Source organism: Nothobranchius furzeri, chromosome 6 (assembly GCF_043380555.1).
Source record: "Nothobranchius furzeri strain GRZ-AD chromosome 6, NfurGRZ-RIMD1, whole genome shotgun sequence".
In the NCBI taxonomy this organism is placed as follows: Eukaryota; Metazoa; Chordata; class Actinopteri; order Cyprinodontiformes; family Nothobranchiidae; genus Nothobranchius; species Nothobranchius furzeri.
In genome coordinates this window covers 47,180,945-47,325,123 of record NC_091746.1, presented here as the reverse complement: position 1 = coordinate 47,325,123, position 144,179 = coordinate 47,180,945, and the positions used below count along the sequence as shown (strand labels likewise).

Below are 144,179 nucleotides of genomic sequence, written 5' to 3'. Positions count from 1 at the left end.
AGAAAACAAAGATGAACACGAAGAAGACTTAGAAGAAGAAGAAGACTTAGAAGAAAACGTAGAAGAAAATGAAGAAGACGAAGAAGATGAAGAAGACTTAGAAGAAGATGAAGAAGACTTGGAAGAAGACGAAGAAGACTTAGAAGAAGACTTAGAAGAAGACTTAGAAGAAGACTTTGAAGAAGAAGAAGAAGAAGAAGAAGATGATGATGAAGAAGAAGAAGAAGATTTAGAAGAAGAAGAAGACAAAGAAGAAGAAGAAAAAGTAGACGAAGAAGAAGACTAAAAAGACGAAGATGAAGAAAAAGAAGAAGACTTAGAGGAAGACGGAGAAGATGAAGAAGACTTAGAAGGAGATGATGAAGACAAAGACGAAAAAGACTTAGAAGAAGTAGAAGAAGACGAAGATGAAGACTTAGAAGAAGAAGTAAAAGAAGACGAAGATGAAGACTTAGAAGAAGAAGACGAAGAAGACCAAGAAGATTTAGAAGAAGAAGAAGACAAAGAAGAAGAAGAAAAAGTAGACGAAGAAGAAGACTTAAAAGACGAAGATGAAGAAAAAGAAGAAGACTTAGAAGAAGACGGAGAAGATGAAGAAGACTTAGAAGGAGATGAAGAAGACAAAGACGAAAAAGACTTAGAAGGAGTAGAAGAAGACGAAGATGAAGACTTAGAAGAAGAAGTAGAAGAAGACGAAGATGAAGACTTAGAAGAAGAAGAAGAAGAAGAAGACGAAGAAGACCAAGAAAACTTAGAAGACGAAGACGAAGAAGATGAAGACAACGAAGAAGATGAATATGAAGAAGACTTAGAAGAAGATGAAGAAGACATAGAAGAAGACAAAGAAGACTTAGAAGAAGAAGACAAAGAAGAAGAAGAAGAAGAAGAAGAAGAAGAAGAAGAAGAAATCTCACTCTAAATATTTTACTGCTAATCACCACCATATGATCATTCTATAAACTTCATGATAAAACGTCATGATGTAGTTTAGAGAATTCCTAACATATTCTGTGTTCATGCTGGTTGAAGCTTTGCTGGTTTGTGAATCTGCCAACAAATGTGTCACACACACCAGCTTTTCTGCTTACATCCATTCTAATGTCTGGCATCTTCTACTGGCTTCGGTCCAAACCACCTTGATTTCTGCTCCCAGTGTTTCCTGTTTAGTCAAATTAGTACTAAGAAATCCCAGCTAGCATATTGATGCTGAAAAGGTGTCGACCCAGCTGCTTCAGGGGCTCTTTGTAAATATAACCAATTAGAGTGTTAAAATCAGTGGTAAGTCAGCTGGAATTAATGGAACTGCTCTACACAATTCTGAGAATATCACAGTATTTTATTTTAATTGTGTAATTATGCCTTGAACTGTTACTCAAGCCTATCTGAGGTGGACCTTGTGTGTCAGGTACCGCTGGGCCTTTTGGCTGCTGCCAGCGTGGTGCTTCTCTACAGAGAAATCTATAAAGTCATGAAATGTACCAAACATAGGCATGGACTCTGCTGCACATGCAGACCCTGACACACTGATGAATGTAAGTACAGCTGCAGACAATGTGTGGACCCCCCCTCCCCCCACCCCCCCTCCACACACACACACACACACACACACACACACCTCATTTCTCTCCTGCATTTATTTGACAGCCAGCTGAAAGTGTCTGAGTGCCTTCCAGTGCATGCTTCAATTGTTTCACTCCTCTAAGTGCAGAAACACAGCAGGAACACGTCTTCCCTTATGCTTTTAAAACCACTTACTTTGTACACACAAATGCAGGACTCAGGTAAAACCATTAGTTTTGGTCCACCATTTGAATGTTCCTTTAGTTCTCATTATGGATGATTTTTTTCTCTAACTTTCTTCTCACAATCCTTTTTTTTTTTCATACGATATGTGGTCTTAGTCACTATTCATGGTCTGTGGTCTGTTGGGGTGCAGGCAGCTCTGACCGAGACAGAGAGAGACTCAACAAGCTAGCTTGGTTCTGGGCTGCCAGCTAGATTCAGTTGAGGAGATGTGTGAAAGGAGAATGCTGGGGAAGATGAGCTCCATTTGGAAAACCGCTCCCACCCACTGCATTCCATTGTAGAGACCATGGACAGCTCCTTCAGTGACAGACTGAGACATCACAGCTGTAAAACAGAACGCTACCGTAGGTAATTAATCCCCTCTTCAGTGAGTGTGTGTGACAGTGTGAGCGTCCAGTCACTGTATTCCGATTGATCATGCGCCTTGTCTACTTGACCATGCTGTCCCTTTGGCTGACTGGTTAGCGCACATGACTCTCACTCAGGAGTCTGGGGATCGAATCCCGCCTGGGTCCTCATTTCTCGACCTTGCCACATGTGTATACCTCCTCAGTTAAACTGATACTGGTATTGTCATGGTACACAATAACATCAGTGCAATATTCAGTTTGTGTTCAATGCCAAATGTACATTAGTACATCTGCCCCTTATGCTGCATAGTTCTGGAAACACAAGTTTCCGTTTTTATTTGTTGTTTTTAGTGGTTGAAGGTTACAATAATAGCTTAGTGCCTTTGTGTGTTTACCTGTAATCTTGTTATTATTTTCTTCTTCCTTTTCTCTAAGTGTATGTGCTGCAGTAGCAAGTGAATTTACCGTCTGTGGGATCAATAAAGTGTTATATTCAATTCCATTCATGTCCAACACTCTCCCCTTTTCTTTTCTTGCCTCAGCACTTACTGAATTTGCACACTTCTAGTTTTTTTTTATAATACAAAGGAGTTCAGGTCACCTAAATGTTGCTTTCTGTGTGTTCTTTCCAAATGGTTTCTGTGCTTTTCTGCCAAGCAAGAATGAAAATCAAATGTGGTTGGCTGAACAGAGAAGGTGCTTTGGGTTTTTGCTGTTGGGTTCCTTTCTTGGCCAGTTTCTTTTCTCTCCCAGTGTGTGTGTGTGTGTGTGTGTGTGTGTGTGTGTGTGTGTGTGTGTGTGTGTGTGTGTGTGTGTGTGTGTGTGTGTGTGTGTGTGTGTGTGTGTGTGACACTCGTTGACTCTTGGTCTTTTCTCACAGACAGCCTTGTTCACCTGGACCCCACTCTGTGTTAAGCAGCCATTGTTCTCATGAAACATTAAATCCTTCACAGCCATTCTTTCAGGCTTCATCCTCTGAACAATAGCTCCTGAATAACCGTGTGTCTGGATGTGCGAAGAGAAACACTGTAATTGGAAAAGGCCTCCAATAATGTAAGAGAGGATGGATGCCTGACCGTGAGCCACCAGGCCCAGGAGTTGGCATTTTTCTTCCCTGAACGCTTTAGATGTGAGTACTTTGACATTGTACCTCTTCTTCTTCCGGCTCTTGGAGAGTACAGACACTTTTTTCCTCCTCTCCTCCCTATCTTATCCCGAGGCTCTTTGTCTGTCTCTGGTTGTACGGTTCTGCATTTTTTCTGGAAAACTGAAAACTGAAATAACTAAAATGGACCTGGTCAGTTGGTCTCTCAACGCGATTGACATCAACGATGAGAATGGGAGAAGGGGCTCCCGGGTGCCCCCCTGGGACAGATTCAGTTGGGCATATCATGGACTCCTGGAAACAGTGGAACCTGATTTGCTTATCTCAACTGTCTGTAGAGGATTCTGAAGACGGATGGATATTCGTGGTGTTGGTGTCATGTCTGAATCTGGTGCCCTTGAGCCTGTGAGGCTGAAACGAATACCCCCCCCTCAGAAGAAATGTGGAATGCTGCAATTGCCATGGCAAATCTGTCTCCCTATCCCAGCCTGGGCGGGACTGCAAGCTGTGAAGGCCGCTGAATCGTTTCCAGGAGTCACTGTGACCTCTGAACCCAACAAGCTCCCACCCCTGTCCAGACTGAGGTGACGAGCGCTGCTTATCGCAGCTGCATTCACTGACGTGTGGAGAGTCCCAAACCCTACCAACCCACCTAGTGGACACTTATGTTGTGTTATGCCTGAAGTCTGTTGCATTTCTGTCTGAGGTGTTTTTTGCATAGCAAAGCTGCCCTCCCTGTGGAAAGAAACTCTGAAGTGCCTTCTTTTCCTCCACCTGACCCAATCCTCATGTACCGTAATTTCGGGACTATAGAGCGCACCTTAAGCCGCACCAACAAAAAAAAAAGAAGGTTTTCTACACACACACGCCGCACTCAAATACAAGCCGCGGCGCAGCAGCCACATGCAGGTCTCCGGCGCATGTATGGTCATAACATAAGATAATTAGACAGAAAGACGCTACACGGAGGTTTTTCTTTGTTGTTTTAATTCAACAAAACGAATTTTAAACACAGGTGAACGTGCCTGCAAGTTTAGAAAAGAAAACAGCACTGATAGCATTCATATTTCTGGATGGTTATGAAATGAAAACAGAACTGACACATTATTACCGGTAATCTGCATGCATGTTTAGAAGAAAAGAACAGCGCTGACACAGCATTAATAAGCCCTGGATGATTAGAAAATAAAAACTGCACACAAAACATGCCTGGTTAGTAAATAAAACACACTTGCCTACCAGAAGAAGTCATTCGCTCTCATCTTCCTCTTGCACACTAAAACCATTAAAGTCCTCTTCTTCAGTGTCGGAGTTGAGCAGCCTCAGAAGAGACTCGTCACATACCTTTTCTGTGGTGATGTCAGTGTCGCTGTCCGTGTTGCTGTCATCATCCCCGGGTGAAGCTGGCTTGAATGAGTTCTTCCCGCTGCCGTCTCCAGCGCCGAACCATGCCAAGCTTACGTGCGGCAGCACTGTTTCCCTCCTTCACTGCCAGATCAATGGCCTTCAACTTAAATGCGGCAACGTATGAACTCATACGTGTAGTCACCATGATGGGGGGGGGGGGGTAAGGATTTGAAAAAAATTCTTCGTCGTGCTGGCTGCTTGCAATTGCTAAATTAAAATGAGCACTTTCTTCGATTTCCCCTTTTGACTTCCACCTGTTTCACTTTCTGCTAAAGCGCCCCCTGGCAGGTGAAGGAAAATCTTCAGTAAAGCCGCACCTCATTATTAGCCGCATGGTTCAAAGTGTGGGAAAAAAGTAGCGGCTTATAGTACGGAAAATACGGTAAACCCCTCTGATCTCTATTAAGGTAGCGCGATTCAGGTTGCAAATGACCACAGTCAGCAATTCTTGTCATGTGTCTTTGCCTATGTATGTCTGATCTCAGAATTGTGTGTACTGAAACTCTAATTTCCCTCTGGGATTAATCAAGTATCTTTGAATTGAATTCAATTTCTCTCTCTCTCTCTCTATGTGTGTGTGTGTGTGTGTGTGTTTTACCATGACAATATCCTTTTGGGTAAGCGGTCCACTCCCACAATGCACATCTTATCTCTTAGCCTCACGTAATTTGCATTCACTCAAAAGGCTGAAGTCAGTGGTCTTGCTCTGCATCCTAACCACCTGGAATACACATGCAAATCTTTTTTTTTCTTTTACATCTTATCAAAATCTTTTTATATCGTTTTCTGGTTTCTTTTCACCATTCTCGAATAGTTGCATTGAGGACAGCTTGCAGAGGTAAAGAAGTTTTTGCTTTGCTAATGAGCTTCAGATCTGTGGAACTGGCCATATCTCATAATTTCTAAGGGAAAACTGATCCCACTGTTAAAGTTAGAATATGGAACATTTTAATAAAAAGCTATTTTTAAAAATACAAATATATGTGCCCAAACACGGTAATTCAACGGTCACTCATGAATTTGTTCATTTTTTTCGTGAACGTAAACTGAACTCATTCGTATTTTGCCTGACGAACGTAAAAGTGAGCGCGTTCTTCCTGGCGTGCGTGAACGGGCTTATGAACGTGTTCTTTCGCCGTTCTAGCTCCGGATCTCCACGGAGCTTTTCCCGAGCTAAACCCTAGCTAAAACATCCTGTAAACCATAGAGTTTACAAAAACTAGAACCTGCAAATGCGACCAAACGTAGGCAGTAGCGGTTGGTGCGGCGTCTACTCTTCTATGTCTATGCTGTGTGCAGGAGTCAAAGTTGCAACACATTCTCACACCCAAAGCATCAAATAATGACGCATGTGACCAAGCGTCATCATATGATGATTAGGGAGCCCCAGCGCGTCGGGAGAGGACGCGCAGGGACACTGTGCCAGAGCATCGGATACCGACGCCCGCGGTGAGACCGTCTTGAGAACTTCTTAACCTTCCCCTCACCTCCATTCTAACCTTATCTAGGCTGTGCATGCAAAGCTTCACTGGAAATTACTGAGTTAAGGTTAGGATGGGGTGAGGGGAAGATTAGATCACTAGAGGTTCGAGGAATAATGTCCGTGCCACCGCGGGCGTCGGATATTGACGCACCCGGTGACATGTGTCCCTGCGTGTCCCTGCATGTCCTCTCCCGATGCGCTGGGGCTCCCTAATCGTCATATTTTGAAATTTGGTCCCATGCTTCATGATTTGACGCTTTATTTGAGAATGTGTTGAAAGTTCATTCAGAAAATTTTTTAGCGGGACTTAACTATTATACATTTTTTAATGTTTTACACTTTTAATATTGCACTTTGAGTTTGCTACCTCAGCCTGCTTCCTAAGATTGTTTAATAATTTCCCATAAAAAAAACTGTTCAAATAATGTTTTCCTCATGTTACTGAGAATATACTGTAGGGTAAAAACTGCAGAGGGTATGAGTGTGGACTATATATATAAATAAAGTTTTTATTTTGTTGGGCAAGGCACTGGGTTTACTAGAGGGCGCTGTTGTGCTAAAATGTCCACTCAGCTAAGCAAACTGGGGCTGTGTAAAATGGCGGACTTGACAAGTCAAGGAGCTGATTCTGAGCCCACAAGATGCCCTAACTGTAAATACTATTGGAAAAGAAACTTCTTTTGTACGTTCATTCTTTTTTCATTGTTATTACCCATTTTTTATTCTTTTCTTACTCAGTTTTAGTAAAAAAATTAAATTTTTACCTGACGTGTTTCAGCTTGTAACTCTAGCCGTCTCCAGAGATTGCCGGTGTTAGTGGCGTCACTTCCTTTGCGTCCTCCATGCTGATGACACTGTCACAGGCCTGATAGAAAATGTGGATTCATATATGAAATACCATGCAAACTCTGCAATGAAACATACTTAGGAGAAACCAGAAGCCAAGGACACACAAAAGATAGAACATCAAAGGGAGTGCAAGAAAGAAATAAGTCGAAGACACACAAGAGCAGCAAAACAAGAAGCAGAAAGCACAATGAAGAAATCAGCTGTAACAGACCACTGCACAAGGGAAAATCATATAATGGCACAGGGACAGAAAAAAGATCATAAAGACAGAACAACAAAAATACAAAAGACGGATTAAGGAAGCAATAGAAATAAGTAGACGTGGACACAAAACCATGAATAGAGACGATGGACTATAACACGATGCCAGCCTCTTGTTTGTGGTGTTCCATGTATGCTTTCCCTGTCAGCATCTTACACCCTGCAGTTCTGTGGTGGATTGTCTCAGGGGCCTCTTTGCGTAACCTACACCTTGGGTCTTGTCTGGTGTAGTAGATCTTTGCCTCTGTTGCTCTGGTGTTCAGGACCTGTTCCTGTGCAGCCATGATGAGTGCCTCTGTGCTGTCCTTCAGACCAGCTCGTTCTAGCCATTGGTAGGATTTCTTGATATCAGCCACTTCAGTTATCTGTCGGTCATACATCTCATGTAGGGGTTTGTCCTCCCATGGGTATTTCCAGCATCTCCTCCTATTTTTGCCATTGTCTGAGACCTTCACTGAGAATGTCATCTGTTGGGGCCTTATTCTTGATGTACTTATGGATCTTGGATATTTCATCCTTGATAGTGACTCTCCCACTCACTACTCCTTGGCAGTGTTGGGCAAGTTACTTCAAAACTGTAATGCATTATTTATTACTTGTTACCCTCATTTTAATGTAATTGATTACATTACAATATTACTGATTTTAAAATGTAAGGCATTACACTACTTTTGCATTACTTTAAGTTACTTTCACCAAAACAATTTCAATATGAATTAGGTCATGTGATGCTCAGTGAACTCATGACACATCCAGAGGAAGGTGATGTGGTGTCTGAGCTAGGATTGCTGTTAAAAACAGTCAGATATAATAACAGTGCTTTAAAATGATTGTTTATTTTAAAAAAGCAACAACAATCTGTACCCTCAGCATGCTGCCATCTTATATTAACTGAGCAGGGAGTGAGGTGGTGGGGGCTCCAAGCCTATATTGCCTTGGTCCCCAAATTCCTTGATACGGCCCTGGATGTGGGACTGACTTCTGGGGTGATCTGATTCTATCACATGTATAAATATTAAATGCTTATATATTATTGCTTTTCACTGGTAAAAATGTGTATTGGGGATAAATCTACCTACATTTTTTCTTTTCAAGCACTTTGTTTTTTTTTTTTTTGAATAATTTCCAGCCCTTTCTCGCTCTAACCTTCCTGCATGCTGCATGTTTTCTCCGTCTTCCAGAAAAACTGTTTCCTAGATTTCCTACTTTCTAACTAATCAGCCAAAGGGATCTACCGAACGCAAAAAAAAAAAAAAAAGCTTAATATGCGCGGCGCTCCAGCAGCAATGAGTTGAAATCACCGGCGCACAGATTATGAACTCAGCTGAGGCAAAGCACGTCAGAAAAGTACAGAAAGTACAGAGAATACGGGCTGATATAACGATCGCAAGTGAATGACTTTGTTTTGGTGGAGCGATTTTGTGAATATAACAGCGGCCGCACGCAGGACGCAGCTGGAGTATTTGAGCCGTTACCGCTGCGTCCTCTCTGCTCATAGAATGCCCGCAAAGCTGAGTTCATAAATGACGTCATATATGTGGATACTGGATCTTTATTTTGGGCTTTCCACAATTGTAATTTTTAAGAAACCCACATCTTGATTCTGGGTTTAAAAATGCATTGTAATTACCGCGTTACTGACAATTGTACCGAGTAAATATTACCATTTTCTTTCCCTGTAATGCCTTACATTACCACATTACAGCAAAAAGCAATGCATTACAGTAATTAATTACATTTGTACCGCGTTACTCCCAACACTGCTCCTTGGCCTCATTCCTTAAGGCTAGTGTACAGTCTCAGGGTGCTGGATTTGCAATGGAACCCTCCATGCATGGTTAGGAGCTTCTGTATCTTAACATATGTGGTCTAAATGTCTTCCTTTGGCCAGCTTATTATTCCAGCAGGATATCTGATTATCGACAGGGGGTAGCTGTTCATTGCCCAGATCTTGTTCTTGCCATTGAGCTGATTTCTTAGGACTTGCCTTACTCGTTGTAGGTATTTGGATGTGGCTCCTTTCCTTGCAGCTTCATCGAGGTTGCCATTTGCTTGTGGGATACCGAAGTACTTGTAGATGTCCTCAATGTCTGCTATTGTTCCTTCTGGGAGTGAGACCCCTTCTGTGTGGACTACCTTACCTTTCTTTGTCACCATCCAACCACACTTCTCAAGTCTGAATGACATTCCGATATCAGTCCTATAGATCTATACGCCTATAGGTGTGGATCAGTGAGTCGATGTCTCGATCATTCTTGGCGTACAGCTTTATGTCATCCATGTAGAGGAGGTTCCATTGTTGTGTTGTTGTGGTTCCATTGTTGAGTTAGTATCCACAGCCAGTTTTCTTGATTATTTGGCTGAGGCCTACAGTATGCAGAACAGCAGAGGGGACAGGGCAACTCCTTGGTATATGGCACGTTTGATGGAGACTTATGCAATTGGCTTCAAGGGTGGTTTTCCACAACCCCATTGAGTTTGAGTTTCAAGTCTGAAAAAGACATTAGGTGTAGTTCATTATTGAAGGATTGTCCTGCTAGTGAACATTTTTGATTAATTTAAACTTTAAAAAATTCCTTTAAATTTTTATATTTTTCATTCTTGTCCAGCTGCTTTCAGAGAAACAAGAGGGCCACATAGTTTACTTTAATCAATTATAGAGACCATGCTCTCTTTTTGTACCAGTTTTTACATCTGATAAGGTTTATTAATAACTTTTACTATACAGTTTTGATTATAGGCCAAAAATACCAATAAAAAGTATCTTGTAAACACTGTCATTTTTTTATGGTGTTTTAAATTGACAATTAAGAGAAGATATTTTTTCCAAAGTGAAAAACAGTAGTTTAACCCTCTGGATGCAGGCATTGCAGATTTGCAACGTTAAAACCTACTTACTTGGTTACTCCACATACGTATTTCATGAGCATTTTGTAACTCAGGAGTACCCCTGAAGGACTTAGTTGTTTGTCCTTTTATCAAAACTTATTTTGAGCCTGAGAGGGTTAAATGTGTTGAAAAATACACATGAATAACTACCACAAATCAGTGTTTGTTTTACTTCTGAAAATTAAATCGAAAGGTCAGTATGTCTTGGTTCAATGTTTTGTCTCATTTGTATGGGACTTTATGGGAGTGCACACCAACACCTTCAGAATCAGAAGGAAGTGTGGCCACAGCCTGTCAGGGCTTTATACTGACAGACAGCCTCTCGGGGCATCATCCTAATGGTTGTAGCATACATTTGATCCCCTTTTGGCCTTCCTGGTAAGCGTGAGTCTATGGTGGCGTAGCCTCTAGCACATACATTGCAGCAAAGTAATAACAGAGTTGTGACACTGAGCCACTCTTTGTTTTCCTCAGAGAGATGGGATTTCTTGGGTTTTTATTTTTCCTTTAGTATCATAAAACCTCAAGGCTCTTTGTCCCCAGGGGAACTTCCTTTATATCACTACTATCATTTAAACATAACTCATTAAAATATTATGGCTTTAATTCCTTTGCCTGAAGAATCCTTACCACAACAGTGTGAGTATGAAAGCGTTTAGAGCTAAACACACCTTTGGTTGTTAAATAACCATGAGGATAATCACGAGGATGCCTAATTGCTGGGTTTCACATGACGTTTCATCTACGTCACTAAATGCAGATGGGGGTCTGGAAATAGCCAGCACTGCACAGAACACTATGTTTTTGGTGACTAGGCATTAAAATGCTTAAATTCTAGGCAGTCTGCAGTTATTACAATCACTCTAATCAACGATCATGTTGTTTTCAAATCACAATCCCGTCATAACTGGATTTTCTCTTTTCTTTATGATTTTTTTCGGTTTTATTTTGAGTGCAGAAAAGTTATTTTCATAGTTTGAATTTCCTTTGTTTTTTCTATTAATTGCCTGTTTGTCCGTGTGTCCTGGTGATGGACTGGTGACCTGTTGTTTAGGGAGTCCCCCGCCTCTCACCAGATGCCTGCTGGAGATAGACACCACCTCCCATAACTCTACTGAGGTTAAAGCAGTTCAGAAATTGGTTTTCAGTTAACTCCACCGAGTCATTTAGTCACCGTTTCCCTCTGCTTCCAGGTTCAGTCCATCACACCTGCATTTAGATAATCAACCCAGCTGCTCCTCATTCCACTAATCACCTCCCCTGCATAATACTCTTTTGTTTTCTCAGACCTTTGTTTTACTTGATGTTTCTGCTGGTTTTGATGCACAGCCATTTTATGAAATTTTTTTCTTCTTTTGGGTTTCTTCCATCTCTTCACCTGCGTCCGCTGTGGTCATAGAGGGATGGACAAGGTCAGCAACATTACTTAGCAGCCTGAACTGTTGTTACAAGGCAGAATGTTCTTTTATGATTTTCTTTTTGGTTATTTTGAGTGAATTCTGATATCATTTTTCTAGAGGGACTGATGGCACCAGTGTGTCCCAGATGAGCTGTGGCTATAGTAGCTCATCACCACCAATGTGTGAATGTGTGCATGGGTAAATGACTGATTGTGTTGTAAAAAGCCTTGGGGGTTACTGTTTACCATTTTCTTCTTTATAAGTCATCTGCTTCAAGGTTGTTCAAGTTTTCCATTCAGAGATGGTGTTTTGTTGGCCTTACAAGTGACTATTTGAGCTACTGATGCCTCTGTCATCTCAACCAGTCTGACCATTCTCCCCTGACATCAGCAAGACATTTTCATCCACACATCTGCTGCTCACTGGTCATTTTCTATTTTTCAGCCAGTTCATTGTAAACCCTAATGATTGTAGATGAAAATCCTACTAGATCAGCAGTTTTGGTCAAACACAGACTAGCCTGTCTGGCACCAACAACCACGCAACTTTCAAAGTCACATAAATTCCCTTTTTGCTCCATTCTGATGCTTTAATTGAATCTCTGGACGTCCTTTTCACCACGTCTACCTTAAAATGAACCCAGGTTACAAAACTTTGTGGTTTTTAAAAGATAAATGTTAGTATCAGTTATATTAAAGAGGTGTAAAAAACCTTCTTAATGTCTTCATTTTTATAACATTTGTAAAAATAGTTTAACTCGTAGGTCGCCATTGTTGTTAGCATTGCAATGCACTCTGGGTAGTGACGTCATATGGTTGTACCTCGGTTGCACCGGCCGGCTTTGGGACCCTTTAGGGACTGTTAAGTGACATGGGCATGTCATCTGTTCAGTTTGAGACAGGTGTACTTTTCAATTTGAACCAGAGTGAAACATTAATGAGGACATCACTGACGATGTTTCACAAAACAAGCATCAAAATGGAGAGCAAGAAGGGCGGGATGAAGCGAGTGCAGGACAAAACCGGTGGTGCTTGTGCGGCAAATGTGTCTCCGTGGTAACCGAGAGGGAGAGTGTTTGTTGTCAAGAGCTCAAATTTTTGTCAGCAGAAGTTAACGGCAAGCTATCGTGTGATCAAACTTATTTAATTATGAATGATTTTGGAGAATTTTAGCATCCAGAGCTGTCGTGTGCTTTATAAATGATTAGGATATTCAGTGAAACGACTTTAACCATTTTTTGCAGATATTATATATTTGGAGAACGCTGTATTGCCACGCTTATTGCTTGTTTTACTGACGGGAGAGGTGAATGCTCAGCTACATCCGTGACGAGTGGCGTGTCCGATGGTTCGCCCAACATGACAGAAGCGGCAGCTGCAGGAGCGGGTTGTCGGCTCAGGAGAGCGTCCAGAAATTGCATCCAAAAGCAGCACAATGCTGCATTTTACTTAATTATTAATACGGTGAGCGCGTAAACAATCACTAGCGTCAATAGCCATTCTTCCAAGTGCAACCAATATACGTCATCGCCCCCAGAAGGCATTACGTGCGGAAAACATGGCGTCCTACGTATGTCAAAAAATGTACTAAAAATTATAGCTTTATAAATAAAGAGCAATATTTTGTGTGTTTCTAACAACATAATTTGGTACAACAGAAAACTTGCGGCTTATTAGGGCATACACGTCCTCATAGCCGGAGTTCCTTTTAAAGGCTTTGAGTTGCCGCCATGTCATTGGCCTTGTCACATCCTGATTAGCTACCTTTGAGACAGGTGTACTCAAGAAAGTGGTCTGTGTTCATTTTTATTGGTCTGTGTGCTGTAACAAAAGCAGTGTTTAAAGAAGCCCCCCCCCCACCCAACCACCACACACACACACACACACACACACGCACACCTCCTATATAACACTGATAGAATTAACATTTACCCTTAAGACAAGAAATTGCCCTAAAATAAGACAATACCAGACCCTGACAAGCAACAGATGGTCAGCAAATACTAAATAAAATTGTACTTAAAAGAGAGGTGTCTTTAAAACAACCACATTAACTGGATCAGATGGGGTTTCTGAAGTGGAACATCTGTTCAGGGGGAAAGACTTCAAGCCACAAACTACACGAATTAATGACTGATAACATTTCTGTCCCAGATAACGTGGTCCAGTTAGAATCAACAGCAACTGTTGCAGCAGAGGAAGAATCTTAAAAAGTCAATTTTTACCTTTGAAATTGACAGACCTTATTCACTTGAAGCCCATATTGCAAAACTCTTTTGAACAATCAAACCGAGATGACGGTTCACTCCAGGATTAAAGTTTTATGTTTCTTTGTCTGGTGGATCCAAGTGACTGCACAGGCACAGGCTGGAAAAACTAAAACTCCCCGAGGATTTTTGGAAAAGGATCAGCCAAAAGTAACAGGACAGCGCAGTTGTGTTGCAGGCTTTGGGGTAACAATGAAGCTCTACTGCTAAGGTAAATGTGTGAGAAAAAGAGAAAAATATTGAGAAAAAATACGTGCATTTCATTGCAGATTATTTGCATATGATTTGCTCACACCTCCAAAACGTCACGTAACTTTCATGTTTGTCTGAAACTCACCTAAACTACATGTATACTTTATGAACCACAGCTTATTTGTCTGCTAACAGCAACTCAATGCATAAAGAATGAGATAAGGAGGATGTGGATGGGGCGTTGTACAGAAGAGATTCTCAACCTATGTGGAGAACCCTTCAGGGGGAAAACAGTGATGGAGGGGAAACACTTTTATTGTAGCCAGTAAACCGAGTGGCTGACGATAAACAAAATAGTTCTTGCTGTATTTTGGTGAAATTTGACCATTTTGGAAGTAATTTATTTTATCTGATTGATGTGAGACTCAATTAATTTGTCCACACAAGGAATCTGAACAGACATCCATCCGTTCCATCCATTTTCAGTCGCTTATCCAGAGTCGGACCGCGGGGGCAACAGCCTAACCCCAAAATTCCACTATCTCCGCTCCGGCACGAACTCCGCAGCAAAAACGGTCCTGTTGCAGTCAATCAGAGCTATTCCACTACTGCAGCTGTGCGGCACAGTGCGCTGCCCGCCGTTCCGCCATTCAGCAATAATAAAATTGATTCTATTTTTGCCAGACGCCGGAGCACCTCCGCAGTCAATGGACGGAAATCACAACCGCCCAACAGGAAAGAAAGCAAGCACAACTTCCATTATTTCACAATAAATCGATTAACAAAATCGTTTTTTTGTTTCATATGCACAGGTTTAACAATTTTTAACAACTATTAATGGCGGTTCAACTTTAAATGCACAAAAATAAGCCATAAATACAGTTTCTACTATCAAAGTAGTCACCCTTTGTTGATCCAAACACTGCTGATCTCTCAACACAAATGATAGGCAGATTAAACAGTTTGTTTTGATGCTTCTCCCACACACCGGGTGTTTGGATCTAACTTCCGCATTTATTGCTCAGACTGTATCGCAAGATCTCGAAAATCCCGCGCATGCCTGTTTGCGCACCTCAGGTCTCCGCACCGGAGCGGAGCCATTGTAGAGCGGGTACAGTATAATTTGAGTTCGGAAGCAAGTGGCAGCGGAAAGCGGGAGTGGAGCGGAGATAGTGGAATTTTGGGGTAAGCAGGGAGACTCAGACTTCTCTCTCCTTTGCTATGAATGTGAGGCATCCTGACCAGATGCCCGAGCCACCTCAAATGGCTCCTATCAACATGGAGGAGCAGCGGGCCTACTCCAAGTCCTTCCCGGATGAGAGCCCAGCCACCCTGCAGAGAAAACTCATTTCGGCCACTTGATCTCATTCTTTCGGTCACTACTCAAAGCTCCTAAACCAAAGGTGAGGGATGGAACAAAGATCGACCGGTAAATCGAGAGCTTCCGGCTCTGCTCCCTCTTCACCATGACAGACCTGTACATCACCCGCATCACTGAGGACACAACTCCAATCCGCCTATTGATCTCACACTCATTTTTCCCTCACTCACAAACAGGACCCTGAGATACTAAAACTCCTCCACTTGAGGCAGTACCTCATCCCTGACCTGGAGAAGGCATTCTACTTGGGCTGAAATGAATATTCAATTAATTTGATTAAATCAATTTAAAAAATGTTCAACTTTTATTTTGTGAATCAACACTTCATTTACTTTCACTTTGGGGTTATACAATCTTCTTCAATTATTCGATGAATCAATTGATTACAGTAGCAAAATAATCTATTACCAAAAAAGTCGATAGCTGGAGCCCTCTTTCTGCTCTTTTTCCGACTCAAGACCATGGTCTCGGATTAGAGGAGCTGGTTCTCATCCCAGCCGCTTCACTCTATGCTGCAAACCGCACAGCAGAACCTGGCGGTCACTGTCTGATGAAGCCAACTGCAAAAAGCAGAGACTCAATCCTTAGGCCACCAAAACAGTTCCCTCAACACCGTGGCTGTGCGTAGTTTGCTGTCCGTAAAAGTTATGAACAGAATTGGTGATAAAGGGCAGCCTTGGCGGTGTCCAATTCTCACCAAAAAGGAGCTTGACTTACTACTGGCAATGTGGACCACGCTTTGTGACTGATCATACAGGGACATAACAGCCCGTATCAAGAAACTGGTACCCCATACTCCTGGAAAAAACCCTCACAGGGCCCCTCAAGGGTATAGAGCTGGTCCAGTGTCCTGAATCTGAGGTTTGACAATCCGACGGACCCTACTCTCCAGAACCTCTAAATAGACCTTACCGATGTGGTTCATGAGTGTGATCCCCCTGTAGTTGGAACACATTCTGCAGTCCCTTTTTTTAAAATAGGGGGACCACCACCTGCAATCCAGTGGAACTGCCCCTGATGTCTGCGCAATACTGCAGAACAGGGTCAACCAACACAACCACACAATATCCAGACACTTAAGGATCTCCGGGCGGATCACATCCACCCCGGGGCCTTGCAACCAAGGAGTTTATTGACCACCTCAGTGACCTCGGCCCCAGAGATTAGAGAGTTGAACCCAAAGTCCCCAGACTCCGCTTCCTTACTTGTCGTGTGCCGGTGGGGTTGAGGAAGTCTTTGAAGTATCCTGCCCACCAATCCACAATATCCTGAGTATAGGTCAGCAGCACACCGCAAACTGTAAACCATACCATACCAGTTTATTTATGAAGCACATTTAAAAATAGCATGGCAGCTAACCAAAGCGCTATACAGGAGAGTGAAAGACTCACACACAACAACAAAGACAGCATAGGAGTAAAATATGAAGCTAAAAACATATTAACACACATAGAAGTGTAACGTGATGAAGGCCGGCTCAGGGGGAGGAAGGAAATCAACTGCGGTTGACAGCAAACCAGGCCGCGATAAACATCGTGTTTATTTCACTCCTTCTGGCCAATATTCACCACGTAACCCTCGCAAGGACTACAGTCCTGCCCCAAGGCCGAGAACTGATTCTGGGAGTCGATCTCCAGACAAAATTTGCGCTCTGGGAGCAGCACTCCTTGACCTGTTGAAAGATTCAACAGAACATGAGTCGGTTCTGTGCATCTCTGCGGTAGAACCTCCTCAACCTGCCTGTGGCTCAGTTGTGGAAGCAGGTCCTGCAGAGGCGTCACCTGCCACAACGGTGCATTCATCGACACCTGAGGTCTCGGTGAGACCTGCTGTGGTTGCTTCTGTCAGTGCTAGTACTCTAGCACCCACAGAACCTGCAACCAGACCTAGCCAATCTAGCACACCAATCAGACTTCCACGAAGAGTTCTCTGCAGTATCATCCGTCATGGTCCTACGGATAAACCTCACATTCCGGTGACCCTGGAGGGGGCGCTGGACTGTGAGGGTGTCCTGGACACTGGTTCAGATTATACCATCATGTCCAGCTCTCTCTGGGAGCAGGTCCGCATGGCTGCAGCTGCACGCATTGCGCTATGGACATCCATCAGTTCTCTGCAGACCAAGTACCCTTGTCAAACGTGGTGTCCATCAACTTCACAGTGGGAGACATGTCCATGAGCCATCCAGTGTTTGTGACTAACGTTGAATCGTTTCCTTTTGTAGTGGGAGGGGACCTGCTCCAACGCCTTAAAGCCGGCATTTCACTCAGGGATGGGACACTCCAAACTCGGTTGACCCAACCGATGCCTTTGGCGTCCCTTGAGCACCTCATTACATGTTCAGGCGGTGACAACAACAATGGAACCACCAACCTGGTTGATCAATCCAGTACCAGTAAGGTCAGTGACATCCAGAGAGTCTGCATAGTCTCTGCAACACCACTCCACACGGAGGTGGGGAAAACACCTACCCTAATGGGAGAAGGCGGTTGCAGTGACACACCAAAGGGGACAGGGCCTTTCAGACTATTGCACCCAGACTTTGGAACAGTCTACCTTCAAATCTCTGTCTCTCTAACACTGTAGAGTTCTTTAAAAATCATCTAAAAACTCACCTTTTCATCCAGGTGTTCCCTCCCTGAATGAAACCAACCGGCTCTGTCCCCCCTTTAGCGTTTATTCAGGTCCTCTCTCTTTCGTTGTCAAGCACGAACTGAAATCATAAGACTGAAACTTACCAAAACCTTTCTCTTCTCAAAGCAAAACGTGTACGTCAGCAAATGTGTTTTGGAGTTTACTGTGAGCAGATGTGCGTGGGCGTGTTTGGGTGTGTGAAGAAGCAGGAGTGTGAAGGTCGTTACCAAACATTCTCAACATTAACATTTAATTAAGAATGGATTAATTAAATCTCTTATAATTACCCAAAGCATAATAATCATTCATTTGATTAAAACACATTTATTATGAGCAAATTGATGATTAAACTTTTAACATTCAAAACAAGAAAAGGAAGTTTAAACTTTGTTTTGACTTGTTCTGGGTACAACTCATGGAAACACGTCTTCTGGACGCTGCAGGTGGCTGATGTTATGGCTTCTTCCAGACTCTCGCAGACTTCATGTCTGCAAAGGTCCCAATCTGTGTGTTAAAGTTCTGAGCGACCCAGTCGGGTCAAACACCAGCTTTGTGACAGAAAACCCACACTTCCTCACGTTACAATGGCTTTGTTCGGGTTCACACCTTCACTTTGTTTATACTCATGATTTTATTTTCTACGTTTATCACTGCTATTGTTTTTCTGATGTTTTTATTGGTTAGAGGTATTTGCCCTGATCTTTATCATGTTGTACAGCGCTTTGTGATTTATATCTGTGAAAGGCACTATATAAATAAACTTTTACTTACTTACTTACTTACTTACCACCTGAGACTCCACACCCTGCGGTGGGGATATCACCTGCCAAAGGGGGGACTGATGGTGGCGCTGATACTCCGGCTGAAGCCCAGAACCTTGCGGTGGGGACTCCCCCTGCCGAAGGACAGGCTGATGACGTCGCTGACACTACTGCACTACAGCAGGCGCTGGTGACCTTTAGCCCAGAGGTTGGTGACCCACCTACCGAAGGCGAGGGTGTCCGGTGCCCTGTACCACCACTGGTTGACCCCGATCGTTCTGACTGCACCTGCGTGTCGACCGAGGGCCCTCCGGAGCACCCACCTGCGCCGAACCCTCGCAAGGCCGTGCCAGTCTACAATCTACACTGTTCCTGGTTTCCATTTTCAGGTCTGATAAAATACGTTTTGTTAGTCGCGTGTTTCATTCTGGTGTCAACCGCAGTTGATATCCATCCTCCACCTGAGCCGGCCGGTCCTCCTCCTCCTCCTCCTCCTCCACCTGCTAGAACGTAGAAGGTGGAGTGATTTCTGATGCCAGACTCGTCGGCTCCATAGTTCTCTATCTCGAGTTACACAAGTTTGTCTATGTTTGTGTGTGTGCATGGTTGTCTTTCCTGTTTATACATGACGTGCAGACTTGGGGAGAGTTGAGATAAACATGCTGTGGGTTCCTGAAGTCAGGTAGTCAATCAGGTAACAGTAGATGGGTTTAGTCCACATATTACTGTTATCCCCCAAAAAAATTTATTTTCACTAATCTTAATTCCTTATGGGTACATTCACATGAGGTTGATTACTAACTTCACTGATTTACATTTTTAGCTCCTTGACACTCACATATCAATCTTTTTATAGAACTTTGTTACAGTGATTTAGTTGAAATCTTCATGATTAGCTTGGTTAATTACCATCAGGGGCTACAGCTGTTTTAGCCCTTCAGTTTGATTATATCTTTACGTAGTGCAGTGAGTTCTCCCATAAGCAGTATAGGGTTCTATTAATTTTATTCTTTTTCACACCACTTTTTGCATTACACGTAGAGAGTTTGCACCCATTTCTTCGCTTAGGTTAATTCACATAATCCCTACATGTAGTACTTGCAGGTACTCATAGTACTAGGTTTATTTTTGTTTGGTAATTTGCATAAGATGCCATTTTGTTGTGTCTACAATGAAGTGCCCTGTGCTGTGCTCTCTCTTCCCTGCTGAGTTCTTCGATGATCCTGCCTCCTGGGGGTAGACCTGTGACTCGTCATCGGAATCTACTCCTCCTGGTTAGTGCTCCGGCTCTTGGGACCTGGACGTCCATTTGTTCCAGCATGAATGCTGGGACACTTCGCTCGCTGGGACGACCTGCCTGCTGCTCTTCCCTGTGCTGGATTACGATAAGTGCTATTACAAAGATCAATATGCTGTCTGGAGGTATTCCAGACCCGTGGAGATATAAGGTTGCTGCTGCTTCGAATTATTGCTTCCACGGGAATATCTGTTAATCTACTGACTTGTGTGCTTCCCGAGGAGTATGCGAGACTGTTCTTCGGTGTGGGGTTCGTACCTCACCACTGTTGGCCCCTTCCTGTGGGATTGCACCCTGCTCTGTTGTCGGAGTCCTTCATGACTCTGGTTTATTCATTGACCAGGTCCACCAGGACCACCATGCCCTTGAAAAGGGGGTATGTAACGTGATGAAGGAGCTATTCCTCCAAGGTTATTCGACCTTTTCCACAGTTCCTTTGACACAGCGCCAGAGTGCATGAAACAGCCTCAAGGTCATGCATTCGCTTCTAAACTGTTTACTTTCCAGCAATGAAGACAGAAGATGAAGAAACTCTTTTCTTTTCTTTTATCAGATCAAAGAACTCTATTTTCAATAAAGCTAATCAAAACAACTGTTAGTCAATAATACAATGTGACCGATCTGTGAAATCACAATATTATGATTAATATGTTTTAATAAGTAAAATGACTTATTCTAGTCCACTAGACACACTGATACACTAAGGTAAATAATCACATGACACATTACTGTACTGATCCAATCAGAACCTTCCTAGTCTGAAGGATGGCAGTCTCTGTGGTGTTTATTAAATCTGCCAACTTTGATATGTCCAGAATCAAAAACATCCAGATTAATAAAACAGTTCCAACGCCATCTTAAGTTCAGTTCTCAAGATCTCGTTCTCAAGATCCCATGAAATTCACCGCATGTGAAGTGAAGTATGGACAGGCCATCTATACTTCTCTTTTTAAGCTGAGAACCATTCAAGCTGGGAAAATTCCGTTGTTACCAACCAAGCAACGGTTCCTTCAGAATAAAAGCTGAACTCGCTGACCCAAGGAGGGTCCCCTTTTTGATGCTGTGAAACACCTGTCGCTTTTTACCTGGAGACTATCCAAAGACTGGTTTGTCATACTGTCGACGCTGCTTCATCGGCTCTAGTACCGAAAGGAAGGTCTGAGGACCTGGCATCCGGATCTGTTCGTAGGTCTCACTGAGGGTATGTGAATGCGACACAAATGGCGTCTCATGTGTTTATCACTACGAGTCTCAAACTCTGATCAGTTAGAAGCAAAACATCATCTCCCACTCAGACTTTGCTTCTCCGGATGCGAGGGTTGTGAATTTGACACTCATTCACCACACACCATTCACCTCACACTTCATTCAAATAGAACATCCATCATTAGAGAGTTAGTCTTGTCAAATTGTTTAAAATTATTTTGTAATAAATTTCCTTAAACGTTTGACAGTCTCTCTTGCTTCTCTTGTCTCTCAGATAATGCAAAGTGTTATTTTAAAATCCCTGCAATAAAAAGATCCAATCTTCTTATTTAAATAACCCAGTGTCCATAAGATGGAATTCATACTAGATATGAATTTTTAATGTCTTATGGTCCTTAATTAAATGTAATTAACATATATCATTACAGAAGCAAGGAAAAAATTAAATTCAATGTTAACTAACCATAAAACAAGTAAAGGCACTAAGATAAGAGAGAAAAGAAAAACAAGTAAAAACTAACTGAGCAATGTTAGTGAGCTAAAAAGTACAGGAGAATGTCACAAGCTGCTGCTAATAGAGAAGTGTCACACTGACGTATGAAGACAGTCATGTGGGAAAAGCCAGGCTAAACAGTGTTGGTAGCGTAGTAGCTTGGGATAGCATTTGAACATCTTAGGTGTGTTCTTGCTGTGTCTTTCTAAATCCATTCTTTCGTTCTTTTTTAAACACAGAAACAGTTTTGTTTACCTGTTTGTAGCTACAGTTTTGCCGACGGCTGCCGGCTTCTTCAGGCTGACGCTGATGGTGGCGCGTCACTTCCTTCTCCATTTATCTGCGGGCCCGCAGATTTATGGGGTGTGTTCAAATCATGACGTGTAGAACTGGCTTTTCTCAGAACAAACCATTTTTCAGCAGCCTTTACAACAATACTTATATACATAGAAAAGCAGCTCAGAGATTTAGGGTACGCTAAGCTTCCAATGTTAAACAACAGCAAGGCAAATGTAGCTTAAAGTTCTAGGACCCATTTAAATTTTAAGTGTTTTTTTACTTGTCCTTCGAAATGTGTGAGACATGCATTTGTTTTAGAAAATATGCAAAAACACACACTTCAGATCCCTATGTAGTTTCCATGGCAACTTTCTTAGGAATCCTTTCCAAAACTGAATAGTTCCCCTATGCCAGTGGTGTCCAATCCTGGCTTTAGATGGCCACCATCTTGCATATTATAGAGTTTTCTTTGCTTCAACACAGCTGATTCTAATCAGGTGTGATTAAAGACTTCTGCATAGCTTGATGACTGGCTGAACAGGTAATTCAACCATGTTTCTTTGTTCCGGGTGAGCTGGTGGCCGTCCAGGACCAGGATTGGACATCTCTTCCTTATCTGAACCACAACTGGTTTTCTCTCAAACAATCTCAAAATAGTTCCAATCATATACAAAGCCTTTTTCACACCTTCCTTGAACACTATTATTTACTGGATTGGTGGAATTTTTCCAAAAGCACCATTAGCACTCATCTGAGACAGAAAAAAATAAAATAAAAGCTGCAGATTTCTCTTAAAGATATCTCAAATGGTGCATGAATGGGATGAATTTATTTACAAATTTCAAATGTTCTTTCTTTTGCTTGGAATACTGTTATGTTTTTAGAGTTCTTAATTTTTTCATAATATTCTCTTAACTCATGAAATCACACTGGTCAGTCTTGAATATTTAACAAAATGAGTTTGGGGTACATTAGAGTGATCATTTTGACAGGAGACAAAAAAGCCAAGGAATAAACATGAGAGAGTTGACTTCACTCCACGAACTGTTGATTTGGGTTGTTTGGAGTGTCTGACTTTGAAAAAAAAAACACCCAGCAGAGAACAGAAGACTTTAGTGAGGAGCTGACACGCTCTGTGTTCTTGGCTAATGAAAAGGGACTGAGTGGGCTTCAAGAGGTCAGCTCAGGGAACATTTTCAAAACCAGAGTGCATTTAGTGCCAACCACAGCCTTCAGCTATGTGTCAGAAACTGCCAAGTCCTTGTGAGAGCACCTGTGTGCGAACACGCCTTTGTGAATCTAAGGTTTCTTTATAGGAGTGTTTAACACTATTTTATGGAAAACAGTTTTTTATGAATGTATGTTTCAGTAATAACAGAAGTCACAACTCTGTTGGGACTTAAAAATATACATTTTTTAACCAGCTGCTCAGATTTTTTAAATGGAATAATTGTATTGAATTGCCACAACAGAATGGCAGTGAAAGTCCCAGTAAATTTATTTAGATCTATTAGTGTTTGTACATAATTTTCTGCAAAAATCAACATCCCATCTACAACAAAAACTTGTCAGACTTTTTTCTCAGATTTCTGAACAAACGGTTATTTATTGTAGTGGGCCAAATCCTCTTCTTTAGGAATTAATAATTGGCCTTAATAGAGAAGTTCTTGTAAAAGTTGTGGCTCTAAACAGTTTTAATTTGGGTGGACTGAGGGGAAAAGTCTCTGGATTGTAATGGTAACAGACTCGTGTCTTTCTAGAGTACGCATGTTCTCCTCATGCAAGTGTGGGTTTTCTTTGAGTACTTCAATTTCCTCCCACAGACCAAAAACATGCATGTTAAGATAAATAGAATCAAATTTGCCCCTACGTGAGAGCAAGCTTGTTTGTCTTGTCAGGTTTGCGACCTGTCAAGGACCCCCAGATTCTCACCCAATCACTGCTGCAGTTTGGCACCAGCTCCCCATCACCCTAGAGGATGGATGGACAGAACATGGATAATTTCAGTAGTCATGGATCTTCAACCACCTGCAAAGAACTGATTTCCAATTTTAGGACTTTATCAGCTTTCCTCAACTTTTGCCGTTTTGTGCACTGCAACACTGGAGCTTAAGCCAAAATGCATTTCAGAGAAGAAATCAGGTTTCAACATACAATCTGTTATTTATAGCAACTACAGAGAGAGTCCAATTCAGAATTTCATTGTTCAAGACTGATTTTTCACCCACCGATGTGGAAAAAATTTAAAGGAAGCTCTCCATTTACTATGAGAAAAGAAAAGATAACTACTGTTACAATTGTGCTAAATAAATAGGAGTATTCCCCTCAGTATTTCCCTGCAATAGCATAAGCTCAGAGAATAGAATTAGTGCACTGGCTCTTATCTGCATCGGTGGCAGCAGCAGCACCACCAACCCAGAAGAACTGAGGAAAGTGAACGCTGCAGTCAAATCCTTTACCCTCGTTCTGTCGATGTCTAAGCTGAACTTTAATTGAGGAGGTGCTCACTTGACAGAGCATGAGCCACCCCATAATACTCACTCAGAGCTGCTCTCCTTGAGCAGGAAATGATGTCCTTTACTCCCAGGTGTCCTGCAGTCAACTTTTAAACGATCAATTGTAATTTGAGCTAAGTAACCTCATTGACTTCTGATGGATTGCTCACTCAAGCTCACAGGGATCAAGAGATCAATGTGCAGTAGAAAATGAAATGGATGCATGAGTGCTTTATGTTTACATTAGTTCAAATGAATCATATTCTAGCTAGGTCTCTGAGCTATGGCATTAGTTCATATGTGTTATGTTTGTATTCTTCAAGAAGGGATGTGGGAGTTCATGCAGCAACGTGTTGATTCTATGGAAGCACCTGTTTGAATCCATGTTGACTGTGTTAAGGGTGGGCGCAGCTTTATGAGGGTTTTATTACCGTCTGTGGTGTATGGATGCTCAAGGTAAAGATTTAAGATGGATTTATATCTCTCTGACAGAGCAGCTTTTTTCCTGCGCTGGCTTTTGAAAGCTAAAATGATTTCTCTTCAGCAGACGGGCTCTATACACGATAACAAGAACACATCTAACCAAGGCTATAGAATGAGAATTGGAAATCGAAATTTGATGTCAAAAGGCTGATTTCAGTAAGAAAGTCTTTGAGTAATTAATCCAGATACAAAACTTCATACTTTTGCAAATGCTCTTCGCTATTTATATGTCATCCCCAACAAACAGATCTATTGTAGCAATGATAGACACTTAGAAATAAACCAAAAGATTTTCAACAAATTGATCTTGCCTGTGACAGTCAAAGGCAGTAGGTCCTACAGGCAAACCAGGCAGCCGCCTAGGACGCGTTCTAGAAGGGAGCGCCAAAACTGCCCACTCACACCACCCACTCGAAAACCCACTGCTCCCAAAGAAAAAGCATAATGCTCTGATGTTCATTTATATCTGAATTCTGCAAAACTAAAAAAGAGATTACGCTAATTTACTGAACCAAGCTAGTGATATCCCCATCCATCACTCTTCAATCCCACTCTTAGCTTAGCTGCCCTGTTGTGATCAGAACCTGCTAGCAGAGGGACACGTGTGGGACAGACGGCCGAGTTCTATGGCCGGGTTCTGTGTGTGAACGGCTAAACTATTGAGGGAGATGAAGCAGCAGAAAGCATCAGCGACATCATTTTAAGAGAGAGAAAAAGAGCAAGAGGGAGATGACAGTCAACCGTTGTGTTAATCACTAGTGGTAAAGCTAGTTCTCCTGTCCACACATGTGTAGTGGCCAAGATGACAGTCAAATCTGGTCATGGTTCTCAAAATGAGGGGAAAGAAATGCTCCCCTGAGTTTTAGGCAGAGTATTGGAAGAGTAATTGTGTCTTGGTTATTTGTGTATGAGTGATGGAAGGATGGAGATGGATCAGCAGACCTACATTCTAAACCTCACATGATTTTTATTGTGACCAGTCCCTGCTAAAATTAGCTTCCTCTGTCTTAAGAGATCAGGTAAGAATCTTTGTCATTCTCTTGGATCATCAAAAGGAGTCAGCTCAGAGAGATCAAGCATCAACCTTCCTGGAGGTTTCCAGCTATGGGAGGACACCCTGGGACAGACCTAGATGTTACATTTCCTGTATTTGATACTTCACCTTTTAAGGTCCTAGACCCACCCCCAAAAGGTGTTTTACAACACAGTCATTCACCACCCATGCACACACATTCACACACTGGTGGTGATGAGCTACAATGTAGCCACAGCTGACCTGGGGCGCACTGACGGAGGCGAGGCTGCCGAGCACTGGCGGGATCAGTCCTACAACTCTCCAATTACCAGAAATCAAGAGTAGTTAAATATTCTCTCTGGACTACGGTCATCTTGGAATGACTGGGGAGAGAGGGAGAGTGTAGCTGGGCAAAGAGATGCCTGCATATGTAAACCTAGATAAGCAGAAGAAAATAAATGGCTGAATGAATGAAGATAAACGCCACCATGCAGATAAAGGCTGTATGGTGGTGTGGCTATTAGCATTGTGGCCTCGCAGAAAGAAGGTTGCAGGTCGAACCCCGGCTGTGGTCTTTCTGCGTGCAGCTGCATGTTCTCCCCATGCATTTGTGGGTTTCCTCCGGACACTCCTGTTTCCCCCACAGACCACAAAATGCCCAATAGGTTTACAACTGCGTGTCGCTTCTGATAAAAGCATCTGCCTAATAATTAAACATAACAGTATTTTGAGTGTTGACTGTATAAATGTGTAAAGTTTGTTTTTAGCATAGCAGAGGTATCCGCAGACCTCTGAAACACGCCATTCTATCTGACTGAATCACAAAGTTGTTTATTGTGGTTTCAATCAACTCCAGCAGCCATGAGGGAGCTGAAACGTGACACAGTCTCGTCTTGTGGAATCAGGGGTTAGTGTCTCATCATGGAGTGGTTTTAACATACAGACCAGTGTGTTCCTCATTGTGATTGAAATAGATTGCTGTTGGCTGGTAAGAAGCACTTTGAACTGAATTGTTTAAATAAATAGTGCTTAAAATGAGTCAGATTTTGCAGTTAATAAAAACTGTCATCTGTGTTATTCCAACTTTGTTGTCTTTTAACCATTGATGAGATATAATGAAAAGTTCTCTTGTTTTGTTAAAACAGATTGTTTATCCCATCAGTTTCCTTTCTGCATCTAATGCATGTAGTGGGGGGCTTGAAAGAAAAATGGCACATTCAGCATGCATTTACAAGTCCTCTTACCAATCATGTTTCTAAAAGGACACATATGGCTTCTTAGTGAACACAATCTTTAAAGTGACGATGTGTAGTTTTTGCCATTATTCTCTGGAATCTCTCGAAAAGTTGTTGAAAATGAATTAAATGATGCCCAGTTGTTGAAAAATATTGGCGGCATTGTAACATATGACCATAAAAGATCAGGTCTAAAATACATGGGAGTGGATCTAAGTCTTTGGGCGACGCCATATTAGATGCCATGTTTTCTTCTATGTGACCCTTACTTCTACTGATTTATAACAAGCGTTTACAAAACTTTCGCCATTCATTAATGTTGTTTCTTTACACATTTACCTCTTTGCTCATTGCCAGTGATGAAAAGGAGTCTGGTGTGTTTGTTGTTTTGCCAGAGGTTGGGCAATCTGACTAGTACTCGTTAGAAAATTGGGTCCCCAGGGATTTTTTACCCCAATGGCCATCCATTGGTAAGGTCTTACTCAAATACAAAAACACCTCTTGCTTGCATTGCTGTAGATGTGTACCTATCGCCAGAGATATGCACACCGTCACTTTAAGAGGCTAATATTGCATCAGACATGCTTTAGCCTATCACCTAGTGGCCATATATTCAATTCAAGTTTATTTATATAGTGCCAAATAATGACAAGAGCCATCTCAAGGTACTTCACTTGTAAACATTCCAATACAGGTCAGTTCATTAAAGAGCAAGTCACCCCCAAATCAACTTTTTTTTCTGATAAACTGTAAAAATGTGTGTCTAATCATGCTGCAGACGCGTGTAGTCAATAGTTTTGCACTTTAGTGCATTTTAGTTAAAATTTTAATTTTCTGCCTAAAACTGTCAGTGTTATGTCGTTGTCAGGTAAAAACTCTGCACTGCATTTCAATTTAAATCTGCCATCATTATTGGCTAAGAGGTACCCTAGAATGTCAGCTGGTACCATATGATGTCACAATGTCGTTGTGAGCCTGTGTGTGTGTGTGTGTGTGTGTGTGTGTGTGTGTGTGTGTGTGTGTGTGTGTGTCTTTGTTAGTGGCTCCGCCTTCTCGGTCTGCTAGGCAATAGCATTTGTTGCATTTTTCAAAGAGGAAGTGGGAGTTGAGCAAGAACCTGGTAGGGGTGATTTGCTCTTTAAGCCAATCAGAAAACAGTTTCTTATATAAGGAACGCAGCAAATTGCATCAAATACCATCAATGGTGTATTGTTGTTAAGTTGAGCTGTTTTAAATTACTTCAATGGCCTCAATCATCCATTTTAATTCCTTTCATTTCATATTTTTTTTATGTTCAGGGGTATTCAAACCAAGTGAAATGTGATCTTTCAGGTTTTTTACTATTCAGATCTTATATGTGAAAAATGTCTTCACATAAAGTATTTTTGGGGAGATTTTTGGTTCAAGAACTTTAAACTTTTCATTTTTCTGCTGCTGAAGACAATAATAATCTCCTGTTGAATTGTTAGAAATAAAATAGTCATTGTATTTATGTGACATTTTTTACTTTAAGCTCATGTGCACTCAAAATGTTTGAAATCTTTAGGCTGCAAATTGAACAATCTTTTAATGCCAATTCATTTCTGCAAAATATGTCTTTTCATGCACTCAATGAGACATATTGATATAATAAATAATTTTTATTGATTAGAATTTTTCTTTTGAGTTCTAAAGAACAGTCTGACGGTTAATCTCAGAGACTTGATCAGCGGAAAGTGGAGACGTGCTGCCAGCAGACTCGGTCCCAGGGAATTGGATTAAAGATGATGCATTCCTTAAGAGCTTGTAAGCAAGTGATTCGACTAAGAAGGAAGTGCATATGCAGTCATTAGCTTACTTATTTCCAGATATTTTCCAGTGATTAAAGCAGATTTATCTGGGGATTCAGACTCTGAGATCAAAAATTACACGTACAAGCAAACGGATCCATCTTCTACGTGTGTTCTTGTGTTGACGGCAACATTTCAGTCATTGAAACGATCGTTTTGCTTCAGCTCACAGCAGACATACGTTGTAGCTGCTGTTTTATTTGATTCGTTCCACTCATGGCCAGTGATGGCAGACTGGTAGAGGTGTCATCAGCCCATCACATCTATTATTTAAAAACAAACATGTGTTAGCAGCTGTTCCCTAGCTCATTAGATGGAGATCACAGCAGGACTGATGATACATGTTTAGCTGTGATCTGGCGTGCTCTTTGAGGAAATTCTGTACGGTTTCCACGCAGCTGATCAACTCTGCTGTATAAAGGAAATGAAAAGAGGTAGATGGAAAAGCATGTCATGATTTGCTGAGACAATCATGTTTAGTGAGATGCCAAGCAATTTTCCAGTCGGTACTGTTATATTTAAATTTGGCTGCAGTTGCTAAAAAGAAACAACTTAACTTTTCTTGATGAGATGTTTTAAATTGAAAGTATCCTTAATTTAGTCATAATGTAATCATATTCTTTAATGAAGAAAATCTCAAAATTTGGGGCAAGGACCCCGCAATGGGTCATGAAATAAAACATTTGGGGTCTCTTGAGGGAAAATTTCACTATATTTGGTTGAAAAGCCACTAATAATTTCCATAAATAAGTAAACGATGCTGTTTGTGTTCTCAGTATCATTCTCTTTTCTGCTTATCCAGGTCAAGACTGCAAAGGCAGCAGCCCCAGTAGAGAAATGGTAAATGGCCTGTATTTAATATAGGCCCAGACCCCCCCCCCACCACCACCACCACCACCACCACCACACACACCAAGGTTCTGTACAACACAATCAGTCATTCACCCACACACACATTCACACCCTAGTGGTGATGAGCTACAATGCAGCCACACCTCTGGGGTGTAATAATGGACATGAGGTTGCCACCAGTCCTTCTGACCACTACCAGCAGACAGTGTAGGTTAAGTGTTTCCCAAGGGTACAAAGACAGCAACAGACTGAGAGACAATCAAACCTGCAACCTTCCAGTTACGGGAGCGGGCACTGAAATACTCTGCCACCATCACCCCAGACTGCTCTCTTCCCAGCCACATTAACCAACACCTTCAGTGGGACCACAGAGCATTCCCAGGCAAGTCTAGAGATATAATCCCTCCAGTTTTCTGGGTTGACCCAGAAGTGTCTGGGAGGCAACCATGGGGCATCCTCACCATATGCTGAAGCCACCTCAGATGGCTCTGCTTGTCATGGAGGAGCAGCGGCTCTACTCTGAGTCACTCCCAGATGTGTGAGCTCCTCCTACTTTCCCTAACCCTGCCACCTACCAGAGACAAGTCGTTTTAGCTGCCTATATACATAATTTCCTCATGTGGCGTTGAAATTTTTTGAATTCATAATTTAGCAGTTAGGAAGCCTAAAAATTTGGGAACCACTGAAGGATTCTACTACAATCCTGTGATAACGTTAGCGACCATCGGTCATGGATTGGCTAGAGCCTGGAGGGCTGGTATCCAGCATGTTTTATTGGTTTCTCTGCCCCAGCACACTTGATTTGGTAGTTTAACCACCTGTGCAGCAGCTCAACAAGCTTTGCAGAAGCCTGTTAATTACCTGCTGATTGAAATCAGGTGTGTTGGAGCAGAGTTAAAACAAAAACCACCAAAGTGACCCCGAGCACAGCCACAGCTGCAGCTCACCACTCTCCATGGGGATAGGTCAAATGCGGAGATGTCATTTCACCAGTGTGTGATGATGACTATGGGACTTTGACTTTAATATTCCAGCGACTGAGCAGAATGTTCAGCATCGTCACCACATCTGCCATCACTGTGATGTGTTGTGCTTTGGTGTCAGATCCAGGTCTTATTGGGCTTGCGGGTCCCTAGGTTGGCCTGCAGACTCGTCCTTTGTTTAATTCTACACAGAGAACTAGTCTGATTACTCACAGGCAGACAGGCACATGAGGAACGTGACTAGCCAGCTCAAAAGTAATCAGTCAGAAAAAAGGTGGAAATGCCAACTGTTCCGCGCAGCGCTGTAGCTTTTTAGCTGTAGCTTTTTAGCTGTAGTCAAAATGGCGTCTGGCGACGGTGCAAACATCTTTCTTTAGAAGAAAGGGTTTTAGCTCTTCTTCTTGTTGTGGTTTTAAAGACATGTCCAAGTCATTTGGAACAGAGGAAAGAGTCGCAGCAAACTCCGCTTCAGACGCCATCTTCTTGTTTATGAAAAACAGCATTGCAGTGTGTGACATCCACTGCTCAATGCTGATTGGCTTGGATAGAAATCTCAAAGGGTGGGGTTATTTCAATAGGAGAGTTCCCAGACTGGGAACTGGCTGGTCAGGCTAGCGGGTCCCCACCCACCCACTAGAGCTGTTTTTCAGTTGTAATACCACCCAAACCACGTAGAGTTGAGTTGGATCAAGTCGAACTGGGCTTAGTCCATACTAATGTGGTTTTAGGTGGTTCCTGGGATCTGTTGTAATGACTCAGTTTGAGTGTCACGACCCCAATTGTTCCGTCAACCCTTGGTATTCTCAAGTTTCCCAAGTTCATTTTTCATGATGTTTAAGTTGCTTGGGATCTCCACATACATCACCATTGTTCCGTAGCTGGTCAAACACCATACTGTTCGGGTGGTTAGCCATCACCTGTTTGCCAGTCTGGATCTACAAATGCCTCGTATTTTAACCCAATCATTCTCCATCACTTTGACTTCTAGTCTGTAATGGATGCATACTGTATTTTCTGGAGTATGAGTCGCACCAGCCATAAAATGTATAATGAAGAAGAATAAACATATAAAAGTCACATTGGACTATAAGTCGCATTTTGGGGGAAATTTTATTATTTTTCTTACAAAATCTGAGACCAAGCATTTCACATTGCAAGACAAGTACCGGTAACAATAACAGAATAAACAACCGTAGCGCAGCAGCACACCATGGTCTCCAGCAGAGGATGGCGGTGTTTCAAACCTTCCCAGCGGGCAAGGAGAGCTCATTCCTGGGCCAGAGCTGGCCCACAGCACCCCGCCACAGGTTGCAGCAAGTGATGGCGGTGTTTGAAACCCTCCCAGCAGGACAGGGGAGTTCATTCCTGGGTCGGAGCCGCCCAGCCCGCAGCAGCTCGCCACAGGCTCCAGCAGGTGATGACGGGGCAGATGAGCTTATTCCTGGTCCGGAGCCGGTCTGCAGCAGCGCGATATACATCATTTGGTATATAAGTCGTTCCGGAGTATAAGTCGCAGGACCACCCAGACTATGAAAAAAAGTGTGACTTATAGTCCGGAAAATTTGGTAATCTGTACGCTTTTACAGCCACTTAGTATTTCATGCTTTCTTTGCCTTCCTGCACCATACAACCTACTTTTTTGTATTGGACAGTCCTGGGGAATGGTTACTTCTGTCCGATACGGTATACACACCATCAACCACTTGTGTATTACCACAATTAGTGCCTCATGGGCCAACCTTCCTTAGCCACTGGTAGGTTGATTGTCAAATCTTTTATATGCCTGGAGACATGTCATGCAGTGGCTTAAAGCCCGGAACACACCAGATGGGGAAGCGTGACGAAGCGCCGTGAAATGACAAGCGCTTCTATGACGAGCCCTTGTTAAACTACGCTTTCGATCACATCAGTCGCGAAGAGCAACGAAGGCTCGCGCCATCTAGCAATCGTTTCGGCATGAGCTCTATTTTTTCGTGAGCCATGAGTGAGCTGCGTCAATTCTGGCAGGAAGTCAAACCAAAGCAGAAGCGGCAGGCCGATAAATTTAACAAAATAAAAGAAGATTTTCAAAACAAAACACTGCGATTGATAAATGTGATCATTTTTGTGTATCTAAACAGACTAGAGAGATGAAAATGAACACACACACACAATCCTGCAGACAAAAGGCGTTTCAATAATTTTAAATGCAGTTTTTACATCAAAAGGCAGATTTAATAAATGTGAATACAAACAAATACATAGCAGCAGAATCAGTGCAGTTTCTGATATCAACAAGCGGGGCAAACTGGTTACACACACACACACACACACACACACACACACACACACACACACACACACACACACACACACACACACACACACACACACACACACACACACAGCAAAGGCACAGGGTGGGGTGGGGGGTGTTTGGAAAACGGTAGGCATGAGCAGAAGTGTTCGTTGAAAATTCTCGCCTGATGTAAACAGAGGACAAGCAGACAGCGCACGAATTTCGTGAGCGAACCACTTCGCAGCTGGTGTGTTCTGGGCGTCATATTATACGATGGTTACTCTTCTGCTTTGGGTCTCTGCTGCCTGACACACTCACTTAGCTGTTCATCAGTTTGGGCTGTTCTGTCTTTTCTTTATCGCAGTCATGAACAAACTGAGGGCCATTTAGTCAAATGAAGCAACAAGATGTGTGATAATTATTATGTTTATGTGGGACATGACATGTAAAAATTACATGTTTGCTGTCAGTCTTACATGCTGAAAGCTGATAATGTACCATAATCTGCTGAAGTGGTGTGATTTGCGGCAAAATGCTGGAGAAATATGGACCCTGTGTGCGCGCAGATCTTGTGTTGAAGCTAATATTTCATACAACAGAAACACAGCTAGGAGTTGGTAAATGGATCTCACGAACCGTCAGCAGTCTACAAGCACATCACAGTAATGACCTCTGGTGTTTGTGGGAAATCAGTCCAGTAATTCTGACCGTCCCACAGATGGAACCTGAGTCGGAAGCTCCACAATACAAGGCAGACTTTGGAAATATTTTTATAAAAAAAAAAAAATCTTCTTCAGGGAGTCAAATAATATTAACCTGACATTAAAGCACGCAGTTAAGTTCTTCCATGTTTGTTGGATTATCTCTTCTTTGTGGTCAGGTTTCCTGAGGGTGTCTGAGTGCATTTCTCCTATTGATCTGAAGGAACAGAAACAACATTCATGGAGTTTGAAGCCTGTGGCTGAGTTAGATGTCTGTTGGCATTAATAATGTTCCAATAGCTCTAAGTATTATGAATTGCCTCGACGGAGCATAAAACTAACTCTATCAAAGATTTATGTCTAAAGCATATTATTGGCCAGTGTGATTCTCAAGCAGCTTTAGGCCACGAGGAGGCAATAAATACTGGTGTGGGCAAGATTTTACTATTGACTGTCACCTAAAGGAAAATAAGAGGGCAATAGTGCTTTTGCCTCCATCTGTGTGCTTTTTGTTAGGGTCAGGGCATGATAATCCTTTTACCAGTAAATGGGTTTTAATGAGACATTACATTACAATAAAGAAGCCCGCAGCAGCTTCTCAGTATTAGTAAACACAAAAATGTCTAGAATTTAGTTAATTTTACAGCCATTGGGCTAGAATCAGATTTAGAAACAGCTAAGAGTTTATCACAACACAAACTTCAATCGATAACTGATTGCACAAGATCTTTGTGTAAAACGTCCTCCACTGACATAATAGTTGTGATGCTGGTGCATCATGAGGGTTGCAGTGGATGATCAGTATATTTATGCAGTTTTTTAAGACAATTACGTGCCTTTTAAGCATTTAGGCCAAATAAAATGACCGGATTTGATCCACAGACCTTGAGACTGATGGCCTGACCTGTCAGACTCGCCCTCTGTCCATTCTACACAGAGAAAACAATGGCATTGCTGGCCAGACTATGTGTCAACAGGCCAAATGAAGGGATTGGGCTTCTGTTTTCGGTTCTATCCAGTTGAGAAGTTGATTTGTCTTTCTTGTGTTTTTTCCTTACATGGTCAGGGATTGTCTCGGGCAGCACCACTCCAAGTGAGAAGAGGTTTGGTTTGACCCAGGTTAACCAAGTCAGATTTAGGTGTGAAATTTGAACCATTTCAAATGAAAGCACTCGTAGCTTAGGAGCAAGGCAGCTTTATTATACATTTAATACACAAAGGCAATTCAATGTGCTTTTCAGGTGCAAGAAAACAGCAAAAACACAAAACCATTCACTTTATACCATATCATAACATATACAATGATTTAATGGGGAAAATATCTAATTAGACTAAAAAAGACAAATTACAGCGCAGAAGACTCATAAATAAACTACTCAGGCAGTTAAATACATGAAAGTTACATTTAAGTTACAAGGGGATATGTGTCTTTGGGAAATGCCAAATCTTTGGTCAAGCCTGTTTGTTTCACTTATCTGTACGTTTGGACAGATTTTTGAATAAATCTTTTATTTAACAGATGTGGATAAACTCACTGGTCACTTAGCATTATCAAACATCCTGTGCTTGCTGCTTGTGGGGTACCAGTTATGGACATTATTAGACATGGTCTTTTAACCCCCTTGTGTCTTCTCAGATGCTCTGATTACCAAAGTAATTAAGGGAGAAGCCAGAATCCCCAGCTAGTCCTTTCTGGTCCACTCCACCCCCACATTTACTCGTATCCAGCTGCTAATTAATGAAGTGCCATGAAAGGGTCACCCTGTATGAATAAATCAAAGCCTTCTATTTTCATGGGACTCTACATTGTCAGAAAAGAAAAGCACAGCTCAGAAAAGGGAGAGACTATTTTTGAATGAGTGTATGTCTTTATATATATATATATATATATATATATATATATATATATATATATATATATATATATATATATACATATAAATGGGATTTAGGGTGTTTCTGTGCAGCTTCTTGCAGCATGTGTGTGATTGTGCACGGAGGGAGTGAGGGCAAAAACAGTCGCTGTGATTTAGACTTATTTGATTCTGCTGGGTGGTTAAAATATATTTTGTGTATGAGATGCTGTGCTAAGTCACGCAAAGGCCAGGGCCATTAGCCAGATTAATTTGGAAGATTGGATGAATGTGGAAGAGCGGATGAAGCTAGAGGGAACAGAAACCATCACAGCAACGAGTCACAGGATGAGATGAGATGGAGTGACAGGTGGCTGTGAGGGATAGTAGAGACTTGAATGCATGACGAAGAAAAAAGGAAAAAATGTTATAAGAAGAAATAACACAATGACAGGACAAGATCATGGGGGGGAGGAAATGGAAACAGATAGAAAATAAGTTGGAGATGATTAAACATTAAAAAGTGAGACAGCAGGGAGAAAGGAGACGTGTGATCCTCTTGTGAAGGATAATATCTCCCCTTCCCAATTCTCTCCTCCACTGCTCACTGAAGGGCACAAGTGTCTTTGGGCAAATACTATGTTTTAGACTCTGGGCAGCTTAAGCAATTTCATGGAACTGAGGAAGTTGATGATAATCCTGTTAAATAGAAAAATGAGAACGACTGTGGATCTTCCTTTATCCTGTAATGAATCCACTCTTACATTCAGATGGTGAGTGAGATTGGGGCTGAATCAGAAGAATATTTTCTTCTGAGTGACTCTGCTGAAAAAAACAGCAATTGCTCTGTGATGTAAAAACGAGCATGTAGGTTCAACTAAATCAGTTTGCATTTAAGTAGCAGGTTTTGAAGTGCACTTGGGCGAAACTTAGCCATAAATAAGTTAGTACATTTTTTAGCCCCTCTAGTATTTAATGGAACACTTATATTCAGTTTTGATCTTTTAATAGTTTAGCTTTTCAGCAAAAAAATAAAATAAAAACATTTAAAGAAAAAAATTAGGTGGTAAGGAAAAATAAATGTATTTGTGTTTAATTTAGGTTTGAAAATGTCTCTTACTCAGTTTTCCAGATTCTGAGCTAAGAATGTAAAATGCTGTGGTTGCAGGTGAGTCGTTCATCATACAGATCAAGTGAGATCTTGTAATAAAGATTGAAAATGAGATAAGTAGTGTTGTCGTTATTGGACCTTACACCTGATTCAACACAATTGACCATGGCATCCTCCTTGATCTTTATTAGATAGTTATGTGTGTGGTGTGTGTGTGTGTGTGTGTGTGTGTGTGTGTGTGTGTGTGTGTGTGTGTGTGTGTGTGTGTGTGTTTGTTTGTGTGTGTGTGTGTGTGTGTGTGTGTGTGTGTGTGTGTGTGTGTGTGTGTGTGTGTGTGTGTGTGTGTGTGTGTGTGTGTGTGTGTGTGTGTGTGTGTAAAAAATACAGCAATCACAACCTTTTTACTCATTTGCATCCAACCACATATAGACCATAAAACTTACGAGGGACATCTTCTCAAAGAACATGCTTGACGACTGCTGGTAAGTTATGCTTCACTAAATCTAAGGAATGACATTTAGAAGTTCTGACCCTTCTAAAGGGCACATTTATCTTTTCGAAAGTGCCGCATGACAGAGTGGGGCCACGGTGCTCTTCATTTCAGGGTAGGTAATAAAGGGAGCTTGTTGAGAAGGCAACTAAAAATATGATTCTTCCAAGATAGCTTCTCAGTTTACTTCTGCAGCCAGCTTTTCTTTAATTCTTTGCCCCAAAAATCTTTATAGAGTTGATTGTTAGAACCTGTATGGTTTATGTTTTGTGCGCGTGTGTTGGAGAACAGAGTAAACAAAAATCAGATCAGTTTCAGTTCAATTACTAAAGCTGTCTTAGAAAATTACATCTATGGTAATTTTCACCACAAGCCAGAGTTAAAAGACACAAAGAAACAACTGGCGTTTTAAGTTTAAGTTCAAAAGATTATCATCTCAAAGTGAATTTTAGGAGGATTGGTTGCCTTAGCTCCAGTTAATAAAGAAAAATCCTCTGAGCTGGTTTTTCCAAACTGCTAAAACCAATCGAGTACGGTTAGCAAGAGCCAGAATCATAAGCGATCTGCCATTAATGGGCGTAGCTGGAGTGCAAGGCCCACTGTGATGCTACTCAGTGAGGTCACACCAGAGGAAGCAGGGTAAGATGTTCAGACGAAGGTAAATGAAGGCTAGGTGAGTCTCCTCACCACCGGTTTAAACAAGCCCATTGAAGATCCTGCTTAGGGTAATACCAATCAGGCCTATGGGTTTGGACCCTTTGACGCAGAGAGCTGGTTTCTCGTCTCGGCCAGGATCAGCTCGGCAGGATTCAACACCAACCATGTGGGAACACGTTCTGTGATTTGTTTCAAAATCCACTATGGGTCCTCCTGAGTTCTACACAAGATGCTCAACCCAGCGGTGTGTGTGCATCTTCAACCTCCATTGGGAAAGAGGTACTGCATACAGCTATTGTTTACCTGTAGACGGACCTGGTATGCTGAGAGGTAAATTTAAAAATGCTGGTACTGCGTACCAATGCATACTGGGCCACTTAAAGCAATACATTTTATCGGATGCAAAAGTTATTCTACATCAAAATTCAAGCGTTATTCATGGATTGGCTCATTGATGAGAATTTTATATGTTTCTGATTATCTGGAAAATTTTGACAATATTTTGTTCTTGTCAAACTTTTTGTCCAATAGTTAAAAGGAATGAATCACTTAGAAATCTTAAGTACTGCAGAAGTCTTGTTTACTCTTTAATCTTAGCGTATTAATGGTGGTTGGTGAGAAACGTTCTGCCGCATTACCTTCACCAAGCGGACCAGAGTGTTCATTGCAACACTAACCTTATGCACTTTGTCAAAACCTACAAACTAAAGAATTGAATACCTGTATTATCAGAGAATTTAAAATCCAGCCTGTACTCTTCCCAGTTAGAAGCAACCCCCTGGTACAGCACAGTCAGAAGGAGCTCAGTTTGAAGGATTAAGTGAGACTCTCGTGTGAGATTCAAACTTACAATTCCCTATGTAGAGTCAATTTAGGAGTGAATTATAGATTTATTACAGAGACAGAATAACTTCAATAGACCAGAAGTAGGAACATGACTGACTCCTCTCATTTGAGCCAAGGCAGAGACTCTCCCCTCCAATGTTGTTTATTTATTTATTTTTTATTTCTCCAAAAATTCTCTTGATGTTAAATTAAAGTTTGAACTTCCTCTCCAAGGAATGTGATAAGCTGTTAAAGTTTCAATCATCCATCCATCCATCCATCCACCACTTATCCGGAGTCAGATCGCAGGGGCAGCAGCCCAAGTTGAGAGGCCCAGACTTCCCTCTCTCCAGCCACTTGGGCCAGCTCTTCTGGGGGAATCCCAAGGTGTTCCCTGGCCAGATGAAATACATAGTCTCTCCTACGTGTCCTGGGTCTCCCTTTAGGTCTCCTCATAGTTGGACATGCCCGGAAAACCTTGCCAGGGAGGCATCCAGGAGACATCCTAAACAGATGCCTGAGCCACCTCAACTGGCTCCTCTCGATGCAAGTTGCAATCAGATAAACAAAAAGAAAAGTGCTTTAATAACATGAGGGTTGTGAGGGTTTGTTTATTTTCTTCATTTTTCTTGTGTGTGTGTGTGTGTGGGGGGGGGGGGGTGTTACATTTTAGGATTTTACTGACTCTTGACAACTAAATAAATGCTATCAAGCACAAAATATCAATAAAAGTTTTTACATTATAGTCCCTTCAAGGGCAAGGCATTGTTACAAAAGGCATTGTTACACCGTCAACAGAAGTGCTGTCGTGGCAAAAATACTTTAAAAGCTGTGGAATCTACAACTCTTCCTGGCTGACTGAGACAAGGCTTTACAAAGGAAGAAACCAACACCCCACTGACCACTACCAATTCAATTTAAGTTAAATTCAAGTTTATTTATATTGCGCCAAATCATGACGAGTCGTCTCAAGGCACTTCAAATAATAAACATTCCAAGACAGGTCAGTTCATTAAGCCAATCAGAAAAAAGTTTCCTATATAAGGAACCCAGCAAATTGCATCGAGTCACTGACTAGTGTCAGTGACTTTACAGCAGTCCTCATACTAAGCAAGCATGCGGCGACAGTGGAGAGGAAAACTCCTTTTTTAACAGGAAGAAACCTCCAGAGAAGCCTGGCTCAGTATAAGCAGCCATCTTCCACGACTCACTGGGAATCAAGAAGACAGAGCACACACACACACACACACACACACACACACACACACACACACACACACACACACACACACACACACACACACACACACACACACACACACACACACACACACACACACCAAGTAATGTTTCTATGGTTACATTGTGATTTCTAAGAAAATATTCTATTTGGTGAGACATAAACTTTATTGTATTTATCTAGTGAATCTATAATTAAACAGGTAAACAAGTAGACACACATTCAATGTCAAGGAAAGTAAAGTGTTATTATCCGGAGAGGGAGAATGATTAAATGGTTAGCAACAGTGTTCAAGATGATGGCCCCCTCCATGAGGCTACCACACCTCAGCAGAACATCATTGTAGCTTCTTCTGGGGAGAAAACCACTTAGAAAAAAAAAAGTTAACAGCTGAAATTGCAGGAAATAATACAGTTGAAGAGCAGATTGTAGCAGAAAGTAGTAGAGTGTGGAAAGTGGTCAGTATGTCCTTCAGCAGTCTAAGCCTATAGCAGCATAACTACAGAGGTAACTCTGGATAACCAATCCATTTAGATGGAGGCATGTTGGAGGCAGGGCAAGGGAGAGTCATCTTTACCGACTGTACACTCCACCTCCCTCTCCCACTTGTACAGATCTAGGCTAACATCAGATTTTAACCATAGGCCCTATCAAATAAAAATGTTTTAATCTTAGTCTTAAAAGTAGACAAGGTGTCTGCCTCACGGACTAAAGCTGGGAGTTGGTTCCACAAGAGAGGAGCCTGATAACTAGAAGATCTGCCTTCCATCCTATTTTTAGATTTTCTGGGAACCACCAGTAAACCTGCAGTCTGAGAGCAACGTGCTCGGTTAGGAACGTATGGAACAATCAGGTCACTGATGTATGATGGAGCTTGATTATTAAGAGCTTTATATGTGAGAAGGAGAATCTTAAAACCTATTCTGGATTTAAAATCAACCAATGTAGGGAAGCTAAAAGGAAATCCTACAAACCTGTTTAACATGGGATTTGAATGACATTTCCTGGTCGAAGATAACACCAAGCTTCCTTACTTTGTTCTCTGAGACAAATTTAATGCCATTCAGGTCAGGTGATTGACTAAGCAATTTCCTTTTCTGAATTTCAGGTCCAAAGATGAGAACATCGGTCTTGTCTTGATTTAAAAGCAAAAAGTTTTGAGTCATCCAATTTTTTATGTCTTCAAGACAAACCTGTAATCTTACTAACCGATTCGGTTCATCAGGGTTAATGGATAGATATAACTGAGTATCATCAGCATAACAGTGGAAGTTTATTCCATGCTGTATAATGATTTTACCAATTGGGAGCACATATATATAGTAAAAAGAATTGTCCAAGCACAGAACCCTGTGGTACTCCGCAAGTAACCCTGGAGTATGAAGAAGATTTGTCATGTACATTTACAAAATGAAATCTGTCAGACAGGTAGGATTTAAACCAGTCTAACGCTGTTCCTTTGATCCCTACAACATGTTCAAGCCTTTCTAAAAGAACATTGTGATCAACGGTGTCAAAAGCAGCACTGAGATCTAACAAGACTAGAACAGAGACAAGATTCTTATCTGAGGCCATGAGAATATCATTTGTAACTCTCACTAATGCAGTTTCAGTGCTGTGATACTCTCTAAAACAGACTGAAATTCTTCAAACAGATCATTAGTGTTTATATGCTCACATACTTGGATGGCCACTATTTTCTCAAGGACTTTGGATAAAAATGGAAGGTTAGATAACGGTTGGGATTGCATCTAAAATGCAAGTTGAAGGTTTAGATGAAGCTAATATTTTTGATAACTCTGAAAGCTCAACTGGATCAAAACGGTTCAAACACAGATGAGGTTCTACAGTTACCTCAGCTGCTGCCTCACTTACTGAGAAAGAGGAAATCACATTAAGGAGGATGCTAATGATTTTGTTTCTAATATGATTAATTTTACTTGTGAAAAATCCCATAAAGTCGTTGCTGCTGAGGGCTAAGGGAATAGATGATTCAGAGCTATGATTCTGTGTAAGTTTGGCAATTGTACTGAAAATAATTTTTGGATTATTCGTATTCTCTTCAATTAGCGATGAAAAATAAGCAGTTCTAGCTTGTTGAAGCTTATTTTTATAAAGCACAAGACTATTTTTCCAGGATAAGTAGGACTCCTCCTGGTGTGTAGAGCGCCGTGTTCTCTCCAATTTTCTAGAGTTTTGTTTTAAAGTTCGTAAATGAGAATTAAACCAGGGAGCCAACTTCCTGTCCCTAATCACCTTCTTTTTTAAAGGGGCAACATCATCTAATGCCACACGTAAAGAGGAAGTAACATGATGAACTAAAGCATCTACTCTCCTCTCAAGCACTGTAACAAAAGGCATTATGTGGGAAAGTGGCCATATTTTAAACACCTGATGGCACATGGCAAGACAATTGGGATTGTGGGACACTTGAGGGCTTACAAAATAAGAGAGATGGTCCTAAGCGCTACATCAAGGTAAAGTCAAGAGCTGTCAGTCTTTGAACGCTGCAATCTGGATGCACAAATGCACTCAAGAACATAGAGGAACACATACTGAAATTTGCTTTTTGCACTAAAGGCTGGAAATGCAAAAAATAAAGGACAAGATTTTTTAATATCCTTGAGCAAAAGTACCAAAGTCTTTTAAACCTCGGTGACTGCACACAAACAAGAAAATCAACTGCGCGTGCATATCAGAGAAGTTTAACAAGAGTTGCACACAAAGGAATCTAGTGATTTTGTGTTTGTTACAGTTGGCTGAAAAAGCCAAGTATTGTACAATTTTCCTCTTCGTGTATCCCCGTAAGACGCACATTTAGATGAAACATGTTGTCAAAAGAAAAGAAAATCAAAGTAAAGGTTGTTAAAGTTATAGGAAGCACCAAGCTGATGGATTAACGTGCGAAGATGCAGAGCTGCAGGCACACAATGTACTTTGTTTACTTATTCCCTTAATGTTCACCCAAAGAGCGGAAATCAAAAGAGAAAATTAAGCATTTTTAAAAGCAAAGTGCAGGGTGAATTTGTTTGAAATTGTGTTTACATGAATATGTAATCAGGGAAAGGTCAGGACATTTCTTTTTCAAAGATGCACTCTGCAACCAAAAGTGCTTGAGTTCTAAACATGTAGTGTTTTCTCCCAAAAGTACTTTTACATGATCACATGTGTAAGTATATGATCTGTAGAATCCTTTTGTCCTGTCTCATTCACTCTTCCTGTTCAGGGATGAATATCTGGATGCACAACAGCAAATTGAAAGTGCAAAAAGTAAACAAATGTGACCCTGTGACCACTAAAACCAACAAAACAGTAGAGGTCTCATTCAAAGTAACACCAAGTGACATCATCACTGGTCTCTAGCACTGTTACTAATGCAGGAACCAAATAACGAACATGGTTGCGAGTGTAATCGAGAGTTGCGGCACAATAAACACAATGAAATGTGACCCAGAGAGGCCACAGCAGAAAAGAGGCTCTGGCAGCTCGCTTGAATGTTTTCAGTTTTGCAGGTTCAGAACAATTCGTGAGCACCAGGACTCCGTGCACCCTCGAGCTGTTCAGGGAATATTTCTTGGCAACATGGACTCTAACACCTGGTGAGGATTATTCAAATGCCACAGCTTTGTAGATGAGCTTCATCCGGGTTAAACTTGCACTGTTTTAGGATGAAGCAACAAGATTATTTGAAGGGCGCTTGATGTCATTAAAGAAAGGAAACGGAGGATATGGGGCGACAGATGTTTCTACCCTTTGCCAGATGGTTGTTGTGTTTCTTTATACAGACTTAACCAACACAATGAAGCGGAAAGGATTTTAGTTTTTTTTCTTCAAAAAATAAAAATCTATGGAAATGCAACATAAGAAAGTGTTTTAGGGAGCAACTTCATGTTTTTTGTTCCCCAGAAAAGGAGATGGACTGACAACAGGTGGATGGCTCAGACTTTGGATGGCTGAGTTTGATAAGAGGAACTACAGGTGCTGCGAGGAGGAAGCTGGATGACATTTATTCCAGTGTTTATCTCAGATGTGAAAACCCCACTTTTTCATGTTCAGCCTGCATGTTAAACTAAAACTGATTATAATTAGAAAAAATTATTAGAAATTTGTTTTTCAGTAAAGTTAACCTGCTGTGTTTATATGTGATTGCATGTATTTGGTAGGAGGCAGAGGAGAAATTTCCTAACTGTAGCGTTCTTAAATCAAAAATACAAATAACTGAATATAAATCCATATAATTAAAAGAAAGGTGGTCGTCTCTGAAGCCAGAAGCGTTGCCATGGTGGCGATAGTGCGTTACTGAAACTCCGATGCCGCCAGTCTCAGATGGATTCATCTGGACTGTTAACTTCATAAGTAACGTTGCTTATGTAGTTGTCTGTGGAGCTGGAAAACAAGGTCACAGCGCAGTTGGTTGTTTCACAAGATTTCCCCGCATTCAAACGAGGAAGACCGTCATTAGTGCCAGAGCTTAATTTCACTGTATCCTATGAGTGGTCCAGGGTGTATACCTTCATGGGGAATGGGGATCAGCGGAGAAGGCGCAGGTAGCAGAAGGTGACATCACCCTCTGCTGCCCAAGGCTAAAAGGAAGTGACGCCACCAACATCCGGCGGTTACTCTGGCAAAGGCTGTTGTGAAACGTGGAAACACGTCAGCAAAGGCAACAACAAACCCATATAACTCTGTGTATAATGAAGAACAAAAAAAATGTATATGAAAGACTAATGTGTTGTCCTTAAGAATCCTCCTTCAGCACAAGTTGTTGTTTTCATTACCTCATGAATTTAGTTTTAAACTGTATTCATGTGGTTAATATTCTGTGCAACTTTAGAAACTACATATAAAAGCAGTTTTTTAGTTATATTGTACCAATAAACCCAGTCTTGTTTGACTCTCACCGACTTAATGGCTTAGTTTTAGTTATGATAGCAATGGTCTAGGACAAAAGATTAGCAATCATTTGTTATTTTAATAGGTTAGAATGATCACTAATATCTGAGGTCTGTGGAGATGTGAGAAATATTAATATTCCCCAAATTAAAAATTAAATTTTTGGTAAAGACACTTTAAAACTACACCAATACATCTCATGCACCATATTTCTCTGTTGTTTTGCACCAAATAAAAAGTAACAGGAAAACCTGCCCATTCATGAAAACAACATGCAAACTAAAAAGCCACAGCTGGTTTTTGAACCTGTGACCTCCATAGCAGAGTACCAGAGCTACTAGCTGTGCCACCATGATGCAACTATTGTTTACACTGCATGATCCTAAAATGAACTTTCCTAGTATGAACTTTGCATGGTTTGCCACGTGACTACATCTCTGAATATCTTATTCCTGTCCTCTTTGCTCTTCCCATCATCCTTCACACAAAATTTAAATCCAGTGGGGACTGGGCCTTCCAGGTTGTGGCTGGAAGAAAGCTGTGCTTTCACCTTGTCAGCTAATCAGGTTTCAGTTCATCCGTCAAATAGGCTGAGTGGCCTAGCTGCATCTCTTCGGCTCTTCGATATCCGTTCTCCTCGTAGTAGTCCAGAGAAATAAAATCTGACCGACTAGCAGAGATTTCAGAAGCTATCTGACTGATGAAACATTGTCCTCTGCTATAATGCTAACGCAGATAAACTGGAGCCGGGGATTGTTTACACCAGCTGTTTGAGCAGTTCCCAGTGTGACGTCTTCAGCTGCTCAGCACATACACCGGAAACTATCTTCTGTTCTAGCTGCTCTATTTAAAAACATTAGTGTAGTGGAGCACACCATAGGCTAATTGGCAATCAGCAGAGCCTGATTGGCAATAAACAATAGGTGCTTCATAAGCACAGATGCTGGAGAAGGACGGCAATGGAACAGGATCAGGAGGAGTGCACCAAGACGGCCACTGCCAGGACAATGATGGGACAATTAGACAACGACCGGACTAATTGCTGCGCAGCACTGGCTCTGAACCCCAAGTTGAGTGGATAAACTCTCAGGGATGGCCGGGCAGATTGCTAATCTCCCAAGACCAGCGGCCTCTGATGAGCCCCTGCTGATGGACGTGTGGCGAGGGGGAGCATGAGCACGAGGATCACCCCATCACAGAGGTCGACCAGGGGGCTCAGATGTCCAGGCCAGTCAGGATGGGCCTGCAAAACACTGGCTAGGGAACAACAGACGTGTGGGACGAAGAAGATAGGGACCAATTGTGCGTGTCTTCTTCTCCTGCCCTGATGACAGGGAAGTTCTTCCAGCTGGTGCTAGTCCCAGCCTAAGATGCTGGAGGACTGTTATGGAGGACACCAGGGGTTGATCAGTGATTAGTGGAGGCTTCAGGAGGTGCTTCATAGACACAGATGCTGGAGATGGAGGGGGAGACTAAAAGCAGCAAGGAATCTGAGTTTTCTTGTGATTGGGAAGGTCATGAGCCCCAAGGGCAGTGAGACGAGGGTTGAGACAAGCATTGAAAGAGCCAAGGGCTAATAAAGAGTACTGAATCTGCAAGCTGTGTGGTCTGAATGGTGTGGGTGTGCCCCAGTGTAGCTGATTCTGCTACAATCTATTTTTTTTTAAATCCAGCCTGAAAATCCAAATCCCTTTTTCGGCTGAGGTTATAACATTCAAAGGAATTTTGCTTCTGGCCGATATCTTTAATGCCAATATCGTGCTTATTGTATTTGTGTCACGTTGCGAGGATGGTTGGAACCCAAAATGCAGTTACCCAGGATGACACGAGGCAGGAGTTGATATAAAGTAAAATCCTTTTATTGTAGGATGAAACAAAAATAGATCCAAAAGGCAGGGAGCCAAAATCCAAAAATCCAGAAAAATTAGAACAAAGCTTACTTAGAGCACAAACTGGGGACGGGACAGGAAGCTCACACAGAGCACCAAAACAACGCTGACAAACAACAATGGACCGGCACAACACAGAGACAAGACAGGGCTTATATAGACTGGGAGGAGCAATTAGGGAAACAGGAAGCAGGTGTGTGGAGTGAGGCTGGAGGGGAAGCAGGTGACAACAATTATCTGGATGGGGAAGAGAACTAGTGGAGGGCAGATAAACCTAAAACTATATAAAACACAAAACTAAACCTAAAGACTGAGGGAAGAACTCACACACACACACACACACTAACACACACCTACACTCACACACACATACACTGAGCTGGGGAATGGACACGCACACACACACACGCACACTAACACACACATACACTCACACACACATACACTGAGCTGGGGAATGAAATACACACCGAGCTGGGGACAAAGAGGCTGGAGCTACAACTGGAGGGGCTGGGGATGACCTGAAGGGCTACAAACAGAAGACACAATAAATGAGACGCAGACAAAGGACACATGAGGGCGCTATGAGACACAAAAGGGGAATCTAGAGAGGGATGGAGAACATCAGGAGACACATGGGGAAAGACGCAGACGCAGACCATGACAATTTGTACTTGGCTTTGAAAGATCTTCAGAAAACCAGAAAACACTATAGATTAAGAGATTATGTTTTTTTTTTCAAATTAAACGCAAATAACCAAGAGATTTTCAAGGTTATATTTGTTATGAGAAATGTAGGAAGGACTAATTCAACTTTTTTGAGTATTACATTTAATTATAGCAAAATATCAATGATTATTAAACTATTGTATGACTTCATATAGAATGGTAGGTGATGTAGTTCAGGTCAAACCTACTGGGCAGCAGTAGCTCAACAGGTTGAGTGGGTTGTCCAGTAATCGGATGGTTGCAGGTTCGATCCCGGCTCCGGACAGAGAAATCTGCTGTTGTGACACTTAACCCACCTTGCCTGCTGGCGGTGGTCAGAGGCGGTGACCTCTGCCAGCGAGGTGACGTTCCATGTCCCAAAAACCAGTTTCCTTGTCCGGGAATCGGCCCGCCAAGGCTCCCGCCTCTGTCTGCCAACCAATCCACACTGTACCGGACCCTTCATGTCCGGGTGGTGGGTCCACAGTGGGTCCACAGTTGGATGAGCCCATGTATCCGGATCGGGCTGTGCCCGGCCGGGCCCCATGGGCAAAAGCCCGGCCACCAGGCGCTCGCTCACGGGCCCCAACCCCAGGCCTGGCTCGAGGGTGAGACCCCGGTAACCCTCTGGGCCGGGTACTCCGACTCTTTGATTGTACATCCATGAAAGAGTCAACATGAGTAAATTTTTACAAACATCACTAGGCTGAGCCTTATTTGTACTCTCACAGTTGGGTTTCATTTCATTCTGTTTATATTGTTTCTCATTGCCTGCTTGTATAAAGTAATTACTTTTGAGTACGTTAAGGATTTCAGTCCAACTGTAAGATTTCATTAAATGTTTGCCTCTCCTGTCCTGGATGTATTATGTAAGAGAGGCACCGGATGGGGCCTTGGGTATTTCAGCACAAAAGCCTAATCTCAGTACAGGAACAGTCCCAGAAAGCTGTAGGCTGGTAATTAGGCCAGATAACTAAATAGCTATTAACCTCATTGTTTTTACTGTTACGTGCTAATATTAGACTGTTTAATTAGACTTCCATGGGCAATTTCATGGCCTGTTTCTGTCTGTTCCACATAAATGAGACAGCGTTTTGCTGCAGAGATGCATGCTTTCACAAATGATTTTAGCAATTTTGTTATTATATTCAAAAAATATATTTTTGAATAATGTATCTACATTTATTTTTGTGGTGATTATGGTAATATTGGATCTATTCTTCTTCATTCAAGAATGTAAAGATGTTTCATTTCAGTTTTAAGACAGGCACTCTTTTGGAGCCATGGCACTACCTCATAAACAGCACCTCGCAAATGAGGTAGAACAGATCTTATGAACTGCTCTGCTTGCTAAACACTTGTTGCCAGTGCCTTTTATATTGTTTTGCAGGCAAGACACATCAGGCCTTCAAAGGCATGCAGCAAATGCTGACAAATACAAATTATGAGAATGGCAGGAATGATGGAATAGCAAGATGTCAGAAGAATAGATGAAAGGGGAATATAGAGAAGGAGAAGGAGGGAGTAGACTATTGCTTCCATGATGTATTGGTTTGCCGCATCCTCTATGGTGTGGCTGTTTGTTATCTGTCAGAGTCACAGCAGAGAGGAAGGGTAGGGGGCATGCAACGCTAACTAGTCTTCGCAGAGTTGACATTTATTAGCACTGAATAAATTATGCTTAATAGACCACCTGAGATCTAAACATATACACAGAGAAACAAGACATAATATTTTCCCCAGATTAAGCTAATGTATTGGGTTGCAATACTCGTTTTACTGGTTGTGCAACATATAGAGCTCCGGACGTCACGTGGCTCTCAGAGAGTAGACGCCATGTTGGCAGGCAAACAAGGTAAACAAAATGAACAGGATTGGCTTGGATTTTACTCCGTCAGTTTATTTCACACTATAAAACCGAAGAAATCGTTTTATATAGTCAGAAATTAAATAAACTAAACATCTCCGACCCTTACTATGCCCCTGGGATACTTTTTAAAATGCCAGCTGTCAGAGCGGACCTCTTACTGGATTTGAGATACCCTGACATTTATAATTTTCTTGTTAATTTTACCTCGTCCAACTCTGGAGCATCGCTAAGAGCATATAAAAGCCTGGAGAGATACAAATGGTCTCAATCAGGGTTTGTTGTCAGTATCCAGATCTGGATTCATCCTGCAAAGGACAGCGCTGTTGTCACCAGGAGGGTAAGTGGAGATTTTTGTTACCATAAGCAACAGCCCGTTGCACGGTTATGTCTGTGTGAAACGTTGTGTGTGTTCATAAACCTCAAAAAAATAACTTCAGTATTTTCTTAAAACATAGTTGTGAAACAGAACTGTCAACTTGCATCACTTAACTCTTTAGATGCCAAAGGTGCAAAATTGCGACCAGCAACATTTCTGACTGTAACAAGCCACAGTTACCGATTTGATCATTTATTCTGCCAGGAGATGGCAGACATCTGTAACTTCAATCTAAGGCACCTTTAATGTGTGTTATCATGTAAAATATTGGAGTAAATACAGTTTGAAATAATTAAATTTAATTTGGCGCTTTCCGGATCTTGGGGAATCCTGCAGAAGACTCTTCCCTTATCTCATCCGCGTTTGTTCTGCATCCTGGGGCACAACAGGAATCTACCATATTTCTCGTTTGATTGACTTTTCTGACAATAACAAATAGCCTAGCTACAGGCTTCTGCCTGCCAAGATGGCGCCGTTCGATTTGAACTGTTCCATGCCAGGAGAAGTGATGTCAAATCCCGGAGCTCTATACAGAGACAAAATGCAATTTAATAACAGGCAGCTTGTGGTAAATTAATTAATGCTATTACCATCAATTTACCAGAACATTTTTTCCAGATATACAAATACTTCTGTCATTATACAATGGTTACATTGAACATACTCATATATGTAATTTTGTAGTATGTTGGATGAATTGAAGTTCTATCAGATAAATCAAATGCACACTTTATTTTTACAGCACTTTATACAACCTTCACGGATGTCCAAAATGCTCAACACAACTGTAAAATAAGATAAAACACTGAAAACTAGACAATTTCTTAAGAAATTTGGAATGGCGCCTTCCCACTGGTACAAGATGGTGGCCATGTGTTATAGAGGCCTAAACTAATTATATCAGGATGATGTCATGGTTTGTGCTGAGCTAACCTCTGTTTGGATCTGAGCCTTTCTTTTGCAAGTGGGCGTGTCTTGGAGAGCAGCTGTCGCTGATCGTCTCATCAGTGGTCAGGGGATTTAAGGAGCGGCGTGACAACTCACCAGTGCCGGATGATTACTCAGTCTTGAGTAGTTGCCAGCGAATGCTTGCCTGCCTACGATTATGTTTGTTCTCAGTTCGTTGCTGTCCTCATATTAATCTGCCCTATTCTCCTGACCAACCCAGGTTCTTCTCATCTGCCAAGAACACCTTTCTACAATACTCCTCGGATCAAAAGTCTGCCTTTCAGCCACGACCGCTTGCCTCTATGGCATCAGAATTCCGTCAAAACTCGTGCACGCGTATTGTCCACATATGCCTCTAACATCTGCTCTCCACCGCTCACCTGCCTGCCCAGAAACACCCGGACTCCAAGTCTCCCTTGCTCAGCTCCTAGTCTCTATCTCTCGACCACCCCGCTCAGCCAGACCTGACTTTCCCTCTCGGAAGCGCCTGGAAACCGTAATCCCCTCCTCCCTTGTTTGTTTGCAATTAACTTCAAGACACTCAAGCCTGTTTTCCCCTCAGAACCAGTCGAAGCCTCCAAAACCCGGATCTCGGCTTTCACCTCAACCAAGCATAATAAATACTATTATTTTACCTACCTTTTGTCTCCGTGTGTCACAACGTGCGCGGAGTGGAGCGGAGGAAAGGCGTGGATCCAGACCGGGGAGGAAACAGGCAGGCAGGTAGGATATCTTAACATGGGTTTATTAAGCACGCTGACACTGGAACAATGACACCACAAGGAACACAGAACAGCAGGGGTTTAAATACATGAGGAACAGGAGCTATGGTGATTGGGAAACAAGAGGCAGGTGGGAGCAATTAACGGAGACACAGACTACAACCTAGGAGAAGACAGGACAGGGTGTGACAGTACCCCCCCCCCCTCAAAGGGCGGATCCCAGACGCCCACAGGAACAAGGAGCAGGGCGGGGGGAGGGGGACCCGGAGGGAGGGCCCAGAGGACGATGGAGAGGCGGCAGGGAACGGCAGGGAACGGCAGAGTCCGGGTGCCGGCGCCTGAGGCAGATGAGGTGACGGGCCCTTGGAGGCCGGCGCCTGCGGCAGAAGATGAGGCGACGGGCCCTTGGAGGCCGGCGCCTGCGGTAGATGAGGAGGCGACGGGCCCTTGGAGGTCGGCGCCTGCGGCAGATGAGGAGGCGACGGGCCCTTGGAGGCCGGCGCCTGCGGCAGATGAGGAGGCGACGGGCCCTTGGAGGCCGGCGCCTGCGGCAGATGAGGAGGCGACGGGCCCTTGGAGGCCGGCGCCTGTGGCAGAAGAGGAGGCGACGGGCCCTTGGAGGCCGGCGCCTGCGGCAGAAGAGGAGGCGACGGGTCCTTGGAGGCCAGCGCCTGCGGCAGAGGAGGAGCTCTGCAGGCTGGGCCGGCGACAAAGTCACTGCAGGCTGGGCCGGCGACAAAGTCACTGCAGGCTGGGCCAGCGACAAAGTCACTGCAGGCTGGGCCGGCGACAAAGTCACTGCAGGCTGGGCCGGCGTTGCCCTCAAAACCACCATCGGAACTGGAGACCGTGGAGACGCCGGGCTGGACGGAGCGTCGGCCTCTTGAGTGCAAAGAGCATCCCCAGACGAGACGGCGACATCATCAGACGAGCTGACTTCAGAGGACGAGGCGGCGGTGACGTCATCAGAGGAGGAGGCGACGTCATCAGACGGGACGTCATCAGAAGAGGAGGCGACGTCATCAGACGAGCCGACTTCAGAGGACGAGGCGACGGCGACGTCATCAGACGAGCCGACTTCAGAGGACGAGGCGACGGCGACGTCATCAGACGAGCCGACTTCAGAGGACGAGGCGGCGGCGACGTCATCAGAGGAGGAGGCGACGTCATCAGACGGGACGTCATCAGAAGAGGAGGCAACGTCAGACGGGACGTCATCAGAGGTGACGTCATCAGAAGAGGAGGCGACGTCATCGGACGTGACGTCATCAGAAGAGGAGGCGACGTCATCGGACGGGACGTCATCAGAAGAGGAGGCGACGTCATCGGACGGGACGTCATCAGAAGAGGAGGCGACGTCATCAGAAGAGGAGGCGACGTCATCAGAAGAGGAGGCGACGTCATCGGACGGGACGTCATCAGAAGAGGAGGCGACGTCATCGGACGGGACGTCAACAGAAGAGGAGGCGACGTCATCGGACGGGACGTCATCAGAAGAGGAGGCGACGTCATCGGACGGGACGTCATCAGAAGAGGAGGCGACGTCATCGGACGGGACGTCATCGGACGGGACGTCATCAGAAGAGGAGGCGACGTCATCGGACGGGACGTCATCAGAAGAGGAGGCGACGTCATCGGACGGGACGTCATCAGAAGAGGAGGCGACGTCATCGGACGGGACGTCATCAGAAGAGGAGGCGACGTCATCGGACGGGACGTCATCAGGGGCGACGACGTCATCGGACACGTCGTCATCAGGGGCGACGACTTCGGACACGTCGTCATCAGGGGCAACGACTTCGGACACGTCGTCAGCAGGGGCGACGACTTCGGACACGTCGTCATCAGGGGCGACGACTTCGGACACGTCGTCATCAGGGGCGACGACTTCGGACATGTCGTCATCAGGGGCGACGACTTCGGACACGTCGTCATCAGGGGCGACGACTTCGGACACGTCGTCATCAGGGGCGATGACTTCGGACACGTCGTCATCAGGGGCGTCGACTTCAGAACAGGACGGGGCGTCGACTTCAGAACAGGACGGGGCGTCGACTTCAGAACAGGACGGGGCGTCGACTTCAGAACAGGACGGGGCGTCGACTTCAGAACAGGAAGGGGCGTCGACTTCAGAAGAGGAAGGGGCGTCGACTTCAGAACAGGAAGGGGCGTCGACTTCAGAACAGGAAGGGGCGTCGACCACCATCGACTTCGGGTCCAGGGGCGTCGACTTCTGGTCCTTCGATTTTCGGACCGTCGACCTCTGGACCGCTGGCCTCTGGACCGGAACCGGAACCGTCTGCTTCTGGCCCGGAGGAGTCGGCTTCTGGTCCCTCGACTTCTGGACCGCCGAGTTTTGGACCGGATCCGGCTCCATCTGCTTCCGGGTCGGTACCCTCCGTCTCTCGGCCCGCTCCGTCGGCTTATGGGCCGGTGCCGTCTGCTTCTTGGCCGGTGGCAGAGCCGCTGCTAGGAGGGCTTGGAGCGTTGAGGAGAGGTGGGAGGTCAGCTCGTCCAGCTGTAGCTCCCTGAGGCTGAGCGTCCAACGGAGCTGGGCCAGCTCAGCCCGCTGACCGGCGAGCTCCGCTGGGGGAACCCCGCGCTCGCTCCTCTGGCCCTGGGACGAGGAGGATAGGGCGTCCAGGTGAGACTCCTTGCGGCTGAGGAGCTCGCGGAACCGGCCGAGCTCCGCCCGTTGCTCCATCAGCCGGGCCGCGATTGCTGCTCCTTCCTCTGCAACCGACGGGGGCTCCAGTTCGGCAGGAGACGGGACTGGTGGTCTGGCCGGGGGCGTGTCCGAACTGCCGCGCCGGGCACGGCCAGCGGCGGGCTCGAAGCTCCGTCCAGAAGCGCTGGGCTGTGGTGGCTTCCGGCGTCTCTCCCCACGCCGTGGACCGACTCCGGGGGAACAGATCGCCAGCCTCGTGCCCTCATAGCTGGAGCGATATGGCAGCGGCTCCCGGTCCAAACATGCCTCCGGTTCCGGGAGGACAGGGAGGAACGCTGCGGCCGAAGGTCGGCGACGCCAGCGGCGGCGAGGCGGAGCTGGGGCAGAAGGAGATGGAGAAGCTGGCCGGTGGTCGGACGTGAGCCACTGGAGCAGGTTCTCCCAGGGCAGAATCTCCCGGCTGGATCCATCAACGGGTTCGGGTGGTGTCATTCTGTCACAACGTGCGCGGAGTGGAGCGGAGGAAAGGCGTGGATCCAGACCGGGGAGGAAACAGGCAGGCAGGTAGGATATCTTAACATGGGTTTATTAAGCACGCTGACACTGGAACAATAACACCACAAGGAACACAGAACAGCAGGGGTTTAAATACATGAGGAACAGGAGCTATGGTGATTGGGAAACAAGAGGCAGGTGGGAGCAATTAACGGAGACACAGACTACAACCTAGGAGAAGACAGGACAGGGTGTGACACCGTGGTGATTCTTCATGTCGTGGGTCTAAAAACTACCCCCCAACATGACAGATGGCACTGGGGTGATCACCCCAAAATCATAATAATAAGGTAATGTTGGGGTGATCGCTCCAAAATCATGATATACCACACCTCCCACGGGCAAGCCAGTCGTTTTGATATAACGTTTGTGGGGGTGCACGCCCCTAATAAGGGCAAGGCAAGTTAAGGCAGCTTTATTTGTATAGCACATTTTGTACGCAGAGGCAATTCAATGTGGTTTCCATTAGCAATAAACATTTAAATCAGTGTGACAGAAAATACAATTTAAAAATGAAAACAGAACAAAGTTAAAGTTAAAGAGTGAGGAAATAAAGTGCAGAAGATGCAGCATAAGAACATTTATTCAAAGGCTGATGAAAACATAAAGGTTTTCAATTATGATTTTAAAAGTTTGTAGTTGGGGCACATATGAGGTCATGAGGAAGCTGATTCCATCTGTGTGCAGCCACAAGCAGCTTTACCTTGTTTGGTTCTGACCCGGGGTTATACCAGTTGACCGTTTCTTAAGGATCTCAAAGCCCTGCTGGGCGTATATACCTGAAGGAGATCTGACATGTATTCTGGCCTCATGCCATTGAGTGATTTATAAACTACTAGAAGTATGTTGAAATTGATTCTGTAGTTTACTGGTAACCAGTGTAAAGATTTTAGAACAGGAGTGATGTGCTCAGTTCTCTTGGTTCTTGTTAAGACTCTAGCAGCAGCATTCTGAATTAGCTGCAGTTGCTTCACATCTTTTTGGGAAGACCAGTGGGCCCCTGGGCCTGTGCCCAGTTTGCCCATATTATAATCCGGCCTTGTCTCTGTCTTACATTGTCATGGGTTCATAACCCTTCAATCCACGCCGTCAATAGTATTATAATTAATGGTGTGTATCTAAATAATATGGGAAACCATCCATACATATTGGCCTAAGTCTAAGTCTGTCGAGAGAGAGAGAGAGAGAGAGAGAGAGAGAGAGAGAGAGAGAGAGAGAGAGAGAGAGAGAGAGAGAGAGAGAGAGAGATTTTCCTATATATTTTAATCATAATTAGTCCTGATGGCTTGTACATTAAGGAGATACTTGGCAGTTTGGCTCGCTTTTAGCACCCCTGCTGCCCGTTTAGCAGAACATACAGCTACACTTAACTCCTCGCTGTGCGTTCATTTGCTTAACACCTTAATATAGTTGCTGATATGTCTCCTCAGCCTTCATTGGTTATGAACAGGTGCAGTTCATCACTAATTCAAACAAATCAGCTCTGTTCATGATCTAAAATCAATCAATCAATCAATCAATCAATCAATCAAATTTGTATGCACGTATATTTTTTTATACATACATCCTCTTCACCTTATCCAGGGTGACGTCATGGGGGCTGCAGCCTTAGCAGAGAGCCTAGACTTCCCTCTCTCTGCCACATGGGTCAATTCTTCCAGAGGAATTCCAAGGCATTCCTTGGCCAGCTGAAAATCATGTCCTGGGTCTTTCTTTGGGTCTCCTGTTGAACGTGCCCAGAAAACCTCACCAGGGAAGCGTCTAGAAGGCATCCTAGCTAGATCCCTGAGCCACCTATAACCTGGCTCCTCTCGATGTGGAGGAGCAGTGGATCTACTCCGAGCCCCTCCCTGATGACAGAGCTTCTCGCCATATCTCTGTGGGAGAGCCCAGACACCCTGCAGAGGTATATATATATATATAAAACCAATAATTTTTGGTGCAAAAACATTAGAGTAAATCAGTTCTTAATGGGGTGTTTTTTTACCCAAAAGGCTGGTTGCTAAGCCATGGACATTTAAAGCCAATTTAAATAAGAAAAATTGAAGTTATTTATATATTTTTTAATAAAAAAAAGCTACAAGAATAACTCAAAATCTTCCAGATTTCAGTTGCAAATCAGAGTTGGTTAATGGGGACAACCCCTAAAACTTCAGGCATTTTTAGTGACAGCATCTGTATGAAGCCCCCTCTGAGCCAGCAAGTTTGATTTCATCACCCTTTGACAGACATCCACAGATTTCATCAGGCATCTAATCATCCTTAAAACAAATGGAGATGCGTTCTGTAATCAGCCATATGCATGTCATCAAAACAAAATAATGGAGTTGGGCAGCAACTTTTGAATTGTAATTATTTTTTTCAACGCCCACTCAACTTCCTTGCACAGCAGTTGGCGGTGAGACCCTCTGAGCATTCTCATCTTCTAGCAGAGAGGAAGGTTTTTTTTTATATATATAGAGCGAAAAATCACGACAAGAGTCGTCTCAAGGCACTTCGCATAATAAACATTCCAATTCACAGTTCATTAAGCCAATCAGAAATAATGTTTCCTATATAAGAAACCCAGCAAATTGCATCAAGTCACTGACTAGTGTCAGTGACTATACAGCAATCCTCATACTAAGCAAGCATGCAGCAACAGTGGAGAGGAAAACTCCCTTTTAACAGGAAGAAACCTCCAGAGAATCCTGGCTCAGTATAAGCAGCCATCCTCCACGGCTCACTGGGTGAGGTGAAGTGGAAGTATCCACTTGTTATCAGGGAACTGAAGCCACTGTACATAATTAATGTTCCCTTTTCTAAAAGGCAGACCATCAATGAACCTCTTTAGGGATGGAAGACAAAAATGATAATGGTATCATCTTCAGCCTCAAGGTTTAAATGGTCGTTTTAGCTATAGTTATTAAGCCTGTCTCACGTCAAATGTTCAAAATTTGAGTGGCACAAGAATGAAGCCACGCAGCACTTGCATTCATCCCATTGGCTAATGACAGTTTTGATTAAACAAAATCCTCTTCATCCATTTGTCTGCTGTTGGGACAATACTTTAGGAAATAGGTTCAATTAGATTAATTAAGAACAGCCTAGATTGATCTGATGCATGCATATCTATGGCGACGTCACTTCCTTCCTTCTCCGTTTACCCACAGGCAGCAGAGGGCGACACTGCCCATGTGGGCACTCTGCCACGTGGGCACAGAACCATGAACAGAGACGAGGGGTCTATACATTGGATCACGCATTGGAACCGTGTCATCAGTGAGGAGAGCGGGGGCAGCAGAGGGCGCCCTGCTGCCCGCGGATAAACCGAGAAGGAGCGGCATCACCATTAGCGTATAGCTCTGATGAAGACAGCAGGAGTGGTCAAAACTGTCAGCAAGGTAAATAAACTTTTCCTGTGTTTGAAAAAGAAACTAAGAATGTTGGCACTTAAATTTTTTTGCCACCTCAGATTCAAGAGGAGCATTGTGGTTTTCATCCTGGCCGTGGAACACTGGACCAGCTCTAAGGGGTCCTCAAGGGTGTGTGGGAGTTCACCCAACCAATCTACATGTGTTTTGTGGACTCTGCGAAAGTGTGTGTCCCTCAAGGAGCCCTGTGGAGGAACTCCTGGAGTATGGGGTACCAGGCCCTCTGATACGGGCTGTTAAGTCCCTGTATGACTGGTGTCAGAGCTTGGTCTGCATTGCCAGCAGTTACTTGGGCTCGTTCCCAGTGAGAGTTGAACTCCACCAAAGCTGCCCTTTGTCACCAATATTTTTCATAACTTTTATGGACAGGATTTCTAGGTGCAGCCAAGGTGGTGAGGGGATCTGATTTGGGTGCCTAAGGATCAAAACTCTGCTTCAGCTCTCAAACTTCACACTCTTCCTGAGTTTGCATTTGTAAATCTCTAAAGAAAAAACTGCACAAGGGAGCAGTATATGTATATTTAGGGGTTGGGCAGGGATCCAAAGAGATGCAATGGTACCATAATCCAGGAACTGATTCACTGTAGCAACAAGGCTAAGTCCAGGTAGATGGGCTGGTGATGTTTTTTATGTCTGAGGAATAACAAAGAAGCTTGTGACCTCAGTTCGTCCAAGATGTTATACTGGAACAACAAGAATCAACATAATGGACAATACTTAAACCACCAAATGGTTCCCGAGCGCGGCTGTGTCTGCAGCTCACCGCTCCCCCAGGGGATTGGTCAAATGCGGAGAACAAATTTCACACACACTGATCCTTTTTCAGTGAAACGAATGGATTATATGATGTAACTCTGACTGAATAATTATCTAAGTGAGTAGGTTTGATAACAAATTTCTTACCAGTATACAGATCTGACATTTTTTTGTCAGAACAGGACAAATCAGATTCAATGTGCTTTCTGTCACCCTAAATCCAATCCATATCTGATGTTTTTATTACTTAAGTTTGTATGAACAGTACATTTTGTTATATTTCCACCACAGTGTCAATACATTATTAGAGTTTATACCGAGTCAGACTGCAGACACGATAGCTTGGTTACAAGTTTTTCTTCTCATGTTTATTGCAGAACACAGAAGTAACACACATATAACTGGGCGTGGTGCCCCCTACCGGCGATGACTTGCATAACACACAATAACTCTTGGTCCATACATAACATCTCCTCCCCACTAAGCTATGCGACCCTAGCACCACCCACAGAAACATTTCCATAACCAAAGTAGTGCCTTTTTTATTACTACAACATTCATGAAAAACTGGAACTAATGTTTCTTTCTGTATGAATTGTTTTGTAGTTGAGAACAATGTCTCTGAAAACCAACATTCTCACTGAACTACTTAATACGTTCACCCATCCCGACAACGAGCGGGGGGCTTGGTGACTCTCACTGGGTAACGTCTCACAGACTCTGTAACCTGTGTACAGTCAGTCGGTGCTGGTTTAAGAGACTGGGGTGTTTCTGGAGGTGAGGTGGTCCCCAGAACTTGTTCAACAGTCTCTTCCTGCAGAGATGTACAAGGGTGAAGCATGGTGTCACTACCACTCTGGGCTGGTGACATCTGAGAGCTTGTCGGAGGATCTATTGTGACCTGTTGAGATCCTGACTCCGGTCGTGTCAGCATCTGATCTACATGACGTTTCCACACACCTTGGGCTCCCACATTCACCTTGTATGACACTGGCCCAGTCTTCTCCAGTATGACACCGTGCGTCCAGTTGTCCTCTCCCTTCCTATAATCACGCACCAGGACAGACTCTCCCACAGTGAACCATCTGTCCCGAGAGTGTTGCTGTCGGCATTGTTGTTGAGCATCTTGTGACCTACGCACTGTTCCGGCCACACTGGGCTTCAGAAAATCCAGTCGAGAGCGCAGCTTGCGTCTGAAGAACAACATGGCTGGCGTTTCTCTAGTTGTTGCATGGGGAGTGTTGCGATATGTCAAAAGAAACGTGTCCAGGCGTTGTTGCACAGGTGCTGTACCCCTGGAAGCTTTCAGTGCATGCTTGAATGTCTTAACAAAATGATCAGCCAACCCATTAGTGGCAGGATTGTACGGCGCGGAGCGAATGTGTTTGACTCCATAAGCTTTCAGGAACACCCTACAGTAAATTCCTCAGAACAGAACTGCGGTCTGTTATCACTCGCCAGAATGTGGGGAAGGCCATGACGACTAAAGAGACCCCGCAGCACTTGTATGGTTTTACCAGTTGTGGTGCTATCCATAATATGCACCTCAGACCACTTCGAACTGGCATCTACCACCACCAGGTACATGTGACCTTCAAATGGACCCGCAAAATCCACATGGATCCGTTCCCACGGACATGAAGGCCACAACCAAGGGTGCAGGGGTGCTAACCCAGGCTCTTTTTGCACACACTGACAAGAGTGGCAGGCTTTAGCTTGAAGCTCAATCTGAGAATCAATCCCAGGCCACCAAACATAGCTGCGAGCTAAGCTCTTCATCCTCACCATCCCTAGATGTGCAGTGTGGAGCTCTTGCAGGACGCAAGAGCGCAGCTTAGGTGAGAACAGGACAAATCAGATTCAATGTGCTTTCTGTCACGTGATGTCATCTGATGCGGCTCTCTGTGCTCTTAAAATAATGAATTGATATTTAAATAAAAAGCTTTATATTTTACTGCATTAATTTTACATCTGTATGCCAATTCTAAATGTAAAGATTATCTGCGTAAACCTGAACAGTTCCGACCCGGTCTTACTGTGAGACCGGGTTGACGCGTCACGCTTGTGCGTAATCATATGCGCTTCCTGAGCTGGAGGATGTCAGATTCTGGGATTCTCCTCAGACGGCTCCTGGATGCGTCGCCACATTGGAGACAGGAACAAGCACTATTCAGCCAAAGTTTCATAATCAGGGAACATTTTCTAAGACAGGGTTTGGAAAACACTCGCTTCAGTGGGAGGAACCTTCTCACATGCGCTCTGGTTCTGAGAGCCTGGATTTGTATTCTGAACAGTCTAAACATGTTTTTAAAAGAAACGTATGACAAAAGTGGTACCTGCTCAGTAAAACCACCAACAGGGTGAAAAATATCAAAATATTGTAGCAGAGACGGGCTACAACTTCTGGATCATCTTTATATAAATCGTTTTGTTGATTATCTTCTAATGAAAGATAACTTTGACGTACACGAGCGACCAGGCGCGTTGCAAGATTTTCAAAAGTGTGGGAGATGTTGTCTGTGCCTAAAATAATTTGATGTTATTCACCTTGTTATAACCCTTGTTTCCATAATAGCGGAGCAGGTGCGAATTTTAGACGCGTCACGCATGTCTCCGTTTTAAACATGTTTAAACTGTTCAGAATACAAATCCAGGCTCTGTCTCGTTAGATTGGTGTAACTAAAGTTTGTACTGAATGAAACTTTACATTAAACCATGTTGAAAAGAAAAGGATCCGATTAAATCATTTCCCCCTCATTTACAGTCACGACGTACAGCGCAGTGCGCATGGCTTTGGGGTTAATCAAGTTTAGTTGTTTCTCTTTGCAACAATCTTCACAAGAAGGCAAAACAGTTAAATGGCAGGTTACAGATATTTCCATTTGACTGTATTTTGATGGATAAACTCAAGGATGCTGGCTGTTTTGAAAGAATTACCCCGACGCACACTGATGCGCATGGATGAGCTTGGAAAAATGTTCTTTTTATGAAATTATGAAACTTTGGCTGAACAGCGCTTTTTCCCGTCTCTAATATGGAGACGCATGACGCATCCAGTCTGAGGCAGAATAGCAGCGCAGAAAGCACCTGTAGAGACATTTGATTACGCACAAAGTTTATGTGGAGCAGAAGCGGTCGGGCCACGGCAGGTGGAATGTTCCTAGCCTAGATGAAGTGAAACTGTTTAATTGTAACATTAATATGTTACTGGACACGCTGGTCTGGTTGGAAGTGGAAAACACACACACACACACACACACACACACACACACACACACACACACACACACACACACACACACACACCAATTAAAATAATGCTGATAGCATGGACTAGAAGACAGGTGATGGTTTTATTTAAATGATGATCAGGCTGCTGTAAAATGTAATCTCCATCCACATCCAGACGGAATAATCCTCTATTCTATTTGCTCTGCTCTTGTCTGGGCTGATCAGCTGATGGTGCGCGCGGCGCGCCTAACGGCTGTGGTGCACATTTTACGCATTTGGAGAGATGGGCTGGATGCTTTGCTTTCACTGGAAGATGGTCCACTTAACGCACGGGTGTAGACTACATATTAATGACAAATGAATGAAAATTAAACTGGGAGTTTTTACTTCATATTTTAGAAATAAAAATGACGGGGTAAAACATTTATGACGTATTTTTAAACGAAATTTTCTAGCGCGACCTGCCTGCTTCACTTAAGTCACTGCTTATTAAGGTCCGTCCAAAATGACCGTGGCCCACCCAAAAATGAAAACCTGGCGCCGCGCCTGTTATAAACCTCTGCAAATTGTTGTTCTTCACTTTATCAAACTCAGACTTTGTACAGCTAATGTCAAGATGTAAAATGATGAATTCAGTCGAGCTCTTCCGTCCCTCCCTCTCCTGCTCTCCTGGAAACCCGACATTGGCTGTCAGAAGCGGGAGGTGAAGAAGGAGATGAGGCAAACAGAGTGAGTGCGACATAAAGAAACTAGACTGGTGTGGAGGTGAGCAAAACAGCTGGAAAAGTGTGGGTGTTGAATCCCCCACGGGTGCGATGTCCATGCGAGCGACCGGTACCTGCTGCTGTCACCTGGTTGTGAGCAGCTCTCTGCTGTCTGAGGGTAGGCCCCGACCACAACGCCGCGGCTGCTGCTGTGTTTTCTTTACTGTGGGAAACGGGTAATAATGGCTCTTTGATGGGAACAGGTTGCCGACCCCGGTATAAGATCTGAGCTGGTAAAACAAAAATCCTCATCAGCAGGCTTTTTTGAAAGTGGGGGGGACACAGCTGCCAATCACAAATTTTGCCGGGGACATGTCCCCGGCATCCTCGGTTAAAATGACGCCTATGCTCATAAGGTGAATATATATGAACCCAGGTAGCAGTTTTTCTTTAGGATTGAGAGAAGATGCAGGAAGATAATAAACAGGCAGGACAGAAAAATAGTCAAATAAAAACAAGTTAGTTTTTGTACCTGGTGGTTGCAACAGACACCATTGAAGGTAATCAGAAGTGAGGAACAGAAAATGAAATTATTACTTTAATGTTTAGAGCAGCAGCAACTCTGAGAGGCTGCTGGCGCATCAGTGAGTTTGCGGCCGCTGTGCAGGGGGAGGGGGAGAGGGCTGAAGCAGAAACTACCGTTGTTAAAAGAAATGTGTTTAACTTTGAAAATGTGGGCGCAATTTTAATTGTCAAAAACTCCAACGAACCATTAGTTCATTTTGCTCAAATAGAAATTGTGGCCTGCCTCTAATTCTGGTCCTCCTTCCAATAAAGGCCTGGAGCTTGATGAGCTTGAGTCAAATACAGGCCCGGGCCTGTATTAGAGGATTTACGGTATGTTCAGCGCCTTGGGCTCCTGTAAAGGCAGTGGAAGGTGTTACTTAAATAAAAATTGATTGAGAAAATTTTGAAGTGTCAGAGAGACCATTGTGTTTCACCCAATCCCCCATCTAAGAAAATAAAAAATAAAATAAAAAACAATTAAAAAATAAATCATAAATATATTTGTTTTTAAACTGATTTAGCCATTACACCTTAATTAGACAATAAAGTAACTGGCTAATTACAGAAAGGTAATCAGTACCTCAATAATGTTAGTGACACACTGATTTTTTTTTTCACCCTTCAGGAACAGATGACCAAGAAGGGGGTCATCAAATGGCTCTGGAGCAAAGCAGTTGTCAGTGAAATTATTTTTTCAGTGGGCTTCAGGCCAGGCACATGTGCCACTAACAGACACAGAAAGAGAATTTTACAAGATAACTGTAAATTTTGATCACGACGGTACCACCCGGTATGGACCACACTTTGTGCTTTCCTGTTAATGGATGTGCTGTTGCAATCACCTTACCTACACGGCACGTTACTACATACACTGACTTTGAAAGTCGGCTTACTCAGGCAGTCTGTGATGGATTTGATTTTAGCAGACATTAAATGAAAACAAGATGGCCACTGTTCTGGGTTCAGGTTACTGTATAATTGTTCAAATTTAACTTTGAATCCAAAAAGACAAATTGTTTTGTTAAATAATGTAATGTTTTGGGGCTAGAAAGCGACATTGTTACATGAATCAATAAAGTTAGGCCTATTGCCATTTCAAATACATGTTATGTATTTCTTTTGTAACATTAAAAAAGCACTGGAAATGATCTCTTGAATTTTTATTTCAAGTACACATTAATCTGACAAAGCAGCATTAACATATTCTCTGCACAATAGATAAAGTTCCTTAGTGTTAGAACGCTTCCAATTTTGTGCCAGTAGCAACTGCAGTTCAGCATGCTGCTCTTCAGTGAGGGGACTGTCGAACTCAGGGACCACAACAGCACCGTCCACATCTGGGCTCTGCTGCAACATCCCAGTTGATGTCTGGCTCTTGGAAATCCTGACATTACAACAAGAGAGCAATGATAATGTTTCTATATTGAGCTGCAATTTGACAACAAACAAGCAAAATTTCCTAAATTTTAATAGAAACCAAATTATCACATTTTGTGTACAGGGTTGTGCAGGATTACTATATGTCAAAACTAGATAAAAAAAACTTACAAATAGTAGGGACAAGAATAACAAAAATTCAAAATAGTTTTGATTTAGAACTTTTACTACTTTGCAGGGGTGTAATTGTCATTTACTTACATCACCGTAATTAAGTACAGTTTGCAATTTAAAAATTTTAACCTTTAGTAGGTTTTAGGGCTGGTTGATGAATAAAAGCATATTAATTTTAAAAAATCTTATCAATCGATAGATAATTATTTCAAAATTTTAAAACCGTAGAAGAGAATATATATTGAAGTGCATCCCTGGCCATTTTCTGCTATTTCTTTAAGCGACAGTCTGTAGTTTTCTGCCACTAGGGGGCAGTACGTACCTAAATCATAACAAACAAGCTACATTTTTGTGTTCCATGAGGAGCCTACCAACGAATAGCCGTAAAGGCCACAAATAAAGCCCTGGGAGTGTTGTAGCGCAATTTTTTAACGGGCTAACTACCTTGTCAGATCGTTCAACCTCCTGCAAAATGACAACAAGCACGTCGGACTCCCTTTCATCAGTCAGCAGTAGAGAAATGCCATGTTTCACATTCAATATTTTTTAAGCGGCGTTCAGTATGTTCATAGAGCTCCTCATTTAGCTTCATGTTTGTGTTTCAATCTTTATTGAACAAATTTTTTAAACTTCCTGTAGAAAGCAAGGAGATCGTGACGTAACATTTTTTTATTTTTTTATAACTTTATTAACAAAGCTTACAGGCAGATGTGTTCTGCTGGTTGTTGGAACTGTGAGCTGCACAAAAACAGGCATAGTTGCTCCAATGACTGGATTTAAATAGGGTTTTGGAGAGTTAGAAACCTACTCAATATGGCGGTGAAGCAGTTAATGCTTCACCGCCAATGATCTCTATGGTACGGCTTATGTAGAAAGAAACATGCTGTCTAAAGCCTGGTTCATGCTTCTCCGTCAGCTCCGCAAGGGACAGACACGCACGGATTGACGGAAGCGTTTTGCTCTCATACTTCTCCTGGGGAGTGTTTGTATATATAAGAGACTTTTTAACACTGACATATTTGTCTCTCATTCTCCTCCACCTCTTCATGCGCTCACCACCTCTAAACCCACGTTTCCTGTCATTTCCGTCCACAAATAAAGCGCTTGCTGCGTATCTTTTCACTCCTCCAGTCACGGGGGAACTTAACGTTCATGTTTTTAGAGTTTTTTCGCGAGGTATTCTTCAAGCTTCTCCGTGTCTGCCGCTTGTTATCCTCCGCTCTCTTTATGTTTTTGAGGGCGCAATGCCGGCGGTGTAGACAACAGCCGCATCCTGACCAACCACAAGCTTGCGTTGTCCGTCTCGACTGACGGATGTTTAGAAAAAAGCTTGACTCCGTCCGTCCTTGCGGAGCTCTCCGGCAGGCATGCAAGGACGTTGCGTGTCTCCGCACTGACAGAGACGGAGAAACATGAATCAGGCTTAAGGCTACGTTCACAGTGCAGGTCTTAAAAATCCATTCAGATTTTTTGAGTAAATTTAATTTTTTGTGTGGTTGTTCACATTATAACTGAAATACAACAGCAAACACTCTCCTGCGTTAACGTTAAAAGTGATCCGCATGCAGAGGTGGTTTTACCATTAGGCATAGGTAGGCGGCCGCCTGGGGCCCCCTTGTGTTGGGGGGCCCCTAGCCCTGACCACTGGCACCCCTCTGTTAATGCCACAATATTCTTATTACCAACCTGTCGCAGCAGACAGGATTGGACATGCTTCTCATTACCATAATTCCTGAACCGTTCAAGATATTAAAATTCCAAAAAATGCTGAAAAGATTAAAAATGGGGCTTTTCGTGCATATACAATACATTACGGTAGCCACCGGGATTCCCTGTCTTGAGCGCAACAAATCACAACACAGATTCAGAGACGTGCTGAGTTTGTCATCCAAAATGCTCCAGTTTATAACTATTGAATGGCTGATTAGATTCAAATAATTCCAAAGGTTCCTAAAAGTATATAAAAGCAGCTTTCCAACAATCTATAGCATGAAGCAATCAGAGTAATGGAAAATATCTCTACGAGGGGAAATCCTTCTGTACAGCCTGATTGAAACGGAGCGCAGCGCCGCGGTGAAAGCGGATAACAGAACGGGGAAGCTAATCAGCGTAAAAACCAGCATGAAATTATGGAAATGCCTCAAAGAAAATCAACACGATCTATTAGGTGTCCCAGAAGGCTTACATCTGAAGACAGTGACCACGAAGGACAGATCTAGTATGAATGTTTGTTCAGTCTTTATTTTTTTTAATTTGAACAACCCTCAACTATTTGCTAATTGCAAGATTCAGCTTCATTCCAGCATTATGTATCTTTTTACAATAAGTAATTATTTTTGCTAAAACAAAAGTTTTTGTATGGCAGTGCACAGTGTGCAAGAGAAGCATCCCATGGCGGTGTGAGGTGTGCAGGACTCTGCCTGCAGCTGGAGAGAAACTGCTTCAAGGTCTACCACATCAAACAACAACGTCTGAAAGTTTACAAAAATAAATGGTCTTAAAAACTGCTAAAAAAGATACCAAGGTTCAAGCTTTTTAAGAATAGACGCATTTCAGTTCAAAGTTTAAATTGTTTGCCCAGTCATTTTGAAGTTCCTGTTCAGTAATAACTGTAAAAAAATAAAATCCGTTTTTTGCCTTTTTCACTTTTAAGCTGATTTTTTAAAGGCTTTAATAGAAATAAATTCTAAATACAAACCATACACTAAAAGCTGAGGTTGTTCTGAAAAAAGGAGAGAGTTACACACACTTTGCACTTTTTATTACAATTTTACAGCCATAAGATTAAAAAAATACCAGGCGGCCCTGTTATAATTATGGTCATAAGAGGGTTATTAAGACGGCGATGCACAAAGTGGAAGTGATTGGTTGTCATTCCACTCCAATCCAGTTGTTGGCGGTAATGCGCCAAATTGTTTTTTGCCAAGTGCCATAAGACCACAAATAAGAAAAAGAAGAGAGGCGGGAGCGTTCGTAACAAACTCAAAGCGATAGTCAAAACATGAAGCATGACATGAAGTTATCCTAGTGGCTCCAACAAGAGAAAGAAGCAGCATGCTTCATAAAAGCTTTAATTTTCGCTTCTGAAAGTGACGTCGTTTTTTGATGTAAACATCAAAAGGAGGTAGGAAGGAAAGACAATGGAAAATGTTTAAAGGGAGGAAAACATAGACCAAAATGGAAAATAGAAAAAAATAACTAAGGCTAAAGCACAGGAGCACTGACAGGAAGAAGAAAGCAGAGCAAATATTGAAGGCACTCAAAGGGAGGGAAAAACAGGAAAAAAGAGAAGGACTAATAAAAAGGGAAAATAACTCATGTCAGAAGAGGGGGGAGTTTCGCAAATCCAGTTAAAGGTAAGATTGTCGAAAATTTAGTGTAAGGGGCCCCATGTCTGTGTTCGCCTTGGGCCCCCAAATTGCTAAATCCGCCCCTGTCTGCATGTACAGAAGAGAACAAGAACTCACACACTAGGAGCTCTGTGGAGTCTGAACTGAGAGGTGGAGCTGTGATCCCAAGAGCTTCACTGACAGACTTCATCCACAATTCCAGGATCACACCTGTCAAGTCTCCTGTTTTGAGCTGGAAACTATTTTCAAAACTATTTTACTCCTTATTTCCACAGTCGTCCCATATTAGTATTTTCCCTCACTTAAGCCGCTTTCACATCTGGGTCAGCATGGACGCGTTCGGAACCAAATGTTTTGTTCACATATGGCTCACATGTGTGTACTTCGTTCTGAGGAGACTTCTTTTTTCAGACTACTTCCCTCGGTCCGGCTGGTGCCGAGCAGACACTATGGACTAATTGGCAGCTGAAACTCACACCTACCGCCTCCGATTGGGGAGTTGGATCAAACACCGGGGGGTTTCCGCATGTGCAATTACTTTTCATCCTGGTTGCTGTTTAGCCCACATGAAGCACTGAGCTGCTGTCTCCCTCTCTGCAGCAGAGGAGGACAGCAGTGTGTGTGTGTAGCAGCAGTTATAAGGACATGTCTGCAGCGGAGGACACTACAGCGTTGAAGCAGGAAGGATTAGAGGAGAGCAGATTATTAGTGTTGGTGCAGCGGTTTGATGAGCAATTATTGTTTAGCATAGGCGGACACCGCAGACTTCTTCCGCGCGTCTTTACCGACACCCACATGCTCGGGGATTTCCGCATTCCTGAGAAGTCCTGGGAATCACATGTGAACAAGAAACCACCCGTTCTATTCCGAACTCACGCGGCTGAGCCCCGACCATAGCAAAACATCAAATACCGGAACCAGAAAAACTTTTAGCGCTGAACTCACCTTCAAAATTAAATGTTAACCCTAACGTTTCCTGTTGAAACCATTACAACATGTTTGGGGTAATTTGGCCACTCCGGCTCTCTGTAGTGGTTTCCCAATTACACGAGGGAGGGAGGGGTAAACATAACTCCGTTGGTAACCACGGTGAACAGGCTTGATGAAAAATGAACGAATATCCCTAAATAATTAAAAACCATGAAGTCAAATGCAAAGTTTAGGGCAGAACATTGACCCAGAGGTTTTCTGATTGAGCAGATTTGTGAGAATACATGAAATGACCGCTTAGAGACGGAGCAAGCTAGTTGCTAGCTTATGTGGCATGACTAGTTATATCAATACAAAGTCACCTTGTTTCTCGTTTAAAATTATATTGATAATTTTAAAATATCTATATATTGCCCAGCCCTAGTTGTAGCCTATACTGCTTACATTATTTCAGAATTAAATTTCACTATGAAAAAAAAATAAATACAGTCAATTGTAGAAAGCCTCTTTCTAAGATGAATAATAAAGCATCATTGGAATAATTTAATTTCTAACCACTGAATAGACCAATACAGATGTAAAATATTGGGATTTCCCCAGAGGAGCTGGCCCAAGTGGCTGGGGAGAGGGAAGTCTGGGCCTCTCGAGGCTACTGCCTGCTCCGACGCCAGAAGCTGTCGGAGCGGACTTCTTACCGGACCTGGCCGGGGAACCCCTTGGGATTTACCCGGAGGAGCTGGCTCAGGTGGCTGGGGAAAGGGAAGTCTGGGCTTCACGACGCTACTGCCCCCACAACCCGACTCCAGATAAGCGGATGAAAATGGATGGATGGACAAATAACAGATTTACATGCAAGTAGTTTAAATAGAGTGCTGGGCTGATCAACCATTGCTTAAAAATGAAATACAGCTTAGCCGGTTAATTGCTGTGATCATAAAACATGTAAACAGCAGCACGCAGAAATCAAAAGGCAACGTTTTACGTGATGTTTACTTGTTGCTATGAGTAATAAGACAGAAAAAGCCACGCCAAAATAAGTTTAGGAAGCCCACTAAGAATCGTAATAAAAGCATTTAAAATAAATACCATACACCATTGAGGAAACTTTGGTTTAAGTACCTGATATAAAGTGGTCGCTGCATAAGTGAAAACCTTTACTCTCGGAATCTCACAGTTTCATTTTAGCCCGGTCAGTAGCGCGTTTCATTACAATGATCCAACGTTTGCAGCGCTCCGGATCTTGGGGAATCCTGTAGACGGCTCATTCTTTATGTCGTCCGTGTCTGTTCTGGCATCCTGGGGCACAACAGGAATCTACCATATTTCCTGTCTGATTGAGTTTTCTGACAATAATAAATAGTCCAGCTGCCGGCTTCTGCATGCCAATATGGCGCCGTTTCGATTTGAACTGTTGCATGCCGGGAGAAATGACGTCAACTCCCGGAGCTCTCTTAGTAAGTTAGGATCATTATGTATATAGACCAGCGGCTAGGTTCGACAGGATTACAAAAAGAAATAATGCAAGTGCAAAATAAAATGGCAGGAGGCAGGAATTGAGCAAAAATAGAAATTGTTATTTTTTGGGGGAAATGACTACTGGATTACACTCACTTAACATAGCATTATTATTTTCAGAAACCTACCAACAGATTGAAAGCTAGCTGATGCGCCAGTCAAGGCAGGTGTTGTGTCAAAATGTGTTTCCCTAACAAAAACGTTTTTCTTCTACGGCTTTGGTCAAAAATTTCCATCGTTCAATTATAACGAGGTTTACTTTTTAATAACATTCTCTTACTTTGATGACCCATTTTGTTCATTACAGCGTGAGCAAAACATTGTGATGAAACACTGTGATATATTTATGTCGATGGATGAAACACATTTTAATAGTTAGCAGTTAGACGAGGAAACAATGTTCATGGAGTAAACGCTAACAAATAACTACTGTAACCATTAAAAACGAAGGTGGGAATACTAAACAAAAAACATCTACACTAGGTCCAGAGCTAGCATTGGGGACGAGAGATATGTTAGGGTAAAACTCAAATCTGGTGAGGCCATTTTATAAAAGTTGTAGCTATCGTGAATAACCTAATCCACCTAGCTGTGCCCCTGTTGCAATATTAAATGTGAGGAGTCGTAAAAAGTAGCATAACAAAACAATTTTATGGATTAAACTGCAGCTAGTAGCCTTGAAAAATAACTTACTTGAGCGTCTTGTTGGTTCTGGTCCATTTTGCTGGTGCAGGTGAAACTCCCGCTCCAGATCAGGGCGGGTACTAGCCAGGCTGTTAGTGCGCAGATGCGGCAGCCACACAGGAAAATCCACAGAGCGTCAAAACGAGCGCACCCCAAAGAGGTTTGTTCTCGCCCAGTCCCACAAGTCTTTCTATTGGCTGAGCGGTTGCTAGGAGATTGTACTTCTAAATTTTGAGCCAGAGCAGACGAAATCCGTGAGAGCAGGGGACAGACTTGTGGGAGGAGTTTTGATCCGTGCAGAAAAAAAGCTGTCACGTGAGAAGACAATACCAGTGTAAGAAGGTTAAATCTGAGCACAGAAACAAAGATTTGAAGGAGAAATGAGTGAATTTGAAAGAGAGCAGACATTTTGAGTGCAAGCATTACAAGTTTTGAGAGCAATAATATAAAATCTTATTCTGAAATAAAAAAGTAGGTCTCTTGATATGAAATTCTGCTTTCAAATTGAAAGTTCAAGTGCTCAATTTCTGGCACTTTAATTCTTCCACGCCTCCAGAGTGCCAAAACTCCCAACAGCCGAGGGAGCAGAATCACAAACCGAGCGTGCAGAAAGGCTGCCACACGCGCAGTGAGGCAGCCGCACCGAGCGCCCAGAAAGGCTGCCACACGCGCAGTGAGGCTGCCGCGCGCATGTTTTCCTCTGCCGTGTGCTCGTTGGCCAACGCGCGCACGCAGGTTTGTCACTTGCGCACATCCTTGTGCGCTCACAGACACAGTTTGATCCCTCTCAGTGTACAAATGACCTCCTCGCCATGTATATTTTCACTCGTGAGGTTGTAACCTCCACGCACGAGTCCCATTCGCATGCGCGATGTGGACAATACGCGTGCACGGGTTTTGGCTACGCTTGCACGGGTTTTGGCGGACAGCTGACGCCAAATCCATAGCCTTGAGATACCCAGGACGAACCTCATCCGCCCCCGGGGCTCCGCTGCTGTGTAGTTGTTTGACTACCTCAGCAACTTCTGCCCCGAGATTGGACAGTCCATCCCCAGGTCTCCCGGCTCTGGTTCCTCCTCGGAATGCGCATGGGTGGGATTGAGGAGCTCCTCAAAGTATTCCTTCCACCGTCCAACTATAGCTCCAGTTGACGTCAGCAGCTCCCCATCCCCACTGTAAACAGTGTGAGCGAGTTGCTGCCTTCCTCTCCTGAGGCGCCAGACAGTTTGCCAGAACCTCTTGGGAGCCGATCGATAGTCTTTCTCCATGGCCTCACCAAACTCCTCCCACGCCCGAGATTTTGCCTCGGCAACTGCCACAGCTGCACCCCACTTGGCTATCCGGTACCTGTCTGCTGCCTCAAGAGACCCACAGACCACCCATCCCCTGTAGGCCTCCATCTTCAGCCTGACGGCTCCTTGAACCTCTGGTGTCCACCAGCGGGTACGGGGGTTGCCACCACGACTGGCACCGGCCACCTTGCGACCACAGCTAGCAACAACCGCCTCAAGAATCGCAGAGTGGAATAGGGTTGTCATGGTATGAAAATTTAACCTCACGGTTATTGTGACCAAAATTATCACGGTTTTCGGTATTATCGCGGTATTTTTTAAACGGTGTTGCATATGTTCAGAAAGCATTGATAGTCCTGTTCTACACAAACTGAAATAGTTTTGAAAAGGTTTAACAGTGTTTATTAAACCTAAAATAACACAAAGCCTTAGCAAAAGTGCAACTTTTCACAAGTAAAGGAACAAATAGCTTCTTTTTCTGGAACATGTTACAGTAGTCAGTGCAGGTTTAAATTATACAAATCCAAACATTCAAAACATAAACAATATGTAAACAAATCAAAGAAACACCACTTGTTTTCTCATATACTTGTTTTCTTCATTATCAAAATGAAAATCTAAAACTCCAGTCCACACTTGACTTGAGCACTGTACAAGTCAACCTTAAAAAATATGTATTTAAAATAAATAGCCACTTAAAACAAATTACTAAAATAACTACTACACTATGTAATCAAGTCCAAATGTTCAAGTATAAATGGCATTGAATAAGTAAACAAATCAATGACAAGGAACTAATTGTATATTTCTCTTCATCATAAACAAATAAGATGCTTCATCCAGCAACAGGGTGTCCGTGACACGGTTTAAATGCTGGCAGAGGGCGCTGCGGCTGCAGTATATAGTGACTCGTTGCATTCTCCCTCAACCAAAAGTCCTCACGTCATGCATTTAAGCTAAAATGCTAATGTTAACTTACCTTGCACTGGCTGTAGAGACGTGGGTGATGGTCACGCAGATGTGCCATTCGATTCGAAGTGTTGCTGCCTTTTGCAGACACTTTTTCCCTGCACGTTCTGCAAACGGGATAGCAGTCTTCTATTAACTGTCCCTCAGCAATTTTCAGAAATCCAAAATATGCCCATTCTTCAGATTTAGTCTTCTTTGAAGGCTGATGGATGTCCTGGGCGCTGCCGTCTCCTCCATCGGCCATTATTTCAGCTTCAAAGTTTTGGTTGCAAACTAAAAAGTGCGTGTGCGCGGGAACGTCAGCAGAAGCGACGGTGGCTGGTAAGGGTCACCGCGCCTAAACCGCGGCCACGGTAAACCCACCGAGATAATTTAGTTTTTTAAAAACTGGACAGTTATTTTTATTGTCAACTTTTTTACCGGGGTTTACCGCTATACAGGTTACCGTGACAACCCTAGAGTGGAACAAGGCCCACTTGGAGTCAATGTCCCCCACTGCTCTCGGGACGCGGTCAAAGCTCTGCCGGAGGTGGGAGTTGAAGACCGTCTTGACAGGTTCTTCTGCCAGGCGTTCCCAGCAGACCCATACTATGCGTTTGGGTCTACCAGGTCCATGCGGCATCTTCCCCTGCCATCTGATCCAACTCACCACCAGGTGGTGATCAGTTGACAGCTCCGCTCCTCTCTTCACTTGGGTGTCCAAAACATACGGCCGCAGGTCAGATGATACGACTACAAAGTCTATCATCGACCTGCGACCTAGGCTGCCCTGGTACCAAGTGTACCGATGGGCATCCTTATGTTCGAACATGGTGTTCGTTATGGACAAACTGCGGCTTGCACAGAAGTCCAATAACAAAACACCACTCGAGTTCAGATCAGGCAGGCCGTTCCTCCCAATCACACCCCTCCAGGTCAAGCTGTCATTGCCCACGTGAGCATTGAGGTTCCCCAGCAGGACAATGGAGTCCCCTGATGGAGCACTATCTAACACTCATCCCAGGGACTCCAAACATGGTGGGTACTCTGAACTGATATTTGGCCCATAAGCACAAACAACAGTCAGGTCCCGTTCCCCAACCCGAAGGCGCAGGGAAGCTACCCTCTCGTCTCCCGGGGTAAACCCTAACACACAGGCAGAGAGTCTTGGGGCTAACAAAAAGCCAACCCCAGCCCTCCGCCTCTCACCCGGAGCAACTCCAGCAAAGGAGAGTGTCCAACCCCTCTCAAGGACTTGGGTTCCAGAGCCAATGCTATGTGTCGAGGTGAGTCCGACTATATCTAGCCGGTACCGCTCAACCTCTGCCACAAGCTCCTGCTCCTTCCCCGCCAGCGAGGTTACATTCCATGTCCCAAAAACCAATTTTCTTGTCCGGGGATCGGACCGCCAAGGCTCCCGCCTTGATCTGCCATCCGATCCACATTGCACCGGACCCTTCATGTTCCTCCTGCGGGTGGTGGGTCCACAGTTGGATGAGCCCATGTATCCGGTTCGGGCTGGGCCCGGCCGGGCCCCATGGGCGAAAGCCTGGTCACCAGGCGCTCGCTCACGGACCCCAACCCCAGGCCTGGCTCCAGGGTGGGACCCCGGTAACCCTCCGGGCCGGCTACTCCGACTCTTTGAATTTACTTCCATGAAAGATCCTGTGAACCGTTCTTTGTCTCACCCTTCACCTAAGGCCAATTTGTCATGAGAGACCCTACCAGGGGCGCAACGTGCCCCAGACAACATAGCTCCTAGGACCATTAGGGCACTCAAACTCCTCCACCACGATAAGGTGACGGTTATTTTTTATCAGAGCGAATGCAGGAGGTAGGTGTAGGAGACTCGTTTCATGTTCAGCATGCATGAAAAACTCAGAGTGACTGAACATGATCAGAAATAATAATTTTAAAATGTTTATTAATTCACCATGAAACAACAGTTGGTTGGTCTTCTCACTGTGTCCCTACACCTCAGACAACATGGAGCCCATCAAAGGCTCAGAAGCTGCAGCTCAACAGGTTTGAGGTCCGGTGTCGATCAGTGCTTCAGTCCATTTGCAGTTGGCAACCAGCCTGACACCGAAAATTGTGTGATTCAAAATTTTCAAGCTTAGAAATAAATGACAACATGCAGTGACTAAGTAATCTTGAACATTTAAAAAATATTTTCTCCAGCTTGGCTGGATGCTTCCTCATATCCAACAGCTTCAGCCAACATATTGATCTCTCCTACTTTCTGGGATCCTATTCAAATGTGTTTCTCATGATAGGATCTATTGGAGGAACCCACAGGTTGACATCATTTTACTATCTTTGTATCATAATATACATTAAAGTATCATTTAATATACGAATCCCCTCCTCACATGCTAACAACCATGGTGTCGTGAACATGTCAACTACACTAGAACTGCCTTCTGTCTCAAAATCGCTCAGCTGATACTTTAACCCATGCATTTCGACTAGACTATTTAAACAGCATCTTCTATTGTTTACCCTACAAACTCCTCATTAAACTCTTGTACATTCAGAGCTCAGCTGCACATCTTCTAACCTCACCAGAGAACATGTCACCTCTGTCCTTAACAACCCCACTGGCTTTCCTTTCCACAACACATTCAATTTAAAGTTTTCCTGCTAACTTTCAAAGCTCCCATCTAAACTGAACTCCTTGCACATTAAACTCCACTACCTCTGGTCCTGAGACACGCCCATGAGTCACGGGTGAGCACAGGTGAACACCAAGCTCTGACAAATTTGTCAATATTGTGGTGCTGGATTGAGATAAATGTTTTTTAGTTGGTGAAATCAACGTATGTGGCAGTTGGCAGTATTATGCCCCCCAAGAAGGTGAAGCAACAATCCAAAAAAAACGAAAACGACGACGAGCTTCAGTACGTGGGACAAGGAGACATGGCAGGTGCGCATGGTGACAGAAAAGAAATATCTGAGTTGATACGCTCTGTCATAAAGGAAGAGATCAGCATTGTGGTTAATAAACTGAACGCGATTATGGATGATATTTCTACTTGTGTGAGAAGACTGGGTGATGTGGGGAGACTTTACCTAAACTGGACAGTTGGATGTCTAAGTTGGAGTAGGAGAATGAAACGCTGAACAAATCCAACGCCGAGCTGAGAGAGAGGACGGAGCGGCTTGAAATGCAGAGCCGCAAATATAACCTTCGTGTGTTTGGATTGTCTGGTGACATTGGAAAAACTAACCTGACTACTTATATGGACATGCTGTTTAAAGAATTGTTCAGAGGAAAACTTAAGCGGGAGCCAGAAGTGGAGATGGCGCACTGGATTGGACCTAGGAGAGACGCAGTAGGAAGAGTGATGATGGTGCGGCTGCGGAGGCTTACAACAAAGGAGGAGATTATAAAGATGGCCAGAGAAGAACATGTTTTCCAACTGTGCGGTATGAAGCTGAAGATTTTTCCAGATCTGACCAGTGAAATGGCGAAAAAACGAGCTGGCTTCTGGGAAATAAGGAGTAAGCTGAAGAAGGCTCAGGTGAGACATGGCCTGATTCATCCCGCTACCCTGATTCTGACTTTCAAAGATTAGACAAAAAGATTCAATGAACCGAGTGAGGCTGAAGCTTACTACAAGACTGTGATTGAACCAGGGAAGAAGGATGGAGATTGAACCAGGGAAGAAGGATGGAGAATAATATAGACCAATTAAAAACAGTTTAACGAGTGTGAAGATGGACTGTGAGATTACTGTTTAGGTTATGTGAGGATCATGTTAAATTTTTATATAAGTATTAAATAACATCGCAAGATGGAAATGATAGCCCACATAATAAGAGTTATATAATTTTGTTATTTATGTGTCTAGAGTTGGCATGTAAAATGTTTTATTTCATTACAGTGTTTGAGTTTGAGATGAATGACAGTATGAATGTGTTTGGTAAAATTATAAAAATGTTACAGGAAGCTCAGTATGATTTTTGCAGGCAGGAATTTCTTCTAGATTTTGTATGACAGATCATGTTTGGTTGCAGGAAAAGGGGTTTAAAATAGCTCATTTGAATGTGTGCAGTTTGAGAAATAAGGTGGCAGATATTCAAGAAATTTTACAAAGTTATAATTTACATGTGTTAGCAATATCAGAAACACATTTAGATGACACAATTAATCAATCAATAAGTAGTAGAGGTTAGGGGCTATAATATTTATAGACTAGATAGGAATTTGTATGGTGGAGGTGTGGCCTGTTATGTTCAAAATCATATTCCAGTTAGAGTAAGAACAGATTTCATGGTAACTGAAGTTGAGACACTATGGTTAGATTTGCAGATTCCTCATTTAAAAGCTGTCATTATTGGATGTTGTTACAGACCACCAAATGCTCCTATATACCACTTGGATCAGATAGGAGGTATGTTGGATAAGGCATGTGATCTGAGAGAAGACATTTTTTTCCTAGGTGACTTTAATATAGACTGGAAATCAGGAAATTGTCAATTGAGGAATAAATTGTTTTCATTTACCAACATTTGTAATTTATCACAACTAGTGCAGGCTGATACTAGAATTCAGATGAAAAGTAATGGCAAATTTTCCTCAACTTTGATTGACTTAATTTTTACCAATATGGCAAATTTATGTTCTAAAGCAGTTTCGATTCCAGTGGGCTGTAGCGACCATAATTTAATTGCGGTAACAAGGAATACAAAGATGCCTAAAAAAGGCCAATTATTTGTGTGCAGACGGATGTTTAAATATTTCAATGAAGATGACTTTATAGAAGATGTGAGGAAAATAAGTTGGACACAGGTTTTAAGTGAAGATGATCCATGCCAAGCAGTAGCAGTTTTCAATGAATTGTTCACAAAAGTGTTAGACAGACGTGTTCCTATAAGGAAACGAGCTGTGAGAAGGGTATCTGCTCCATGGTTGGGTGAAGATTTAAAAGACTATATGAGGCAGAATGATAAACTTAAAAATGAAGCAGTAAAAACTAATAGTCCAGATAAATGGAAAGAGTATTGTAGATTACAAAACTTTGTAATTAAATTAAATAATCATAAAAACTGATTGTATTATCAAAAAAGACTAACTGATGCAAAATCGGATAGTGCAAGATTATGGGGTACATTGAATGAAATGATGGGTAGGCATAATAGGTCAGCTCCAACTTTTTTGGATGTAGGGGGAACTTATTGCACTAAACCAACAGAAATTGCTAATTATTTAAACCAGTTTTTAACTAATAAAATTAAGTTGTTGCAAGATTCTATGGAAAATAGTCAAACCAAAAATATTTCCTATCAACAAATTAAACAAAAAATAATGTTAAATAAAAACTGCCAATTTCAATTTGATAAAGTGACTGAAGACAATGTTAAGGAGATAATATTAAAAAAGTAAAAATAAACCATCTGGCATTGATAATATTGATATTAAATTGTTAAAGTTGGTGGTAGATTTTATTTCATGTCCTATTGTTCATATAATGAATGGAAGTTTTGAACAAGGTATTTCCCATCTCAGTGGAAAACAGCAAAAATAATACCTTTAATTAAGAACAATAGAGAACCACTGTCTGGTCAAAACAGTCAACCAATAAGTTTGCTACCAGCTTTAAGTAAAATCATGGAAAAAATTGTATATGACCAAATTCAAGATTATTTTGAGGTAAATGAATCGAACATAATATATCAACATGTTTACAAAACAAATCACTCAACCACTACTGCACCTATTCATATAACTGATTATTGCTTAGAGAATATCGATAATAATAAGCCAATTGGTTCTATATTTCTTGATTTAAGTGTGGCTTTTTATGTTTTAGATCATGATATTTTACTACAAAAACTTAAACACTATGGATTTCATACATCTGCTCTTAACTGGACTAAAAGTTATCTTACTGACAGAGAATATCAATTTTATTTCAATGGCAGTTTTTCTGAAAAGGGTCTGATGGAATGTGGTGTTCCACAGGGAAGTTGTTTGGGACCTCTTTTGTTTTCTTTTTTTTAAATGATTTTCCGTGGGTGCTGCAATATGCGACTACAGCAGTATATGCAGATGATATTACTGTTTTAGCTTCAGCACATACAGAGAGTGCATTGAATGAAATATTAAATAAAGAGTTAAGAACAGTCGAGCAGTGGATAACTGCTAACAAATTAGTGATTAATGCAGGAAAAACTAAATGCATGGTAGTTGGCTCCAAACATACTTTACAGACGATGCCAAAGTTACATTTAACCCTGAGTAACAACATAATGGAACAACTAGAAGAAGTAAAATTACTGGGAGTAATAGTTGATTGTAAATTATCATGGTCAAGCCAAATTAATTATGTTTTACGCAAAATGGGGAGAGGTGTGGGAATAATTAAATTTTGTTGCAAATTTATACCACAATATTTACTTAAATGCCTTGTTCAATCATTAGTGCTTTCTTGTGTAGATCAAGCATCTATTATTTGGTCCAGTACAAGTGAAAATAATTTGCATAAGCTACAAGTAGCACAAAATAAAGCTGCTCGTATTGTTTTAGGCTGCCCTTACAGACCGAATGTGGGAACCATGCATGAAACACTTGCTTGGCTTTATGTGAAGAGTAGATTGAAGTATTTCTTGGTAACAACTGTGAGGAAAATAATAATTACAAAAACACCAAAAATTATACATAGCAAATTATTGTTTTTTTCAGATTATCATACTTATAATACACAACAGATAAATGTGTCATGCCTGTTCCACGCCTGCTCTTGCAGTCTCTGCTGGGTCCTACGCCCGGCTGCTGCAGTTTAGGTGTTCCTGTCAAGTCAAGTGTTTCCTGACCAGTCCAGTCAAGTGTTTCCTGTCCAGTCCAGTCAAGCGTTCCAGTTCCCCAAGTCTCAAGCGTTCCAGTTCCCCAAGTCTCAAGCGTTCCAGCTCCCGCAAGCCTTCCCACAAGTGTTCCAGTTCCCACTGTCGCCGTCGAGTCGCCGTCCCTGTCTCGAAAAGCCCCAGTCACCGTCCCTGTCTCGAAAGCCCCAGTCACCGTCCCTGTCTCGAAAGCTTGAGTCACCGTCCGGCCTCAAGAGTCCCCTGTGTTCCAGCCTCAAGAGTCCCCTGTGTTCCAGCCTCACGAGTCCCCTGTGTTCCAGTCTCAGTCCCCGTCTCCAGCGACCCTTCCTCGCCCTCTGAAGTCCCTTCCTCCTCCTCCTCCTCCAAGGCCCCTGTCCCCAGGGTTTTCCTGGTCCCGCCTCCTGGCTCCCCGTCACCGGTTCCTCTGAGTCTCCTGTTCCCTCCTCGCCCGCCCTTGTGGGTTGTTTTTGTTTGGTCCCCCCTCTCCCTCCCTGTGGTTTTGGTGTCCTGTTTTTGTCCTTGTCTTTTGTTTGTGGTTTTGTCTTGTTCTTGTCATGGGCGTCTTGTATCTGCCCTTTGAGGGAGGGTACTGTCATGGTCTGCGTCTGTGTCTTCCCCATGTGTCTCCTTATGTCTTCCATCCCTCTTTAGATTCCCCTTTTGTGTCTCATAGCACCCTCATGTGTCCTTTGTCTGCATCTTTCCCCATGTGTCTCCTAATGTTTCTCCATCCCTCTCTGGATTCCTTTTTGTGTTCTCTTAGCGCCCTCATGTGTCCTTTGTCTGCATCTCTGTTGTGTGTCTTAGTTGTAGCCCCAGCCTCTTGTTCCCCAGTTCATTGTATGTGAGTATGAGTTTGTGTGTGTCAGTATGTGTATGTGTTTGTGTGAGTTATTCCCTTAGTCTTTAGGTTTAGTTTTGTGTTTTATATAGTGTCAGGTTTATCTGCCCTCCACTGGTTCTCTTCCCCGTCCAGATAATTGTTGTCACCTGCCTTTCCTCCAGCAGCTCACTCTGCACACCTGCTTCCTGTTTCCCTAATTGCTCCTCCCTGTCTATATAAGCCCTCCTTGTCTCATTGTTCTTGTCGGTCCATTGTTGTTTGTCGTGTTGTTCCTGCCGTATCCTGTCATTAAACCCATTTTTTACTTTATCCGTGCCTGCATTCCTGCCTCCTGGTCAGCTCCACCACTAACTAAGCGTGTTGACGCTCCATCTGCGGTAATCGCTGAATCATTTCAGAAGATGTGCGGTGTGAATCAATATTAGATACAAATAAAGAATAATTTCCAACAGTATGAACCCTAAAACCTACAGCTTAGCTCCCATCATGATGCGGAAAGCCCAATGACATTTAACCTAAATACCTCTGACCAAGGTTGAAGTCAGGCGTGTGGAACCCGAGGGCCGCTGTCCTGCATGTGGATTCACCTGTTGAGCAGCCCATCAACCTCTGCAGAAGCCTGTTAATCATGTGCTGATTCTTTTTTTTTTTTAATTTATTTTTTTATGGCGGCTCTCGATGGACCAGGGTTCCTCATCCGTGGTTTAAGCCAAAAAGCAGAAATATGTACCTATAGGGAGAAAGTGTATGAAAGCACGTTGTGCATAAACGAAACTGTTGCAAATCTGCAACGCCTGCCTCCAGAGGGTTAAATCTAAAAAAGTCAGCTCATCTGTGAGCTTCTGAATTATGTGAGCGACTGAGTTTTGACTTTTCTGTAAATTCTTAATCAGCTGATCCTTGCTTTCGATCTGTGACTTTGGTAATGTCAGCTCACCTGTGAGCTCCTGGATTTTCTTGATGTTTCAATCATTCTTTTCTGGTAAATTTCCTATCTGCTCTTCTTGTATTTTAACTTTTAACTCTAATGACTTCAGTTCAGCTGTCTGATGTTCAATTTTCCTATCAAGTAACATTTTACTTTTCTGTAAATATTCAAGGCGTTCATCACTGTTTTGAAGATTTATCATTAATGAAGTCAGTTCGTCTTCTAAATTTTGAATTTATGGGAAACCACACATCCCACGGCTGAGCCCGGTCGTTTTGACGTAACATTTGTGCGGGTGAACGCTAGTTGCCTTGAAATGCTTGTAATAAAAATGTCGGAGTCCCCAGGATTCCTGATTCCTATATAAATGGATAAACTAACAGATAGATATGTTGCCACCATGTCTTGAATAACTAAGCGTGTTGATGCTCCATCTGCAGTAATCGCTGAATAATGTGAACCAATATTAGATACAAGTAAAGAAGCATTTCAAACAGTATGAACCCTAAAACCTACAGCTTAAATCCCATCATGTTGCGGAAAGCCAAATAACATTTAACCTAAATACCTCAGACCAAGGTTGAAGTCAGGCGTGGGGAACCCTGGTCCCTGAGGGCCGCTGTCCTGCATGTGGATTCACCTGTTCAGCAGCCCATCAACCTCTGCAGAAGCCTGTTAATCACGTGCTGATTCAAATCAGGTGTGTTAAGGGTTGAAATTAACATGGGCTCGATGCGGCCCTCGATGGACCAGGGTTCCTCACCCGTGGTTTCAGCCAAAAAGCAGAAATATGTACCTATAGGGAGAAAGTGTATGAAAGCACGTTGTGCATAAACGAAACTGTTGCAAATCTGCAACGCCTGCCTCCAGAGGGTTAAATCTAAAAAAGTCAGCTCATCTGTGAGCTTCTGAATTATGTGAGCGACTGAGTTTTGACTTTTCTGTAAATTCTCAATCAGCTGATCCTTGCTTTCGATCTGTGACTTTGATAACGTCAGCTCATCTGTGAGCTCCTGGATTTTCTTGATGTTTAAATCATTCTTTTCTGGTAAATTTCCTATCTGCTCTTCTTGTATTTTAACTTTTAACTCTAATGACTTCAGTTCAGCTGTCTGATGTTCAATTTTCCTATCAAGTAACATTTTACTTTTCTGTAAATATTCAAGGCGTTCATCACTGTTTTGAAGATTTATCATTAATGAAGTCAGTTCGTCTTCTAGATTTTGAATTTATGGGAAACCACACATCCCACGGCTGAGCCCGGTCGTTTTGACGTAGCATTTGTGCGGGTGAACGCTAGTTGCCTTGAAATGCTTGTAATAAAAATGTCGGAGTCCCCAGGATTCCTGATTCCTATATAAATGGATAAACTAACAGATAGATATGTTGCCACCATGTCTTGAATAACTAAGCGTGTTGACGCTCCATCTGCAGTAATCGCTGAATAATTTCAGAAGATGCGCAGTGTGAACCAATATTAGATACAAGTAAAGAAGCATTTCAAACAGTATGAACCCTAAAACCTACAGCTTAAATCCCATCATGTTGCGGAAAGCCAAATAACATTTAACCTAAATACCTCAGACCAAGGTTGAAGTCAGGCGTGGGGAACCCTGGTCCCTGAGGGCCGCTGTCCTGCATGAGGATTCACCTGTTCAGCAGCCCTTCTACCTGCAGAAGCCTGTTAATCACGTGCTGAATCAAATCAGGTGTGTTGAGGGTTGAAATTAAAATGGGCTCGATGTGGCCCTCGATGGACCTGGGTTCCTCACCCGTGGTTTCAGCCAAAAAGCAGAAACATGTACCTATAGGGAGAAAGTGTATGAAAACATGTTGTGCATAAACGATGCCGTGTTGGTCTCTCAGTCACTTATCTTTGAGATAGGACGTTTGGATGGAGCAAGACTTCAATCAGGGGTGACAGCAGTTGCTTTTGGACAGTATGAAAAACCCACACCTACTAATGCAGAGACGGCAAGACCAACACAGACGTATTTGGTTGCTTTGCCCAGGAAACTAGATGTTTGTGGCGCTGGACTGTCCTGTACATTTCCTGTACTTTTCTGTAAATTCTCAATCAGCTGATCCTTGCTTTCGATCTGTGACTTTGATAACGTCAGCTCATCTGTGAGCTCCTGGATTTTCTTGATGTTTAAATCCTTCTTTTCTGGTAAATTTCTTATCTGCTCTTCTTGTATTTTAACTTTTAACTCTAATGACTTCAGTTCAGCTGTCTGATGTTCAATTTTCCTATCAAGTAACATTTTACTTTTCTGTAAATATTCAAGGCGTTCATCACTGTTTTGAAGATTTCCCCTTAATGAAGTCAGTTCGTGTTCGAGGTTTTGAATTATCTCCACAAATAAATCGTTAACCACCTGTAAATGTTGATTCAACTGATCTTTTGGTTTTAGTTTGGATTCTAATGAAGCCAGTTTAGCCCTGAGTTCGGCAATCTCCTTTCGCCTAGATAGTTCAGTTTCGATGAGGTTGTTTCTATCAGATTGCAACCATTGGTATTTCAAATCTTTTTTCTCAAGGACATCTTCGAGACATCTCTTTATATCTTCACTTTCTCTGAGCTCAGTTTCTAGGTCTTCCATTTTCTTAGCACACATTTGAAACTCGTCGTCAAGTGATTCGATCATTTTCATCAGTCGTTCGATCTCATGTAATTTTTGGTTATATTTTTTTTCAAACCAGGATTCATCTTCTGTTTTTCTCTCAAGTTTTTTGACTAATTCCAACACTTTTTCATTGGCCTCATGTAGGTTTTCCCTGAGTTGCTGGTTTTCCATTAGAGCAGAATAATTTATGCTAGTATCCTTTGTGGTGCTGTTACTCTGGTGAGACATATCTGATTCTGGTGAATAAGTGAATGCTGTGAAGATCTGTGATCTGTGTTCTGGTCGAATGTTGACAGAACAATGCGTCACTTTGGTCTTTGATGACGTAATTAAAGAGACCAGCGCTTCTTCCATACGTAATGACGCAGAAGCAGGAGGTCACGCCCACCCCACGCATTCACGTAAACCACGTGACCACAGACGTTGGCTGTGTTTCAGTCACCGCGCGGATTTTGGTTGGAGGGCAGGAAGTAAACAGTAGAGCACAGCAATGGAGGAAACCGCAGCAGAGTCCTCATTGCATGTCTTTAGACTCAGTTTCGAAACAAAGGTACACGGATTTAACAAACAAATATGTTGGACGTGATCCGTATTTAATGAAAATGAGTGAGTTTACCCCAGAATTAACGGCTTTGCCGAGAATAGAGTCTGTTGATATTACAAACTACCTGGTCCTTCAGACATCGTTCTACACTAAACAACAAATGAAAGCATATAAAAGTCTGGAGGCATATAATTTTTTTATTAGCGGGTGGGTCCACACCCTCGGTACTAAACGGCTCCTTGATGATTATCGTCTGGTATTCGCCAGGGTGAGTTTTTGTCTTTAGATTGGTTTATACGTAAAGTTGTTAGCAGCTAGCCTAGCCTGCCAGGCCCGTGCTCTGTTTAATTCTACACAGAGAACTATCATTCTGTGTAGAATTAAACGGAGTACGAGCCTGGCACGCTAGGCTAGTTAGCAGCTAGGAGGATTAACGTCAACACACAATAACGACGTCATTAGTCTGACAGTCGTTGATGTTTCAAGGTAAACCACTCACAAAGATCGAGTGAAACACCTCTGAAGACGTGGATTATTTCGAAGGAAGATGGTGAAGTTATTGCAGCTCATTGCAACTGCATGGCAGGGTAAGTGATCTATGTAGGCTGAGATTCTTTATATGGGATTCGTGTTGTACATACAGTATAGTGTTCTATTCACAGACTATCGGAGTCATGTTCTCATGTGGGGGCAGTCCTGTTCTCCATTGAAGCCGGGGTGAGAATGCGAGACTCTGCTTCTTGTACATCTGAGCAGTGCAAGTGGTTGATGCCATCACATGTTAAATAGGTAACAATAATCAGAGAATGTCATTTCTGATCAACATGGAAGACTAGGCTAACTATGAGATGTAAATGATTAGGTTGTGCCCTATTGTTTATGACTTTGTTCTGGTTCAGTTACAAGGATCTAATATTTTGTAGACAAGTTGATTACATATCCTCGTCTACATTTTATTTTCCCAGAGATATTAGATATTAATCATGATTTTTTTGACTCCTTTTAAATTTTACTTGTACAAAATGCACAGAGGGCTCACGCTCTCACCCAATTATGAGGAGGAGGTTAATTTTTCAACTTGCCTACCCGATTATATTATCCCCTCTGGTGGAATATTCACAAACTTAGAGGAGCAAACACTTAGTGCATTTAATCAAATATCAAGACCTACTGTAAGTTTTCAAGAACCATTCAAGCATGAGATAGAAACGGCTGCTGACTTGTCACTTCTTGCCCCTAGTGAGTAGCAGCAAAAGCTGTGATTTCTTCTGCTGCTTTGTATAATCTCATGGCTCTGTCTGGATTTTTCCAAGTTCAATCCCTGACCTCTTGTCCACATAGTCTCTCCTCTTTGTAAACATTATTTTACGGCAGCGTAGAGCTGCCACCCTACGCAAAATAAAATTGGAGCGATATCACGTTATAACATATTAACTTTATTGTTCTAACAATATAACTTTCACGTTTGTACAATATAATTATCACGTTTGTACAATATAACTTTAACGTTTGTACAATATAAATATCATGTTCATACAATATAATTATCACGTTTGTGCAATATAATTATCACGTTTGTACAATATATATAAATAACACGTTTTGAGTGAGTGAGAAAATGTCTCGTCTATCGGAACTCATTAAATTCTATTTCATGCTTGGATTGAGGCACGGAGAGATGTTGCTCTTGATGAGCAGCTTGGACGGTATTGAAATAAGCATGCGGACGCTGAGAAGGAACTTAAAACGCATGGGGCTGTACAGGAGGAAGAATGACTCCGATCCGCTGGAGGTTGCTGCATTTCTCATAGATCAACTGCAGGGGTACGGGAGGCTTCATGGATACAAACTACACCACCTGAACTGCATTCAGGCGGGTTATGTTGTCACGCAGAGCACTGTGAGACATTTACTGAAATATATTGACCCTCATGGGGTTGCGCAAAGACGCAGAAATCGCCTAACGCGCCACACGTATGTTAATCCTGGACCGAATTTCATGTGGCATGTTGACTCCTATGACAAACTAAAACCATTTGGAATCTGCATAAATGGAGCGATTGATGGCTTTTCAAGAGTAATGATTTGGCTTCATGCCTATTCAACAAACAACGACCCCAAAGTCATCGCAGGATATTTCATCACAGAAGTTGAGAAGAGGATGGGCACAGCTGCAAGGATTCGCTCTGATTTAGGAACAGAAAATGTTATAATGGCTGAGATGCAGAGATTCCTGCGATGGACTCAGGATCAAAATGTCAGAAACAGTTTTATCACTGGGTCCAGCAATCACAATCAGCGAATTGAAGGCTGGTGGGCGTTTCTGAGACGGCACCACGCTCAGCACTGGATGAATCGTCTCCAGGAACTAAAGGACAAAGACTGTTTCTCTGGATGCTTCTTGGACAAGCAGCTCATATTGTTTACCTGCTGAACATCATTGAGGTAGGCCACCACGCCTGTATTTACCCGCTAAGCATGTGTGTGTGTGTGTGTGTGTGTGTGTGTGTGTGTGTGTGTGTGTGTGTGTGTGTGTGTGTGTGTGTGTGTGTGTGTGTGTGTACAAGACCAGGCTTATTGTGGTAATGTTTTGGTCATACTTAAAAAAGCTTCCATTGTTGACAACTCCATTTTGCTCGCGCCACTGTTATTCGTAATTATGAGTACATTTTTTTCATAAAATCTAATCGTTTCCCTGACTGGCTGCATGTGATGCTTGTGGGTTAAAATGCTAAACCAAAAATCTTGATATTTTACTGATAGTGGATCTTTTAAATTGCTAATATTTTACAGGAGGAGCTGCAGCAAGTTGTGCATTTGTGGAACACCCATATCATCCGCAGAAGCAGACATGCAATTGCTCCAAGTGGACGTCCAATTCTTATGTACACCATTCCACATCTTTTTGGACGACATGATCATCTGAGAGAGGTTTCTCAGGAGGCAGTGGATGCATGTAAAGAAGAATGCCAAATGAGAGGACCATATACCTGCGATGAAACAGTATTCAGCCTGTGTTGCCTTTTAATGTCAGAGAACTTCTTACTTCCACCAAGCACAGCAGATGAAGCCATTGAACTGTATCTCTTCCTGAGAGCCTACATACTGAAGGACTTATAAACTTCAAAAAACATTTGGAATGTATGGAAGTATTGCAACATATTTGCATATATTTATACCATATTGATATCATTGGTGATCAAATGTCCATGTGATCACCACCTGTGTTTAGTTTCTTTGATACTTTTTGTCCTATAGTAAATGATACAACTAGAATTCAAATTTAGAGAAAGATATGTTATCTGCTTCCTTTTTTGAAAAAACAAGAGAATGTTATTTTCTGAAGTTAGATTTTAAAACTAAAGGTAATCTGATATATTTTGGGATGTTATCTTTTCAAATCTGTCTTTTCACAGCTTTATATAAACAATATTGTTCATTTTTATATTATTTTCCGAAACAGTCATGGGAATTTCCTTGGTTTTGTTTCCTTTTTATCAAAAGCCTTTGCCACCTATATTTATTAATGCAAATTACAACTTTGAAGTAATTGAATAGTCAAAAATAAATTAATTAATCAATCAGTGGCAATGGAAAAAGGCACTGAAGAACCTTAACCTTTCGTCTTCTCAAAACATTTTAATGACTTCATTTCTGCTATATCTGATTTCTATTTTCAGATTGATGAGTAACCATTTTTTTAATTTCTGAACATGACAGTTGATATTCATGACATCTGTGTTTCAGATTCAATAAACAAATATAAAACTGCTATCAACTTTTGAACAGTTAATGTTACGATTCAGAATTATTGAACAATAAACAAACGTTGTTAGATATTAACCTTCCTTTTATTTGAATTCAAGAAGAAAAAATGCACTCTTGAGAAGCTACATAATTAACTTTGCCAATGGCTATCTTCTGTGTATCTTATTCCAGTCAACTTTTGCATCAATCCACAGACTGACATGCAAATTTGTTAAGAACTTCCTGAACATATGTTCTAAATCAAATAACTGGCACACAGTAAAAAAAAACTCCTGAAAATAATCAATAGTAATGCTTGAATCATTACTAAAAAACGTGAGCTGTAACAGACATCTTTATAAAACAGACCTGTTGAAACCTTGTCAGATCATGAAAACATTATCATTATAAACACTGTCCAACTTTCATAGTGTATGAACGGATTGAACATGCTTCATTTCGAGCAGTAAAGCTTTAATGTATGAAACTGTAAACTGAAATGTACATTTTGATGATGGAGAATATGTGGCATACCCTCCAAGAGACTCAAATATATTCAAAAGCCTTTTTGGTTACTAATAAAACATCTCCTGAAATTTTAGCTCTTTCATTTTTCATAATGTCTTCACTGCGGAGGTGGGCTTAACAAACACATTAGCACCATGTTGTTTCTTCAACTCTTTGTTTCTAGGGTTTTAAACATGAGAGACCTTAAGCTATGCTAAACTCATAACAGTTTTTGGCTGCCAAAATGTTATCCAGTTCATTTCGTAGTTCTGGGTAGGACGTGTATGTCCATGGTACTTCCAGAACGGGGCCACACGTGTGTGCCACAGGGCGTCGTGCCAGTCCATCCACAGGTGTGAACAGCACTTCAATTTTCTGAACACAGATGACATCTGACCCAGTAACAAACCGGAACATCTTTCTGAGGCCTGCATCATCAAGTCCTCTGATGTACTGCTGCAGAAATCTGAAACTCTGCTTCTCGGCTTCAGAGATGGGAGATGCAGTGAGCAACTTCAAAAGCTTTCTTGTTGTTGGCTTTTTATCTTCATACATTTGTAGGACATGTTGTGGGCGTTGGAAAGCTTCTTTTAGAAAGTGACATGCAACTAATGAAATTTTCTCCATGGCATAAGATGGTTTTTGGATCAATTGCTTGTGATCAACTTTCCGAAGAATGCTTTTTAAGTTTTTTTGCGTTGGGATGACTGATACATCCAGGCGATCCATGAGATCCAGAAGTTCATCCCTGTCTTCTTCTGAAAGATCTTCCTTTAGAGCTCTTGTTATTAAATCCCGATCTGATTGGCTTAGGTATAAGAGGAGATTTTCAAACAACATATCATCTGTAACTTGATTTTCACCAAAGATAAGTGCCACTGTGAAAACAGGGGCAAGGCGACAAGGGAAATATCCATGGTCTTGAAATCCCTTCAGTAAAATTCTACCGATGGACTTCCATTCTTCCTCCTGCCATTTAGGAGACAGTGATGGCACTCTGAACTCCTCTCCTTCAGCTGTGTTGTCAACAAACTCTGCCCAAAATGTAGCATACACATCTCTTGATACACCATCTGCATCTGCTCCTTTTTCATCAATGTAGGTGTATTTTAATGGGTGTCTCAGGAGTGCTGTATCTTTGAACTGGTTGATCATCTCCTCCAGAATGTTAACCCTGTGGATTTTGATGGTGACACAGACTACTTCATATGATGCAGAAGAACTCATTGCTTCATTGCTTATAGGTGTATCTGTATAACTGCCTGGAGTGCTTGCTGGAGGAAATGTAATGGATGTGATGACCAGATCATCTCCTTCTAACTGCAGGTTTGCTTCACCTATTAATGTGTCATCAAGGTGACAAGCCAGAGGTTCTCCAAGGTAGGGACCAATCATTACCTCAGATGTGTCTGATGATGCTTCTTCACCAGAATTCCTGAAATCTGATGACAAGATCACAACAGTCTGAGAAGCTTCCTCATCTTCTTGATGTGAGTCAGTCAGTTGTGTCACATTTTCACATGTTTCCCCTCTATCACTAACTTCATCTTCTTCGCCTTCATCTTCGTAAGAAAGTCTTCTTGTGCACAAGTAAAATCTCAACATTCCCATTTTAAGTATTGAGTAGAGCTCCCCAACTGAGATGTCGTCATCAAGTACAGCCTCTTCCTGATAGTCTAATACATCCCATCTGAACACATCCCATCTTCCAAATCTGCTTTTTCCATTTGGAAAGAAAAGATCCTTGGCATACTGTAATAAGTCAGCTTTCTTGGAGTCTTTGGGAACATCAAAGGTCCTTGTTCCTCCTTCTCTGCGCTTTCTCACTTGCTTACCTTCATGGATCCAGCCCAGCTCAATTTTTCTAGTCTTTTTCTGAGCCCATTTGTTGTTTTGTGCATATGTTCTTTTTCTCTTACAAGATAACTTATCCTCATGATCGGGGTTCTTCCCATTTTCATTGATGCCCATCTTTTTCTTCAATTGTTCAAGAAATGAGTTTTTTCTTGATTCCTTTGTCCTTGCATCATTATTATCCAAACAGAACCGTCTTGCAGCTATCCTATCACCATATGTTGGGATGTAACCAGACAGGGTCTTATCATCCATGAAATCAATCACTGTGGCATCAATCTGAAATAACAGAGACATTTATTACTTTACAAAGAGACACCTACTGCCAGTCACAATACATTTAATTAATGAAGCTGAATGTAATTTTTACTTGTGCTATGACAATGATTTGTCATGCCATTCTATGCAATTCTATTATTTTTATCCTCAATCTGTGCCAGCAGTGTTATTAGATGCTCCACATCATTTATTCTACAGAAAATTAAACGCTCAGTTCATTTGGAAAAAGCTAAATCAATGTTTTACATATCTTTCCTGGTCAAATCAGCCCTCATGAGAACTCGTAAAGAAAAGGGTTTTCCTTTTTTTAGCTAAGGAGAGTTCAAAGTAAAAGCCAACTTGGTTCGTGTTTTTACAAAGATTCGTAAACGGACAGTTAAGAAAAGCCTAGTAGTAATTGGTAGTACTTGAGGTACTTAGTATGTGTGTATCAAAAAGGCACATTTAGCAGCTCTGTCATCCTGATTTCAGCTCATTCTGTCGCTCAACTCAGCTCTTCTCCTGCAGACGGTGTTACCGTAAACTACCGTATAAACGCGCACTTCAATTCTAGCTGCGGCTCACTTGACCACGGCCAGACGAACGACGGCTCACTTGACCGCAGTCTTTTTTCGGCGTTTTAAGCTTAAAGACGGTGATTTAGACGCCGTTAAATAACCAAACGTGCTCCAAAGTGGGCGAATTGTGATCCCTTTGGCTTGGCTCTAGTAAGTTACTTACTGAAATAGCACAGCACACGTTTCAAGCACACCTGCTTAAAAGTTTACAAATGTTCCTTGAAAGAGAGCACTTACACCATCTTGTAGCTTTCGTAAGAGACAGTCTTCAGGTACACCACGGTTCCGTAAAAATCTCAGAAGTGGGGTGTCTGTGTTTGAGGCCATGTTTCCGGGAGATGATCTGCCAGCTCTCTGTCGTGTGTCGTTTCGTGTGAAACGATAATTATATTGTATGAACGTGATATTTATTTTGTACAAACGTGATAATTATATTGTACGAATGTCATAATTATATTGTATGAACATGATATTTATATTGTACAAACGTGAAAGTTATATTGTACAAACGTGATAATTATATTGTACAAACGTGATAATTATATTGTACAAACGTGAAAGTTATATTGTTAGAACAATAAGTTATATTGTTAGAACAATAAAGTTAATATGTTATAACGTGATATCGCTCCAATTTTATTTTGCGTAGGGTGGCAGCTCTACGCTGCCGTATTATTTTATTGTCCTATAAAGGTTTTTGTTTTCTGGTTTGTATTCAGTTAAAAGTTATTTTGCTTGTGACATTTTAGTAAACCACAGCTTCTTTTTTGGGGCAAAGAACTAATACAGCCAAAATTAAATACCTGAATGCCTTGTTGGATCTCAGTCCTATAATGCTTTACCTGCAACGAGTGCCAGATTTGTTACAGCGTTTAAGTGTGTTATAGACCCTAGAAATGTGTAGCCTGGCCTGCCAGACTCCACCTCTGTTTAATTCTACACAGAGTAGTACTTATCTGTGTAGAATTAAACAGAGGTGGAGTCTGGCAGGCCAAGCTAAAACATTTGGACTTGATTACCTTATTTGGATTAAATTATTTTCAGATTCCTGCTGCCCCCGTTGCTATGATTGACTTCTCCTCAGCAAAGTCCAAGAAACTAAAGCTTGACCGTTCCATTGATGGCAGGACAACCGACAGCAAGCCTGTGAAATCGCGTCTGTGTCCAAGGGTGAAGAAGGGATCGGAAACCTGTAGTAGGTTTTTTGATGCCTTAAGTAAAAACTGTCCAAAGAGTGCAGCACTGATGGCACGGGAGCCTTACTACAAAGAATTCATCCCCAAATCTAGTATGCTCCCTAAAACTGTTCTTGACTATAGAACTTCAGAAACTTTGCAGTTACCACCCAAAGAGCTTGCAGAGCTGTGTCAGATTTGAAGAGCTCACCCCGTCCCCAGTCCAGGCTGTAGAGAGGGCTGCCCGAGATCAGAGGGCAAGCAGGATTTGGTTTAGGCAGAGAGCTGGACGCATCACTGCATCAAAGATGAGAAGAGTTCTTAGAACCAGCCCCCAGCAACCCTCCAAGAGCTTGATCATGGCTATATGCTTCCCAGAAGCATATAGGTTCACCACATATGCCACATGGTATTTAGGGTTGGATTGAGGGTAAGACAGCTGTAAGATCTGTCCACATTGAGAACTTTATGTAAAAAAAATAAAACAAAATGTTTTATGAAGTGGGAGGAGAATCCAGACCACAACAAAACAGCAATCTACATTCTGCCTTTATATTAGGCCTTTTTTTTTCTTAACAGATTTTCACCCTTTTCTTAATTCTTAATATGGACAGTAATAAACTGTTAAAACTATTTGTAGTTTTGTATCTATAGGTTTATACAGGAGTAGGACTCTGTACAGGGGTTAGGATAATGACAAATTCTAAAAATGTAAGTGATTCTATTCATCCAGTAATAAATATTTATTTTCTTTTTCACGATTTGCATATGTACTGTTTGCAGGTATGGATGCCAACATGAATCACAGGCCAGAGGAGCATATGAGAAGCTAATGGGTCGGGAGCATGCAGGCTTTTCTTGTGTGAACAGTGGTCTCTGGCTGAACCCCAGGTGGCCATACATGGGCTCCTCCCCAGATGGTGTAGTCACTTGTGACTGCCATGGAACTGGCATCTGTGAAATTAAGGTAATATTACAATCACCGTTGAAGCCATAAACCCAGACTCTTCTCATAAGAGTTACTGAGCTGAGAAAAAAAAAGGTAAAATAGCATAGTAAATTATTCACATGTCTTTATCACTTTAATTTTAGTGTCCACACTCTGAGCAAGATTAGCCCAGTCTGCGATTGTGTGCTGGGAGAAGGGGCTTCTGCCTCATCGGTGAAGGAGATCATGTTACGCTGGATCGGAATCATGACTATTACTTCCAAGTTCAGGCACAGCTTCACATTGTAAAGGCAGAGTACTGCGATTTTGTTGTGTGGAACCACAAAGACCTTTTTGTTGAAAGGATTTTGCCTGATGTTGAGTTTTGGGAGGATGTGATTCCAAAAGTTGAGTGTTTCTTTAGAAACAGCATACTTCCAGAAATACTGGGACAGCAAGTTACAAACTTGCATAAAAGTGATTAAAAAGTGATAGATGTCAGATTCCCCAGAGTTAATTGGGGGGGGGGGGGGGGGCTATTTGTAACCAGCACAGTCAGTCTTCTGTTCTGGCAGCAGTCGGCTTCCTTTAGTTTAGCATAAAACAATGTTGTTTATTGTTAAAAACAAAAAGCGACTACTTTCCCTTCATCTACTTTTATACTAAAGCAAAATGACTGCTACCAGATCAGGATAATGACTAAGCTGGTTACAAATTGCTTACTCATTTAACTCTGGGTAATCTAACAACAGACAAAATTTTAGCTAGGAGTGGTGTATCTCTTTAACCCTCCCACTGTCCTCATGGGTGACCCCGCCAGGAAAGTCACCATTAAGTAGGGTTGATGGTTTATCCCTTGGGTCCACATGGCAAGGGTGAGGAGTGTGTAGAACTTTGAAGAAAAAACATCCCCTGCCTCCTTAGACAGAAGACAGGATAATTCTGTCTGGACTGGATATTTTAACACATATCATTCGTGAAATGTCTTCTTAAATTCATAAACCTTCCCAATATTTTATTACGATTAATTTAAATCATTTTTATATAACAATTTTATTATTTAAATTTTTATAAATTAATTTTGTTTTTGTGAAGCGTCTCGTGATTTTTATCTTGAAAGGTGCTATGCAAAAAATCATTTCTTCTCTGCTTATATTGTCTTAGGATCATAACCCTTCAATCCACGCTGTCAATAGTATTATAATTAATGGTGTGTATCTAAATAATATGGGAAGCCATCCATACATATTGGCCTAAGTCTAAGTCTGTCGAGAGAGAGGGAGAGAGAGAGAGAGAGATTTTCCTATATATTTTAATCATAATTAGTCCTGATGGCTTGTACATTAAAGGCACAGTCTGCAACATTTAAATGTAGAATAACTTTAAAAATGTTTGATTTTGACCATCTGACCCAATTTTATTAAAAAAAGTAAATAATCTTTAATATTTCAATTTTCTCCTAAGTCCCTCCCCTGCCCTGTAGAGCTCAGCCAATATTTCTGCAAGCCTAACGCGTTGACCAATAGCGCTGCGTTTCCACCAGGGGGCAGCTGTCAATCATCGAGCACGAGCAGCAGGTCTCAGCATGCACAACAGTGTCACGCGCCTCACTCGGCTTACTGCAGAAACTTGGAGCAACAAAACCCCAAATTACCGATTCCTTGACTGCCTTCCACATCTCAAAAAACATTTAAAAAGTTTAAAAGCCCTTCTTCAAAAGTGGCTGTAAGACGTTTAAGAGTCGAGTAGAATTTACATTGGAGATTGTTTTATACACGATGGAGAGATTTTCGTGATCTACACCGCCTGAAAACGGATGAAGAGTTGGCAAAGTATCTTTTAGACAGGTAAGTTATTTATTGTTTTTCGGATAAATTTACTTATAATCTTTCTTTCACTGAAAGGAGTAATAGAGCAAACAAGCTTTGTATGCTTGGTGTCCTATTGGCTAATGTAGCATTAGCTTGAATGCTAAGTCGACATGAATCGATTTTAGTCAAACTATTTATGCTATATTTGGAAGAAGTTTGAGTAACGAAAGGGGATTTTAGTTTTTTGTTTATATGGGAGCTAATGATTAGTGTGGCGTTTAACTATAGGCCACATCAGTATATTGTTTTAAGCTCTTGTTCATAACTTCCCCGTTAGCGGGGTTCGGTTAGCATCTTGAAAGCTGAATTAGGTGTTTACACTTTCCTGAGCTGCGTGTTTGATTAAAATGAGTAATCAGCAGCTCATGTAGCACTTGTAGAAGTCTGAGGAGATGATTCAGCAGTTAGAATTAGGTGTGATTGATCAGGAACCTATCCGAAACCTTACGTTTCCATTAGCACTGAAAGACATATTGTGCTAACCTGGGTGGGCCACGTGTACAGATTACCGTCTGAGTTTGTGGTCTTACCTACGTGAAAACTCCATATTAAAATAAAAGGAATGATAATCAGCTCGTGCAAAAATCTGTGAAGGCTGGGGAGACTTGTTTAGCTTGTGATCACTAATGTTTGGGCTTTGTTTTTTACAGTCATCAGTCCAAATATGAAGCATCAACATCTACACCATTGAAGCGCCAACTGTGTATTTCTCCAACACCAGTGCCAGCTCTGTCTAGCATTCATGGAGAGTCATCTGAAAGGTAAATAGCTGTGTAAAAACCTACCAGGAATATTATAATTTTGCCTCTGTTTGTTTTAAGTTAGTGGTGGATTATTTTGAAAAAATTCTAGAAATGGGATAATGAATGACTATAAAAAAATGTATAGAAATAAATAGTAAAACTACATTTTATATAGCGCCTCTCAAGATAAAACACTTGAGACACTTCACAACAACAAAATTAAACATATTTAAAAAATTATATTTTATTTCAAAGTTTATGAGAAAAAAATAACACAATCTTGTTTTTAAAATGTAAAGAGAGAGACAGGAAATTATTTGTAAAGAAGGAATTCAGTGGATACAGAGAAATGCGTAATAAGTAGAGTGAGAAAAATAAGGAGAGGGTGATGACGGCCAATAGACGAGGTCTATTACCTTCAAAATGACAAAATGTGTATTGATTCTAATCATATTCTTGTGTTTGTATTTTATTTTCATAGGGATGATAATTTGGAGGAGGTGATGGAACAAGGTGAAACTAAAAAAGAAGGATCTTCACAAATGTAAGTACAAGGTTGTATCTGTATACGGCTGTCACATTTGTCAGGAAAAGTAAACAATAATTACTTTTTTAGGTTATCTTGTGTGGGAATTGAAGCAAACATTGACGAGGAAGAGTTCAACAATATTCAAAACTCTGTGTAAGTATTCCGATGTTAATAAAATGTGTCTAATTTTCCATACTAAAAACTTTATATTGTGTATATTCAGGATAGAGTCATCAGATGACACATGGTCACCAAACAGAGAACCAGAAGTTGATTCGTCTTCAGAGGAGGACGAAACCATCGAGATGGACAGCGGTACTGATGACAGCGGTGATGAGGACTACACACCTTATATACACATAAGGTAATTCTTTTCGTTTATCATTCTATAAAACTGCAATAGCGCATAGTTAATAAAAAGCTTTTGTTCACAGGACTGGAGCAGCATTACAAAAAACATTACAACTTGAGACTCTGCAAGAAATTAACATAGAGGATACAGTTCATGACTGTAATATCCCAGAAGCAACTGACCGACGTTTGACAAGCAAGAAAGGTCTTCCTCGACGCTACAAGCTAAGGCCTGAGGATCCAAGGCGTTATGGTTTGCTGTCCGGAGTTCTTGCACCACCAACAGAGGAACTTCTACAACACCTACGGACTTGCGGTGATGGTAAAATAAAACATTATCTGCCTTACATCTTCCACACAATAGTCCACTGCTAATTGAGTTTATTTTTTATTTACAGGTAAAACTTTGCCACAGACATAGGTGTTGGGGGAGGCAAGAGAAAACCCAAAACCTTCTTTATTTTTGTTTCCTGTGTTTTTTTTTTGTTTGTTTTTTTTGAAAATAAAGATATATTTTGGGGAAATAAGGACTGATAATTTAAAAATTTATGTAAAATGTTGGAGGTAGACATAATTTTTTGTTGTTGTGCAGGAGTTTTAAAATTTATGGTATTTTTACAAATGCAACAGAGAGTTGTGCTTTAGAACACTTCATTAGAGCATCAAACAAAAATATATAAAAACAAACTTATGTAAAATATCAAATATATACATTTATTTACAATCGTCTTGGAATAAAACCAGTGTAGTTACCATTGGGGTCAGGGAATTTTGCAGAATAAACTCCTCCATGTGTGGTACAGTTGAAATACATGTCTGGGGAGGCTGTTGGCAGCATTTCTTTTCCAAATCAGTTGGCATATCTCTGCAGTGGGAGCATACACACCATGAAGGTTGATTGGGTGTTGGAGGTGTTGTGGCAGGTGGACCAGAGAGGGCAAGTACATCAAAGAGAACACCAGTGTCTGTCCAGCACCATGGTAAGGATGTCAATAGCCTGCTGAGGGTTCAGGTTCTGTATGTGTTGCTACAAAAGTGGAAAGAGATGCTACAGCAACAGTTATGCTTACACGTTCAAAGTCTATTCGCTCGGAACAAAGATTCCGAACTCGAGAGAGATCTTCATCTCCAAGGTCCACAGCTGAGTGTCTCACACTTCTTCGGCCTCTGGATGCACCGCGGCCTCTAGACACACCACGGCCTCTGGATGCACCACGGCTTTGAGATGATGGTGGGCATCTCCTTTTTGCACCACGTCTTGAGGATGCAATAGGAGGTTCAAACTCTTCCTCAGAGGATTCCTCAATCACTGAACTCTAAATTGTATTAGAATAAAAAAAATTATACTAATATAAAAAGTACTCTTCCATATTAATCAATTTTGACACAGATCAGGTTTACATCTAGTCAAAATTTGGGCTAAACCAACAATAAACAGAAACCCTATGAAAACAACCATGATTATAGGAGGACTACACAGAATGCAGTGTTTATTCATGATTTCCACATAAATTATTTATATGCTTTGATATATTCATCCCATCTTGAATGGCAAAGCAATTAAAAATAAGCTAGTTACTTGCAATAAAATGCTAACAATTTGATAGGATTAATTTTATTTACAATATAGATTGCCAACTGTTACTGGTATTTTAAAATATAAATATATTTATAGATATTCTTTATAAAATGCCTTTTGTAAACAGTAAGTGTTTAATGTCCTGGTTAAATACAACTTTCTTACCTCAGATAACTCCATTGCTAACACTAGCTCAGCTCTATTACAAGAAGCAATGCTCCGATGTTGACTCTGCTTTTCCTGCGCGTGCACATTGGGAGGTGTGGCTTTCGGCTCTTTCAGGAAGGGCGGGGGAGTGAGCAACAGCCGTTCGAATTTAAAAATCTCCTCCTCCTCTCCCTGACTGCGTCATCCTGCGGACTGTGCCTTTAAGGGGATACTTGTCAGTTTGGCTCGCTTTTAGCACCCCTGCTGCCCGTTTAGCAGAACATACAGCTACACTTAACTCCTCGCTGTGCGTTCATTTTTTTAACACCATAATATAGTTGCTGATATGTCTCCTCAGCCTTCATTGGTTATGAACAGGTGCACTTCATCACTAATTCAAACAAATCAGCTCTGTTCATGATCTAAAATCAATCAATCAATATTTGTATGTATGTGTATTTTTTTATACATACATCCTCTTCACCTTATCCAGGGTGACGTCATGGGGGCTTCAGCCTAAGCAGAGAGCCTAGACTTCCCTCTCTCTGCCACATGGGTCAGCTCATCCAGAGGAATTCCAAGGCATTCCTTGGCCAGCTGAAAATCATGTCCTGGGTCTTTCTTTGGGTCTCCTGTTGAACGTGCCCAGAAAACCTCACCAGGGAAGCGTCCAGAAGGCATCCTAGCTAGATCCCTGAGCCACCTATAACCTGGCTCCTCTCGATGTGGAGGAGCAGTGGATCTACTCCGAGCCCCTCCCTGATGACCGAGCTTCTCGCCATATCTCTGTGGGAGAGCCCAGACACCCTGCAGAGAAAACCTATTTTGGCCACTTGTGTCCGCGATCTTGTTTTTTTGGCCGTTACCCAAAGCTCGTGAGCATATGTGAGGGTTGGAATGTAGACAAACAGATACAACGCGTCACTGCAGATGCAGCACCACTCTGCCCTTTGATCTCCTGATCCATCTGTTCCTCACTTGTGGACAAGACCCTGAGATACTTAAACTCCTCCACTTGAGGCAGGACTTCATCCCTGACATATATATGTGTGTGTGTATGTATATATATATATATATATATATATATATATATATATATATATATATGACCAATAATTTTTGGTGCAAAAACATTAGAGTAAATCAGTTCTTATTGGGTTTTTTTTTTACCCAAAAGGCTGGTTGCTAAGCCAAGGACATTTAAAGCCAATTTAAATAAGAAAAATTGAAGTTATTTATATATTTTTTAATTTAAAAAAAAGCTACAAGAATAACTCAAAATCTTCCAGATTTCAGTTGCAAATCAGAGTTGGTTATTGGGGACAACCCCTAAAACTTCAGGCATTTTTAGTGACAGCATCTGTATGCAGCCCCCTCTGATCCAGCGAGTTTGATTTCATCACCCTTTGACAGACATCCACAGATTTCATCAGGCATCTAATCATCCTTTAAACAAATGGAGATGTGTTCTGTAATCAGCCATATGCATGTCATCAAAACAAAATAATGGAGTTGGGCAGCAACTTTTGAATTGTAACTATTTTTTTCAACACCCACTCAACTTCCTTGCACAGCAGTTGGTGGTGAGGCCTTCTGAGCATTCTCATCTTCTAGCAGAGAGGAAGGTTGGAAGTATCCACTTGTTATCAGGGAACTGAAGCCACTGTACATAATTAATGTTCCCTTTTCTAAAAGGCAGACCATCAATGAACCTCTTTAGGGATGGAAGATAAAATGATAATGGTATCATCTTCAGCCTCAAGGTTTAAATGGTCGTTTTAGCTATAGTTATTAAGCCTGTCTCACGTCAAATGTTCAAAATTTGAGTGGCACAAGAATGAAGCCACGCAGCACTTGCATTCATCCCATTGGCTAATGACAGTTTTGATTAAACAAAATCCTCTTCGTCCATTTGTCTACTGTTGGGACAATACTTTAGGAAATAGGTTCAATTAGATTAATTAAGAACAGCCTAGATTGATCTGATGCATGCATATCTATGGTGACGTCACTTACTTCCTTCTCCGTTTACCCACAGGCAGCAGAGGGCGACACTGCCCATGTGGGCACTCTGCCACGTGGGCACAGAACCATGAACAGAGACGAGGGGTCTACACATTGGATCACGCATTGGAACCGTGTCATCAGTGAGGAGAGCGGGGGCAGCAGAGGGCGCCCTGCTGCCCGCGGATAAACCGAGAAGGAGCGGCGTCACCATTAGCGTATAGCTCTGATGAAGACAGCAGGAGTGGTCAAAACTGTCAGCAAGGTAAATAAACTTTTCCTGTGTTTGAAAAAGAAACTAAGAATGTTGGCACTTAAATTTTTTTGCCACCTCAGATTCAAGAGGAGCATTGTGGTTTTCATCCTGGCCGTGGAACACTGGACCAGCTCTAAGGGGTCCTCAAGGGTGTGTGGGAGTTCACCCAACCAATCTACATGTGTTTTGTGGACTCTGCGAAAGTGTGTGTCCCTCAAGGAGCCCTGTGGGGGAACTCCTGGAGTATGGGGTACCAGGCCCTCTGATACGGGCTGTTAAGTCCCTGTATGACTGGTGTCAGAGCTTGGTCTGCATTGCCAGCAGTTACTTGGGCTCGTTCCCAGTGAGAGTTGAACTCCACCAAAGCTGCCCTTTGTCACCAATATTTTTCATAACTTTTATGGACAGGATTTCTAGGTGCAGCCAAGGTGGTGAGGGGATCTGATTTGGGTGCCTAAGGATCAAAACTCTGCTTCAGCTCTCAAACTTCACACTCTTCCTGAGTTTGCATTTGTAAATCTCTAAAGAAAAACTGCACACAAGGGAGCAGCATATGTATATTTAGGGGTTGGGCAGGGATCCAAAGAGATGCAATGGTACCATAATCCAGGAACTGATTCACTATAGCAACAAGGCTTAGTCCAGGTAGATGGGCTGGTGATGTTTTTTATGTCTGAGGAATGACAAAGAAGCTTGTGACCTCAGTTCGTCCAAGATGTTATACTGGAACAACAAGAATCAACATAATGGACAATACTTAAACCACCAAATGGTTCCCGAGTGCGGCTGTGTCTGCAGCTCACCGCTCCCCCAGGGGATTGGTCAAATGCAGAGAACAAATTTCACACACACTGATGTGACAACTTTAATACTTAGCTGATGTATCACAGAGCCTATTTGGGAGTCAGAGCCTGATCAGAACCAGCTCTGTCTCTGCTTGGATAAATAAAGCAGTGGGAAAGATCCTATCAGTCTGTCTGGAGAATATACTTGTAGAAAAAACAAGACACATGGATATCTAGTCTACTTTTAAAATTTTTTACATGTCCGATTGATCCTGTAATAAATCCAAAGTCAGAGAAGAAATCAGCTTTTTAAGTGTTTTTCAGATTTATTAAACAAGCTGAAATTAAAGGTTACGCTTTATTATTTACTAGGGTCGTGACTTTAACACGTTGATTGATTAATTAATTAGAGAAAAATATGACACATTCAAAAAATGTACGCATTTAATCACAGCTTACATTTCGAGCAATGCGGAACCCTTGTCATTGCACGATTTCCTCATAGACCGAATATCACCGATGCACACAACAATGCACAGCGCTAATGGCTACTAAAACGGGATAAAAACAGACAGAAGTTGCCTTGCTTGGACTTATGCAGGATTTAGGAAACACGTCCGCCTCTTTTCTTATCTTTGAAAAAATAAACTTCCAGACAACAACGGAGTCCGTGTCCATTTTTCAGAGATCGTCTGCTGCAGCTGCCCGATGGCATGGGAAACTTTACAAAAGTTGCCGTTATCAGATTAGATTTGTGCCAATAGGATCAAGAAAAGCACTTTGAAGATCAAACAAATATTAAGAAATTGATAGAACTAAAATATTGACTAAAGGAAAAAACATGTTTCAAAAGTAAAACTTACTATCTGAATCAACTTCTTAAAATGAGTGACGAAGTATGTTTCCTTTTTCTGTTTGCCTCTATGTGTTTTTGTTATCAGTTTCCTTAGTTTCATTCTCGCTGCTCACAGCTTTGCTCTCACTACCAGATTTGCACTTACACTGTCTGGCTTTTTCCTTTGCAATCCGTGACTTTTTGGTTGCAATTCTGACACAACCCTTTCGGGTGGGTGGGACTTCTGAGAAGTCCGCTCCCATAGGACAGGGGTTTCCCTTGAGTGACAGTTTAGTGACCCGGAAGTGATGTAGCCTCCAAGACTTTTTTTTTTCCCACCTCGGTCAACAACATGAATGTTGAGCCCCAAACACATTATTTCTGCTGTCTGTTGTGTCTACTAAGGATATAAAGTGAGTATTGATAATATATTTTATCTTTTCTTAGTTAATCTGTAAGTTAAGCCACTTTTTAAGTTGGTTTTAACCAGACATTAGCTCACTAGTTAGCTGCTAAGCAAGCCATTGTGCTAGCCTCAGGACAATGGTCTATTGTTCCAGAGAGACGTATTAAAAACTCATCTTAACATAATAATTTTTATTCCATGTTACTTGGACGGGCTAAACAAGTTCATAGTTCTGCCTGCTCCTTTTTCAGTGAAACGAATGGATGATATGATGTAACTCTGACTGAATAATTATCTAAGTGAGTAGATTTGATAACAAATTTCTTACCAGTATACAGATCTGACATTTTTTTGTCAGAACAGGACAAATCAGATTCAATGTGCTTTCTGTCACCCTAAATCCAATCCATATCTGATGTTTTTATTACTTAAGTTTGTATGAACAGTACATTTTGTTATATTTCCACCGTAGTGTCAATACACTATTAGAGTTTATACCGAGTCAGACTGCACACACGATAGCTTGGTTACAAGTTTTTCTTTTCCTGTTTATTGCAGAACACAGAAGTAACACACACACATAACTGGGCGTGGTGCCCCCTACCGGCGATGACTTGCATAACACACAATAACTCTTGGTCCATACATAACATCTCCTCCCCACTAAGCTATGCGGCCCTAGCACCACCCACAGAAACATTTCCATAACAAAAGTAGTGCCATTTTTTTTATTATTACAACATTCATGAAAAACTGGAACTAATGTTTCTTTCTGTATGAATTGTTTTGTAGTTGAGAACAATGTCTCTGAACACTAACATTCTCACTGAACTACTTAATACGTTCACCCATCCCAACAACCAGTGGGGGGCTTGGTGACTCTCACTGGGTAACGTCTCACAGACTCCGTAACCTGTGTACAGTCAGTCGGTGCTGGTTTAAGAGACTGGGGTGTTTCTGGAGGTGAGGTGGTCCCCAGAACTTGTTCAACAGTCTCTTCCTGCAGAGATGTACAAGGGTGAAGCATGGTGTCACTACCACTCTGGGCTGGTGACATCTGAGAGCTTGTCGGAGGATCTATTGTGACCTGTTGAGATCCTGACTCCGGTCGTGTCAGCATCTGATCTACATGACGTTTCCACACACCTTGGGCTCCCACATTCACCTTGTTTAACACTGGCCCAGTCTTCTCCAGTATGACACAGTGCGTCCACTTGTCCTCTCCCTTCCTATAATCACGCACCAGGACAGACTCTACCACAGTGAACCATCTGTCCCGAGAGTGTTGCTGTCGGCATTGTTGTTGAGCATCTTGTGACCTACGTATTGTTCCGGCCACACTGGGCTTCACAAAATCCAGTCGAGAGCGCAGCTTGCTTCTGAAGAACAACATGGCTGGCGTTTCTCTAGTTGTTGCATGGGGAGTGTTGTGATATGTCAAAAGAAACGTGTCCAGGTGTTGTTGCACAGGTGCTGTACCCCTGGAAGCTTTCAGTGCATGCTTGAATGTCTTAACAAAATGATCAGCCAACCCATTAGTGGCAGGATTGTACGGCGCGGAGCGAATGTGTTTGACTCCATTAGCTTTCAGGAACACCCTACAGTAAATTCCTCAGAACAGAACTGCGGTCCATTATCACTCGCCAGAACGTGGGGAAGGCCATGACGACTAAAGAGACCCCGCAGCACTTGTATGGTTTTACCAGTTGTGGTGCTATCCATAATATGCACCTCAGGCCACTTTGAATGTGCATCTACCACCACCAGGTACTGTGACCTTCAAATGGACCCGCAAAATCCACATGGATCCGTTCCCACGGACATGAATGCCACAACCAAGGGTGCAGGGGTGCTAACCCAGGCTCTTTTTGCACACGCTGACAAGAGTGGCAGGCTTTAGCTTGAAGCTCAATCTGAGAATCAATCCCAGGCCACCAAACATAGCTGCGAGCTAAGCTCTTCATCCTCACCATCCCTGGATGTGCAGTGTGGAGCTCTTGCAGGACACAAGAGCGCAGCTTAGGTGAGAACAGGACAAATCAGATTCAATGTGCTTTCTGTCACGTGTTCTGTATTCTCCATCAAAAGAATGTTATCCAGGACAGATAATCAATAATGAGTTAAATACATGCTTTTTATTATTTAATTTTTTACAATTTTTTTGCCATTGACAGACCGCGATTTGGCAGGTGCGAAGACGAAGAGGAGGCGAAAATTTGATATCAAGTTCAAAGAGAACGTGCTGATTATGCTGCAGAACACTGGGGACCAATAGGGGTTGTATTAACTAGTCGACTTCACTATAGTGACTTTTTATGCCTGTCATCGACTAGTCGCTGTCACGTGATAATGACCGGCAAGATGCAGCCCTCGGAAAAGACAGCAGCCTGCTGTCAGCAGGTGACAAGCTCCTGCGCTCGGGGGCGGGCAACGCGCTGTGCCAGAGCGTCGGTACTGACACGCGATCGTTCATGTCGGCTCATTTCCTTTAATGTTTTCTGTCTTTTATTTGCGCCTGATGTGTTTCGCTGCTGTGGAGCGGGGCGCATCACCTTGTCCTCCGGTGACGCACCGATCACTGATGCGGCCGCCAAGCAGTGAGCACTCCGCTGTTTTTGCAGTTGGTAGATCTGCGTCCTGAGCACGGCCACAGTAACATTATCAAATCAGGTGTCGCCACCTCAAAACTAATTTAACACTTGATCGTTCATGTCGGCTCATTTCCTTTAATGTTTCGCTTTTGTGGAGCGGGGCGCATCAACTTGTCATCCGGTGACGCACCGATCACTGATGCGGTCGGCGAGCAGCGCGCACTCCGCTGTTTTTGCGGTTGGTAGATCTTTTAGAAATGCAGTTCAAAGGTAACTCATAAGGTGAATATATATGAACCCAGGTAGCAGTTTTTCTTTAGGTTTGAGAGGAGATGCAGGAAGATAATAAACAGGCAGGACAGAAAAATAGTCAAATAAAAGCAAGTTAGTTTTTGTACCTGGTGGTTGCAACAAACATACACCATTGAAGGTAATCAGAAGTGAGGAACAGAAAATGAAATAATTATTTTAATGTTTAGAGCAGCAGCAACTCCGAGAGGCTGCAGGCGCATCAGTGAGTTTGCGGCCGCTGTGCAGGGGGAGGGGGAGAGGGCTGAAGCAGAAACTATCGTTGTTAAAAGAAATGTGTTTAACTTTGAAAATGTGGGCGCAATTTTAATTGTCAAAAACTCCAACGAACCATTAGTTCATTTTGCTCAAATAGAAATTGTGGCCTGCCTCTAATTCTGGTCCTCCTTCCAATAAAGGCCTGGAGCTTAATGAGCTTGAGTCAAATACAGGCCTGGGCCTGTATTAGAGGATTTACGGTATGTTCAGCGCCTTGGGCTCCTGTAAAGGCAGTGGAAGGTGTTACATAAATAAAAATTGATTGAGAAAATTTTGAAGTGTCAGAGAGACCATTGTGTTTCACCCAATCCCCCATCAAAGAAAATATAAAATAAAATAAAAAACAATAAAAAAATAAATTATAAACATATTTGTTTTTAAACTGATTTAGCCATTACACCTTAATTAGACAATAAAGTAACTGGCTAATTACAGAAAGGTAATCAGTACACCAATAATGTTAGTGACACACTGATTTTTTTTTTCACCCTTCAGGAACAGATGACCAAGAAGGGGGCCCATCAAATGGCTCTGGAGCAAAGCAGTTGTCAGTGAAAGTATTTTTTCAGTGGGCTTCAGGCCAGGCACATGTGCCACTAACAGACACAGAAAGAGAATTTTACAAGATAACTGTAAATTTTGATCACGACGGTACCACCCGGTATGGACCACACTTTGTGCTTTCCTGTTAATGGATGTGCTGTTGCAATCACCTTACCTACACGGCACGTTACTACATACAGTGACTTTGAAAGTCGGCTTACTCAGGCAGTCTGTGATGGATTTGATTTTAGCAGACATTAAATGAAAACAAGATGGCCACTGTTCTGGGTTCAGGTTACTGTATAATTGTTCAAATTTAACTTTGAATCCAAAAAGACAAATTGTTTTGTTAAATAATGTAATGTTTTGGGGCTAGAAAGCGACATTGTTACATGAATCAATAAAGTTAGGCCTATTGCCATTTCAAATACATGTTATGTATTTCTTTTGTAACATTAAAAAAGCACTGGAAATGATCTCTTGAATTTTTATTTCAAGTACACATTAATCTGACAAAGCAGCATTAACATATTCTCTGCACAATAGATAAAGTTCCTTAGTGTTAGAACGCTTCCAATTTTGTGCCAGTAGCAACTGCAGTTCAGCATGCTGCTCTTCAGTGAGGGGACTGTCGAACTCAGGGACCACAACAGCACCGTCCACATCTGGGCTCTGCTGCAACATCCCAGTTGATGTCTGGCTCTTGGAAATCCTGACATTACAACAAGAGAGCAATGATAATGTTTCTATATTGAGCTGCAATTTGACAACAAACAAGCAAAATTTCCTAAATTTTAATAGAAACCAAATTATCACATTTTGTGTACAGGGTTGTGCAGGATTACTATATGTCAAAACTAGATAAAAAAACTTACAAATAGTAGGGACAAGAATAACAAAAATTCAAAATAGTTTTGATTTAGAACTTTTACTACTTTGCAGGGGTGTAATTGTCATTTACTTACATCACCGTAATTAAGTACAGTTTGCAATTTAAAATTTTTAACCTTTAGTAGGTTTTAGGGCTGGTTGATGAATAAAAGCATATTAATTTTAAAAAATCTTATCAATCGATAGATAATTATTTCAAAATTTTAAAACCGTAGAAGAGAATATATATTGAAGTGCATCCCTGGCCATTTTCTGCTATTTCTTTAAGCGACAGTCTGTAGTTTTCTGCCACTAGGGGGCAGTACGTACCTAAATCATAACAAACAAGCTACATTTTTGTGTTCCATGAGGAGCCTACCAACGAATAGCCGTAAAGGCCACAAATAAAGCCCTGGGAGTGTTGTAGCGCAATTTTTTAACGGGCTAACTACCTTGTCAGATCGTTCAACCTCCTGCAAAATGACAACAAGCACGTCGGACTCCCTTTCATCAGTCAGCAGTAGAGAAATGCCATGTTTCACATTCAGTATTTTTTAAGCGGCGTTCAGTATGTTCATAGAGCTCCTCATTTAGCTTCATGTTTGTGTTTCAATCTTTATTGAACAAATTTTTTAAACTTCATGTAGAAAGCAAGGAGATCGTGACGTAACATTTTTTTTTATTTTTTTATAACTTTATTAACAAAGCTTACAGGCAGATGTGTTCTGCTGGTTGTTGGAACTGTGAGCTGCACAAAAACAGGCATAGTTGCTCCAATGACTGGATTTAAATAGGGTTTTGGAGAGTTAGAAACCTACTCAATATGGCGGTGAAGCAGTTAATGCTTCACCGCCAATGATCTCTATGGTACGGCTTATGTAGAAAGAAACATGCTGTCTAAAGCCTGGTTCATGCTTCTCCGTCAGCTCCGCAAGGGACAGACACGCACGGATTGACGGAAGCGTTTTGCTCTCATACTTCTCCTGGGGAGTGTTTGTATATATATAAGAGACTTTTTAACACTGACATATTTGTCTCTCATTCTCCTCCACCTCTTCATGCGCTCACCACCTCTAAACCCACGTTTCCTGTCATTTCCGTCCACAAATAAAGCGCTTGCTGCGTATCTTTTCACTCCTCCAGTCACGGGGGAACTTAACGTTCATGTTTTTAGAGTTTTTTCGCGAGGTATTCTTCAAGCTTCTCCGTGTCTGCCGCTTGTTATCCTCCGCTCTCTTTATGTTTTTGAGGGCGCAATGCCGGCGGTGTAGACAACAGCCGCATCCTGACCAACCACAAGCTTGCGTTGTCCGTCTCGACTGACGGATGTTTAGAAAAAAGCTTGACTCCGTCCGTCCTTGCGGAGCTCTCCGGCAGGCATGCAAGGACGTTGCGTGTCTCCGCACTGACAGAGACGGAGAAACATGAATCAGGCTTAAGGCTACGTTCACAGTGCAGGTCTTAAAAATCCATTCAGATTTTTTGAGTAAATTTAATTTTTTGTGTGGTTGTTCACATTATAACTGAAATACAACAGCAAACACTCTCCTGCGTTAACGTTAAAAGTGATCCGCATGCAGAGGTGGTTTTACCATTAGGCATAGGTAGGCGGCCGCCTGGGGCCCCCTTGTGTTGGGGGGCCCCTAGCCCTGACCACTGGCACCCCTCTGTTAATGCCACAATATTCTTATTACCAACCTGTCGCAGCAGACAGGATTGGACATGCTTCTCATTACCATAATTCCTGAACCGTTCAAGATATTAAAATTCCAAAAAATGCTGAAAAGATTAAAAATGGGGCTTTTCGTGCATATACAATACATTACGGTAGCCACCGGGATTCCCTGTCTTGAGCGCAACAAATCACAACACAGATTCAGAGACGTGCTGAGTTTGTCATCCAAAATGCTCCGTTTTATAACTATTGAATGGCTGATCAGATTCAAATAATTCCAAAGGTTCCTAAAAGTATATAAAAGCAGCTTTCCAACAATCTATAGCATGAAGCAATCAGAGTAATGGAAAATATCGCTACGAGGGGAAATCCTTCTGTACAGCCTGATTGAAACGGAGCGCAGCGCCGCGGTGAAAGCGGATAATAGAACGGGGAAGCTAATTAACATAAAAACCAGCATGAAATTATGGAAATGCCTCAAAGAAAATCAACACGATCTATTAGGTGTCCCAGAAGGCTTACATCTGAAGACAGTGACCACGAAGGACAGATCTAGTATGAATGTTTGTTCAGTCTTTATTTTTTTTATTTGAACAACCCTCAACTATTTGCTAATTGCAAGATTCAGCTTCATTCCAGCATTATGTATCTTTTTACAATAAGTAATTATTTTTGCTAAAACAAAAGTTTTTGTATGGCAGTGCACAGTGTGCAAGAGAAGCATCCCATGGCGGTGTGAGGTGTGCAGGACTCTGCCTGCAGCTGGAGAGAAACTGCTTCAAGGTCTACCACATCAAACAACAACGTCTGAAAGTTTACAAAAATAAATGGTCTTAAAAACTGCTAAAAAAGATACCAAGGTTCAAGCTTTTTAAGAATAGACGCATTTCAGTTCAAAGTTTAAATTGTTTGCCCAGTCATTTTGAAGTTCCTGTTCAGTAATAACTGTAAAAAAATAAAATCCGTTTTTTGCCTTTTTCACTTTTAAGCTGATTTTTTAAAGGCTTTAATAGAAATAAATTCTAAATACAAACCATACACTAAAAGCTGAGGTTGTTCTGAAAAAAGGAGAGAGTTACACACACTTTGCACTTTTTATTACAATTTTACAGCCATAAGATTAAAAAAATACCAGGCGGCCCTGTTATAATTATGGTCATAAGAGGGTTATTAAGACGGCGATGCACAAAGTGGAAGTGATTGGTTGTCATTCCACTCCAATCCAGTTGTTGGCGGTAATGCGCCAAATTGTTTTTTGCCAAGTGCCATAAGACCACAAATAAGAAAAAGAAGAGAGGCGGGAGCGTTCGTAACAAACTCAAAGCGATAGTCAAAACATGAAGCATGACATGAAGTTATCCTAGTGGCTCCAACAAGAGAAAGAAGCAGCATGCTTCATAAAAGCTTTAATTTTCGCTTCTGAAAGTGACGTCGTTTTTTGATGTAAACATCAAAAGGAGGTAGGAAGGAAAGACAATGGAAAATGTTTAAAGGGAGGAAAACATAGACCAAAATGGAAAATAGAAAAAAATAACTAAGGCTAAAGCACAGGAGCACTGACAGGAAGAAGAAAGCAGAGCAAATATTGAAGGCACTCAAAGGGAGGGAAAAACAGGAAAAAAGAGAAGGACTAATAAAAAGGGAAAATAACTCATGTCAGAAGAGGGGGGAGTTTCGCAAATCCAGTTAAAGGTAAGATTGTCGAAAATTTAGTGTAAGGGGCCCCATGTCTGTGTTCGCCTTGGGCCCCCAAATTGCTAAATCCGCCCCTGTCTGCATGTACAGAAGAGAACAAGAACTCACACACTAGGAGCTCTGTGGAGTCTGAACTGAGAGGTGGAGCTGTGATCCCAAGAGCTTCACTGACAGACTTCATCCACAATTCCAGGATCACACCTGTCAAGTCTCCTGTTTTGAGCTGGAAACTATTTTCAAAACTAAACTATTTTACTCCTTATTTCCACAGTCGTCCCATATTAGTATTTTCCCTCACTTAAGCCGCTTTCACATCTGGGTCAGCATGGACGCGTTCGGAACCAAATGTTTTGTTCACATATGGCTCACATGTGTGTACTTCGTTCTGAGAAGACTTCTTTTTTCAGACTACTTCCCTCGGTCCGGCTGGTGCCGAGCAGACACTATGGACTAATTGGCAGCTGAAACTCACACCTACCGCCTCCGATTGGGGAGTTGGATCAAACACCGGGGGGGTTCCGCATGTGCGATTACTTTTCATCCTGGTTGCTGTTTAGCCCACATGAAGCACTGAGCTGCTGTCTCCCTCTCTGCAGCAGAGGAGGACAGCAGTGTGTGTGTGTGTAGCAGCAGTTATAAGGACATGTCTGCAGCAGAGGACACTACAGCGTTGAAGCAGGAAGGATTAGAGGAGAGCAGATTATTAGTGTTGGTGCAGCGGTTTGATGAGCAATTATAGTTTAGCATAGGCGGACACTGCAGACTTCTTCCGCGCGTCTTTACCGACACCCACATGCTCGGGGATTTCCGCATTCCTGAGAAGTCCTGGGAATCACATGTGAACAAGAAACCACCCGTTCTATTCCGAACTCACGCGGCTCAGCCCCGACCATAGCAAAACATCAAATACCGGAACCAGAAAAACTTTTAGCGCTGAACTCACCTTCAAAATTAAATGTTAACCCTAACGTTTCCTGTTGAAACCATTACAACATGTTTGAGGTAATTTGGCCACTCCGGCTCTCTGTAGTGGTTTCCCAATTACACGAGGGAGGGAGGGGTAAAAAAAACTCCGTTGGTAACCACGGTGAACAGGCTTGATGAAAAATGAACGAATATCCCTAAATAATTAAAAACCATGAAGTCAAATGCAAAGTTTAGGGCAGAACATTGACCCAGAGGTTTTCTGATTGAGCAGATTTGTGAGAATACATGAAATGACCGCTTAGAGACGGAGCAAGCTAGTTGCTAGCTTATGTGACATGACTAGTTATATCAATACAAAGTCACCTTGTTTCTCGTTTAAAATTATAATGATAATTTTAAAATATCTATATATTGCCCAGCCCTAGTTGTAGCCTATACTGCTTACATTATTTCAGAATTAAATTTCACTATGAAAAAAAATAAATACAGTCAATTGTAGAAAGCCTCTTTCTAAGATGAATAATAAAGCATCATTGGAATAATTTAATTTCTAACCACTGAATAGACCAATACAGATGTAAAATATTGGGATTTCCCCAGAGGAGCTGGCCCAAGTGGCTGGGGAGAGGGAAGTCTGGGCCTCTCGAGGCTACTGCCTGCTCCGACGCCAGAAGCTGTCGGAGCGGACTTCTTACCGGACCTGGCCGGGGAACCCCTTGGGATTTACCCGGAGGAGCTGGCTCAGGTGGCTGGGGAAAGGGAAGTCTGGGCTTCACGACGCTACTGCCCCCACAACCCGACTCCAGATAAGCGGATGAAAATGGATGGATGGACAAATAACAGATTTACATGCAAGTAGTTTAAATAGAGTGCTGGGCTGATCAACCATTGCTTAAAAATGAAATACAGCTTAGCCGGTTAATTGCTGTGATCATAAAACACGTAAACAGCAGCACGCAGAAATCAAAAGGCAACGTTTTACGTGATGTTTACTTGTTGCTATGAGTAATAAGACAGAAAAAGCCACGCCAAAATAAGTTTAGGAAGCCCACTAAGAATCATAATAAAAGCATTTAAAATAAATACCATACACAATTGAGGAAATGTTGGTTTAAGTACCTGATATAAAGTGGTCGCTGCATAAGTGAAAACCTTTACTCTCGGAATCTCACAGTTTCATTTTAGCCCGGTCAGTAGCGCGTTTCATTACAATGATCCAACGTTTGCAGCGCTCCGGATCTTGGGGAATCCTGTAGATGGCTCATTCTTTATGTCGTCCGTGTCTGTTCTGGCATCCTGGGGCACAACAGGAATCTACCATATTTCCTGTCTGATTGAGTTTTCTGACAATAATAAATAGTCCAGCTGCCGGCTTCTGCATGCCAATATGGCGCCGTTTCGATTTGAACTGTTGCATGCCGGGAGAAATGACGTCAACTCCCGGAGCTCTCTTAGTAAGTTAGGATCATTATGTATATAGACCAGCGGCTAGGTTCGACAGGATTACAAAAAGAAATAATGCAAGTGCAAAATAAAATGGCAGGAGGCAGGAATTGAGCAAAAATAGAAATTGTTATTTTTTGGGGGAAATGACTATTGGATTACACACACTTAACATAGCATTATTATTTTCAGAAACCTACCAACAGATTGAAAGCTAGCTGATGCGCCAGTCAAGGCAGGTGTTGTGTCAAAATGTGTTTCCCTAACAAAAACGTTTTTCTTCTACGGCTTTGGTCAAAAATTTCCATCGTTCAATTATAACGAGGTTTACTTTTTAATAACATTCTCTTACTTTGATGACCCATTTTGTTCATTACAGCGTGAGAAAAACGCTTTTCTTCTACGGCTTCTGGTCCATTTTGCTGGTGCAGGTGAAACTCCCGCTCCAGATCAGGGCGGGTACTAGCCAGGCTGTTAGTGCGCAGATGCGGCAGCCACACAGGAAAATCCACAGAGCGTCAAAACGAGCGCACCCCAAAGAGGTTTGTTCTCGCCCAGTCCCACAAGTCTTTCTATTGGCTGAGCGGTTGCTAGGAGATTGTACTTCTAAATTTTGAGCCAGAGCAGACGAAATCCGTGAGAGCAGGGGACAGACTTGTGGGAGGAGTTTTGATCCGTGCAGAAAAAAAGCTGTCACGTGAGAAGACAATACCAGTGTAAGAAGGTTAAATCTGAGCACAGAAACAAAGATTTGAAGGAGAAATGAGTGAATTTGAAAGAGAGCAGACATTTTGAGTGCAAGCATTACAAGTTTTGAGAGCAATAATATAAAATCTTATTCTGAAATAAAAAAGTAGGTCTCTAGATATGAAATTCTGCTTTCAAATTGAAAGTTCAAGTGCTCAATTTCTGGCACTTTAATTCTTCCACGCCTCCAGAGTGCCAAAACTCCCAACAGCCGAGGGAGCAGAATCACAAACCGAGCGTGCAGAAAGGCTGCCACACGCGCAGTGAGGCTGCCGCGCGCATGTTTTCCTCTGCCGTGTGCTCGTTGGCCAACGCGCGCACGCAGGTTTGTCACTTGCGCACATCCTTGTGCGCTCACAGACACAGTTTGATCCCTCTCAGTGTACAAATGACCTCCTCGCCATGTAAATTTTCACTCGTGAGGTTGTAACCTCCACGCACGAGTCCCATTCGCATGCGCGATGTGGACAATACGCGTGCACGGGTTTTGGCTACGCTTGCACGGGTTTTGGCGGACACCTGACGCCAAATCCATAGCCTTGAGATACCCAGGACGAACCTCATCCGCCCCCGGGGCTCCGCTGCTGTGTAGTTGTTTGACTACCTCAGCAACTTCTGCCCCGAGATTGGACAGTCCATCCCCAGGTCTCCCGGCTCTGGTTCCTCCTCGGAATGCGCATGGGTGGGATTGAGGAGCTCCTCAAAGTATTCCTTCCACCGTCCAACTATAGCTCCAGTTGACGTCAGCAGCTCCCCATCCCCACTGTAAACAGTGTGAGCGAGTTGCTGCCTTCCTCTCCTGAGGCGCCAGACAGTTTGCCAGAACCTCTTGGGAGCCGATCGATAGTCTTTCTCCATGGCCTCACCAAACTCCTCCCACGCCCGAGATTTTGCCTCGGCAACTGCCACAGCTGCACCCCACTTGGCTATCCGGTACCTGTCTGCTGCCTCAAGAGACCCACAGACCACCCATCCCCTGTAGGCCTCCATCTTCAGCCTGACGGCTCCCTGAACCTCTGGTGTCCACCAGCGGGTACGGGGGTTGCCACCACGACTGGCACCGGCCACCTTGCGACCACAGCTAGCAACAACCGCCTCAACAATCGCAGAGTGGAATAGGGTTGTCATGGTATGAAAATTTAACCTCACGGTTATTGTGACCAAAATTATCACGGTTTTCGGTATTATCGCGGTATTTTTTAAACGGTGTTGCATATGTTCAGAAAGCATTGATAGTCCTGTTCTACACAAACTGAAATAGTTTTGAAAAGGTTTAACAGTGTTTATTAAACCTAAAATAACACAAAGCCTTAGCAAAAGTGCAACTTTTCACAAGTAAAGGAACAAATAGCTTCTTTTTCTGGAACATGTTACAGTAGTCAGTGCAGGTTTAAATTATACAAATCCAAACATTCAAAACATAAACAATATGTAAACAAATCAAAGAAACACCACTTGTTTTCTCATATACTTGTTTTCTTCATTATCAAAATGAAAATCTAAAACTCCAGTCCACACTTGACTTGAGCACTGTACAAGTCAACCTTAAAAAATATGTATTTAAAATAAATAGCCACTTAAAACAAATTACTAAAATAACTACTACACTATGTAATCAAGTCCAAATGTTCAAGTATAAATGGCATTGAATAAGTAAACAAATCAATGACAAGGAACTAATTGTATATTTCTCTTCATCATCAACAAATAAGATGCTTCATCCAGCAACAGGGTGTCCGTGACACGGTTTAAATGCTGGCAGAGGACGCTGCGGCTGCAGTATATAGTGACTCGTTGCATTCTCCCTCAACCAAAAGTCCTCACGTCATGCATTTAAGCTAAAATGCTAATGTTAACTTACCTTGCACTGGCTGTAGAGACGTGGGTGATGGTCACGCAGATGTGCCATTCGATTCGAAGTGTTGCTGCCTTTTGCAGACACTTTTTCCCTGCACGTTCTGCAAACGGGATAGCAGTCTTCTATTAACTGTCCCTCAGCAATTTTCAGAAATCCAAAATATGCCCATTCTTCAGATTTAGTCTTCTTTGAAGGCTGATGGATGTCCTGGGCGCTGCCGTCTCCTCCATCGGCCATTATTTCAGCTTCAAAGTTTTGGTTGCAAACTAAAAAGTGCGTCTGCGCGGGAACATCAGCAGAAGCGACGGTGGCTGGTAAGGGTCACCGCGCCTAAACCGCGGCCACGGTAAACCCACCGAGATAATTTAGTTTTTTAAAAACTGGACAGTTATTTTTATTGTCAACTTTTTTACCGGGGTTTACCGCTATACAGGTTACCGTGACAACCCTAGAGTGGAACAAGGCCCACTTGGAGTCAATGTCCCCCACTGCTCTCGGGACGCGGTCAAAGCTCTGCCGGAGGTGGGAGTTGAAGACCGTCTTGACAGGTTCTTCTGCCAGGCGTTCCCAGCAGACCCATACTATGCGTTTGGGTCTACCAGGTCCATGCGGCATCTTCCCCTGCCATCTGATCCAACTCACCACCAGGTGGTGATCAGTTGACAGCTCCGCTCCTCTCTTCACTTGGGTGTCCAAAACATACGGCCGCAGGTCAGATGATACGACTACAAAGTCTATCATCGACCTGCGACCTAGGCTGCCCTGGTACCAAGTGTACCGATGGGCATCCTTATGTTCGAACATGGTGTTCGTTATGGACAAACTGCGGCTTGCACAGAAGTCCAATAACAAAACACTACTCGAGTTCAGATCAGGCAGGCCGTTCCTCCCAATCACACCCCTCCAGGTCAAGCTGTCATTGCCCACGTGAGCATTGAGGTTCCCCAGCAGGACAATGGAGTCCCCTGATGGAGCACTATCTAACACTCATCCCAGGGACTCCAAACATGGTGGGTACTCTGAACTGATATTTGGCCCATAAGCACAAACAACAGTCAGGTCCCGTTCCCCAACCCGAAGGCGCAGGGAAGCTACCCTCTCGTCTCCCGGGGTAAACCCTAACACACAGGCAGAGAGTCTTGGGGCTAACAAAAAGCCAACCCCAGCCCTCCGCCTCTCACCCGGAGCAACTCCAGCAAAGGAGAGTGTCCAACCCCTCTCAAGGACTTGGGTTCCAGAGCCAATGCTATGTGTCGAGGTGAGTCCGACTATATCTAGCCGGTACCGCTCAACCTCTGCCACAAGCTCCTGCTCCTTCCCCGCCAGCGAGGTTACATTCCATGTCCCAAAAACCAATTTTCTTGTCCGGGGATCGGACCGCCAAGGCTCCCGCCTTGATCTGCCATCCGATCCACATTGCACCGGACCCTTCATGTTCCTCCTGCGGGTGGTGGGTCCACAGTTGGATGAGCCCATGTATCCGGTTCGGGCTGGGCCCGGCCGGGCCCCATGGGCGAAAGCCTGGTCACCAGGCGCTCGCTCACGGACCCCAACCCCAGGCCTGGCTCCAGGGTGGGACCCCGGTAACCCTCCGGGCCGGCTACTCCGACTCTTTGAATTTACTTCCATGAAAGATCCTGTGAACCGTTCTTTGTCTCACCCTTCACCTAAGGCCAATTTGTCATGAGAGACCCTACCAGGGGCGCAACGTGCCCCAGACAACATAGCTCCTAGGACCATTAGGGCACTCAAACTCCTCCACCACGATAAGGTGACGGTTATTTTTTATCAGAGCGAATGCAGGAGGTAGGTGTAGGAGACTCGTTTCATGTTCAGCATGCATGAAAAACTCAGAGTGACTGAACATGATCAGAAATAATAATTTTAAAATGTTTATTAATTGACCATGAAACAACAGTTGGTTGGTCTTCTCACTGTGTCCCTACACCTCAGACAACATGGAGCCCATCAAAGGCTCAGAAGCTGCAGCTCAACAGGTTTGAGGTCCGGTGTCGATCAGTGCTTCAGTCCATTTGCAGTTGGCAACCAGCCTGACACCGAAAATTGTGTGATTCAAAATTTTCAAGCTTAGAAATAAATGACAACATGCAGTGACTAAGTAATCTTGAACATTTAAAAAATATTTTCTCCAGCTTGGCTGGATGCTTCCTCATATCCAACAGCTTCAGCCAACATATTGATCTCTCCTACCTTCTGGGATCCTATTCAAATGTGTTTCTCATGATAGGATCTATTGGAGGAACCCACAGGTTGACATCATTTTACCATCTTTGTATCATAATATACATTAAAGTATCATTTAATATACGAATCCCCTCCTCACATGCTAACAACCATGGTGTCGTGAACATGTCAACTACACTAGAACTGCCTTCTGTCTCAAAATCGCTCAGCTGATACTTTAACCAATGCATTTCGACTAGACTATTTAAACAGCATCTTCTATTGTTTACCCTACAAACTCCTCATTAAACTCTTGTACATTCAGAGCTCAGCTGCACATCTTCTAACCTCACCAGAGAACATGTCACCTCTGTCCTTAACAACCCCACTGGCTTTCCTTTCCACAACACATTCAATTTAAAGTTTTCCTGCTAACTTTCAAAGCTCCCATCTAAACTGAACTCCTTGCACATTAAACTCCACTACCTCTGGTCCTGAGACATGCCCATGAGTCACGGGTGAGCACAGGTGAACACCAAGCTCTGACAAATTTGTCAATATTGTGGTGCTGGATTGAGATAAATGTTTTTAGTTGGTGAAATCAACATATGTGGCAGTTGGCAGTATTATGCCCCCCAAGAAGGTGAAGCAACAATCCAAGCAAAACGAAAACGACGACGAGCTTCAGTACTTGGGACAAGGAGACATGGCAGGTGCGCATGGTGACAGAAAAGAAATATCTGAGTTGATACGCTCTGTCATAAAGGAAGAGATCAGCATTGTGGTTAATAAACTGAACGCGATTATGGATGATATTTCTACTTGTGTGAGAAGACTGGGTGATGTGGGGAGACTTTACCTAAACTGGACAGTTGGATGTCAAAGTTGGAGTCGGAGAATGCAACGCTGAACAAATCCAACGCCGAGCTGAGAGAGAGGACGGAGCGGCTTGAAATGCAGAGCCGCAAATATAACCTTCGTGTGTTTGGATTGTCTGGTGACATTGGAAAAACTAACCTGACTACTTATATGGACATGCTGTTTAAAGAATTGTTCAGAGGAAAACTTAAGCGGGAGCCAGAAGTGGAGATGGCGCACTGGATTGGACCTAGGAGAGACGCAGTAGGAAGAGTGATGATGGTGCGGCTGCGGAGGCTTACAATAAAGGAGGAGATTATAAAGATGGCCAGAGAAGAACATGTTTTCCAACTGTGCGGTATGAAGCTGAAGATTTTTCCAGATCTGACCAGTGAAATGGCGAAAAAACGAGCTGGCTTCTGGGAAATAAGGAGTAAGCTGAAGAAGGCTCAGGTGAGACATGGCCTGATTCATCCCGCTACCCTGATTCAGACTTTTAAAGATGAGACAAAAAGGTTCAATGAACCGAGTGAGGCTGAAGCTTACTACAAGACTGTGATTGAACCAGGGAAGAAGGATGGAGATTGAACCAGGGAAGAAGGATGGAGAATAATATAGACCAATTAAAAACAGTTTAACGAGTGTGAAGATGGACTGTGAGATTACTGTTTAGGTTATGTGAGGATCATGTTAAATTTTTATATAAGTATTAAATAACATCGCAAGATGGAAATGATAGCCCGCATAATAAGAGTTATATAATTTTGTTATTTATGTGTCTAGAGTTGGCATGTAAAATGTTTTATTTCATTACAGTGTTTGAGTTTGAGATGAATGACAGTATGAATGTGTTTGGTAAAACTATAAAAATGTTACAGGAAGCTCAGTTTGATTTTTGCAGGCAGGAATTTCTTCTAGATTTTGTATGACAGATCATGTTTGGTTGCGGGAAAAGGGGTTTAAAATAGCTCATTTGAATGTGTGCAGTTTGAGAAATAAGGTGGGAGATATTCAAGAAATTTTACAAAGTTATAATTTACATGTGTTAGCAATATCAGAAACACATTTGGATGACACAATTAATCAATCAATAAGTAGTAGAGGTTAGGGGCTATAATATTTATAGACTAGATAAGAATTTGTATGGTGGAGGTGTGGCCTGTTATGTTCAAAATCATATTCCAGTTAGAGTAAGAACAGATTTCATGGTAACTGAAGTTGAGACACTATGGTTAGATTTGCAGATTCCTCATTTAAAAGCTGTCATTATTGGATGTTGTTACAGACCACCAAATGCTCCTATATACCACTTGGATCAGATAGGAGGTATGTTGGATAAGGCATGTGATCTGAAAGAAGAAATTTTTTTCCTAGGTGACTTTAATATAGACTGGAAATCAGGAAATTGCCCATTGAGGAATAAATTGTTTTCATTTACCAACATTTTTAATTTATCACAACTCGTGCAGGCTGATACTAGAATTCAGATCAAAAGTAATGGCAAATTTTCCGCAACTTTGATTGACTTAATTTTTACCAATATGGCAAATTTATGTTCTAAAGCAGTTTCGATTCCAGTGGGCTGTAGCGACCATAATTTAATTGCGGTAACAAAGAAAACAAAGATGCCTAAAAAGGCCAATTATTTGTTTGCAGACGGATGTTTAAATATTTCAATGAAGATGACTTCATAGAAGATGTGAGGAAAATAAGTTGGACACAGGTTTTAAGTGAAGATGATCCATGCCAAGCAGTAGCAGTTTTCAATGAATTATTAACAAAGGTGTTAGACAGACATGTTCCTATAAGGAAACGAGCTGTGAGAAGGGTATCTGCTCCATGGTTGGGTAAAGATTTAAAAGACTATATGAGGCAGAGGGATAAACTTAAAAATGAAGCAGTAAAAACTAATAGTCCAGATAAATGGAAAGAGTACTAAATTAAATAATCATAAAAACTGATTGTATTATCAAAAAAAGACTAACTAATGCAAAATCGGATAGTGCAAGATTATGGGGTACATTGAATGAAATGATGGGTAGGCATAATAGGTCAGCTCCAACTTTTTTGGATGTAGGGGGAACTTATCTCACTAAACCAACAGAAATGGCTAATTATTTAAACCAGTTTTTAACTAATAAAATTAAGTTGTTTCGAGATTCTATGGAAAATAGTCAAACCAAAAAAATTTCCTATCAACAAACTAAACAAAAAATAATGTTAAATAAAAACTGCCAATTTCAATTTGATAAAGTGACTGAAGACAAGGTTAAGGACATAATATTAAAAAGTAAAAATAAACCATCTGGCATTGATAATATTGATATTAAATTGTTAAAGTTGGTGGTAGATTTTATTTCATGTCCTATTGTTCATATAATGAATGGAAGTTTTAAACAAGGTATTTTCCCATCTCAATGGAAAACAGCAAAAATAATACCTTTAATTAAGAACAATAGAGAACCACTGTCTGGTCAAAACAGTCGACCAATAAGTTTGCTACCAGCTTTAAGTAAAATCATGGAAAAAATTGCATATGACCAAATTCAAGATTATTTTGAGGTAAATGAATTGAACACAAAACATCAACATGCTTACAAAACAAATCACTCAACCACTACAGCACTTATTCAAATAACTGATTATTGCTTAGAGAATATTGATAATAATAAGCTAAATGGTTCTATATTTCTTGATTTAAGTGCGGCTTTTGATGTTTTAGATCATGATATTTTACTACAAAAACTTAAACACTATGGATTTCATACATCTGCTCTTAACTGGACTAAAAGTTATCTTACTGACAGAGAATATCAATTTTATTTCAATGGCAGTTTTTCTGAAAAGGGTCTGATGGAATGTGGTGTTCCACAGGGAAGTTGTTTGGGACCTCTTTTGTTTTCTTTTTTTTAAATGATTTTCCGTGGGTGCTGCAATATGCGACTACAGCAGTATATGCAGATGATATTACTGTTTTAGCTTCAGCACATACAGAGAGTGCATTGAATGAAATATTAAATAAAGAGTTAAGAACAGTCGAGCAGTGGATAACTGCTAACAAATTAGTGATTAATGCAGGAAAAACTAAATGCATGGTAGTTGGCTCCAAACATACTTTACAGACGATGCCAAAGTTACATTTAACCCTGAGTAACAACGTAATGGAACAACTAGAAGAAGTAAAATTACTGGGAGTAATAGTTGATTGTAAATTATCATGGACAAGCCAGATTAATTATGTTTTACGCAAAATGGGGAGAGTTATGGGCATAATTAAATTTTGTTGCAAATTTATACCACAATATTTACTTAAATGCCTTGTTCAATCATTAGTGCTTTCTTGTGTAGATCAAGCATCTATTATTTGGTCCAGTACAAGTGAAAATAATTTGCATAAGCTACAAGTAGCACAAAATAAAGCTGCTCGTATTGTTTTAGGCTGCCCTTACAGAACGAATGTGGGAACCATGCATGAAAAACTTGCTTGGCTTGATGTGAAGAGTAGATTGAAGTATTTCTTGGTAACAACTGTGAGGAAAATAATAATTACAAAAACACCAAAAATTATACATAGCAAATTATTGTTTTTTTCAGATAATCATACTTATAATACACAACAGATAAATGTGTCATGGTCTGCGTCTGTGTCTTCCCCATGTGTCTCCTTATGTCCTCCATCCCTCTTTAGATTCCCCTTTTGTGTCTCATAGCACCCTCATGTGTCCTTTGTCTGCATCTTTCCCCATGTGTCTCCTAATGTTTCTCCATCCCTCTCTGGATTCCCTTTTGTGTTCTCTTGGCGCCCTCATGTGTCCTTTGTCTGCATCTCTGTTGTGTGTCTTAGTTGTAGCCCCCGCCTCTTGTTCCCCAGTTCATTGTATGTGTGTATGAGTTTGTGTGTGTCAGTATGTGTATATGTTTGTGTGAGTTCTTCCCTTAGTCTTTAGGTTTAGTTTTGTGTTTTATATAGTGTCAGGTTTATCTGCCCTCCACTGGTTCTCTTCCCCGTCCAGATAATTGTTGTCACCTGCCTTTCCTCCAGCAGCTCACTCCGCACACCTGCTTTCTGTTTCCCTAATTGCTCCTCCCTGTCTATATAAGCCCTCCTTGTCTCATTGTTCTTGTTGGTCCATTGTTGTTTGTCATGTTGTTCCTGCCGTATCCTGTCATTAAACCCATTTTTACTTTATCCGTGCCTGCATTCCTGCCTCCTGGTCAGCTCCACCACACTTGGTCCTTCATCTCCACCATCTCAACGTGACAAAATGAGATGAATTGTGTTTTACCACGCAGTAGAACAAATCAAATTCAACTAACTTTTCACTATAAAGCTATGCTTGCATGGAATGCATTACCTAGATTTTTTATTTTTGAAAGTACTAACATTTCTTTTCAGAAGAAACAGAAAATGTTTTTGTTTACACACTTAATTGTATGGTGACTATGAACTCTGTAACGAAGGATTGAGAATCTGGGTTTGAGGTCAAATACTGGATATCGATGAACTATGATACGAAACAATGGACATTATGTCACCATTCTGTTATATTTTATTTTCAATCTTTATTGGTGTGATTAACTCCTTTCCCGATATTAGTTTAAACTTTATATGTGTAATTTTGTTCCAGATATGTGATTTCGTCTTGAGCTACTGGTATTATGTGAATTAGGGATGTGTGTGTGTGTGTGTGTGTGTGTGTGTGTGTGTGTGTGTGTGTAGGGTATTATCTTATGTAAACAATTGTATGAAAATGTATGAGACCCCAGGAAGACTAGCATCTGCACTTAGGCAGAAGCTAATGAGGATCTCAATAAAACGAAATGAAACGAAACCTCTATCTGCCACTCATACCGAGTGGTATGAGAATTGATAGAGAAAAATTGTTTTTGCTGACATTACAGCTTAAAATCATAGCTGCCTTATAAGTAAAGCACTTGTTGCTTCATCAAAATGCAAGTGTTATCCTTTGCCAGCTTTCCCGTCTCAACAGGGAGGAAAACGGCCTTCCTCAGACCACGCTGTTCTGTGTTATCAGTTATACTCCCATGGGAAATAGAATGTTGACTGAATGCATCTGGTTTTGTATTAGGGAAATGTGGCATTGTTTTTACTCCCTACATTAAACAGCTTTCCACCTAAATGTCTACGGAGCAGTTTAGGAATGTGATGTGACGTGTATGCATTTTTTTGTGTGTGTAATAAAAGTTCTGAGAGAACGGACGTTCTCTGAGACTGTGTGAACCGCTTACGGGTCTGTATAATCATTGCTTCACCTTTCTCCCTTTGCAAAGAAAACTGAACAATAATATTGCTCTAATCCTCTGTGTATTTGACTTCTCTTTAAGGTGGTTTTATTTAGAAATAACCCAACAAGAACCTGGGTTGATGCATGATTCACCAGTGTAGCCGCCTTCCCTCCCTCTGGAACTGTCTCCCACAATCAGAGATCACACTACAGATGTTTTCTTTTTAACAAAGCGTTTAATATTTCAGTGATCTGCATGTTCTAATGGGCCTGCAGCAATGCAGGCACTTTAATGCTTTCCACTTCGAAAGCAGTCTCTTTATTTATTATACCTCTATTGAACTTTAAGCTGCAATAGTAAATCTGTAGACCAAGCTAGCTTTTAAACGCTAACACAGAACTCTCACCCCTCTCAACGGCTATTATCTCTATAGGCCACATCTCCCTGGTATGAAACATTGTCACGGTAAACGAGAAAGTGCTGAACACCAGTCGCCGTTTTGTAGGGCCAAATATCTTTAGTCTTCCACAACTTCAAATGGTGTTTTTCTTTTTGGGACTCTGATAGTTTGTCTAAATTGATAAACTAACAGATAGATAGGTTGCTACCATGTCTTGAATAACTAAGCGTGTTGACGCTCCATCTGCGGTAATCGCTGATTCATTTCAGAAGATGTGCATTGTGAATCAATATTAGATACAAATAAAGAATAATTTCCAACAGTATGAACCTTAAAACCTACAGCTTAGCTCCCATCATGATGCGGAAAGCCAAATGACATTTAACCTAAATACCTCAGACCAAGGTTGAAGTCAGGCGTGTGGAACCCGAGGGCCGCTGTCCTGCATGTGGATTCACCTGTTCAGCAGCCCATCAACCTCTGCAGAAGCCAGTTAATCATGTGCTGATTCAAATCAGGTGTGTTGAGGGTTGAAATTAAAATGGGCTCGATGTGGCCCTCGATGGACCTGGGTTCCTCACCCGTGGTTTCAGCCAAAAAGCAGAAACATGTACCTATAGGGAGAAAGTGTATGAAAGCACGTTGTGCATAAACGATGCTGTTTGTCTCTCAGTCACTTATCTTTGAGATAGGACGTTTGGATGGAGCAAGACTTCAATCAGGGGTGACAGCAGTTGCTTTTGGACAGTATGAAAAACCCACACCTACTAATGCAGAGACGGCAAGACCAGCACAGACGTATTTGGTTGCTTTGCCCAGGAAACTAGATGTTTGTGGCGCTGGACTGTCCTGTACATTTCCTGTACTTTTCTGTAAATTCTCAATCAGCTGATCCTTGCTTTCGATCTGTGACTTTGATAACGTCAGCTCATCTGTGAGCTCCTGGATTTTCTTGATGTTTAAATCCTTCTTTTCTGATAATTTTTCTATCTGCTCTTCTTGTATTTTAACTTTTAACTCTAATGACTTCAGTTCAGCTGTCTGATGTTCAATTTTCCTGTCAAGTAACATTTTACTTTTCTGTAAATATTCAAGGCGTTCATCACGGTTTTGAAGATTTCCCATTAATGAAGTCAGTTCGTGTTCGAGGTTTTGAATTATCTCCACAAATAAATCGTTATCCTCCTGTAAATGTTGATTCAACTGATCTTTTGTTATTAGTTTGGATTCTAATGAAGCCAGTTTAGCCCGGAGTTCGGCAATCTCCTTTCGCCTAGATAGTTCAGTTTCGATGAGGTTGTTTCTATCAGATTGCAACCATTGGTAATTCAAATCTTTTTTCTCAAGGAAATCTTCGAGACATCTATTTCTATCTTCACTTTCTCTGAGCTTAGTTTCTAGGGCTTCCATTTTCTTAGCACACATTTGAAACTCGTCGTCAAGTGATTCGATCATTTTCATCAGTCGTTCGATCTCATGTAATTTTTGGTTATATTTTTTTTCAAACCAGGATTCATCTTCTGTTTTTCTCTCAAGTTTTTTGACTAATTCCAACACTTTTTCATTGGCCTCATGTAGGTTTTCCCTGAGTTGCTGGTTTTCCATTAGAGCAGAATAATTTATGCTAGTATCCTTTGTGGTGCTGTTACTCTGGTGAGACATATCTGATTCTGGTGAATAAGTGAATGCTGTGAAGATCTGTGATCAGTGTTCTGGTCGAATGTTGACAGAACAATGCGTCACTTTGGTCTTTGATGACGTAATTAAAGAGACCAGCGCTTCTTCCATACGTAATGACGCAGCAGCAGGAGGCCACGCCCACCCCACGCATGCACGTAAACCACGTGACCACAGACGTTGGCTGTGTTTCAGTCACGTGGTTAAAATGACGCGCGGATTTTGGTTGGAGGGCAGGAAGTAAACAGTAGAGCACAGCAATGGAGGAAACCGCAGCAGAGTCCTCATTGCATGTCTTTAGACTCAGTTTCGAAACAAAGGTACACGGATTTAACAAACAAATATGTTGGACGTGATCCGTATTTAATGAAAATGAGTGAGTTTACCCCAGAATTAACGGCTTTGCCGAGAATAGAGTCTGTTGATATTACAAACTACCTGGTCCTTCAGACATCGTTCTACACTAAACAACAAATAAAAGCATATAAAAGTCTGGAGGCATATAATTTTTTTATTAGCGGGTGGGTCCACACCCTCGGTACTAAACGGCTCCTTGATGATTATCGTCTGGTATTCGCCAGGGTGAGTTTTTGTCTTTAGATTGATTTATACGTAAAGTTGTTAGCAGCTAGCCTAGCCTGCCAGACTCGTGCTCTGTTTAATTCTACACAGAGAACTATCAGGGGTGGACCTTTAAAGCGCCAATGGCGCTAAATTTTCTCGTCGGGCGGTAAATACTTGACGACTTACCGCCCGGGTGGCGCCCAAGCTTTATTTGTCATTTACACACCGGCTTTCACCTACATCATGGCCCCGCTCTGTAGGAAGCTGCCGTTTTCGTTTCGCGCGCGTGAACCTGCGCGCCTCTAGCCACGTACTGCACTTGTACGATTCGTGCACATCCTGCACATTCTAGTTATTGTCACGTGAACTATAAGTTCACTATTAAAGACGAAGTGGAACCACGCTAGAAACACACAAGCACGCAGGAAGATCGCGCCACCACAGGGATTGGATTTCTTGATGAAATCTCCGGCAAAACGCTTTAAAACTGGTGAGGAGAAGCGAGACAGTTCGAAACGGTATGAAGCAGAGAAGCGTGTGCGTAGGTGGAATGATTCTTGGCGGTTTAAAGAAGACGGTAGGCGCGGAGAATGACCGTATTTGAGTTGAGTAGCGGCTCGCCTGGAAAACAGACGAGAGCTGACGGAAGCAGCAGGGGGAGTGGCTGAAAGCCGGCGTTTAACGCCGGGGACACACCGGCCGCGGAAGCACCAGAAGCCCGGCCGCTGCTCGCCGCTCCTCAGTTCAGATCAGACGCGCCCCATTCGAGGCGCGCCTCGGCTCAGCTGTAGTTTTTCTTTTAATTACTTGGTGTCCTCCATTTCCTCAGCTCTTTTCCTGTGTGTGTGTGTGTGTGAGAGAGAGAGAGAGAGAGAGAGAGAGAGAGAGAGAGAGAGAGAGAGAGAGAGAGAGAGAGAGAGAGAGAGAGAGAGAGAGAGAGAGAGAGAGAGAGAGAGAGAGAGAGAGAGAGAGAGAGAGAGAGAGAGAGAGAGAGAGAGAGAGAGATGTGAACCAGTTGTTTCTGCCAGTTGAATCTCTTGGACTTCCCTACATGTGTAGCTCAGGGGTGACGATGGATGAAGATATCGCGTTAGCATTCACACTTGTTCAATTTTAATTCTGGTGCCTGTTAGCAGCTGAAACACATCCTCACGTGCTTGTGGATATCATATATTCTATATGAAAACATGACTGTAATAATAAGTAAAGGTTATCAGCTGTTCAGTGTGCTCATAGGAAACGTGACAAAAGAACACAAAACACATTTCTCCTTATGGCCTATATTGTTGTTATCATCAGCGTAACATGATTTACAGAATACATGTGACCAACTAACATTTCATGTTCTACCACCGGATGTTTGGATCAAAATATGAACCAATCAGATCTTAGATCAGGTGAGAGCCAGGCGTTTCCCATCATCCTCTAGTTTTTGCAGCCAGTAGAGAGCAACTGCAGCGCCTTGCTCCAAAATCTGCGGCCGCCTTGATCTCACGAGGTTATCGATGCCTACGTATGCATGATGTGAGAGCAAGTCGGCGTCAATTCGGACACAAATCTAACCGGCATGCACCGCTCGCCAATCACTGCTGGTCTAATCTGCGCAGAACTGGCTCATCTCGAACACAGTCAATGGCTCGAATACAGCAAAGCGGCGTTGGTGATGTACTGCGTTGTATGCCGGAAGTATGCGATGACAAAATCGTGTTTTGTTGAGGGAACAAACAAATTCAAACTTGAATAAGTTATTATGTTTGTGAATGTGTACAAAATAAAGGTTTATTACATTTAAAACGGTTCAGTTGTTATTTTGACTCGTTTTGGCGGCTGACCAGTGGGGCCGGTAGATTCTTGGCAGGGCCGGTAAATATTCAGAGTTACCGGCCCGGCTGGCCGGTTGGTTTTGAAGTTAATGTCCACCCCTGACTATCATTCTGTGTAGAATTAAACGGAGTACGAGTCTGGCACACTAGGCTAGTTAGCAGCTAGGAGGATTAACGTCAACACACAGTAACGACGTCATTAGCCTGACAGTCGTTGATGTTTCAAGGTAAACCACTCACAAAGATCGAGTGAAACACCTCTGAAGACGTGGATTATTTCGAAGGAAGATGGTGAAGTTATTGCAGCTCATTGCAACTGCATGGCAGGGTAAGTGATCTATGTAGGCTGAGATTCTTGTTATGGTATTAGTGTTGTACATACAGTATAGTGTTCTATTCACAGACTATCGGAGTCATGTTCTCATGTGGGGGCAGTCCTGTTCTCCATTGAAGCCGGGGTGAGAATGCGAGACTCTGCTTCTTGTACATCTGAGCAGTGCAAGTGGTTGATGCCATCACATGTTAAATAGGTAACAATAATCAGAGAATGTCATTTCTGATCAACATGGAAGACTAGGCTAACTATGAGATGTAAATGATTAGGTTGTGCCCTATTGTTTATGACTTTGTTCTGGTTCAGTTACAAGGATCTAATATTTTGTAGACAAGTTGATTACATATCCTCGTCTACATTTTATTTTCCCAGAGATATTAGATATTAATCATGATTTTTTTTTTACTCCTTTTAAATTTTACTTGTACAAAATGCACAGAGGGCTCACGCTCTCACCCAATTATGAGGAGGAGGTTCATTTTTCAACTTGCCTACCCGATTATATTATCCCCTCTGGTGGAATATTCACAAACTTAGAGGAGCAAACACTTAGTGCATTTAATCAAATATCAAGACCTACTGTAAGTTTTCAAGAACCATTCAAGCATGAGATAGAAATGGCTGCTGACTTGTCACTTCTTGAGAGAGAGAGAGAGAGAGAGAGAGAGAGAGAGAGAGAGAGAGAGAGAGAGAGAGAGAGAGAGAGAGAGAGAGAGAGAGAGAGAGAGAGAGAGAGAGAGAGAGAGAGAGAGAGAGAGAGAGAGAGAGAGAGAGAGAGAGAGAGATCCACTTGAGGCAGGACTTCATCCCTGACATGTATATATATATATACATAACCAATAATTTTTGGTGCAAAAACATTAGAGTAAATCAGTTGTTATTGTTTGTTTTTTTTTTACCCAAAAGGCTGGTTGCTAAGCCAAGGACATTTAAAGCCAATTTAAATAAGAAAAATTGAAGTTATTTATATATTTTTAATTAAAAAAAAGCAAAAAGAATAACTCAAAATCTTCCAGATTTCAGTTGCAAATCAGAGTTGGTTATTGGGGACAACCCCTAAAACTTCAGGCATTTTTAGTGACAGCATCTGTATGCAGCCCCCTTCTGAGCCAGCGAGTTTGATTTCATCACCCTTTGACAGACATCCACAGATTTCATCAGGCATCTAATCATCCTTAAAACAAATGGAGATGCGTTCTGTAATCAGCCATATGCATGTCATCAAAACAAAATAATGGAGTTGGGCAGCAACTTTTGATTTGTAACTATTTTTTTCAACGCCCACTCAACTTCCTTGCACAGCAGTTGGCGGTGAGACCCTCTGAGCATTCTCATCTTCTAGCAGAGAGGAAGGTTGGAAGTATCCACTTGTTATCAGGGAACTGAAGCCGCTGTATATAATTAATGTTCCCTTTTCTAAAAGGCAGACCATCAATGAACCTCTTTAGGGCTGGAAGATAAAAATGATAATGGTATCATCTTCAGCCTCAAGGTTTAAATGGTCGTTTTAGCTATAGTTATTAAGCCTGTCTCACGTCAAATGTTCAAAATTTGAGTGGCACAAGAATGAAGCCACGCAGCACTTGCATTCATCCCATTGGCTAATGACAGTTTTGATTAAACAAAATCCTCTTCATCCATTTGTCTGCTGTTTGGACAATACTTTAGGAAATAGGTTCAATTAGATTAATTAAGAACAGCCTAGATTGATCTGATGCATGCATATCTATGGCGACGTCACTTCCTTCCTTCTCCGTTTACCCACAGGCAGCAGAGGGCGACACTGCCCATGTGGGCACTCTGCCACGTGGGCACAGAACCATGAACAGAGACGAGGGGTCTACACATTGGATCACGCATTGGAACCGTGTCATCAGTGAGGAGAGCGGGGGCAGCAGAGGGCGCCCTGCTGCCCGCGGATAAACCGAGAAGGAGCGGCGCCGCCATTAGCATATAGCTCTGATGAAGACAGCAGGAGTGGTCAAAACTGTCAGCAAGGTAAATAAACTTTTCCTGTGTTTGAAAAAGAAACTAAGAATGTTGGCACTTAAATTTTTTTGCCACCTCGTATTCAAGAGGGGCATTGTGGTTTTCATCCTGGCTGTGGAACACTGGACCAGCTCTAAGGGGTCCTCAAGGGTGTGTGGGAGTTCACCCAACCAATCTACATGTGTTTTGTGGACTCTGCGAAAGTGCATGTCCCTCAAGGAGCCCTGTGGAGGAACTCCTGGAGTATGGGGTACCAGGCCCTCTGATACGGGCTGTTAAGTCCCTGTATGACTGGTGTCAGAGCTTGGTCTGCATTGCCAGCAGTTACTTGGGCTCGTTCCCAGTGAGAGTTGAACTCCACCAAAGCTGCCCTTTGTCACCAATATTTTTCATAACTTTTATGGACAGGATTTCTAGGTGCAGCCAAGGTGGTGAGGGGATCTGATTTGGGTGCCTAAGGATCAAAACTCTGCTTCAGCTCTCGAACTTCACACTCTTCCTGAGTTTGCATTTGTAAATCTCTAAAGAAAAAACTGCACATAAGGGAGCAGCATATGTATATTTAGGGGTTGGGCAGGGATCCAAAGAGATGCAATGGTACCATAATCCAGGAACTGATTCACTGTAGCAACAAGGCTTAGTCCAGGTAGATGGGCTGGTGATGTTTTTTATGTCTGAGGAATAACAAAGAAGCTTGTGACCTCAGTTCGTCCAAGATGTTATACTGGAACAACAAGAATCAACATAATGGACAATACTTAAACCACCAAATGGTTCCCGAGCGCGGCTGTGTCTGCAGCTCACCTCACCCCCAGGGGATTGGTCAATTGCAGAGAACAAATTTCACACGCACTGATGTGTGTGTGACAACTAATGGGACTTTAACTTTAACTTTAATACTTAGCTGATGCATCACAGAGCCTATTTGGGAGTCAGAGCCTGATCAGAACCAGCTCTGTCTCTGCTTGGATAAATAAAGCAGTGGGAAAGATCCTATCAGTCTGTCTGGAGAATATAGAAAAAACAAGACACATGGATATTTAGTCCATTTTTAAAGTTTTTTTACATGTCCGATTGATCCTGTAATAAATCCAAAGTCAGGGAAGAAATCAGCTTTTTAAGTGTTTTTCAGATTTATTAAACAAGCTGAAATTAAAGGTTACGATTTATTATTTACTAGGGCCGTGACTTTAACGCGTTGATTGATTAATTAATTAGAAAAAAATATGACACATTCAAAAAATGCACGCATTTAATCACAGCTTACATTTCGAGCAATGCGGAACCCTTGTCATTGCACGATTTTCTCATAGACCGAATATCACCGATGCACACAACAATGCACAGCGCTAATGGCTTCTAAAACGGGATAAAAACAGACAGAAGTTGCCTTGCTTGGACTTATGCAGGATTTAGGAAACACGTCCGCCTCTTAACTTTGAAAAAATAAACTTCCAGACAAAAACGGAGTCCGTGTCCATTTTTCAGAGATCGTCTGCTGCAGCTGCCCGGTGGCATGGGAAACTTTACAAAAGTTGCGGTTATCGGATTAGATTTGTGCCAATAGGATCAAGAAAAGCACTTTGAAGATCAAATAAATATTACGACATTGAGAGAGAAAAAAATTGTTTCAAAAGAAAAACTTACAATCTGAATCAGATTCTTAAAATGATCACTTTGATGGTCAAACAAAAATTAAGAAATTGACAGAACAAAAATATTGACTAAATTAAAAAACATGTTTCAAAAGTAAAACTTCCTATCTGAATCAACTTAAAATGAGTTACAAAGTATGTTTCCTTTTTCTGTTTGCCTCTATGTGTTTTTGTTATCAGTTTCCTTAGTTTCATTCTCGCTGCTCAGAGTTTTGCTCTCACTACCAGATTTGCACTTACACTGTCTGGCTTTCTCCTTTGCAATCCGTGACTTTTTGGTTGCAATTCTGACACAACCCTTTCGGGTGGGCGGGACTTCTGAGAAGTCCGCTCCCATAGGACAGGGGTTTCTCTTGAGTGACAGTTCAGTGACCTGGAAGTGATGTAGCCTCCAAGACATTTTTTTCCCCCACCTTTGTCAACAACATGAATTTTGAGCCCCAAACACGTTATTTCTGCTGTCTGTAGTATCTACTAAGCATCTAAAGTGAGTATTGATAATATATTTGATCTTTTCTTAGTTAATCTGTAAGTTAAGCCACTTTTTAAGTTGGTTTTAACCAAACGTTAGCTCACTAGCTAACTGCTAAGCAAGCCATTGTGCTAGCCTCAGGACAATGGTCTATTGTTCCAGAGAGATGTATTAAAAACTCATCTTAACATATTCATTTTTATTCCATGTTACTTGGACGGGCTAAACAAGTTCATAGTTCTGCTTGCTCCTTTTTCAGTGAAACGAATGGATTATATGATGTAACTTCTTCTGGCACTCACAGAGAGCAGACGCTTCTGCCTTTTCCTCCCTTATCTGTGTTTTCCCAAGGCTCTTTTTGTCTCGTCTGCCTACAGAGCGCTTCTCTGCATTTCCTCTGCAACCACCTTTTTCAGCATTTTTCAACATGGACTTAATTAATTGGTCATTCAACGCGATTGATAAGATTTTTTCTACAATGAGGACGGAGGAGGGGGCTCACGCTTGTCCTCAGGGGACACATGCAGCGGGATATATGTTTGATTCCTGGAAGAAGTGGAATATCATCTGTCTCTCTCAGCTGTCCATTGAGGACGTCGAAGATTTGTGGATATTTGGCCTGATGATCGTTGGATTTCTTCTGATTGGAGTGGGAGGATATCTGGCTTTCCGTAAAATTGGGATGACGGGAGCGATTGGAGGGCGACCCGCGTCCATGGACGGCACCGTCTGTGTGGATACCTCACAGACTGGGACGTTGCTCGAGGTGAATCGCAAGCTGGACAATGTCTTAGCTGCGTTACCGGTGTTAGCGCAGGATTGATAACATCTCGGAAAGGGTCACCGGACGGTGTGGAGATGTTTAATCACTGAATTGGCTTCACTGGAGGACTTGAATGATCAATACAGACTTAAGGCAGAGAGGAAAAATTATCTCTGTCTGACCCAAACAAAGTTTCTGTTATCGAATCTGACGCCATAAGCAGCCTTGGAGTTGCATGCAAAACCCCCACGCTGGAAGGAATGCTGACAAATGCTGTGAATCTCTATCCACCCACCCCCCCGCCTTCAGATTGTGGTCTCCACCGAGGTCATCAAGCTGAAGGACTCACTGCTCTCTATGCTTCCTCATGACCTCCCTCCCACCTGTTGATCTGCAGCTGGTCGATGCGCCGCAGTGGCAGCTCCCATTGGAGGCTTCAGGATCCCGCCCACCCCCACCTCCCCATCGGACTCTGATGTTGTATACGTGCTGTCTGTGCTTCCATGTCGGGTTTTTTTTTTGCATTGGAGTGCTACACCCTGCTGGTGTAACCCTGTTAATGCCTTTTTTTCTCCCTCCCTGAACTTCACTCATGTAACACCCTTTTCATCTAACTATTAAGGTAGCGCGACTCATGTTGCGAATGACCGCAGTCACCAATTCTTGTTATGTCTTACCCACGTATGTCTGATCTTTGAATTGTGTGTGCTGAAACTGAATTTCATTTCTCTGTATGTCCTGCACATGTGGAGAACATGACAATAAATGACTTTGAACTTGAACTTTGAACTTTGAATAATTATCTAAGTGAGTAGGTTTGATAACAAATTTCTTACCATTATACAGATCTGACATTTTTTTTGTCAGAACAGGACAAATCAGATTCAATGTGCTTTCTGTCACCCTAAATCCGATCCGTATCTGATGTTTTTATTACTTAAGTTTGTATGAACAGTACATTTCGTTATATTTCCACCGTAGTGTCAATACATTATTAGAGTTTATACCGAGTCAGACTGCACACACGATAGCTTGGTTACAAGTTTTTCTTTTCCTGTTTATTGCAGAACACAGAAGTAACACACACACATAACTGGGCGTGGTGCCCCCTACCGGCGATGACTTGCATAACACACAATAACTCTTGGTCCATACATAACATCTCCTCCCCACTAAGCTATGCAACCCTAGCACCACCCACAGAAACATTTCCATAACCAAAGTAGTACCTTTTTTATTTTATTATTACAACATTCATGAAAAACTGGAACTAATGTTTCTTTCTGTATGAATTGTTTTGTAGTTGAGAACAATGTCTCTGAACACCAACATTCTCACTGAACTACTTAATACGTTCACCCATCCCGACAACGAGCGGGGGGCTTGGTGATTCTCACTGGGTAACGTCTCACAGACTCTGTAACCTGTGTACAGTCAGTCGGTGCTGGTTTAAGAGACTGGGGTGTTTCTGGAGGTGAGGTGGTCCCCAGAACTTGTTCAACAGTCTCTTCCTGCAGAGATGTACAAGGGTGAAGCATGGTGTCACTACCACTCTGGGCTGGTGACATCTGAGAGCTTGTCGGAGGATCTACTGTGACCTGTTGAGATCCTGACTCCGGTCATGTCAGCATCTGATCTACATGACGTTTCCACACACCTTGGGCTCCCACATTCACCTTGTTTAACACTGGCCCAGTCTTCTCCAGTATGACACAGTGCGTCCACTTGTCCTCTCCCTTCCTATAATCACGCACCAGGACAGACTCTCCCACAGTGAACCATCTGTCCCGAGAGTGTTGCTGTCGGCATTGTTGTTGAGCATCTTGTGACCTACGCACTGTTCCGGCCTCACTGGGCTTCAGAAAATCCAGTCGAGAGTAGGGCTGCAACAACGAATCGATAAATTCGATGAAAATCAATTACTAAAAGCGTTGGCAACGAATTGCGTCATCGATTCGTTGTGTTGCGCAACTCTTCCAAAAGCCCCCTTCCCGGCCGCCGTTGCACACAGACCGGAAGCAAGTCAGATCAGCGCGAGGGAGAGCCGGCAGGTGTTCGGAAGAGGAACATGGCAGAAGCAGCGAGACCCAAAAAAGTAAAAACTTCTAAAGTTTGGGAGCATTTTCATTTAAATCAGGCGAAGACATTCGTTACCTGCAACTTTTGTAGGTCAGACTTAGCATGGCACGGGAGTACTACAGTGATGATGCAGCATCTTAAACACAAGCATGCCGAATCATCAGCGAGGAAGGAGAGAGCTCGGTGTCCGGGTAAGTTAAAAACTTTTCAAAAGTGATTCACCCAAGCCCCGGATTATTACACAGGCTAGACATGCCCTAAGCTCGTTAAAAAAAGTCTATAAAACCGTAAGCGCGACGCTATTAGATAAACGGGGGGGTGGACTTGCGCTGCTGCGAACCGGTTCCGCTGTCACATTCCCGCAGAAACTGGTTGATTACACCGGGGCCAGACTACTAGCACCACAATGTCCTCAGAAGCGAAAACGCTTTTAAAAGGGAGGGAGAAGTACTAACTCTCGCTGCAGGCATGTTGTGTGAGAGTGCAGTTGTTTACTGGTTAATATATTTTTGGGTTCAGTTGCTTTCATGTGGCCTAATGTGAGTCTATTTGGGATCATTGGAATGATCAGCAGCATTTCTTGATGTGACTTTATGGCAATTTCCCAGGGCATCATCACAAGGAGGATGGCATTCATTTACTTTTGTTTTATTTGGTATTTTTTCAGTCATTTTTGGAAATAGTGATTAATTTTGATTAATTCACAGCCTATGTTTAATTACATTTAAAAATTAGTTGTTTGACATCCCCAGTTATAATAAATATCTACAGATGAGATCAAACAAAACAGATGAGAATTCCCCTTAAAGAGCAAGTCACTCCCAAATAAACATTTTTTTTGCTGATAAACTAAATAAACGAGTGTCTAATCGTGCTGCAGACACGTGTCGTCAATAATTTGGCACTTCAGTGCATCTTAGTTAAAATTTAAATATTCTGCCTAAAACTGGCAGTGTTGTGCCGTTGTCAGGTAAAAACTCTGCACTGTATTTTAATTTAAATCTGCCATCGCTATTGGCTAAGAAGTATGCTATGATGTAAACTGGTACATTATGATGTAACAATGCTGTCGTGAGCCTGAGTGTGTGTGTATTTGTTAGCGGCTCCGCCCTCTCAGTCTGCCAGGCAAACAGCATGTGTTGCATTCTTCAAACATGAAGTGGGAGTGGAGTTAGACTCTGGTAGGGGTTGACTTGCTCTTTAAGCTGTTTAACTTGGACCAAGCATTTTAGGTCACAGATAGGTGTAGCTTAGGGTCTCTGTCTATACAAGTGCTGGCCAGTAAATTAGAATATCATCAAAAGGTTGAAAATATTTCAGTAATTCCATTCAAAACGTGAAACTTGTACATTATATTCATGCAATGCACACAGACCAATGTATTTCCAATGTTCATTACATTTAAATTTGATATTCATAAGTGACAACTAATGAAAACTCCAAATTTGGTATCTCAAAAAATTAGAATATTCTGAAAAGGCTGAATATAGAAGACACCTGCTGCCACTCTAATCAGCTGATTTACTCAAAACACCTGCAAAGGCCTTTAAAAGGTCCCTCAGTCTTGTTTTGAAGGCACCACAATCATGGGGAAGACTTCTGACTTAACAGCTGTCCAAAAGACAATCATTGACACCTTGCACAAGGAGGGCAAGACACAAAAGGTGATTGCTAAAGAAGCTGGCTGTTCGCAGAGCTCTGTGTCCAAGCACATTAACAGACAGGCGAAGGGACGGAAAAAATGTGGTAGAAAAAAGAGTACAAGCTCTAGGGATAACCGCACCCTGCAGAGAATTGTGACGACAAACCCATTCAAAAATGTGGGGGAGATCCACAAAGAGTGGACTGCAGCTGGAGTCAGCGCTTCAAGAACCACCACGAGGAGACTCATGAAAGACATGGGATTCAGGTGTCGCATTCCGTGTGTCAAGCCACTCTTGAACAAGAAACAGCGCAAGAAGCGTCTCGCCTGGGCCAAGGACAAAAAGGACTGGACTGATGCTGAGTGGTCCAAAGTTATGTTTTCTGATGAAAGCAAGTTCTGCATTTCCTTTGGAAATCAAGGACCCAGAGTCTGGAGGAAGAGCGGAGAAGCACAGAATCCACGTTGCATGAGGTCCAGTGTAAAGTTTCCACCGTCAGTGATGGTGTGGGGTGCCATGTCATCTGCCGGTGTTGGCCCACTCTGTTTCCTGAGGTCCAGGGTCAATGCAGCCGTCTACCAGGAAGTTTTAGAACACTTCATGCTTCCTGCTGCTGACCAACTTTATGGGGATGCAGACTTCACCTTTCAACAGGACTTGGCACCTGCACACAGTGCCAAAACCACCAGCACCTGGTTCAAGGACCATGGTATCCCTGTCCTTGATTGGCCAGCAAACTCGCCTGACCTTAACCCCGTAGAAAATCTATGGGGTATTGTGAAGCGGAGGATGCAATACGCTAGACCCAACAATGCAGAGGAGCTGAAGACGACTATCAGAGCAACCTGGGCTCTCATAACACCTGAGCAGTGCCACAGACTGATCGAGTCCATGCCACGCCGCATTACTGCAGTTATTGAGGCAAAAGGAGCCCCGACTAAGTATTGAGTGCTATACAGGCACATTCTTTTCATGTTCATTCTTTTCAGTTGGCCAACATTAGAGAAACAAACATTTTTTCATTGGCCTTTAGAATATTCTAATTTTCTGAGATACCAGATTTGATGTTTTCATTGGTTGTCACCTATAAATATCAAAATTAAACGTAATGAACATTGGAAATACATTGGTCTGTGTGCATTGCATGAATATAATGTACAAGTTTCACGTTTTGAATGGAATTACTGAAATATTTTCAACCTTTTGATGATATTCTAATTTACTGGCCAGCACTTGTACACCTTATAAGACAATTTAGGTGATGGCATGTTGTTTTTCTGCTATTGAACTATTTTCTAATAATGTTGTGTTTAATAAAGTGAAGGAAGGAGAGAAATAATGTTTCCCTAGCAGTTTTTAACAATGTCCCCATGTAATTAATCGATTAATCGTGTCGAGACCCCATCCGATTCATCGATTATCCAAATAATCATTTGTTGCAGCCCTAGTCAAGAGCGCAGCTTGCGTCTGAAGAACAACATGGCTGGCATTTCTCTAGTTGTTGCATGGGGAGTGTTGCGATATGTCAAAAGAAACGTGTCCAGGCGTTGCTTGCTGCACAGGTGCTGTACCCCTGGAACCTTTCAGTGCATGCTTGAATGTCTGAACAAAATGCTCAGCCAACCCATTAGTGGCAGGATTGTATGGCGCGGAGCGAATGTGTTTGACTCCATTAGCTTTCAGGAACACCCTACAGTAAATTCCTCAGAACAGAACTGCGGTCCGTTATCACTTGCCAGAATGTGGGGAAGGCCATGACGACTAAAGAGACCCCGCAGCACTTGTATGGTTTTACCAGTTGTGGTGCTATCCATAATATGCACCTCAGGCCACTTCGAATGTGCATCTACCACCACCAGGTACTGTGACCTTCAAATGGTCCCACAAAATCCACAAGGATCCGTTTCCACGGACATGAAGGCCACAACCAAGGGTGCTAACCCAGGCTCTTTTTGCACACACTGACAAGAGTGGCAGGCTTTAGCTTGAAGCTCAATCTGAGAATTAATCCCAGGCCACCAAACATAGCTGCGAGCTAAGCTCTTCATCCTCACCATCCCTGGATGTGCAGTGTGGAGCTCTTGCAGGACACAAGAGCGCAGCTTAGGTGAGAACAGGACAAATCAGATTCAATGTGCTTTCTGTCACGTGTTCTGTATTCTCCATCAAAAGAATGTTATCCAGGACAGATAATCAATAATGAGTTAAATACATGCTTTTAATTATTTAATTTTTTACATAAAATCTAAATTTTAGTCTAAAAGCTAATGATTATGATTATGACACGTCTCTAAACAAAGTAAAATTTTCTAGTGCAGAGTGGAGACAACCCATTGAACCACTGATTTGGTCTCATTTCAGAGAAAAATAGAACAGGTTAGATGCACCTAATAAATAAAATTACTAACAAACTCAGGAACTCAGAGATCTGTTTCTTTGCTTCACTGTTCTGGTGCTGAAAATATCACTAATGCGGGGTCAAAGGAGATACACAGATGAATGCACCTCTTATTTATTATTTGGAGACTACATTTACTGCAGCTGGCAGAGGCAGAGGTTTTTTCTATTGATACACGGAATTTACAGAATCATTTTAAATTGTAATAGGGGAAGACTTCAGGAGGGAGCGGTAAAATACAGGGGGTCCCCAGCAAAAACAAGAAACTTTACGAGTCTGATGAAACCCGCTGGTTTTCCATCAGGCAGTCACGGGGCAGCTCCAACGACCCAGTGGCTGTGCTGGGTCAATGTTATCGAGCTCAGTCCGACTCGGCCATGAATGAGCCGAGGCGACGTCGTGCTCTGCTTAAGAAGAAGTGTTATTTTCCCGCTTCAGAAGAAGCGTCTGATGTTTTTTCACGCTTTCTCCGAGTAATGTCACGTCGCTAAGTTGTTAGCGCCGCGCGCTAACATGTCAATAGTGCAGCGTAGCCTTCCGGAGGTTTTAAGGGTTCCGATGAAACACCCGACCTCTCAGGCTGCTCACACATCGATCTTAAGTTGTCGCTGTTGTGCTCACGCTCAGTATTAGATGTGGTTAAAGTCAGACATGAAAAAATACATTTTACATGAATAAGTGATGCTTAGCCTGGTGGGGGGAGGAGAACCTGTCCTAATCACTGGTGGAAACCCTGTCAAGATCGTCAACACTCGTTTATCTTAATGCTATTGAAACATGTAAACCAAAAAGCATTATATCCACTGCTACCTTGCTAATTTTAAACTCAGTAACTTATGCTGTAACTTCACCCTGCCCTGCCTGCTCCTCCTTGCTGCCTGCCGGCTGTGATCACAAGCGGCAAAATAGTAGTTCCCGCTGCTTCTTCTGGAAACTGCGCAAATAAATAAATAAAACTTGGGATCATGTAGGCGTGGCGGTGGGATTTCAGCCGTGGCGGGGCGCCACGGCTACGCCTATTTAAGGGAAACCCTGCTGCTATTATGGTTCAGATAACTCATGTTAAACATGTTAATTATCAGTTTGGACTGTTTATTGAATATTCCTACAATAAATTCAGTCAAAAATACACATCCCTACTGCAGACCAATCCCACCTCATGTAGTTCAAATGCTGTATAATAAACCCACAGTGATGGTTATGGATAAATATCTGTACTAATGGTAATCTTTTTTCCATTGTTTCCAGTTGACAAGCATATGGACCTATTGTTCGAGTCTGGTGGTGGATGCTCTATCATATCAGGAGTCTGTGGTGGTGGATGCTCTATCATATCAGGAGTCGGTGGTGGTGGATGCTCTACCACATCAGGAGTCTGTGGTGGTGGATGCTCTATCATATCAGGAGTCTGTGGTGGTGGATGCTCTATCATATCAGGAGTCTGTGGTGGTGGATGCTCTATCATATCAGGAGTCTGTGGTGGTGGATGCTCTATCATATCAGGAGTCTGTGGTGGTGGATGCTCTATCATATCAGGAGTCTGTGGTGGTGGATGCTCTATCATATCAAGAGTCTGTGGTGGTGGATGCTCTATCATATCAGGAGTCTGTGGTGGTGGATGCTCTACCACATCAGGAGTCTGACTAAGTTCCTGTGCCTGAACCTCTCTGTGTCTAGTTCAAAAGACCTGAAAGACCTGCTGTAAGCAGGCACAGGTTAAGATTTTAAAAGAACCTGTAAGGTGAGAAACACAACACAATATAAATCTTTATTATTATTGTACGCTGTACAGCTAGAGTAAACTTGCATGCTCAGAAGCCACGTATGATTACATCGCCTACAGGTTGCCAGATGCTGAACTTCAGGCAGCTGCGTGTGACTGTACTCCCGTGGAACAACCGCCTGTTGGAGGAGTCGTGTTGCTGTCAGGAGTTTGGGTCGGAGTCCTGGGTTTGTGTTCCCTTTAATCTCTTCATTAGCCTTGCTAGTCACCATTGCAGAGCACCATGGAGAGGCTTACCTGAAAACTCTTCTCATGGGGCAGGCACATCCTCACACATCTGTAACCCCATCCTTGAATAAAAGCTGGTAGCTGGTCACTCATCAGAGTGTTTAAACCCATATCTAGCCCATGACTCTGCTGTTTTTCAAACTTACGTTCTCATGTTCTATGCAGATCTATGGGAATTCTTTCCTTGAAGCTCCTGATCACACAACTATACTGGCAGTCAGCTTACCCACTACCTTCTGCTCACCCGCTTGCAACTCATGCTGTCATTCTCCCAGACTTCTGGTTGTTTCTCCACCATTCTGCTGTCTCCCGTCTGCGCTACAACTTCAGACCGTAAGTTCCTAAACTTTTCCTTTTGTAATCATTCTTTAGTCATTACTAACACTCAATTTTACCTCAGGGCCTTCTGATCTTTAAACACTAAAACATGTGGCTCTATATCTGTGGCGTTTCTCAGTCTCTGTAAGCTACCTGCACAATCTAAGAAAAACCTGACCTGTTGCCTCTTACTAACCTCTGCTCTTCCTCGCAGAAGCTTCTGGTTCCTGATCTCCAGCTGTTACCTCTTCAGGCATCCGTCAAACATTTTAATAAACTGTTTTTAGCTCATTTGTCTCCTGAGTTTCTCTGCATGAAGGTCAGGTTATTGCAAAAATCATGACATTAGCAATTATTTTGCACCACTCTGTTAAACAGCTGATATTAATTTCAAGTGTATCTTTAAAAATACATTGAATGTCAAAGTGAATGAAAGGCATCCATTCAGCTTTCAGTGTCTGACGCAGGATTTTATGGACAGGCACCAAAACAGGAAATGTATAAATTGAGATTTATTTACTAAACAGGTAAACCATAATAAAATACTAATGTTTAAAGTCCAGAGGAGGGAGGGAGGCTTTATAGCAGGGGTATGCAATTCTAGTCCTGGATGGCTGGTATCCAGCACGTTTTAGTTGTTTCCCTGCTCCAACACACTTGAATCAGTGGTTGAATTACCTGTGCAGCAGCTCTGCAGAAGCCTGTTAATTATCTGCGGACTGAAATCAGGTGTGTTGAAACAGAGTTAAAACTAAAACGTGCTGGATACCGGCCTTCCAGGCCCAGAAGTAAATACCCCTGCTTTATAGGCACAGAGAACTCCCATCATGATCCTGGAGACGGCACAA

General features: G+C 42.4%; 3 protein-coding genes across 6 annotated transcripts; 2 read left to right on the top strand and 1 right to left on the bottom strand.

Moving 5' to 3' along the window:
* The first annotated feature begins 85,262 nt into the window (after positions 1 to 85,262).
* LOC139070473 (uncharacterized) lies at positions 85,263 to 110,325 on the top strand. Of its 2 annotated transcripts, XM_070552751.1 has the most exons (7): positions 85,263 to 85,715; positions 85,934 to 86,034; positions 86,110 to 86,236; positions 93,436 to 93,586; positions 94,350 to 94,533; positions 101,753 to 101,983; positions 102,055 to 110,325. In XM_070552751.1, the coding sequence occupies exons 1-3, from the start codon at positions 85,263 to 85,265 to the stop codon at positions 86,234 to 86,236; spliced, it is 681 nt and encodes a 226-aa protein (XP_070408852.1). In that variant the 3' UTR covers positions 93,436 to 93,586; positions 94,350 to 94,533; positions 101,753 to 101,983; positions 102,055 to 110,325. The 2 variants fall into 2 exon arrangements, with proteins under 2 accessions (XP_070408852.1, XP_070408853.1); XM_070552752.1 differs by lacking the exons at positions 101,753 to 101,983; positions 102,055 to 110,325 and adding an exon at positions 94,659 to 94,999.
* Positions 110,326 to 126,067: 15,742 nt separating this feature from the next.
* Positions 126,068 to 127,267, bottom strand: LOC139070247 (tropomyosin-1-like). The gene is made up of 2 exons (XM_070551973.1): positions 126,370 to 127,267; positions 126,068 to 126,219 (listed from the first exon to the last, which is right to left on the bottom strand). The coding sequence occupies exons 1-2, from the start codon at positions 127,265 to 127,267 to the stop codon at positions 126,068 to 126,070; spliced, it is 1,050 nt and encodes a 349-aa protein (XP_070408074.1).
* A 2,124-nt stretch (positions 127,268 to 129,391) lies between these two features.
* LOC139070474 (protein PBMUCL2-like) lies at positions 129,392 to 143,837 on the top strand. 3 transcript variants are annotated; one of them, XR_011520964.1, is made up of 5 exons: positions 129,392 to 129,997; positions 130,073 to 130,199; positions 131,771 to 132,001; positions 142,251 to 142,952; positions 143,179 to 143,837. XR_011520964.1 is itself a non-coding variant. In XM_070552753.1 (4 exons), exons 3-4 carry the CDS (start codon positions 131,966 to 131,968, stop codon positions 142,647 to 142,649), a joined length of 435 nt encoding a protein of 144 aa, XP_070408854.1. In that variant the 5' UTR covers positions 129,392 to 129,997; positions 130,073 to 130,199; positions 131,771 to 131,965; the 3' UTR covers positions 142,650 to 143,837. The 3 variants fall into 3 exon arrangements, 2 of the variants coding, with proteins under 2 accessions (XP_070408854.1, XP_070408855.1); XM_070552753.1 differs by having other exon boundaries at positions 142,251 to 143,837; XM_070552754.1 differs by having other exon boundaries at positions 129,392 to 130,199; positions 142,251 to 143,837.
* Positions 143,838 to 144,179: the final 342 nt, after the last annotated feature.

Coding starts and splice junctions, on each gene's coding strand:
- LOC139070247 (XM_070551973.1), bottom strand. CDS start 127,267: ATGTCTCACCAGAGTAACAGCACCACAAAGGATACTAGCATAAATTAT. Junction 126,220..126,369: donor TGCCGTCTCTGCATTAGTAG/GTGTGGGTTTTT, acceptor TTCTCCCTATAG/GTACATGTTTCTGCTTTTTG.
- LOC139070473 (XM_070552751.1), top strand. CDS start 85,263: ATGACGCAGAAGCAGGAGGTCACGCCCACCCCACGCATTCACGTAAAC. Junction 85,716..85,933: donor ATCGTCTGGTATTCGCCAGG/GTGAGTTTTTGT, acceptor TGATGTTTCAAG/GTAAACCACTCACAAAGATC. Junction 86,035..86,109: donor CATTGCAACTGCATGGCAGG/GTAAGTGATCTA, acceptor TTCTATTCACAG/ACTATCGGAGTCATGTTCTC.
- LOC139070474 (XM_070552753.1), top strand. CDS start 131,966: ATGAAGACAGCAGGAGTGGTCAAAACTGTCAGCAAG. Junction 132,002..142,250: donor TGGTCAAAACTGTCAGCAAG/GTAAATAAACTT, acceptor CATTGTTTCCAG/TTGACAAGCATATGGACCTA.